Source organism: Armigeres subalbatus, chromosome 2 (assembly GCF_024139115.2).
Source record: "Armigeres subalbatus isolate Guangzhou_Male chromosome 2, GZ_Asu_2, whole genome shotgun sequence".
NCBI lineage: Eukaryota > Metazoa > Arthropoda > Insecta > Diptera > Culicidae > Armigeres > Armigeres subalbatus.
Window position 1 is genome coordinate 272,083,859 of NC_085140.1, and position 138,206 is coordinate 272,222,064.

Sequence of the window (138,206 nt, forward strand, 5' to 3'; positions counted from 1 at the left end):
ACCAATCTTATAAAACATGCTTTGCGCTTCGCAGAAACTTGGCCCCTCACAATTTTTCAATTTATGGAACACTCAAGACGTCGGTTCTTCTCAAACAACGTGTAATTTTCACTTTCCTTTCGCGGGTCTACGTATTTATTTCGGAATTAAAGTAATTCCAAATATCAGATCAGAATCACTTCAATCTGCACGCTTCTTACACCGTAAATTGATAGAAGAACCGCCTACACCTGTTCACATATGCATCTTCCTCCCGTCACTTCCTAGCTGATCTAGTCTAGCCGTAGCACATTCCAACATCGTCCGTCGTCTGACGAGGACGCACGCATTCCCGGCGGTCGCGCTGCTGTTCGGTCCGCCTCTCGGTGCTAGTCCGGGAGACGTATTTGCGGAAAATTTATCGCCTTCTCTTCGCTAGAGATCGAGACACTTTTCGCAGAAGTAATTCTGCGGAGCCGCAAGCGTGAGCCAGCGGAAACCATGTGCCAAGAATCTTTCGCTTTTTACTCTACACGGTGCACACGCTTGGCTCACAAACTTTTAATTTTAATTGGCACTAAAATTACTTCAATTTTTGCTTTCTGCACTTTTCCGCTGCGCACGTAGTGTCTGGTGTTTTCGACGACAACGGCAACCACGATTCCTGCGCTTCCGCTGTTTCTGCTCTCGAACGACGGCGGCCGCAACGACGATGACAGCGGCTCAGTACCCGTTCGTCGTAGAAATAAATAAATGCGAAACGAAAAGGTCTGAAATTCGACGGCGAAGAAAAATACACAAATGGGGCGCGGTGAAGAAGAGCTGCACTTACGCAACGTTTTATTTATATTTTGTCACTCTCTTTCTTCACCCTTCTTCTTGCTGGTCCACCTTAGGTTTCCACGCAACCTTTTGACGTTTGTGGTCCGGAGAATGACCCCGCGAAGTACGCACCAAGTTTCATTCCATTCGGTTCATCGCATTCAAAGCCATTTTCTCGGCTGTCTTTTTTATTTCAACTCCAATTTTTGGAAGGAGTAATACCTTTCACTGATTTAATTGCGCTTCCACTTCTGGACGTCTTGTGACCTTGCGTCAATCAACACTTTGCTTCGTGCATGTTATCCTATGTCCGTGAAATTTCATTCAATGTATTTTCTGCTCGTTCTGTCCTGTTTTGCGAATTCACTGCTTTGCTTCTGTGAATACACATTCGACATTTTTATGATAGGATGGTTAACTTTTTGGATGGTGCGGTCGTATTCGGCGTTAAGTTCACCCTTTCTAAACCATCACATTTGGTCAGAAACCTCGCTGCGGTTTCTGCGACGTCTCGCCTTTTCCACTGTTCATTGCACCATCCAACAACAAAACGAACTACTTCCCTTATTTCCCCTGATCTAGTAACGACAGTTCAGTGGGCAATCATCAACGGATCCCCCTTCGATGTCGCTGCTCTTCTTGTTCTTCTTTCTCGTCTCACACTATAATTCCAACAACCAGCCAGCCAGAGTTATAGGCTGAGAACACTATCTCGCGCGCGCGACACTAAACAGAACCTTCGCGTTTGTCTAGCAAAACATGTCTGCCAGTCGGCAGTGCCACCAAGCGAGGAACCATTCCGAGTGAGAATTTTCGCTATATTATTATGCTCACGGCGACCCACACAAGCGCCATCAACATGCTCTGTGTTCGTGCGCGAATGTCGCGACCACACGACGACGACTCACGAGCTAGACATAACAAGCACATATACACATATAACAGGAGCAGCGATCGCTTCGCGAGACTCATGCTCTCTAACAGAGCTGCCAAAAAATAATTCAAATAATCATGGTTATACAATGATACATACGAGATGCAAAAGTGGAAAAGCACATATGGAATTGTTTTAAATTCCTATACCATACATCATCCTATAATCAGATTTTCACTATATTTTGTCTAGATTTTTGGACAACCACTTAAAAGTAATTTTCTTTAGGATGCACCAAAAAGATCTTTTTACTGTTTTCCCAACTTGAACAATCAACTATATATACGATATATCGATTGTGCTTGACCCACAATATACATATTTATTCAACGGCTTTTTTGCCCTTTACGAATAACAAAATTATGAACTACATAGAGCTTGCTGGCGTTTAATCATCTTTCTCTTGCACGCGCACAGAAGGATAGGGTTCGTTTATGCTATTTAAGTTTAGACAAGGCAAGTGAATTGAACAAGTCGCTCAAATTCAAGTCAAATGAATTCAACTGAGTTGTTCAATTCACTGCCCTGTCAAAACGTAGCATTACATCGGGAAACGCTTCGGAAGCGTGCAAGAGAAAGATGATTAAACGTCAGCAAGCCTTATATTAGTAATTCCTCCAACTTTATATGGTTGTTTTATTATTTTGGCAACTCTGCGAATACTTATAACTAGCTCTTTTATTCGTTTGTGTACGACTGCAATAATGTGCGTGTCTTTTCAAATCGATATTTTTGCGCAATATTGTATCGCACTAGGAGGAAAACATTTTTTCATGTAGTTTCCACATTATTTTCTTCCAGTTCACCAAATACTCCCCTAAAACCATTCCTACATTTTTATCACTGGCGAAAACACTAAACGAAACCACAAACTCAAGCCGATTCACTGATCGTTCACCGACCACTCTTCTTCCACACAACGCAAACCGCGACTTCGCGAGTCGGTTCACCAATCGGACGGCGAATGATTCCGCGGACCGCACGGCCAACGAACGACAAGGCTCCAGCTCGAACTTACACACTCAAACACACTCTCTCGTCGGCGTATTGAATATTGCACTCTACTACAGAACAGACACAATCATAATACTCGCACACACCGTGCCGCGTGATTTTTGCGAAAGCTCGCGGATTCGCGAAAAATGACAGTCGGCACAACGACTGCGGCGACACGCACACATCGAAAAATGGTTTCGATGATGATGATCTGACAGTAATGATGATAAAAAGGGTCTAACCACAGGGTTACCAAATTAATTTTTCGAAAGGCCGGCATTGCAAATTTAATTTAAAGCAAATCAGAATTATCAAATCATTTTCAAAACCATAACAAACTATAAATAAATTCAAGTGTTCTTAGATACAGGGTGTCTATTCAAATCGATGTTCAGATTCCCGTTTTTTCCGGTTGGAGGAACTGATACTAAAATATCATATAAGCGGATCCTCACAAGAAATCATTGATTTTTTATGTTTATTTTATTAGAAGGAGGACTAGAAAACTGTTGAACCCGTTCAGTATGAATCGAAGGAATTATAATCCACAATAATTTCATGTAGATTCTAATTGTAGAACAAATAATCGCCACACATGAATCAGCCTACAGACTTAAAATAAATCGCAGATTTCTGTGAAATTTCAGAACTGTTCGGTGAATAATTTTACAGATTTTCGGTGGTTTTGACAGTTGAACAAAGGAAAAAATCGCAGAAAATTCGGAGAAATAATTACCGAACAGTTCTGCTGTTGAGATTTCGGTGAATTGAAGCAAAATTCACCAAAATCTGTGAAATTATTTAAGTGTGTAGGGCTGCAAGTCCCTGTGATAAAGATAATCAATCAATTAATTTAAGAAATTCCTTTATAACTTTTGAAACAACCGAAAAATTATTTTATTTATTCAGACTAAGGTCGAAGTGGCCTGTGCGGTATATAAGAGTCTTCTCCATTCGGCTCGGTTCATGGCTACACGTCGCCAACCACGAAGTCTACGGAGGGTCCGCAAGTCATCTTCCACCTGATCGAACCACCTTGCCCGCTGCGCACCTCGCCTTCTTGTGCCCGTCGGATCGTTGTCGAGAACCATTTTCACCGGGTTATTGTCCGACATTCTGGCTACGTGCCCGGCCCACCGCAGTCGTCCGATTTTCGCCGTGTGAACGATGGATGGTTCTCGCAGCAGCTCATGCAACTCGTGGTTCATTCGCCTCCTCCATGTACCGTCCGCCATCTGCACCCCATCATAGATGGTACGCAGCACTTTCCTTTCGAAAACTCCAAGTGCGCGAAGACTACCAGTCTAATGAGCGTTTTGTAGATTGTCAGTTTGGTACGGCGGCGAACTCTATTCGATCGGAGCGTCTTGCGGAGTCCAAAGTATGTACGATTTCCAGCCACTATGCGTTTCCGAATTTCTCTGCTGGTATCATTTTTTTTATCTATTGTATTTATTTGACAGGCTCAGGCGTGTATAACACTTAACGGAGCCGAGACTCTTAATGATATTTACAATCGATATCATCTTATTGTCGCGCTCTTCTTAAACGCTCAACTCTTCGCGGTGATAACGCGCAAGCAAAGATTGCGCAGCAGCGCGCCCATAAGCTTTTACACAGGGTGTGAGTCTGTGCTGTTTAATTTAATAAGCCGCCGAATGGGGTTGCCATTTTTTTTTTCTCCTCGTTTGTCGGGTGAAGATCACTGCGTCCAGATTTTAGGACTATTGTGATATACCCTTTATCAGGAATACGCAAGTTATCTCAGTAACATGTTTGTCACTGAGATACCTTGGTATCGACTGAACTCAAGACCATCTATTATTGATGAATAGAGATCCTGAGTTACAGTATGTGACTCCCCCATTCTGGCGAGACTAGCTTTATGAAGCCAACCACGTCCTTGGGGGATAAGATCCATATGTCAGCAGGCCCTAAAAGGGCTTGCTGAGAACTTTGAACCTACGTTGGGTGAGTGCACTGCAATAGCAGAGGATGTGTTCTGATGTTTCTCTCTCCTCGTCACAGAAGCGGCAATTTGAGGTTTGGATTGCTCCGATCTTTTGTAGATGGTATCTGCAGGGGCAGTGTCCAGTTATTAGACCGGTGTAGATGTTGAGATCCCTTTTGTTGATACCTAATAGTTGTTGGGTTTTCTTGGGGTTAATCGTTACGAGCCTTTTGGATTGGCTCGTATGGGGAAGTGCATTCCAGTTTGATGTGATTTGACTGACCATATATTTGTTCAGTTCCATTTTTACAGAGCAGTCTGAGATCCCGCAGAAGGGCTCAGGGCCAATGAACCTTTCATTAGATCCATTCCTGGCTAGCTCATCAGCAATCTCGTTTCCCTCTAGACCCGTATGTCCTGGGATCCAATATAGGTAGACTCGATTGCGTATGGATAAGTTTTTCAAAGCCAGAATGCATTCCCACACTAGCTTTGAGTTACAAGTGTAGTTATTAAGCGACTTAAGTTGCTTGGCTGTCAGAGAAAATACATATTTTGCAAATCTATACTTTCTCCTCAGGCATAATAACACGCATTCTAATATTGCATATATTTCCGCCTGAAATACTGTGGGCCACTGTCCTAAGTGGACAGAAATTTTTGTTGTAGGGCCATAGATTCCGGATCCTGTCAGATTATTCATTTTCGAACCATCTGTAAAGAAATTTATAGAGCCTGTTGGAACGCTGGGTCCACCTCCTTCCCACTCCTGGCGGGAAGGAATGAACACATCGTAAGGTAAGTCATAATTGTCGGTGTTGAACTTAATCTAGAATTAAAAAAACACCTAAATAAAGAATTAAAAAAAAAGTCATAATTGACTACCGTTTCCATCCAGTCACTACAAATTCCTATTGCGGGATTTATGGCAAATTCATTTAATATGCTGAGGCGACCCGTAAGGTCTCCCGACAGCAGTGTTTTTGTTCTCTTTAACCTTAGAGCACTTTTTTCCGCTTCCAGCTTTATGAATTGATTTAACCGGGGCAGGTGAAGCATTGCGTCTAGGGCCAAAGTGGGTGTACTACGAACTGCACCAGTGATGGCTATGCAAGCGGTGCGTTGGATTTGTTGAGCTTAGCCCTTGCAGCAGCCTCATTAGTTTTAGGCCACCAGACAAGGGAAGCGTAAGTTGTCCTGGGACGGACAATGGTTTTATATATCCACATGATCATACTTGGTTTTAGGCCCCATCTTTTACCAAGGGTTTTGAACAAACCCAAAGTGTATTGAGACCTTTCTGCACAACTGATTGGAGATGAGAGTTCCAATTAAGCTTTGCGTCGAGTATGACACCTAGATATTTTACTTCACTTGAATAAACTAATTGTGTTTGATTCAAAAAGAAGGGTTTCAGTTGTACCTTTCTCCGTTTGGTGAAAGGGATAATGGAAGTTTTTGTAGGATTTATGCCTAGTTGATTCTTTTGACACCAGGAAAAAGTGTGATTTAGGGCAGATTGCATTCTTTCCACGATAACACTTTCGAATTTGCCTCGTACAATAATGACAACGTCATCAGCATATCCAACCACTTCGAAGCCTCTTCTCTCTAAGCTGTCTAGAAGCTCATCCACCACCAGTGACCACAACAAAGGAGAAAGCACTCCGCCTTACGGACACCCCTTGTTGCTTTAACAGTGATGTATGAACCGCTAAGCTCAGAGGAGATTTTCCGATTAGCTAGCATAGCATGTACCCAGGTAACAATGCATGGGTCGAATTTTCTCCTCAACATTGCTGACCCTATAGACGAGTAAGAAGCGTTATCGAATGCGCCCTCAATATCAAGAAATGCTACAAGAGCAATTTCTTTTGCATTAAGTGTTTTTTCGATTTTTGAACTACCGTATGTAGTGCCGAGATCGTAGATTTTCCACTTTGATAAGCGAATTGGTTTTTGACAAAGGCATTGCTTTCATAAATTTGTGATTTATGTACTCGCATAGTACCTTTTCCATAATTTTGAGCATTACAGAGGATAAACTTATCGGCCTGAATGCTTTGGGGTTGGTTTTATCTCTCTTGCCTGCCTTCGGAATGAAGACAGCCCGGATTTGACGCCAATCGTTAGGTATGTGCCCCAAAATCAGACTCGCCTTAAAAATCTCAACCAAGGGTGGAACCAGTGTTTTCTCCTCTTTGTGGATCAACGCTGGAAATATTCCATCCATGCCAGGAGACGTAAATGGCTCGAAAGATCACACAGCCCCCTCAACCCTGGCCCGAGGGATTGCTTCCTTTGCAACCTTTATTGCGTCTTTTTTAGACCCAGAAACCCATGATTGGATCTCTTGTGGATCTGAGACAGCAATTCCAGTGCCTTGGTCGCCGATGCTCGACTTAGGGATTGAATCAGGGAAGTGGATCTTTAACAATTCGCTCAGTGTATCGCTAGGCTCTACAGTGAGCGAACCATCCGTCTTTCGGAGGCTACCCACACCATTGGAGTGGTCTTTTGAAAGAGTTTTTTGGAGTCTGGCCACTACGGGTGTATTCTCTATGCTTTCACACATTAGAATCCACGATTTCCGTTTGGCTGACCTTATTTCTTTGATGTAGTTCGTCAGGGCCTTTCTGTATAGGCTCCAATCGCCGGTTCGCTTAGCACGATTGAACTCCCTACGCGCAGTTTTCCTAAGCTTCTCAAGAGTTTTATTCCACCATGGAACGTCTCTACTCGAACTAGTTGATTTAGTTGGACAGCTCTCTTGGTAGGCGTTAATGATTTTGTTTTTAATGGATTTGGACGCATCTTCCAATTGTGTTATGGACTTGATGTGACTTTCTATGATGTACTCTTCGGATCGTAGGATAGCTGAGTAGGATTCCCAATCAGTTTTCTCAGGATCTTTAAACGTTTTTCCATCGTTAGACCCCTTCCCATTCGAAGATGATGTGTTTATGGTCTGACATTGATATTTCTTCAGAAACATGCCAGTTTTTATTTTATCAGAGATAGACCGACTACATAGAGTCAAGTCCAAAACTTCCTGACGAATGGAGTTTTCAAACGTGGGCTTGTCACCAACATTACAAATGTCAATGTTCTTGGAAGAGAGAAACTGTAACAGGTACTCACCTCTGGTGTTTATATTGGTACTTCCCCATACGGTGTGATGTGCATTTGCGTCGCACCCTATGACGAAGGGGATGTTGTGTCGGTGGCTGTAGGCTACGAGCGCAGCTATTTCTGGAGGAGGGATTTCGTCCACGTCCACGTCGGAAGTATGCCGAGACCACCAAGATCTCTCTACTCCCTCTGGCGGAAGGTACCTCCATCCTGACCGCTACGATGTCCCTTTTTATGAATTCTGAAATTGGAAAGTATTTACAGTTGTTATGTAATAAAATAGCCGCTCTAGGAGAAAGCTGGCTGTCATCATATACCAACTTACATGAGTGTTGTGAAATACCTTGTATTCTGGATTTATTGACCCATGGCTCTTGAATGAGGGCCACGGTTAAATTCTCTTTGGTGAACCTCCGACAGAGCACACCCGTGGCGCTCTCAGCATGGTGGAGGTTCACTTGCAGAACTTTAGTCGCCATTTCCGGGGTTCCTGCTTTTTCCGGACGACGACTGTCCGGCTTTGGATGTTGCGGATCATCAGGATGTCGTTTGGTATTACAGTCTGGGTTTTCTCTCTTCCCTGTAGCAACCAGGCCCGCCAGTTTCGCCTCTGTGGTCAAACTGTCGCTTTTTGCACCCCCTTTGCCCTGTTTAGATACCTTTGGTTTGGTACCACTAGAGCAGGGGGTCGCATGTAAGCTTCGAGCTTTTCCTTTAGAGGCGGACAGACTAGCCTTTATGGTGCTTTTGGGGTGAGATTTACTAACCTCGCCCGCACCGGAGGCTTCCTCAGATTTCTTTTGGGTCGGCCTTCCAGTTAGCCGAACCTCGCCCGAACAGGAGGCCTCCTCAGATTGCTCTTGGGTCGGCCTTCCAGTCGGATTGGCGGTAGCGGCAGTCGGTTGATCTGTAATCTTCCTTAGTTGGATTTCACCAAATCGGTAGTTGAGGGTGTATTTGGACTTCTTCAACTTTTCCATCGACGCACCCTCTACTGTGAAGATCCATTCAACATGAATATCTTTCAGAATGGATCGTTTCACAATACGCCAATTAGTTGTTGTGATGTCATTTTGGCTTTCTATGAGAGCCTTTATTCGGTCGTCATCATAGCTGGAGCTTTGTGGGAAGAATGCTCGGATCATCTCTGGACGTGGAATCGCCACTTCGTCCATTGCCATCAGCTCTGCACCTTCCCAGGGTTTCATGGATGGGGATATTCTCTTTAACCACTCAGCAGTCTCTTGATCCTTACAGATTAGAACCATGTAACCGGACTTGTAGATGAGGTTGTTGAATTTGGGTTTTATTGGCTCGTTTCGCTGTTGAACTACTCTGAGCAGGAGTGCTTCTTGTAGAAGGTCTAGCTGGGCTGTAGTGAGTTGGACGGTGGGAAAGTCTTTGGGTATTATCCCGACCTTCACGCTTTTGGCCATATCACTGTAGCTGATACCAGCTGTTTTCCTCATGGGTGGGTTTTGTTGTCCAGACACGTTTTTCTGAGGCGCGCGGTTTGAGGACTGTTGGGCGCGCTCTCTCGGATCCAGATGGTGCTTCACCCTTTTTGTTTGGGGTCCTCTGTGGCGGATTTGTCTAGGTCGTTTCTCGAGCGTTTTGAGGAAGTGGGCTCGCTCTCCTTATTCAGGATTATGGACAAGGCCTCATTCCGGTCTTTTCCCTTCTCCCGGAGAGTTCTAAGCTGCTTCCTCTGCGAGCGTGTGAGTGTGGGGATTTTCTTTCTCGGAGCACCCTTGGCTTCCGTAGAACCCTTGTTATCTTCGGATCCTTTGCTACTTGCTAAAGATTTTTAAGGGGTGGATGATGATCTTTATACCATCATCTTCGTTATCTTCCATGTCCAACAGGTTGGAGTCGGTCGATGAGGGGGGTTGTAGATCTGGATCAGCTTTGTCGAAACATGTGCTGCTCCGGGAGATAGGCGTTGAGGGGCAGGATATTTCCATCTTCTCCTGCGAACTACTGAGTAGCTGGTCTTCGGTAAGGCCAAGCTGACTCAGAGTATTCTCCACTTCGCTCTCACACGACTGAGAGAGGCAGTCGTCACCTTGAGGGTTGTTTGTAGAATTTGTACTCATTTTTGGTCCCACGAGTAGCTAGGGAAATAAATGTCCGCTGCACCAGTGCCCCGCCGTAGTGCAGTAAGGGCTGCTTACTGGGGTGTTCGCCCTGGTGCACCCCAGGCTCCGTTCGCGGTTGAGCATGTTTAGAACCCCTCAACCATTCAGCCCTCGGCACGGGTCGCATGACACCTTGGCATTGGGGTTTATCCATTTTTGCTTTACACGATGGCCATGAATAACAGCCATCGCAACCTTCCTCCTTTACCAGGGCTTAGGACCTGTAGCTCAAGTTCTCAATAGTTTCACAATCTTTCGGACATGCAACTACAGCGAACCATCATTGCTAGCGGGGTTGCCATAGTTGAATAGCCGCCGTGTGTAAAGTAAATGGGCGCGCTCCAGCGCAATTCAACGGAGGCTGATTGGGATGATCACGATCTGAGTGTTTATGTTGGGATGCATAATATTATCAACAGTTAGTAAGGGAAAGGGACAAAGACCAAGATACTCGTGGTGACTCAAGGTTAGATTGCGTAATTTGGTGATAAACGGGGTTGGGATTTAGGATTGAGGTATTTCAGCTGCTCATCCGGGTATTTGACGTCATGTCTGGTTTGGCGTAGCGTCGTGCTCGGGTTTGGTTCTTCAGGAAGCATCTTCCGGATGGCCAGAGCTTCATGGTGCACGGAACAATAAGACAGAAACAAGAAAAAAAAACTGAGAAAGAAAAAATTGAAGTATTAGACTTTGATGTCAGACGAACAAAGAAAGGCATAGATGGCCTGTATATAAACTACATCACGATCTCCCAAAACACCTCTTAGTTGCCGGAAGGGTTGTTTACCTCGGGCCACAAGGGTATCCAATAGTTGCTCTCTTGAGGCGCCATTTTCCGTGCAATACCAAACTACGTAATCGATGTCATGGTAACCGGCTCCACACCTACATAGATTGCTATCGACCAGGTTAATTCTATAGAGATGTGCGTTTAGTGAATAGTGATTGGACATAAGCCTCGACATCGTGCGAATGAAGCCTCGGAACCTCGCTCGCGCAGAAACTTTAGGAACTATGGAAGATGCCAATTTTGAAGAGTACTCTGACGGACTAATGGGAAAAACTCGATGTTCGAGATTTGTCTATCATAAACTTCACCTTCCTGTGCGCCCACCTTTGCTAGCGAGTCCGCCTTCTCATTGGCAATGGGACGGGACCCATACAAAGGTAATCTTGAATGATCTTTCGACCAAATCACGCATCTGCTCTCTTATGTTTGCAAGAAAGTAAGATGCGTGCTTAACAGGTTTCATCGACCGGAGTGCCTCGATAGAACTAAGACTATCCGAGAAGATGAAATAATGATCTACGGGCTGATCGGATATTACCCCCAAAGCGAAGTTAATTGCTGCCAGCTCAGCAACATAAACCGAACACGGTTCCTGAAGTTTTCGGAAGGTGGTTGAATTTTCATTGAAAACACCTGGGCTGCGAAATGGTGAGTTGACATCCGGGAAGGGGCGCCTAACATAGCTCTGGTCCTCACAAGTTCCAATACTCACGCTTCCACGGGTCTTCCGATGACAATTGACCGCCAGCTAAGGGTTGCGTACTTAGCTGGTAGTGCAGCCTGGGCACTGTTGTCCTTCTGACATCAGCTAGAGTGAGAGGGTGCGTCCTGCGGGGTCTGCCTAGGATGTGGTGGGGTTCGACAGTGGGCTCTGTTGAACTCCTATAAAAAGCTGCATGTGTCCCCAAGCAGGCCCTATCAAAGCGACCGTGTGCCGCTCAAAGCGCACTAGCCTAGTCCTGGTGTTGGGTGGGACTTTAAACAAATTTGACCCGACTGACCGAGCGTCTGTTCACCAAGGAGGTGCGGCTCCAACAGCGTCTGTTCTGGCATCCAGCGGCTGAGTATGAAATGCTATTCCCGGAAGCTATACCTAAGATGGCAGCCCCATCCCGGTGGATAGGGAACCTTGGGCCAACAACCTACTGTTCCCGAAACATCAATTTGTTCGAGAATCCGATAATGAAAGAATACGGACTGATTTTACGGCGACGACTCTTAGCGCGAAACAACGGACACGAATAGGAACATGGAACGTTTTAACCCTAGCCCAGCAGGGTAAATTGGCACAACTTGCCAATGAGGCACGCCGCATGAAGCTTGAGATCCTGGGACTGAGTGAAGTCCGTTGGCCAAACTTTGGAGAACACAGAACGCCGTCGGGACAAGTTCTGCTATACTCTGGTTTACGAGGTGAACACGCTCCCCGGCATCGCGGAGTTGGCATCCTACTAAGCGCTCAGGCACACTCTGCGCTTATGAAGTGGGAACCAATAAGTGAAAGGATAATCGTTGCCAGATTTAGAACACGGGTCCGAAACCTTACTATAATCCAATGTTATGCGCCAACCGATGCTGCCGATCTGCAAGACAAAGAGAACTTCTACAGTCAACTCAATGCCGTCGTAGATAGAATTCCGAAGGGTGATATCAAGATCTGTTTGGGCGACTTCAATGCGAAGATCGGATCCGACAACTCGAACCATGAGCGCATTATGGGACGCCATGGTCTCGGAGAAATGAGCGAAAACGGAGAGCTGTTCGCAGAATTTTGTGGTAATAACGACATGGTGATCGGGGATCGCTCTTCCCTCATCGACCGGTTCACAAGGTCACGTGGGTCTCCCGTGACGGCTTTACAGAAAATCAAATCGACCACATCTGCATCAGCCGAAAATGGAAACGGAGCCTTCTTGATGTACGGAATAAACGTAGTGCTGATATCGCGTCTGATCATCACCTCCTCATCGGCGAAATACGCCTGCGCATTGCGCGGATTCGTCGGCAGGAGGAAAGAGTTGGACGACGATTCAACACACGCCGACTGGAAGATGCCACGGTGAAACGGTCCTTCGTTGAAGAACTGGAGACGCGTGCTGCAGATATTCCGGAAGGTGGCAGCATGGAAGACCAATGGACCGCCATCAAGAATGCCTTCATCACCACCAGCGAGAACAATCTGGGCGAACTACGCACCCAGAGAAAACAATGGATCACCGATGAGACCTGGAGAAAGATAGAGGAGCGAAGAGAAGCCAAAGCCGCGATAGAGCGATCGAAAACAAGAGGAGCCAAAATCTTAGCCCGTCAACGATACGCGGCTCTTGAAAAGGAAGTAAAACGCTCATGTCGACGGGACAAGCGAGCGTGGGCAGACTCTCTGGCCGACGAAGGAGAGAGAGCCGCCGCAACCAGGGACATTCGCCTCCTCTACGATATCTCACGACGCTTAAGCGGGGCGAAGATGAATGCAACGATGCCTGTGAAAGACGCGAATGATCAGTTATTGACCGACCCAACTGACCAGCTGAAACGCTGGTTCGAGCACTTCGAACAACTTTTTCAAGTGCCAGCCAGGCCATCACCACCTCGGCATGACCTGCCTAGGATCCGACGTATAACACGCGTCAATACCGAAGCTCCATCACTGCTAGAGATTCAAACAGCCATCCAAAGCATGAAATCGAATAAAGCCTCAGGGGTCGACCGCATATCAGCCGAGATGCTCAAAGCTGACCCCATGACATCCACTCAACTACTGCATCGTTTATTTCGTAATATCTGGGACACCGCAACTTTCCCGGTCGACTGGATGCAAGGTATCTTAGTGAAGGTGCCCAAAAAGGGTGACCTGACTGTATGCGATAACTGGCGAGGCATTATGTTGCTGTGTACCGTTCTCAAAGTTCTGTGCAAAATTATCCTAGCCCGGATGCAGGAGAAGATCGATGCGACTCTCCGGCGGCAGCAAGCCGGATTCTGTGCCGGAAGATCCTGTGTGGACCATATTGTCACGCTCCGCATAATTCTGGAGCAGGTCAACGAATTCCAAGAGTCCCTTTACTTGGTATTCATTGACTACGAAAAAGCTTTCGACCGTCTCAATCACGAGAATATGTGGGGCGCCCTGAGACGCAAGGGAGTTCCTGAGAAAATCATCGGCCTCATCGAGGCACAGTACGAGGCCTTCTCGTGTAGAGTGCTGCACAATGGGGTCTTGTCCGACCCTATCCGGGTCGTAGCTGGTGTGAGGCAAGGATGTATTCTATCACCGTTACTGTTCCTCATCGTAATCGACGATATTCTGGTAGATGCGATTGACCGTGAACCAAACCGCGGGCTGTTATGGCAGCCTATAACCATGGAGCACCTAAATGACTTCGAATTGGCGGATGATGTTGCACTCCTCGCGCAACGGCGCTCTGATATGCAGAGTAAGCTCAACGACCTTGCCGAGCGCTCCTCTTCGGCAGGTTTAGTCATCAACGTCAACAAAACCAAATCGTTGGATGTAAACACGGTGACTCCTTCCAGTTTCACAGTAGCCGGGCAACCAGTGGAGAATGTTGAAAGCTTCCAATATCTTGGTAGCCAAATGGCGTCAGACGGCGGTACCAAGATCGACATAGGCGCACGGATAAAGAAAGCAAGGGCTGCCTTTGCGAGTTTAAGAAATATCTGGAAAACAGGCAGATAAGTGAACGCACCAAAATACGAATTTTCAACTCTAACGTGAAATCTGTGCTGTTATACGCTAGCGAAACATGGTGTGTATCAGTGGAGAACACTCAACGGCTGCAGGTGTTCATTAACAGATGCCTGCGGTATATAATTCGGGCCTGGTGGCCACACAACTGGATCTCAAACAACGAGCTCCATCGTCGTTGTCACCAGAGGCCGATAGCAACAGAAATTCGGAATCGGAAGTGGGGCTGGGTCGGCCACACTCTACGTAGGGGCGGAAACGAAATCTGTAAACAAGCATTAGACTGGAACCCAGCAGGACATCGCAGCAGAGGCAGACCCAGAGGCTCATGGCGGCGAAGCCTCAATAAAGAAATAAAAGAAGTCGACCGAAATCTAACCTGGCAACAGGTTAAAGCGATAGCCGGGCAACGCTCAGGATGGAGATCTTTCAAGTCGGCCCTTTGCACCACCGGAGGTGTACAGGACCCATAAGTAAGTAAGTAAATTGACATGTCCATATTTTTCGGAAAAAATAGGGGGAATGGAAAGATTTCGAAGATGATCTGGTATTCCTTGAATAGCGTGTTTCATGGACAGATCGTATTCAATGGAGGAACTGTCGTTGATGAAGTTAACTCGAGGTGGATTATAACACGGAAGACAAAGATCTGACGATATGTAGTTGAGGTAGACCCTTAGGAATCTTGACTGACGAATCAGTTCAAGCATATTATCGAAATTTTCTAAGACAAGTGTGTTACTTGTTCCACATTTGATCAGTATTCTAAGTAAGAGCTCCCAGTAACGGTGCTTTAAAGGAGTGACTCCAGCAAGCACCTCCAGGCTCATGTTATGCGTTGAATGCATACAGCCAAGAGCAATACGCAAACAACGATATTGAATTCGTTCCAATTTGATTAGGTGGCACTCAGCTGCTGAGAGGAAGCAGAAAGAGCCATACTTTAAAACAGAGAGAATAGTCGTTTTATATAGTTTGATGAGGTCTTCCGGGTGAGCGCCCCACCAAGTTCCGGAGATAGAACGGAGAAAATGGATCCTTTTTCGGCATTTCTCTAACAAATAATCAATATGGGTTTTCCAGGTACATTTGGAATCAAACCAGACCCCAAGGTATTTAGAAGATAAAGATTGGTTGATGTCATCTTTCAACAGCCTTAGTTTCAGTTGAGCAGGGTACCGCTTCTTAGTAAACACATTAAATTGAGTTTTTGCGGTGAAAACTCGATCCCTAAATGCCTGGCCCAAACAGTCAGATTATCTAGGGTACTTTGCAATGGTCCTTGCAAGACAGCTGCACATGGACCTCTTAGGGAGATCACGGCATCATCTGCAAGTTGTCTAAGCGTGCATTGTCCTTCCAAACAATTGTCAATATATTTAACATAGAATTTGTAAAGCAGGGGACTTAAACATGAACCTTGGAGAAGACCCATGTAGCTATTTCTGGAAGTTGTAAGTGTGCCGAGAGTAAAGTTCATATGTTTTACTGACAACAAATTGTACAAGAAATTATTCAAAATAACGGGTAATCCACTACTGTGCAGATTTTCCGACAGTACTTCTATGGAAACAGAATCAGAAGCGCCCTTAATATCCAAGAAAACTGAAGCCAGCTGTTCCTTGTGCGCATATATGCTATAGGCCAGCTGTATATCTGAAGAGAGCAACGCTAGACAATCATTTGTTCCTTTACCTTTTCGAAAAACGAACTGAGTATTTGACAGTAATGCATTTTGCTCGACCCAATGGTCGAATCTTGAAAGGATCATTTTTTCCAATAATTTTCTCATGCATGATAGCATGGCCATCAGTCGGTAGGAATTGTGATCAGACGCTGGTTTCCCTTGCTTTTGAATAGCTATTACTTTGACCTGTCGCCATTCTGGAGGTCAGATGTCGTACTCCATGAAACAGAAGTACAGGTCCAGTAACCGTCTTTCTGCGATATCTGGGAGATTTTTTAGAAGATTGAATTTGATGTTATCGCATCCCGGGGCAGAGTTATTCGATGAAAGAAGAGACATAGATAGTTCCAGCATTGAGAATGGTCCACCCAATGAACCGGGATCAGTGACTGATTCTCGAAATAGCGGTTCCGCTGGTACGGAATCTGGACAGACCTTTTTTGCGAAATTGAATATCCATCGATTGGAGTATTCATTCTTCACTCTCGTTGGTGGAAATGCGGTTCCAATGTTGTCATTGAGGTTTCTCGTGATAGTCCCTCGACAAAACGTCGCCAGTAGCTACGTTTTTTAGCCTTGAGCAGATTTTTGAGCTTTCGTTCAAGACTCAAATACTCTTCGAAAAGCTCAGACCTTCCGTGTTTACGGAAAGCCTTGAAGGCATCAGATTTCTCAGAATACAACTTAGTACATTCATCATCCCATCCAGGAGTGGCTGGCCTTCTTATGACGGATGTACTTGGAACGCGTCGTTTCTGAGCTTCTAGTGCGCTTTTTTGAATCAACTCGGTAAGGAATCGATATTCATCCAGTGGTGGCAGAATATCAGTTGATTCAATACCAATATTTACCGCCGATGCAAATGTTTGCCAGTCAATGTTCCTCGTGAGGTCGAATGGAACCTGAACTGGCTCTGATCGTTGATAGCCATTTTTGATTGTGGTGCTGGTGACTATCGGCATGTGGTCACTACCATAGGGATCTTGGATTACATTCCACGTACAATCTAATGATAGTGAATTTGAGCATAAAGACAGATCTATTCGACTTTCTTGACCTTGAGGTCCTATTCGAGTTACTTCACCTGTGTTCAAGATATACAAGTTGAAATCGTCGCACAAATCATAGAAAATAGGTGCTCTGTTATCGTCTCTAGTTTCGCCCCATGCAATACCATGCGCATTCATATCGCCCAATATTAAAACTGGGGATGATAGAAGAGAGACTGCGCTCCAAAGACGTCGACGACTAAGCGAGGCATTTGGAGGAATATAAACTGAAGCTATGCAAAGGTCTTTATTCTTTACATTTACTTGGCAAGCGACGATTTCCAAGCCATTTACAATTGGGATGGGAACTCTGTAAAAGGGGTGACATTTTTTGATCCCCAGAAGAACGCCACCATAGTTATCATCCCGATCTTGGCGAATAATATTAAAATCGTGGAAGTTGATTTCATCTTCAGAAGAAAGCCATGTTTCACAGAGTGCAAATATGTCGCAATCGGAATTGCGAATCAAAAACTTGAACACGTCTAATTTATTTTTAAGACTATGACAGTTCCACTGCAGCACAGTGATTGTATCTTGTGTAATAGCCGTATAATCCATCGAAAGATACAATTTCTAGAGGTGAGCCAGCTTAGGGCTGAAAGCCTCTAAAATAAAGACAATAATAATAATAAGATACAATTTCTGCAAGAAGGGGCCATGGAACAGTCAATTGCTTCAGATATGTTTCTACTGTTGGTATAAAGAGGTTAATGATTGCCCTCATTGAATTTGGTATATTGAATAATTTCAAAATACGGTCCACAAGGTCCTTAAAGGATATCAATCCTCGCTTGGACGGAATTCTTCTTCTGGAAAAGCGAGTAACATATTTTTTTTCATTGATAACCCTAGGCTGATGTTTTTTAGAAACATCAGTTTTAGGCAATGGCGGGAAAGTCTTACTACAACCTGGGTCAAAAGGGGCAGTACAGACAGATTGCTTCGGGATTTTAAATAGTCCCCCATTACCATCAGATTTTGGCAAGCCTTTATGGATGATTTTTGTTTTCTTACGGCGCAAGTTTCTTCCTCTTTTCGGGCACGTGTACCTCCGCAGAATCATCCATATCGGCTACGTCAGAGTCCGATTCGTCAATGGAAATGACATCATAAAAGTCACTAACTTGAACGGCAGCTGAAATAGCGGCCGTTGCGTTGGCAGTTGCGGATGTATCTTGTGACTTCACCATTTCTGCATACGACTGCTTTGAGCGCTGTACCAACGAGCGCTTCACTTTTGGGTGCGCTTTTTGTACACCAGGCATTCTTGCAAACCATGGGGAGGATCCAAGCCACAATAAGCACACTTTGTTACTTGTTGTTGGCAGGTCTCCTCCGATGTCTTTCAAAACATTTGCCACAACAGGGTTTATTGTCGCAAAACTCGGCAGTATGCCCCAACTGTTTGCAGCTGGTACAATTAAAAACTCTGGGTACAAAAGACGCACCGGAAACAACATATTTTCAATATCTACATATTTTGGGAGTATCGAACCGGCGAACGTCACCCGAAGTGAGCTTGACTTTGAATACACTTTTTTGCCATCTACCGTGGAAGCTGAATGCAACTTCGTGCAATCCAGAGTATCCACGGTAGACTTTATTGCATTCTTCAAGCGGCCTTTTCCCGCAAGTACATCCTTGCAAGTTAGGCTCGCTGCGTTTATCACGCCTTCAATCTCGACCTCCCGCGAGGGCACATAAACCAAATATTCTACATTATACAGTTGGTCTTTCGCAATAGCATTTGCATCCTGATATGTAGGTGCGGTTACACGTAGTTTGTTCCGATTGATCTGATGAAAATCAGTTTTCGGAAAACGACCCAAGTAACCATGAAGCTATATATGCTTGCAAATAATACAGCCATACTTAAAGTGGAAAAAGGCCCTTTTACGACAGAAATAATGCCTTATTTTTTTGACATGTTGAAATAAAACATATGTAATGCATCGCTGCATTCATAACGCTGAACTAGTGTATCGTTGCTTGACAGGCGATGAATAAATGCATCTTTACATCGGTAAAACTGATCTAATGCAATTAGCATTTAATATACTGATCTGTGATTGATTACATGCATGAATTAATGCTTGGTGGTTACTTGGGGAAGGTCGTGTGATATGTGCCATCACAAATATTGCCCTCCGCTCGCTTTCAAATTGACTTCTATAAAAACATTCTTCATGCCTGCCGTATCCTAACGGAACTATCAATCCTATACTTTCGCCTCTAATTCTATCATGAACATGTACGGCCAAGTTTGGAAGATGATATTAGCATTTCCATATCATTGTAAATCGTTTAACTTCACGTAGAAGTAACACACACGAAATCATTAATTTAGAATATCAAGTCTATTTGTCCCATTGCTTAATTTCTACGCATAATTGTCTCGCGATGATTAAATTCATCATTATGGCGGATTCTGTTATTTTATGAAGCAACACACATTTAAACAGCATTTTCTGTTTAGATCTTGCAATCTTAGCCTGTTGCACTGGTTTAATTCCTGGTTCCTTCCTTCTTCTTCCTTGTTTCTTCTTCCTTCTTCCTTCTTCTTTCTTCCTTCTTCTTTCTTCCTTCTCCCTTCTTTCTTCTTCCTTCTTCATTCTTCCTTCTTCAATCTTCCATTTTCCGTCTTCAATCTTCCTTTTTCACTCTTCCATCTTCCATCTTCCTTCTTCCCTCTTCCCTCTTCCCTCTTCCTTCTCCCTTCTTCCTTCTTCCCTCTTCCTTCTTCCTTCTTCCTTCTTCTTTCTTCCTTCTTGCTTCTTCCTTCTTCCTTCTTCCTTCTTCCTTCTTCCTTCTTCCTTCTTCCTTTTTCCTTCTTCCTTTTTCCTTCTTCCTTTTTCCATCTTCCTTCTTCCTTCTTCCTTCTTCCTTCTTCCTTCTTCCTTCTTCGTTCTTCGTTCTTCCTTCTTTCTTCTTTCTTCTTCCTTTTTCCTTCTTCCTTCTTTTTTCTTCCTTCTTCCTTCTTCCTTCTCACTTTTTCCTTCTTCCTTCTTCCTTCTTCCTTCTTTCTTTTTCTTCTTCTTTCTTTTTCTTCTTCTTTCTTCCTTCTTCTTCTTCCTTCTTCTTTCTTCCTTCGTCCTTCTTTCTTCTTCCTTGTCACTTTTTCCTTCTTACTTCTTTTTTCTTCTTTCTTCCTTCTTCTTTCTTCTTTCTTCCTTCTTCTTTCTTCTTTCTTCCTTCTCCCTTCTTCCTTCTTCTTTCTTCTTTCATCCTTCTTTCTTCTCCCTTCTTCCTTCTTACTTCTTCTTTCTTCTTTCTTCCTTCTTCTTTCTTCATTCTCCCTTCTTCCTTCTTCCTACTTCCTTTTTCCTTCTTCTTTCTTCCTTCTTCTTCCTTCCTTCTTCCTTCTTCCTTTTTCTTCTTTCTTCTTCTGTTTTCTTCCATCTTTCTCCCGTCTTCCTTCTGTCTTTTTTCTTCTTCCTTCTTCCTTCTGCCTTCTTCCTTCTACCTTCTTTCTTCCTCCTTCTTCCTTATTCCTTATTCCTTATTCTTTCTTCCTTCTTCCTTCTTTCTTCTTCATTCTTCATTCTTCAATCTTCCTTTTTCCTTCTTCCTTCTTCATTCTTTCTTCTTCCTTCTTCCTTATTCCTTCTTCCTTTTTTCTTCTTCCTTTTTCCATCTTCCTTCTTGCTTCTTCCTTCTTCCTTCTTCCTTCTTCCTTCTTCCATCTTCCTTCTTCCTTTTTCCTTTTTCCTTATTCCTTCTTCCTTCTTCCATCTTCCATCTTCCTTCTTCCTTCTTCCTTCTTCCTTCTTCCTTCTTCCTTCTTCCTTCTTCCTTCTTCCTTCTTCCTTCTTCCTTCTTCCTTTTTCTTCCTTCTTCCTTCTTCCTTCTTCCTTCTTCCTTCTTCCTTCTTCCTTCTTCCTTCTTCCTTCTTCCTTCTTCCTTCTTCCTTCTTCCTTCTTCCTTCTTCCTTCTTCCTGCTTCCTTCTTCCTCCTTCCTGCTTCCTTCTTTCTTCTTCCTTCTTCCTTCTTCCTTCTTCCTTTTTCCTTCTTCCTTCTTCCTTCTTCCTTCTTCCTTCTCCCTTCTTCGTTCTTCCTTCTTTCTTCTTTCTTCTTCCTTCTCCCTTTTTCTTTTTCCATCTTCCTTCTTCCTTCTTCCATCTTCCTTCTTCCATCTTCCATCTTCCATCTTCCATCTTCCATCTTCCTTCTTCCTTCTTCCTTCTTCTTTCTTCCTTCTTCCTTTTTTCTTCTTCCTTCTTCCTTCTTTCTTCTTCATTCTTCTTTCTTCAATCTTCCTTTTTCCTTCTTCCTTCTTCCTTCTCACTTTTTCCTACTTACTTCTTCTTTCTTCTTTCTTCTTTCTTCTTTCTTCTTTCTTCTTTCTTCTTTCTTCTTTCTTCTTTCTTCCTTCTTCTTTCTTCTAAAAAACTATTTACATTTAGGAAAATTCTATATATCGGAACATCTTGAGTAGTCTAAAATAATGAATTCAAATATTTCCCCACCTAGCGGCCAAGCTCTAAACTAATCAATGCCTCATTTCAAAGCATACGCCTTCCTGCATAACCTTTTTGAAAAGGTGCAGTTCAAAATGGGTAGGATTTTCAGATATAAGTAAAATAAGCATAAATATTACTGTTTTTGTACCTTTTTTCACCCAGCAACCAAACCCCCCTCCCCACCCGCAATTTATACGCCCACCTAAAGTCAATCTTTGAATACGACCTGAAAGATTATTAAATTATCTTTCGAAACAACTCCAAAAATCCAAAATTGACCAAACAATAAAAAAGTTATAGCAAGTTCAATTTGGGAACAAGTTGACCCCAGAGCACAGACAACGTAAGTTTTTAGAAAAAAAAAAAAGTACACTGTGGCGCATATTTTCAAGATTTTTCAAGCGAATTTGCACCCATGGGGCGGCGAGTTTTACCAAACTACCAAAAATTAGGAGAATCGGTTGAAAACTAAAAAAATGGCAGCCACTCAAAGTGGCATGGGGTCATATTGACCCCAGAGCACAGACAAAAGGTTAAATTGGCACGAAACTGCTGATTTATGCTATAATGGGGATTGTGAGTAGTGACAAGTGAGATGCTAGATAAAAGTAGTGAGCATAGATAAATGAGAAGTGAAAAGTGAAACGTTAGAAGTGGGAAGTGGAAAGGAAGAAATGAGAAGTAAACAGTGACAATTGAGGAGCAGAGAAGTAAGAAGTGAGATGTAAATAAGAAGTGAAAAGGAAGAAAGAAGAAAGGAGAAAACATTTATAGTAATAAAGAAAAAGAACAGAAGAGGAAACAAGAACAAAGAGAAAAAGAAGAAGGAAAAAAGAAGGAAGAAGGGATAAGGAAGAAAGAAAAAAGGAAAATAGATAAAGGAAGGAAGGAAAAAGAAGGAGAGAATACACAATGAAGCAAAACAAAAGAAAGAAAGAGGAAGCAAGTAACAGTAAAAGGAAAGAAAGATGAAAGAAATGAGGAACAAAGAAGAGAAAAATAAGGAAGAAAGAAGGAAGAAAAAGAAATAAAGAAGAAAGATGAAAGAAATAAGAAACAAAGAGAGAAATAAGAAAGAAAGAAGAAAAAAGAAGTAAGAAAGAAGGTTGAAAGAATGAAAAGAGGAAGAAGGAATAAAGAAGTTAGAAAGGAAAATTAAAGAAGGAAGAAAGAAGAATAGAAAGAAGAAAGAAAAAAATAAAGTAGGAAGAAAAATAGGAAACAAGAAGGAAGAAGAAAGAAAGAAGGAGGAAAGAAGAAAGAAAGGAAGAAGGAAGCGAGAAGAAATAAAGATGAAAGAAGGAAAAAGAAGAAAGAAAGTAGGAAGAAAGAAGGAAAAAAGTAGAAAAAACGAGAAAGAAAGAAGGTGAAAAGAAGGACTAAAGACGGAAGAAAGAAAAAGAAAAACGAAAGAAAGGAAGAAGGAGGAAAGAATAAAGAAAGAAGGAACGAAGGAAGAAAAAAGAAAGAAGGAAAAAAGAAAAGAGGAAAAAAGAAAGAAGAAAAACGGAAGAATAGAAGAAGAAAGGATGAAAGGAAGAAAAACGAAAAAAGGAAGAGAGAAGTAAAAAGAAAAAGTAAAGAAGGAAGAAAAAAGAAAAAAAAAAAAGATGAAAAACAGGAAAAAAAGGGGAAAGAGAGAAAGAAGAAAGAAAGAAGAAAGCAAGTAGGAAGAAAGAAGGAAAAAATAAGGAACAAAAAAATGTGGAAAGAAGGAAGAAAGATGAAGGAAAGAAGGAAGAAAAAAAGAAAAAAGAAAGAAGTTGGAAATAAAGAAGATGAAATATGGTAGGAAGAAGGAAGAAAGAAGTAAGGAGGAAAAATAATTGAAAGACGGAAGCATATGAAGTAAGAAGGAGAAAGGAAGAAGGAAGAGAATATAAGGAAAAAGGAAGAAGATATAAGAAAGAAGGAAGAAAAAAGAAAGACCTTTTGTCCTTTCGACCTTTTGTCCTTCGACCTTTTGACGCAGTTTTTTGTTTTGACCTTTTGTCCCTTCGACCTTTTGACCCTTCGACCTTTTGTCCTTTCGACCTTTTGACCTTCGACCTTTTATCCTTCGATCTTTTGACCTTCGACTTTTTGTCCTACAACCATGGTACAGAACACCAATCCGGTTGGTTTTCCAAGAAGTCAAAACCATTACTTAATATTTTTTGGGACTGTGGGGTAAAAGTACGCAGGAACCGGTGGAGCAAGAGTACGCAAATGAATCCTCAACACGGATAACTTTGTAAACTCATTTATGAGTAAAAATATAACCATTTTTGGATCTTGTTTTGAGCTGTCAGAAAATGGGGAAATTTTGACAACTTCACGTAAAAAAATTTAATGTTGTTTTTTATTAATATTTCTAATACTTTTTTGCCAAAGCAAGCGCTTAATGACATGTATAAGAAAAAACTTATACATCGCATTAGTCACATACATTCGGAAACTTATACTTTTTATTAACTTATGAATGTTATTAGCTTTTTGATATGGGATCATTCATTAGGTGGCATAATGAAGAGTATAAGTATTTTCGAATGGTTTTTTGCCATAACATATAAGGTTATTTTTTTACGTGTTGAAATGGGGGAAAAAATACTCATTTTGAGAAAGTTGACCAACTTCTAAAACGTTTAATTTGAAACTCATAAATGGGTGAAAAAAGTGTTATGAGATTTTGTTTGGAAATTTAGTTGCCAGTTGCGTGCTCCGGCGTTGCCGAAATTCATTGAATTATTGTGATCTGTTTTAAGCGGGAATACTAGAAGCACTTAAACGTAAGTAACTGAAATCAATTCAAATTGAATGAAAATAACTTACAGTTAATTTCATTATTAAATAGGATCGTAATCACCTATGGAAGCGCCTCTTCAACAAGACCACAATGAGGGTTTATTTGGATTGTAAAAATATCATTATTCAAGGACTTGTTAAATGTAATGTTGAATGCGTTAAAATGTATATCTAAAAGTAAATAAACGAGCATGAGAATTTTATTTGTTGTACTCTTCTTTAAACCTGCAATAAATCTCATTTTTATTATAGATAGTAGAATCTATAGATGAGCGAAAGCATGGCTGAGTCGTTTTTTTTGCCCGTGCACACGCGCATATGACGTCACAGCCCTTAACAGCCCAGCCCATTGAAATCGTGACGTCATGCTCGTTTGGAGACACGTTTGACAGTTCGTTTGGAGACAGTGGATTTATCTTCGCTCATCTATATATTCCACTATCTATAATTTTTATTATTTCCCATTCCAGCTCCATTCTCAAAATGAGAGTTTTTTACCCATTTTCACCCAAAATTAATTTTTAAGAATGGGTAAAAATGCCACATTTTTTGACACATATTGCGTTTACTCATTTATGAGTAAAATATAGTTTACTCATTTAATGAGTAGATCCACTTATCCTTCAAAGTGAGTAAAAATTCACCCTTTAATGAGTTTTCGAGGTTCTCCGTGAAGTTATGATGTCAAACCCGCGTATCTCCGGCCGAAATAAGACTTCTTCCAAAGCGTAAAGATCCACAATTAAGAAAAAAGGGAAAAAATTCGAAATTATCACAAGTTTTCAGGATAATTTTTTTTTAAGCCTTAATAAAGACTTAAAAAAATAAAAAAGGATAAATTGAAGTAATTCGGTGTTAGAAAGGGCTTAGCGAACAAAGCACTGAAGCGAAATAATGAAACTGTATTAGGACTTGTTGTACACCTAAACTATAGATAGTAGAATCTATAGATGAGCGAAAGCATGGCTGAGTCGATTTTTTTGCCCGTGCACACGCGCATATGACGTCACAGCCCTTAACGTTTCCATTGAAATCGTGACGTCATGCTCGTTTGGAGACACGTTTGACAGTTCGTTTGGAGACAGAGGATTTATCTTCGCTCATCTATATATTCCACTATCTATAACCTAAACATAGTACGAAAACACAATATTATCTAAATGATAATTTCATTTATATGTGGCACACACTTGTGGTATTCGTACCATGGTACAAGGCGACAAGAAAATAATTTCAAGGCTATCTTTAATGAAGACAATAATTGGTATGGCACTCATTTCAAGATTTTTGTACCATGGTATGAATACCACAAGTGTCCCCCCCATATTAATCAAAAGAGACATTCATAAATTACGCAACGTTTAGCTGGGAGTAACCACCAAGCATTAATTCATGCATGTAATCAATCACAGATCAGTATATTAAATGCTAATTGCATTAGATCAGTTTTACCGATGTAAAGATGCATTTATTCATCGCCTGTCAAGCAACGATACACTAGTTCAGCGTTATGAATGCAGCGATGCATTACATATGTTTTATTTCAACATGTCAAAAAAATAAGGCATTATTTCTGTCGTAAAAGGGCCTTTTTCCACTTTAAGTCAACTTTAATGGCTGTATTATTTGCAAGCATATATAGCTTCATGGTTACTTAAGTAAAAAAGTATGGTTCAAACAAACATATTTGAGGTAAATTCTAACAAAAGTTCAGTTTGTTCTAGCACCAAACATAAATACGTTTGAAACAAACATAATGTTACATTTGAAGCAAACGAAAAATATTTTCAAATCAAATATGCATTTTACGTTGCTTCAACCACCGAAATTATTGAATCAAACATGGATATTATTGTTTTGGTTTGGCCGCAAAAATATTTTCCTATCAATTATTGCAATATTTATATTCTGGTAGCATTTGACTACCAGATTCCACAATTGCTAACGTTCATATTTCATTTACTTACCTTATTGTACCTGAAAAACATCCTCATCAGCAATTTGGAAGCAAGAAAAAACTTGCTTCCATTTCTTTGCTGGAATCCAATCGGACCTGACCCGAACTGAAGTTTTTGTTTACTTTTGCAAGAGCGAGCGAGGGGCTACCCAAGTAACCACCAAGCATTAATTCATGCATGTAATCAATCACATATCAGTATATTAAATGCTAATTGCATTAGATCAGTTTTACCGATGTAAAGATGCATTTATTCATCGCCTGTCAAGCAACGATACACTAGCTCAGCGTTATGAATGCAGCGATGCATTACATATGTTTTATTTCAACATGTCAAAATAATAAGGCATTATTTCTGTCGTAAAAGGGCCTTTTTCCACTTTAAGTATGGCTGTATTATTTGCAAGCATATATAGCTTCATGGTTACTTGGGTATCCACTAGTGCACGCATGAAACAAACAGGAATTAAATTTAATTTTCAAAATAAATATGTTTGATTCAAACATATTATCAGTTTGTGAACAAACATGAATATTTTTGAATCAAATGAATGAAATTTCTATCCGTGTTGGGTTTGGTCCGATTCGTGAATTAAAATCGAATTAAACTTAAAAGTGACAGTTCGGAAATTATGAAATCCCCCGCTCATAAAAATGGCTGGTGCTACCCAGAAAGACCAACAAAACATCTATCAAAAATTATTCAATATCTGTCAAAAGTAATCTTGCTCTGCGAGCAGGGTTATTTGGAATTTTTGAATTGTCTCTTTTAAGTTTAATTCGATCGAGGTTTTTCTCCTCATTTTATGACAACAAAGGGAAATGGGAGGGAGATGCAAGAGAAGGAAACGTTAAAAAATCACAATCTGTCACAAATCACTGAACCCCTCCCCCCTGTACGTACAACAGTTACTGTAAATTATATAGTGGTTCGTCTTCTTCGTACACTAATGTTACCTCGACTTTTACATGAAAGTTAGTGAGAATTAATTCCCTTAATAGCAAATTTAAATATTTTTCAGCTTATCAAATTGTTTCGCTAGTCCCCTATTGCGGTTTTCAACTTAATTTAAAACTTCAAATATTCTGCTTTCTTCTTTCAGGCATACAATTAAAAATACAGAGGAAAGCTTGTTTAAAACCGACGGAACTTTCTATCACGGCAAAGTCGATAATTCGCAACCTCACTAGGAATAGTTCACGAGGTCAGTCATGAGTGCTTCTTCTGCGTCTCGGATGACTCAAGATTTGTCGATTAAGACACGTGTCACGTAAGAAGACCATTTAATTTAAATGGGATCTTTCGACAATTCTTACTTCAGTCGGAACGCCTCACCTCATACAAGACGCAGAATTAGCGCAATGGATTTATGACCCAGCTTCCATACTACGTTATTTTTCATGTGGTAGCCCAGGATCCAGATTTGCTCGAATGTATATTTTCGATTCAGTTTATGCATGATGTTTTTTACAGTTTATCGTTGTTTTTAATATATTCATTTTTCAATGTATAATTACTGTCTATTTATTAATATAAAATGAAAGAAATCCAAAATATAAAAAATATAAAACGCAAGGGGTACCGTTTCACAAATTTTCCCAATATGTTTCAATTATAACTCCAAAATAAGATTTATTGTTCGAATTTCCAAAAGTGGATTATATGTCAACTTTATGTTGTATAATTTATAGAAAATTTTGTTCGTGAAGACCTGGGTGCTGCGGATAGAGCCGTTTTTCTGCACTCAGGCTAGCAGAGGGATATTTTGAAATCACTCCCATAAACAAAATTATTTTGCAGATACTTGACTGCCAAAAATTTTCCGCTCTTCGAATTTCCCTTTCCCCGCTGCATGAGGGCACACAAATGCGCTAGACTCTACTGACTCTACGATTGTTTACATACATTCATGCTCTATCAGCTGCTGAATCTCGTGAAATTTCGTAACGAGTGCTTTTTAGTTGCATTTCCACTAATTTTCCACTCGAAATATAATGTGAGAATATTTGTTACAAGAATACAAAACTCAAACAAATTTTATTTTTATTTTTTCCCATAACAATACTTCTCAATATTAGATCAGAAACGAACATAACCACAATCTTCAATGTTTGGCTCCGGCACAATAGAAAATTTTGGCTTCAGTTTGACAACCAAATCGATTCTATCCGCACCACCCAGGTGAAAATGATCGATTTTTTATGGTAACATAACTTAACCGCCCTTTACCCATATTGTAATTTTGTCAAATACCATCTATCATATTGTCAAAACAATTAGGGGTAATGTTGACGTATGGTTGTGATGGATGGTCTAGGAAGATGTATTTTAATAGTTCAGAACTTTGCCGAAAACCTCATTAATAAAGACAATAAAAAAAAAAAGTTCAGAACTATGCGGGAAGTGAAGACATTCCACTAAAAAGCTCAAAATAATTTTCTTTACTTATTCTTGTTGGACGTAACACAATACGAGACCCCCCTCTCCCCTGTCACAAATTCTAGACCACCCTCCCCCCTCAAACCTTGGACGTAATTTTTTAATGTCCCCGAAAAAAAGTAACCTAAAATTAGGTTTTTTTTATAACCGTGTGTGCATGTCAAGCGCACGAATCAGCTGTAGAGTTGTGCGCCATTTTTACCGAAAGAGTTTCGAACAAGCGGAAGATGTTTTCGCGCTAATTTCAAAAATTGATCGTCTCACCCGTCAGTTCGGTTCTTGTTTTCGTTCGTCCGTCGTGGATCGTGGACACTTTTCCTTAGAATCTCGTGCGCTGATTTTACTATTAATGGCTTTTCGGCTCTAATTAGTTTATTACTAATCGTCTGGTCCGTGTCCCGTGTGTTTCCTCTATTAGTGAACAGTTACCTATAATAAAACCGTGATTGTGAGGAAGAATCATCGTGTGGAAATGGATCCAAACAACGCTAGTCTGACCTGCGTGGCGACCGTCGTGTGGAGTAACGCTCTCGGAACAACAACTAGAAAGATCGTCTACAAACAGGCCACACTCCGGCTGGTTCGGAACACGCTGAAAGAGATGTTCCTGGAAATTTCCGGCGAAAAGGTGAACACAATAAAATTGAAACTAAAAGGTGAGTATATCGGCAGCAATCTATGGTTTTGGTAATTATAAAAAAGGCAATCTTATTGGAATAAAATCCAATAACGGTACATTGAACTTTCCGACTTTACTCGAATTGGATCAGTATACGTAAAAAAATAACCTTATGTTATGGCAAAAAACCATTCGAAAATACTTATACTCTTCATTATGCCACCTAATGAATGATCCCATATCAAAAAGCTAATAACGTTCATAAGTTAATGAAAAGTATAAGTTTCCGAATGTATGTGACTAATGCGATGTATAAGTTTTTTCTTATACATGTCATTAAGCGCCTGCTTTGGCAAAAAAGTATTAGAAATATTAATAATAAACAACATTGAATTTTTTTACGTGTAGTTGGAACCTAATAAATAATCAATCTAATTATTATCAATCACTGTTAATAGCAAAACTGTGAGGACAGTATTGGATTTATCGATTTCTTTTAATTGAATCAATCGAAGGCACTTAATGATATGTAAGAAAAAAAACTTCGCATTAGTCACATACATTCCGAAATTTATACTTTTCATTAGCTTATGAATGTTATTAGCTTTTTGATATGCGATCATTCATTAGGTGGCATAATGAAGAGTATAAGTATTTTCGAATGATTTTTTGCCATAACATATAAGGTTTTTTTTTACGTGTAGTTATCTTGCATCAGTTATCAAAAATAATTCGGATAACAACAGCTTTGTATCAATAGTAAAATAATAAAAATAACTAAAATTACATAATAAATTAATTTTAAATAATAAACAATGTGAGAATACATATTTAAAATTCGCAGTAGGCAAGTGAAGTGAAGCATGCTTAACCTTGCTTAACAAAATTAATGTACACAAATTTGAAATTCAATCGCAGAATCGCAGTAGGTTGCGATTAGAGATGCACCGAATAGTGGTATTCGGTGCTCGGCCGAATAATCTGCCTTTTACTTACTTACTTAGGTTTATTCTACAAGGAAATAAATATGTTTACCTCCTAAGAAATCAAACGGAAGATCAAGTGTCATAGCTAGGCCAAAGCTAAATAGGTTTTGAGACGACTGCAAATCAAATGTCGGCAATTACTTTATTTAGAACGCCAGAATATGTTTGCGACCAAGCCAAAAAGTCGACAATAATTATATTTGTGTTTGCCTTATCGGGAAAGCCGATTTAAATAGTAAGAGCAAAAGGATGTTGGATGATATATAGGTCTTGAAAACCCATAATCTATAAAAACGCCAAAAATATCAGATTCATTAACATTTTTAAGTATTTTTTGTATACCTGAGTAGTGTTATCACCTGCTCTCGACTTCACTATGAATTTTTCATTATTTGCCAGTAGAGACCGGAAGACAAAAAACTTTTTTTTGTAACCATGAAAATTTGATCCCAACATGTTTGAAAGTGCAACACGTTGAATCCACGTTGAAATAATTCAAAGAATTAAAAATTAATTCACAAATTATGTAGTGGAGCTGGGGTCTTATTTTTTAAGCTTCACCCTGTGAGGGATGATATTACGAAATATCACAGTAGAATATTCAAACATTTGTTTCAGTAATCAGTAAACTATTTTTTTAAATAAATTTTGAATTTATTTAGCATATTCGGCATTATTCGGCTTATTTGGCTGAATATCGCGATTTAATATTCGGTGAAACGAATATTCGGCAAAATAAAAATTTTACCATTATTCGGCCCGAATATTCGGTGCATCTTGCGATAGGATGTCAGCATTGTATGTCACGAAGAAAAAACCCTTCACTTGTATGAAATATACGACCGCAAATTGAACGTAGAATTACGTATAGTGCGATAGTGGATGGAAATTTTGACCATCAACATTTTATGCACGTTCATGTCGGATGGCTAATAGCCGAAATATAGGCAATTTACTGTTAACGTACATATTTAACATGGGCTGGCAAAATTGAATTTTTCAATAGTTAAATGCAATCTAAGAGAGTTTACTGATCGACTCATACCAAAATCTCCAGAATTCGTTGGCTCGTACTTCTTGACCTCATTTTAACCGGAAATAGTTCAATTTTTTGGGATAGAACTTTAATTTACTTTTATATTGGTAACCGGGGAATCAATATTCGAGCAACGCCTAACCATAAACCCTTTGTCATGAACAGAGTGTGTTACTTACAAACGCCCCTCTCAACAAACCTTTATCAGAACCCGAACACAATATGACAAAAATCATTTGCCTTGCATGCTCTGATATTTCCGAGAATGCAATGCTATTACATATTGTAATCAGAGTTAGATTCTCGATTATTTCCATTAAAGCAGAAACTACGATAGCATAAAATTGAAATATGATATATAAATAATGCAAAATAACGGAATGAAAAGTTTGCAACAAAATTGTCTTCTTTTTTGTTGCTGACAAAAATTCTCGGATCTTTGTCATCATCATTGTCTCCGACAAAAACAAAGCTTTGTCGTTGGTTCTCTTTTGTCGCTTGTTTTGCATGCGCATCCATCCAAAAATTGATTCCCTGTTGGTAACACAAAAGTGTAATTCAAGACAAAATTTTCAAAACGACTTATCTGCTTTTGTAAACAAAGATTCAAACGACGATTTGACGAATCTAATAGCTCTCCCACGCAAACCAACACCATCAACAGGTAGCGAAAACCTTCACCTACCTATTGGTGGTGTTGGTTTGCCTGGGAGAGCTATCAGATTCGTCTAATCGTCGTTTGAATCTTTGTTTACAAAAGCAGATAAGTCGTTTTGAAATTTTTTTTCTTGAATTATTTTGATTGAAAAAACATGTGTAGATAAGGAGCCTAACATGTAGTTTTTCAAATTCTAACTATGTATTTAAAAGCTTTGAACATGTTATTTATGACTGTTAATAACATTTAAAAAGCATTTTAAAATATACTTCCTATACTTCACCATGTTGAAAAACAGTGATTTCACGCACACGTCCTTCAACACTAGATGGCAACAGCGCGGCTGCGTCAAAGCGAATAGAACAGTGGTGCTCATCACTTTGGGCGTTTTTCTCTAATTTGGTCAAACGCTTTTAAATATATCTATCTGCGGTGGAGGGTCATAAAACGGATATTGGTGTTAAATTCACTCCGTTCGAAACGATCAAAGTAAAACAAAGGTGCGGCCCGCGGGCCGCACTGTAATTTTACCACCAATATTCGTATTAATATCCTAAGCTGACAGATATATTCAAAAGCGTTCATCCTAACTTTGTTAAAATAACGCCCAAAATGCTGAGCACTACTGATATAGAAGAAGAAGATAGATATACAAAAATTTAGATTAATCCACCTAGCGGTGATGATGCTTTTTTCGGTTTTATCGTTTAGTTACACTTATTTAGTGTGGTATAAATAAAAAATAATTGCCTACCTTAAGGCTTTTGCAAACGTTTCATTACGAATCAACCAACCAACCTTAAATGATTCGATACACCATTTTCTTTATAACTTTCGAACGCAATGATTGGTCGTGATTATTCTTGATAGTGATCAACTAGAGTTTGACCCCCGACGAATACAATTTGTTGCAGGAAAATTGGTTAAGGATTACTATATGAAAAGTGTGCTAATGGTTTTCGTTTGCACACACGAACAGACATACATGCTTAACTTTTCAAGGACCTTCGTAACATTTTTGCCTTTCTCGTACAACAAAGTTGAACCGAAAGGCTATCAGTTCACTACGAAAACGAACTTTTTATAGAAGCCTTGAAGACCTATAGTGTTATATACCAATCAACTCAACTCAGCGTATGTATGTGTGTGCACAAAAGCTAATAAAAACATTAGACAACTTTTTATATAGTAATCATCAACCGATTTTCTCGCAACAAGTTTCATTCGACAGGGGGTGTTGAATGCAGAGATATTCGGAACTGTATAATAAGATACACTTATTTTATTGTCACTTGCCGGTAGTCACGCCTGAAACTCATTGACTCTTTTCCCAATGCCTACTATCTTTCTTTCTTCCAATTTATCCCTGTGCTCAACTCACGTGTTCGACCCTACAGGGGGCAAAGCCTAGTTGATCATTATTGGATTTGATAACGATCGGCTGTTGCGTTTAAAAGTTATAAAGAAAATGGTACATAGAATTATATTAGCACCATATAAGGTTGGTGTCTTGGCTAAATTCGAGAAAGGCAGTATCACTACTCGGTGAAATAAGTTGGGTTTTTCATGAATTACTTTGAGTTCTGCAATCAAAAGCCTATATATTTGTATGTTGTTTGTAATATATTCAAATTTATGGAAAAAATGTTACTTCGGTCCTTTGGAAAAGTTAAGAGAGATTTTGTTCCGTTCGACGAGCTGAGTCGATTGGTATATAACATCATCGGTCTCCGAGCCTTTTATAAAAACTTCAATTTTTGAGTGAAATGATAGCTTTTCGGTTCAACTTGAAAATTCAATGAAGAAAAAAGATGGAAAATTGCTCATTGCGAATTTGTAGGCTTGCTTGCATTCCGATTTCAAAAGAGGCCGAGATGACCTTACGCCGCCGCGCCGGCAGAGAAAGCACAACTTCGATGGATGTTTGAGGACGATAACTTGTAGACGATAACTACAACAAACGATTTTATTTGTAACAGAACTTTTTACGCGATAAAATTGCAATTTTTGTCTGATCATGTTTTTAATATTTTTCAGGAATCCAAGTGCGTTCCAAGTTCATGGCGGAAGGAAAGTCTACCATCGAATTCAACGAAGAGAAATGTTCCTGCTTTCTGTCCAACGCTCCGCCGGGATTGCTAGTTCAGTTTCTGAAAATAATTTTCGTAAAGATCACTTCTGACCAAACATCCAACGGAGAATCCAAAGAGGAAATGCTCAAGAAAACCCGTGCTCACCTGCTGTCCGGTAAGGCGAATCAGTTCGATGACATTAGCCCGGTCACTAACGTTGAGTTGGCACGGGCTAAAAAGCTGGCCGTGGGCACGGGATCGGTGACCACGCCTCCAGCTGCGCAAAAGAGAAGACGCCTCTCCGGTGATGAGCAGAGACCAGCGCCGAAGAAGTTGTACGTTCCGTCGCCGTTGGTTGCGGACATGCAAGCGGAAACACTGAACGAACAGCAAAAGCAGATACTGGAGGCATGTAAAGCGGGACGTAGCATTTTCTTTACAGGCTCCGCCGGAACGGGCAAAAGTTTCCTTCTGAGAAAGATTATTTCAACTCTTCCGCCGGACGGAACGGTTGCCACGGCATCGACCGGTGTCGCTGCCTGTCTGATAGGTGGTACGACGCTGCACTCGTTCGCCGGGATCGGTAGTGGAGAAGCTTCGCTGAGCCGATGCTATGAAATGGCAACCAGGGCGAATTCCGGCTCCATTTGGAGGAAGTGTAAGAGGCTGATTATAGACGAGATCTCGATGGTGGACGGTAGTTACTTTGAGGTGAGTTTTTATGATCATAATATGAGATAATGAGATATTATCTTTATGCGATTTTATTCAACAAAGAACAACTTAATTGACCGAGTAGTGATGCTGCCTTTCTTGCATTTAGCCAAGACACTAACCTTATATGGTGCTAATATGGTTCAATGTACCATTTTCTTTATAACTTTTGAACGCAACGGTCGATCGTTATCAAATTCAATAGTGATCGACTAGGCTTTGCCCCCTGTTGAATGAAACTTGTTGCGATTGTGTTGCGAATCGATTGAGGATTACTATATAAAAAGTTGTCTAATGTTTTCCTTAACTTATGTGTACACACATACATACACACGGACAGACAGACATTTGCTCAGCTCGTCGAGCTGAGTTGATTAGTATCTCCGAGGCTTCTATAAAAAGTTTGTTTTCGTATTGAAATGATAGCCTTTCGGAACAACTTTGTTGTACGAGAAAGGCAAAACATTTTTCATTACCCTGTTAGATAAAATCCAAGTTCAAATCAAATAATTTAGGTAGGGGGAATGACGGCTTTGGCAGGTTTTGTTCTATTATTGGCAGGGGTTTTTTTATGTCTGACTATGCTCAAATTTGGCCTAAACATTCTTTGCATATCAAAGAACATTGTGGCCAAATTTCATAAAATTTGGTCGACAAAAACCCCCCTGCCAATAATAGAACAAAACCTGCCAAAGCCGTCTTTCCCCCTATTTTCAGTTTCATCATTTTATCAAATCGATTTTATTTAAATCATTTCAATAGAATTCAGCTCCAAACTCCAAACCAATTTGAATCAACTACATATCAACCCTAAATTAAAAATAAATTAATTGATTAATTAATACAACAATTCACTTAAATTATTATTTTTCAACTAGTTTGTTTATTTGGCAGGCTCAATCGTGTATGACACTATGCGGAGCCGCAATTCTTTAGTAATAGGTATATAACAGTGTAAATAAAATTTTAGTAGGGCGCTCTCCTAAACTAATTCTCTTATCTGACAGAAGAATCATTATTCTGTCGGATAAATCGGATAAACACCGTGGTTTAACAGGAATTCGCCTTCCAATGTTAGTTCACAATATTGAACTTCTGTTTCAGACTTTACAGTGTGAGTGCGACGAAACAAATTTAAAGCATTCTCAACCGAATGCACTCCGGTTTCACACCCAACCCTTTAGACTCCAAGATTACAACAATTCCATAGAATTTTCATTATCAACTGTATGTTTTGTTCCTCAACAGAAAATAGAAGCGGTCGCAAGATACGTGCGGAAGTCCGATAAACCATTCGGAGGAGTACAGTTAATCCTGTGCGGCGATTTTTTCCAGCTGCCGCCCGTTGTGAAGCAGGATCCGTCCGTTCGGAACGCTCTTAGCCAGGATGACAGCAAGGCGGTTCGTTTTGCGTTCGAAACAAAAGCATGGAAGGAGTGTGTGCAGCAATCCTATGAGCTCACCGTTGTCCATCGCCAAAAAGATCCCGCGTTCGTATCCATACTGAACAGTATTCGTATCGGCAGGGTGACGCCGGAAATCCGTGACCGTCTGGCTGCCACCTCTAAGCAGCGGATCGAGGTCGAAGGAATCCTTGCAACACAGCTATGTTCCCATACTAGCGACGCCGATCGAATTAACCAATCGAAGCTCAGCAATCTTCCAGGGGAAGACAAAACGTACATTGCCACTGACAGTGATAGTTATATGACTAAACAGCTGGACCAACAGGTTCAAGCCCCCGGGAAGTTAATTCTTAAACTAGGAGCGCAAGTGATGTTACTGAAAAACCTGAATATTAGTGAAGGTCTAGTAAACGGTGCCAGGGGGGTGGTGTTAAACTTTGTCCAGGGTTATCCGTTGATAAAATTCAAAAAGCGAGAGCTACTTGTTAAACCTGAAAAATGGTCAATTAAAACTGCCGGAGCGGTCATCGTCACACGTTCGCAGCTGCCCCTAAAGCTGGCGTGGGCATTCTCCATCCATAAATCTCAAGGTTTAACACTGGACTGTGTTGAGATGTCTCTCTCCAAGGTGTTCGAAGCGGGTCAAGCCTATGTGGCGTTGAGTCGAGCCCAGAGCTTGGACAGTTTGCGGGTGCTGTCGTTCGACGGCAAAGAAGTGTGGGCGAATCCTAAAGTGCTCGAATATTATCGCGATTTGCGGAGAGAGATTCGTGATCGGGAGTTAGTCACTCCCATGGCTGTGAGCAAGAAAAAAGACGGTGGGCTGAAGAAATCTCTCTCCTCAATGGGTCTGACCAAGTCGATGATGAGTAAACCGTTAGTTACGATCAACTAGACGAATTTCATAACTTGACAGCATTTCTTCTCATCGATATTTATTAGTTACGTTTATGTCCAGGCAATATCATTCCGCTAAGGAATTATTTACAAAAAACTAAACCTAGCTAGACGAATTTGTACTTGTAGTATTACACAATATCACTAGAAAGTCATGTATTATTTAGGAAACCCCTAATTATGTAATAATTAGTATTAGTAAGGCTAAACCTCAAAACATGTGTGTGGTAAAAAAAATAGAAAACATAAATGATTAGACTAATACAAACTGCCCATAAGCAATTATTGTTTCAAGATGACTTCCACAGATCTGTTAGTTCTCTCTTTAAAATTGTCATGGAAAAACGGTAAAACGTAGCTCAAACGTGTGCATTGTGCGGCGGCCTCCTTTTAGATGTGTCAGCCATCGTCTTGGCCTAGGATTTGGTGTATCAAATGCATCGATAGCATCCCGACCAGTAGATGATCTTCTTCTTCAATGGCTTTACATTCCAACTGGAACTTGGCCTGCTTTTCAAGTGTTCTATTAGCATTTCCTCAGTTATTAATTCAAAGCTTTTCCATGCCTGCCATTTCATGAGTAGGTATGTATCTTATATGGCGAGAAAGTTTCCAACCTGGAAACATCCTAGACCGGAGCGAGAATCGAACCAGCCATCTCCGGATTGGCAATCCTACGCCTTTGCTCGCAAGGCTACTGGAAAACCCAGTAGATGGTAACAGATTTATATGACAACTTGTTATTCTGTTACAGTATTTTTTTTAACAGAGGTTGTTAAAACAATGTACTATTAGGTACCAGTTAAAATAATATATTTCAGCTTTGATCGAATTCCCAAATACGCGCTACATCGAGGTGTTTTCGTTCTGATCCGAACACTCCCTGTCACTGTTTTGTTTCCAAACCCTCTGTATCATGATCAATGTCAAAAACATGGAATCAAAATTAGAAACCCTGCACATTAGTATGTACCACAATTTGCGGAATCCTGGGCTAGAGGTAGATTCGATTTGCTCAATAGTAGACTAGAGTAGACGTTTTCTTAGGAATCTCACCACATTTTATTCGAAAGAATACTTATCAATAATTTAATTATTTTAGCCACAAAAGTGGACACAGACAATCGCGCGCGATCTTTCACATGTATCCGACGGTGGATCCAATATAGTTATCATTATTTATTTATTCAGACTAAGGCCGAAGTGGCCTGTGCGGTATATAAGAGTCTTCTCCATTCGGCTCGGTCCATGGCTACACGTCGCCAACCACGCAGTCTACGGAGGGTCCGCAAGTCATCTTCCACCTGATCGATCCACCTTGCCCGCTGCGCACCTCGCCTTCTTGTGCCCGTCGTATCGTTGTCGAGAACCATTTTCACCAGGTTACTGTCCGACATTCTGGCTACGTGCCCGGCCCATCGCGGTCGTCCGATTTTCGCGGTGTGATGGATGGTTCTCCCAGCAGCTCATGCAACTCGTGATTCATTCGCCTCTTCCACGTACCGTCCGCCATCTGCACCCTACCGTAGATGGTACGCAGCACTTTCGTTTTTCGAAAGTGCGCGTTGGTCCTCCATGAGCATCGCCCAGGTCTCGTTTCCGTAGAGGACTACCGGTCTAATGTGCGTTTTGTAGATTGTCAGTTTGGTACGGCGGCGAACTCTATTCGATCGGAGCGTCTTGCGGAGTCCAAAGTACGTACGATTTCCAGCCACTATGCGTCTCCAAATTTCTCTGCTGGTGTCATTTTCGGCAGTCACCAGTGAGCCCAAGTACACAAATTCTTCTATCACCTCGATTTCGTCACCACCGATGCAAACTCGCGGTGGGTGGCTCACATTGTCTTCTCTTGAACCTCTTCCTATCACGTACTTCGTCTTCGACGTGTTGATGACTAGTCCGATCCGCTTAGCTTCCCTCTTCAGTCTGATGTAGGCTTTCTCCATCTTCTCAAAGTTACGTGCCATAATATCTATGTCGTCGGCGAAACCAAATAGCTGGACGGACTTATTGAAAATTGTACCACTCGTGTTAATCCCTGCTCTTCGTATTACCCCTTCCAAAGCGATGTTGAATAGCAAACACGAAAGATCATCACCTTGCCGTAACCCTCTGCGGGTTTCGAAAGGACTCGAGAATGCCCCTGAAACTCGAACTACGCACATCACCCGATCCATCGTCGCTTTGATCAACCGTGTCAGTTTGTCCGGAAAACCGTGTTCGTGCATTAGCTGCCATAGCTGGTCCCGATCGATTGTATCATAATATGCGGCTTTGAAGTCGATAAATAGATGATGTGTGGGCACGTTGTATTCGCGGCATTTCTGCAGTACTTGGCGAATGGCGAACACCTGGTCCGTGGTGGAGCGTTCGCCCATAAAACCCGCCTGGTACTGCCCCACGAACTCCCTTGCAGTTGGTGCTATAAAATTTGGGAGAGTACCTTGTAGGCGGCGTTCAGCAATGTGATTGCGCGGTAGTTGCTACAATCCAGCTTATCGCCCTTTTTGTAGATGGGACACACGACACCTTCCATCCACTCCTGCGGCAAAACTTCCTCCTCCCAAATCTTGGTAATGACCCAGTGCAGCGCTCTAGCCAGTGCCTCACCACCGTGTTTAAATAGCTCTCCTGGTAGTTGGTCAACCCCAGGGGCTTTGTTGTTCTTCAGCCGGCCAATCTCCACCTGGATTTCCTGGAGATCCGGAGCCGGTAGAATTATGTCCTGCGCGCGTTCTCCCAGGTCCATCACCATACCGCCATCTTCGTCTGCCACATCGCCATTCAGGTGTTCTTCGTAGTGCTGCCGCCACCTTTGGATCACCTCACGCTCGTTCGTAAGAAGGTTCCCGTTTATGTCCTTACACATATCAGGCTGTGGCACGTGAACGGTTTAACTTCTCATAGAACTTTCGTGTGTTATTAGCGCGGTACAGTTGCTCCGTTTCTTCACGGTCTCGATCTTCCTGCTGGCGCTTTTTCCTCAGGAAAATCGAGTTTTGTCTGTTCCGCGCCTGTTTATATCGTGCCTCGTTCGCCCTCGTGCGGTGTTGCAGCAATCTCGCCCATGCTGCATTCTTCTCTTCCACTAACTGCTCACATTCGCCGTCATACCAGTCGTTTCTCTGATCCGGGGCACCGTGCCAAATGCAGCGGTTGCGGTGCTACCAATGGCGGATCGAATATCTCTCCAGCCATCTTCAAGAGACGCTGCGCCTAGCTGCTCTTCCGTTGGAAGTGCCACTTCCAGCTGCTGCGCGTATTCTTGGGCTAGTCTACCGTCTTGTAGCCGCCCAATGTTAAGCCGCGGGGGCAGCAGGGACAGCAGGGACAGCATGGACCATGTCCAAGGGCTTGACGACCCCTCCCCAGCTGTCTGTGAGTCAGGGAGAACTGCCTAGGGCGTGGTGGGATTTAGCAGTGGGCTCTGCTACAATCCCTCCCAAAAAACCACAAGTGCCCGTAATCAGACTCTATCAAAGCGACTGTGTGCCGCTTCAAAAGCACAAGCCCAGGGAGGGCCAATTGGCATGGGGAGTGTCCCTATTTCGGTAGGGTAGCGCGTGAGCTGCTTCGGCAGGGAGTGAGTGATCTGGTTGTGCTGAGGCAGGAGTGTTATAGCGTGTCGCCGCTATTGTCACCTCGAAGCGCAGCAGAAGTCTGAGTATGGAAAGCACATGCGGAGGTAGGAGTCGAGGTAGCTATCGACACCTCGAGGCATGGCAGTGGAGTGTTAGAGTGAGCACCCGAAAAAGGATCACATGGAGCGAATGGTCTTTGGAGAAGCTGCTTCGGCGGCAGGGTAGCAGTGGGTTGTACCCACACACCTACAGTTGTGCACATGTGGTGCATGGGGAGTGTCCCTGCTTCGGCAGGGTAGCGTGTGGTCTGCTTCGGCAGTGGTGTGATTGATCTGCTCGTGCTGAGGCAGGAGTGTCGTAGCGTAATATCTGTAGGCCCAGGCAGTTACCGCTATTGACACCTCGAGGCATGGCAGCGGGGCGCCCGGGAGAGCATCCAAGTAAGACGTAAGACTCAAATGGAGTGAATGGTGTGCGAGCACCCAAGTCAGTCTCGCATGGGACGGGTGCCTGTGTGAGCGATAATGAGCGAGTACGTTTAGTACTGCCATCCCCCAGAAGTAGTACTGGGAGGTAGTTCCTGAGGGAAACGATGGTGGAGCCCAAGGGAGTTTAGTCGGTATTACCGGTATGGTCGAGTCCGACACTCCAGTACACTTCCGTGTGGTAGTTTGGCAACTACAATGCACGTGTACTGGGTTAGTATGTAAATGCATTCTCCCTTGTAAAAAAAAAAAAAAGTGTTAAGCCGCGACGTCCGACTTCGACGCGTGTTGTACACCGTCGAGAGTTTTGAGCGCAGGCATACTACAACGAGGTAGTGGTTGGATTCAATATTCGCACTGCGGTAAGTGCGGACGTTCGTGATGTCGGAGAAGAATTTACCGTCGATTAGAACGTGGTCGATTTGGTTTTCCGTTTCTTGGTTAGGTGATCTCCATGTGGCCTTGTGGATATTTTTGCGGGGAAAGAAGGTGCTTCGGACTACCATTCCGCGGGAGGCTGCGAAGTTTATGCATCGTTGGCCGTTGTCATTCGATACGGTGTGCAGACTATCCGGTCCGATGACCGGTCTATACATTTCCTCCCTTCCTACCTGTGCGTTCATGTCACCGATGACGATTTTAACGTCCCGCAGTGGGCATCCATCGTATGTCTGCTCCAGCTGTGCGTAGAACGCTTCTTTCACGTCGTCGGGTCTCCCTTCGTGTGGGCAGTGCACGTTGATGATGCTATAGTTGAAGAAACGGCCTTTAATCCTCAGCTTGCACATCCTTGCGTTGATTGGCTGCCACTCAATCACGCGTTGGCGCATCTTACCCAGCACTATGAAGCCGGTTCCCAGCTCGTTGGTGGTGCCACAGCTTTGGTAGAAGGTAGCCGCTGTCCTGTCCAGCAAATCTCCTGCAGCGCCACGACGTCGAAGTTGCGGGGATGTAATTCATCGTAGATCATCCTGTCGCAACCTGCGAAGCCTAACGACTTGCAGTTCCATGATCCAAGCTTCCAATCGTGATCCTTTATTCGTCGCCTAGGTCTTTGCCGATTATATCGAGTCGCATTATTTCTTATATTGTTCGTAATGATTGGTTTCCAGGCGGTTTATTGGGCCTGCGCAAACCTCCTGTCTCGTCGTCGTCTTGTCAGGGCTGTTTAGCGTCCCACCTAACACCAGGACTTGGGCTTGTGCGCTTTGAGCGCCTTTGGTGGGGCCTACTTGCGGATACATGCAGCTTTCTATAGAGGTTTAACAGAGCCCACTGTCAAACCCCACCACATCCTAGGCAAGCCCCACAACTCGCAGATGGCCTGGGGAGGGATCGTCAAGTCCTTGAACATAGTCCCTGCTGCCCGCAACATAGTTATCAGTCGGGCCCATAAATCTAACTCGTCGCAGCCATCCCAACCTCAACTATGAACGACGTAGACGGTGACCAAGCAAAAAGACGAAAGTACTCGAATGGTAATCTGCCACTTTTCCCTAGCGCAGTTCTAGCCAGCTGGCACAATCGATGGTCGAGATGGCGCAATGTGTATGAATCCCTAGCCTGCATGGACGAGGACAGCGCCGGACCAAACACCCAGCTTACGGTGAATGCAGAAAACAGCTTCGATGATGTTATAAAAACTTTGAAAAAATCCAATACGGATTTTTTTTCGTAAACTCCATCAAGTAAACAACCAGTTACCAGAATTATTCTATCTGGGCTGTCGCTCTATGAGTTATCAGAGCAAAAAGAAGAGCTTTATTTGGTTGACATTCGACCGCTGGAACTGAAGATCTTCTCTCAGAAAAAGCATGGCCCCGAAGAGAGCTTCAACGAGTCAAGGCCCTTTTCAACGTGATAGTTAAATGGAGATATTCGCTGTCAAAAATTTGGGCATGGGCTGAGAAATCACCATTTCCGAACTTTTATGCTTGGCGGAAGAAATGTTCTAGCGTCTGCAAAGTTGCAACAGTTGTGCCTCTCAATGAGCTTTCCTCGGACCACCTGCCAGTTTCATTACCTTCCAGAGAGTGATGAATGTAAAAATCAACCTGACAGATCCGCTGATATGTAATACAAACAAAGACCGAAAATGAAGTAGATGCGACTCTCACTCACCTGACTCACCCCAAAAACGCCATCACTGAAGCCGAAGCAGCTGCCGTTCCAGTAACCGTCTATCAGCCATATGAAGTTGCCCGTATATCAGATGAAACTCAACAACTAGTTCGACTCCGCAATTGTCGTCGACGTCAATGGATGAGAACGAGGGATCCCATATTGAAGGAAATTGTTTCTTCTTTGAACGAGCGATTTCGCTACGAATGTACCCGGGCACGTTTTAGTAAATTCCAAAGTACGTTACTGTCCTTAGAACGAGGAGACAACAAGTTTTGGCGTATAATGAAAGCTTTAAAAACCTCTGTAAGTATAGTCCTCATCTACGCAGTGTCCTTGATCGCTTCCCCAGCTGAACAAGCACATCTAGTAGCTTCCAATTTTGAAAAGTCACATGATGATGATCTCAGTTGTGCTGAAGCCTTTGCTGCGTCCGGATGTGCTCGTACTGAGCACCACAATCGATATTCGATTTCTTCTCATCGTGAACATGGTGACACTTCGTGAAAATACATTCAAAGTGGATTTCCGAGATTTCGAGAAACGTCCGAGTTATGAAGATGTGCATAATTTTATCTTCCGTACTCTTGGCTTACGGCCAAAACAGATTCAACGCTTGCAAATGAATCATATTCAGTGCTGTGTGCATGTAAAATGCGACAAACTTGAAACAGCTCAAATGACCGTCACGAGCTCGAAGTGAATGGGAAGCGGTACAAAGTGCGCCATACGATGGATGACAGCAGAGTGGAAATTAAAATACACGATCTGTCTGAAAACGTGACGAATACCGACATTACATCATACTTACAGCAGTATGACGAAGTCTTCAGTGTTAAGGAAGCTGTATGGGGTAAAACTTTCGCTGGAAGAGGAATTCCTTCAGGTGTACGGGTTGTTCAAATGACATTGAAAGAACACCTGAAATCATATGTCACAATAAAAAAAGTGAACAAACTTACCTATCTTATAACTCGCAGCCAGCCACATGTCGGCATTATACGAATTTAGTTCATATCGGCAAAACTTGCGCCATGAACAAAAAGCTCTTGGCGCAAACTAGTTCCAATTAAGCAGCTATTTTGGATAACACCCCCCCCCCAGTGGCCCTATAGACGAATCCAAGTAAAAATAAGAAGAAGACACACGACGGTGTTAACTTTGACAGATCCTACAGCGCAGCATAGGAAGATCATTTTAAAATGCTTATAATAAATTCTAGACAAAATGTAATTAAAATCTGATTGATGTACGATACGGAAAAAGTTCTCAGGTACTTATTTGGAAGCTTATCTCATTTTTTTGTATATTTTCCAAAAATGTATCTATCATAAACTTCGAAACTTTTTCCGTATCATACACTAATCAGATTTTAATTACAATTTGTCTAGAATTTATTATAAGCATTTTAAAATGATCTTCCTATGCTGCGCTGTAGGATCTGTCAAAGTTAACACCGTCATGTGTCTTCTTCTTGTTTTTACTTGGATTCGTCTATTGTTCAAAAGAACATAGGGAATAAAATCAAAATCGACCATCAACTGCAGCAGCAATCAACGCTTCGGCAACAGCAAACGAAACGAACAGCGGTGCAAAGCGACACGACAACTGCGAGATTGCCGCCTAGGAAGAAAGTGAATAAAAAGTCCGAACGACCCGTAGTAATGCAAAATGACCTTTCAACCGATGAAGCTAGAATGGAGACGTCAGAAGAAGAACCGGAGTACGATGAGAATCCTGAAAAATGGATTGATTGGCTTCAGAAAAAAACAAGTTTGTGATAAAAGAAAACGATCAATAATGTTGAAAAATATTGAATAAATTGTATTTTATTGATAGGCCTGGGGCTAAAAATCTCTTTAATAAAGAAAAAAAAAGTTACATGATAACCAGCTTGCAGATGATCCTTTCTCTGCAGTTGTCGTGCAAGGCTCAATCGTACAGATTGACCAATTAGCTGTACCAACCGATAACTATTGGCTGGTATAACCAAAAGAAGTCGATAAAATAATTCGAAAACTGAAGACGAGAAAAGCTCCCGGAATCGATAAAATTAGGAATGCTCAAGAAACCTCCGCAGAAAGCAAGAGTATTTATTTCCAAACTATTTTCTGCTTGCATCAAACTCTGTTACTATGCACAAGAATGGGAACATGCAGTAGTAGTTGCGATTCCGAAGCCAAACAAAGATGCTACCTTACCGTCCAATTACAGACCAATCAGTTTACTATCATCGTTAAGTAAACTGTTTGAACGTATTATTTTAACTCGCATTGAAAGTCACCTGGATACCAATCACATCATACCGTATGAGCTATTTGGGTTTCAAAAAGATCGCTCTATTAATCACTAAACTGCAAGACTGGTAAAAGAGGTGAGGCAAAGATTTGAGGAAGGGTACTATACTGGGCTAATTTTGTTAGACGTGGGGAAAGCTTATCTTTATCTTTATTATTTGATTCATCAACAGACAACTTAGGTCCCAATGATGATTATCCTAATTAATACTAATAAAAGTAATTATAATAAAATCATCGTTAATTATGAAACATGGCAGAATAAGCCCTTGTAAAATTACGACGAATCGTCTGTCGGGATCAGGTATCTGGCACCCCCAATCCTACCCACTACGTTTGACAACACCCAACATCTTTGAGTTTCCCATTGTTCTATTGAAATTGGGTTTCCCACTGAAAATTCGATTTTGTAAACAAACCACTAATCCAAAGTGATTTTTTCCAAACAGACGTAATTATTTTTCATCATTTTTTAAGAAATTGTGCGAAAGTATGAATGAGAGGTGTATTTCAACAAGAATATTGATGTCTTTAATAAGTTTTCATATTTCAATCGGCACTAAGCGCTCTACTTCGCCAAAATATCACGATCACGGATACAAATTTCATCCATTTGCTTCAAAAATATACATGTTTATTTCCAAAATGGTAATATGTTTGAATCAAACATATTTATTTTTAAAACTAAATTAAATCCCTGTTTGTTTTATACATTCACTAGTGGGCAGCCCCTCGCTCGCTCTTGCAAAAGTAAACAAACACTCGAGTTCGGATCGGATCCGATCGGAAGCAGCAGAGGAGTAGAAGCAAGAGTAGAAGCAGATGTTTTCTTGCTTCCCAATTAATGATAGGGATGTTTTTTTAGGTACAGACAGGTAAGTATATGAAATATGAACGTTTGGAATTGTGAAATCTGGTAGTCAAATGCTACCAGAATATGAAAATTGGTAGAATTGATATCAAAATATTATGAGTGGTCGAACCAAAACAATAATATCCATGTTTGCTTCAAACATTCAGCTGGTTGAAACAACTTGAAACGCACATTTGATTCAAAAAAAGTTTTCGTTAGCTTCAAATGCAACAATATGTTAGATCCAAACATATTTATTTTTGATGCCAGAACAAACTGAATTTATGTTTGGATTTACCTAAAATATGTTTGTTCTTAACGTAGTTTTTTCTGCGTGATATTTAAAATATATTTTTAACGGCAGGCATTATTTTTAATTTTCAACGATTATGATTACGTCTTCGTATTAAATTAATCGATGATTTTGATGCTGGCATCAGAAACATGGCCGCTTCGCAGACCCCTGGTCGGGATAGATTCAAATAAAAACATGGGGCAACCTCGTTGAATGCCCGCTGTAGACCCACCATCGCTCCACGTTGTCCGTAATTCGTTCTTCGAAAAGGTGTCCTCAGCATTCCGTTATTTCGCAGTGCCCTAGGTCGAACGTTCAAGTTTACTGATTCCAGAATTTCAGGGCAGTCGATTCTGCCTTGGAGCGTATCAGTAACGACCATGGCCCGTGCAATGTGCCTCCGCAATTGTAGGCTTTCAAGATTAATTAATTGACAACGGCTGCTATAACTTGGTAACCGGAATGGGTTTCGCCATGGAAGCAACCGAAGAGCAAAACGAATGAAGCGGCGTTGAACAGATTCAATTCTTACTGATCCGTTCTGGTAATTAAGATGCCATACAGCGGAGCAATATTCCAGCGTAGATCGGACCAGCAAACAGCACAATGATTTCAAGCAATAAACATCGGTGAAACCCTTGGCGTCGCGAAAGATGAACCCTAATGTTCTAGAAGCCTTCTCAATCACGTAAGAGACATGATGCTTGAATGTTAGCTACGTATCTAGAATAACACCAAGATCCTTTATACAGTTCACACGTTGCATCACACCAAGCCGCAAATGAATTAATATCTTGTTGTAGGTCCATTGGGTCAGAGATAGACCGAATTAGTGCATAGAGCTTCATATCATCCGCATACGACAGTCGCGGTCCTCGAAGCACATTGTTTACATCATTAAAATACAAGAGGAATATCAAGGGGCCAAGATGGCTTCCCTGAGGAATGCCTGAGGTTGCCAAAAATTCAGTGGACTGAGAATTGCCTACCGTAACAGACAGTCTCCGTCCGGTGAGATATGAATGGAACCAGCGCAAAAGATAACCAGCAATGCCAAGTCTTTCCAATTTCGCAACCGTGATAGCGTGGTTAATTTTATCGAAAGCTGCAGATAGGTCCGTATATACAACGTCCGTTTGTGCTTTCTGCACAAAGCTGTCGGTAATGCTCGAAGTTAGGCACAAAAGATTAGTGGTCGTAGATCTGCCTGAGATGAACACATGTTGATCGGCAATCAGATGTTGCTTACAGTGAGATATGAGTGGTTCTGTTATAACTAGCTCGAATAATATGGATGCAGCGCACAAGGATGAGATGCCGCGATAATTGTTGACATCTTTTCGATCGTCCTTCTTGTACAAGGGAAACATTGTAGCGGTTTTCCACACGGACGGAAAAAGTTCACTGGATAGCGATTTGTTGAAAATCAGTTGAAAGGGAGCGAGCAGAAGTTCGATGTGCCTTTTCAAGAACGCAGACGGAATGCCATCCAGACCTGGATGATTTTAACTGCGAGGTAGCTCTACGGAACATTTCTGCATCTACGAAAAACGTGGCCCAAGTGATTTCGACTGCAGGAACGTTGTTAGCAGCCTCAGCGATTGTGACATCAGAGATGACTTCGTTACAATAGGTGCTCACAAACTTGTCGGCAAATAGCTGACAGATGGATTGGGGTGTAGAGGCCACTTCCTCGTCCAGAGTAATTGTTGTAGGGAGCCCAGCTTGATTCCTTTGTTCATTTATGTACTTCCAGAACGTTTTAGGCCTGGTCCTCAAGTTTTGCTGTATATTTTGCTGATATTGATAAAAACAGAGGCAGCTAACAATCTTGTACGCAGAGTTTAATTTTTTGTAGTGCTCACGCAACGATAAGGAACCGTGTTTGGAATAGCGCTTGAGAGCAGCTCTTTTAGCAGTTTTCATTATACGAAGTTGACGGGTCTACTAAGGACAACTATTAGGAGCGACGATTTTCGTAGGAACATGTCTTTCAATCACGTGTCCTCCAATAATATGCGAAAAAGTCAATGCCGCATTCTCTGCATCACAACCGCCAAGAATGTCAACCCAGTTCAATGTAGCAAAGAACTCAGCAATGCTATGATGATCGGCGTTATGGAAACTGTAGATTATGGGCTCGATCGATGCAACAACATTGGTTCGCGTGTTGTTCAGCTTGAGTATCAACGAAGGATGATGGTTAACTACACACTTAATTTTATTTAACGGGCTCGGTTAATGAATTACCGATTCTCAACAGCTGAGCTCTCGGTGGTCAGCTCAGTAAAAAGTTCAACAGTTTACCGAGTCCTCGGTTCTGCCCTTCCGATAACGAAATGTCAAATATTACTGAGCTAATTTGTAATAATTACTGAACACTCGGTAAAAAAATACAGGGCGATTTGTAAAAAAAATACGGACCTCCGTAGTACCAATTACCGAATTAAATGTAGTTTCACGTTTTTTTTTTGGTAAGAGGGATTGTAACTCACTTATTTATTGATTTCGATTTGAGAATAACGAGGAGTTATATTGGCAGGGCGTTTTCCTTACAAAAACATCTTGTGCTACTTAACTGTAGAATTTTTCAACCTGAGGCAAAAAATGGACCGAACTCAGCAGATGCTGTCGATTTCCTGAAAATTCAAATCGTTTTTATTTTTTGTTGGTAGCGAGCAAGGTTGCGAGTGTTTAGCTTCAACTTACCGAAATATTAAATTAAATTTGAAGAGGACGAACTATCAGCGCACAATAAACGAATTCCTTGAACATGAGAGAAAATTAGAGGAATTAAAATACAAATACATCATGCCAAAGAAGGCTATCTAGAACAAAATGTTGATTCTGAATTCAATTTCATATTCTATTTATGAAAACTGACGAAAAATACTCATATTATTATCGAAACTTACCGGCAGCGTTGATCTAATGCAATTGTTTCCATTACAACTGGATCAAATTTGCAAATTTTGATGAACGAAAAGCGCGGAAACCACTGCCTCGAAGAAAACTTTTGAGGACAAATATGGCGGCACATCAAGCGTCACAAAAGGCTTTCGGAAACAGAGAGGTCGGTAAATAAGCTACCGTATGATCAGTAAAATTTATTTTTTTTACCGAGTGCTCCGTAGAATTATTTGACAGAATTGGAAGTTTCAATAAAAACCGAGTAATTCGGTAATCTACATTACCGAGTCTAGTATTTAACTTTAGAGTGCTGAGGCATCAGTATATATTACTACGGAACTCGGTAAATTGTGAATTTCTTTACTGAGCTTTCGGTTTAAATTAAGAATTACTGGACAAACTCGGTAAAAATCATTACCGAGGTGAAATTTGGGATTTAAGTGTGTACTTTAACTAACGGTGATGGAGCATGCAAAATCAGCGGAGCAGCGCACAATGGTCGGATTCGTCAAATTTCACGACATAAATCGATAACTCGAAAACTATCAGTGCTAGAGTTATGACGTCTTCAGAAGAAATGATCTACAAGAAAAGATTTATTTTTGGTGTTAGTTGCCATTAGAGTAGCCCCTTTGTAATTTTTTTTTGTAAATCTATTTTTTTTTAACCTTTTGAGTTAGGAGATCATATTATTCTACAAAGTTATAGAGAATTTAATTCTAAGCATTTTTGCTTAATAAACATTTATTTTATCTCATATAGGTAATGTTTTATGACAAAATTACTAAATTTAGATAGGGTGGCTCCGAAAAAAATAGTTTTTAGCTTCCACTTTCACCAATTCAAAATATTTTCAAAAACTGTCTAGGCATCGCTTCACGGTCTTTGGAAAGCGCATCTTTTGGTTACATAAGATGGTTGATAGCTTCATTTTCAAGCATATTATAAGCGTTTTTTCATGAAAAAGTGATATTTTTCTAAGCATTCTACTGCAGTTAGTAGCAAATATTAGCAAACATTTCAATCGTATTCTGAAAGTATACATGCAGGCCCATCAAATCCAGGGTATTTCATTTGTCCATCTTTGTCCACTTTTGTTTGAAAATTATATTGATTTTTGTATGAAAAATAAGGAACACTGAATAAGTGAACACTCATACCATCTTCAGGGTTTTCCCAATATTCGGTAGAATAAAAGACAGAAACACAGTCTTCGACCAGAGGTCGTATAGACTGAACACCTAGACAGCGGACAGGACACATAATACTCAGTGGACCGGTGAAGAATTTTTCGATCACGAATAGTTCCCTTCTTATCGGGGCGGGAATCGAACCCATACTCCATATCACATGCGTCTAGACGATTGACGTCGCTAACCGCACGGCCACAAAGCCCACGAAGAATCGTTCTTTATCTAAAATATTTAAATCAACTCGTGTGGAAAAGTAGTCGAAAAAATCATTTTGATATTTTAACAACTGGACCGATTTTCAAGATATATAAGGTACATAAAATAAATGCTTAAGAGCGCTACTTTTGTGGCAAAAACCAAAACCATAAAATTCAAGTTGATTCGCAGAACCATTCCATTTTCGCAGTTTCTAAGTGAGGGTCTCCAATGACTACAGGTGATTCCATGAACATTGATAATCGGTCTAGTAGTTCAAAAATTATGTTTTAAAAAAATGTTCATTTTTTCGACCACCCTGGATCGAGATTAGTGTATCGGACAAAACAAAAAAAGTGAGTTTATTCATTTTCGAAAAAGATTGTTTCTACTAAATACTGCGTAAAACAGAGATATGGTATATGTGTTTTCCATGGAATAGCTGATTTTTCATACAAAAATCAATATAATTTTCAAACAAAAGTGGACAAAGATGGACAAATGAAATACCCTGGATTTGATGGGCCTGCATGTATACTTTCAGAATACGATTGAAATGTTTGCTAATATTTGCTACTAACTGCAGTAGAATGCTTAGAAAAATATCACTTTTTCATGAAAAAACGCTTATAATATGCTTGAAAATGAAGCTATCAACCATCTTATGTAACCAAAAGATGCGCTTTCCAAAGACCGTGAAGCGATGCCTAGACAGTTTTTGAAAATATTTTGAATTGGTGAAAGTGGAAGCTAAAAACTATTTTTTTCGAAGCCACCCTATCTAAATTTAGTAATTTTGTCATAAAACATTACCTATATGAGATAAAATAAATGTTTATTAAGCAAAAATGCTTAGAATTAAATTCTCTATAACTTTGTAGAATAATATGATCTCCTAACTCAAAAGGTTAAAAAAATAGATTTACAAAAAAAAAATTACAAAAGGGCCACCCTAATGGCAACTAACACCAAAAATAAATCTTTTCTTGTAGATCATTTCTTCTGAAGACGTCAAAACTCTAGCACCGATAGTTTCCGAGTTATCGATTTATGTCGTGAAATTTGACGAATCCGCTGCAGCGTCCTGAGCGCTAACAAAACACAGATCCAGGCTGCGATTATTTTCATTGGTAACGTGATTGATTTGACGTAACGTGGCTGTGCTGTAGTAATCGAGGAGTTTGGAGGCGTGACTGTGTAATGAAGATCGTTCCATATCTATGTGAAGGAACCCGTTGCAGGAGGAACTCCACGAAATTCCTGGCAAATTGAAATCGCCGATAATGATGATTTCGTCCGAAGCATTCGTCATTTCGATCACTGACAAGACTGATTGTGTGTGGGCTTCGATCAGTGTATCATCGCGAACACGATCAGGAGGTATGTATAGTGCACACAGGAACACCGAACGATGGGAAAGCTGGAGGCGCACCCATACTTGCTCGACACATCCCCATTAGTCGTTGTAAATAACTCTTGCTTTTCGTTTTTTATTCACTGCGATTAGGACGCCTTCTCCAGTTGATTTGCGACTGATTTATGATTCGGTGTGGCATGACGCGGTTCTGTATAAAATTCTCCAAGCCAACTTCCCAGTTCGAATCATAAAATTTATACGGAGCTTCCTGGAGGACAGAACTTTTGAAGTGTCTGTAAGAGGGTGTTCATCCGAACACAAACGTGTACCGTTCAGAGTACCCCAAGGTTCTGTACTGAACCCCATATTGTATAGGTAACATCTTTTCGGCGGAAGTTGCCAAGGTTGACGACGTTCAGTACTATTTCTTCGCCGATGATACTGGATTCCTCGCATCCCATCTGGAACCACAAGAGATCATCGAGAAACTGGAAAATTAAGACCAATCCAGCTAAATGTCAGGCAATTTTCTGAATGAACATCGACATTCCATGGTCAGAGAGCTCAGTATATCTAGGACTAAAACTGGACAAAAGGTTAACTTTTCGATTGCATATCAACAACTGCATCAAGAAATGTAACAAGCTTACTAAAGCACTCTATACACTCGTGAAAAGTAGATCACGCTTAGACAAAAATATTAACCTTCTGTTGTACAAAACCGTATTCCGACTAACGATTACCTACGGACTTCCAGCCTGGCATACCTGCGCCCAAAGCCACAGGAATAAAGTACAGGTAAAGCAAAACCGACTGCTTAAGATGATACTGGATCTTGAACCTTTCCATCCAACGCACGGTTGACATCCACAGTATTGCTGGAGTCGAGCAACTGAACGATTGGCTTACATTCAATCTAAGCTGCTCATCGTCAACAAATCCGCTACTGCAAGAACTGGTAGTTAAGATCGCTGTGATATTAGTTAAAGTAGATTACTCCATTTCCCTTTATGTTTTCCTTAAACTAAATTAAATTCGAAAGTTTTTTTCTCACAAGATTATTTTCCTTCCATAGCTAAATTATTAAGTTCAATGTAATTTAACAAATTGCACGAGGGAACAATGTGGTCCGACATATTACGCACTCATTCTTTCGTTTCTATTTCTATACTGAAACCATCATTCTACGGTTGCCCTTATATTTACACAATTTCAAACGAAATGATTAATTTTTCAACTACATTTTCGTAACCCAGTCGGAGCTTCTGAAACGATGCGAATATCCTTAGTGCTCATCGGTGGCATCGCCGGTTTGTTTCATTCCGGAACCGACTGGACCGTGCCGTCTCTCCCACACCATGCGGTGTTTCTGCTTCATATAGGCGCTTTTGGCGTTAGCGTATCCCCCAAGATCACCATCTATATCAATAAAATGTTAAAAATGATATCATTTTTCCCCTTGGCATATTCAAAAGTTTACTTACACTTGATGAACCAGTTCTCGGCTCCCTTCTCGTACTGGTCCAGCAGTCCTTTGCACTTGCGGTCGGAATCGGGCTGCTCGTACAAGACGCAGTCTTCAAATCGCTGGCGAAGAATGTTCAGGATTTCGTTGTCAACCATTCTGAAAAAAATGTAATTGATTAGATATGATGAATTACAAGCACATGGCAAGGAAAGCATGACAAAATAACAATTCATAATATTAAGTGTAATTAAAAATGACCTAGCAGAACAATTTAGCTGCAGTCATTCTGCCATCAAGTTTCCAAATTTCTGCCAGTATCCGTGAACAGAATTCATTAGTTGGGTTCAGGTTGTGGACCAACAAATCAAAACTGTATGTTTCTGAAGATTTCTAAATTGTATGATCTGACATCAAACTGAGTACTTATTTTGTTATCGGAACCAATATCAAAATTAGTTTTCGATGATTTGCTCTCATCGACAGCAAGAATAGTTTTAGATTTGATGTCACATTTGATGTTAACCACCCATAACCACAAAGCCACAAATCGGCCATCTTGAAAACCACGTGCTCTTTGTAGTGATTTTTCAAGAGCATGAATTGAGAGAACCACAACGCCCATGGGGATGAAACATCCGTAGATCGTTTGCTTACTTATGCTAAACAATCGACTTCAATTTTAGCATTGTACGAAAATTATTACGCTAGATTCGAACTTTTGATAATAGGAGTAGAAAACCGTGTGGTGAATTTAACCCTTAAATGCGCAATGTTGTTTTAAAACAACAAACCGAAAATATGTTTAATGTTAATGTTTTAATGGTTGTTTACGTTAAAAATATTTTCGACGATTTCTAAAAAAATCGCCTTGCGCCTTTAAGGGTTAAAATTCACCACATGGCTTGATTGTATATTCGCCGTAAGATTTTTCTGCTATACGTTTTGTTATTTTAACCGTTAAAACGACCAAAAAGATATCAAATTAAGTTCATAAAACGCCGATTATATATATCACAACATCAAAACAAGTTATCGATTTGCTCTCAAGCTTTGCTCGGGGTCCGGTAGACAATCCTTGTTGAACTAAAACCACTACTGGAGATAGTGTCCAGAATAGTGTCCATTGGCCGCCTGCATTGTACGAGTCCGACGATGTAATGCCGCTAGTGACAAACGATGATCTAATCTCTGCCGCAAAATACTGGGCAAGGCACCGGGTCCAGACCTGATGGGATCTCTATGTTTAGGAATTGTCCACAACGCTGGTTGGGTGAAGGTAACTTAACCCAGACTGTTGAAAGAGGCAGAAACTAGTACCGTTACCGAAGCAAGGGAAACCCCGGCGACCCTTCAGCTTACAGATCAGTATCTGCTTACTCGATAGAACTGGTAAGTCCTGGATAGGTTAATCATGAACAGGCTAGAAGAGTACATCGACGGTGCTGGTGGCTTATCATGTAACCAGGTCGGTTTCCGTAAGAGCCCATCTACCTTCCATGCAATTCTGAGTTTCACGGACATAGCCAAGGTTGCCCAGGGATTAAATAGGCGTGGCATCCGGAGCTGTGCATTGATTACACAGAGGTAAAAAATGCTTTCAACAGTGCCAGTTGGTATGCTTTAGATGACTTCCTTCACCGTTTAAAAGCTCCGAACTATCTATGCAGGATTCTGAGGAGTTATTTTCAGGATAGAATACTGTTGTACAACACCAATGTTGGTCAGCAATCGATTGAAATGTCTGCTGCACGGTGCTTCATTTACCGTTATTATGAAAATAAATATACCATTCAATCTGCAGCCGACATTCGATTCCTACTATAATTCTACGGTTCTGGACAAATTTTCAAGAAAATCGTTGGCGAGATTTTTGAGTCATGCCGTTTTTAAGTTTTTTGATGATAAACGCCTTGTAAATCGATTTAAAATCCATAGTACAACGCACTATGGTCCAGGATACAGATTTACACGGAAAGATGCATTTTACGCCAAAACTATATTTTTTAGAAAAAAATGTTGTTCTACACAATTGTTCGAAATAGTAAGGCCATTATTATGGTGCAATCGAAAAATAGGGTGGCCCATCATATAAAAAAAATTAGAAAATATTTTTTTATTTCTCGGAATATTGACATGTTATGTTCTACAAAGTTGTAGCGCAGCTTATTTCAATCAATTTTGCAAAAAAAAACTTTTTCTGTAGCTCTTGTTGCCTGATTTAGAGCAATTTTACCTTATTGGATTAGGGTGCACCTAAAAAACAGTATTTTTGATCTACTTTTTTCATACAAAATGGTCAACTTTGACAAGCTGTAACTTTGTACCCCGATGACCGATTGAGCTGAAATTTTGTCAATGAACTACAAATATGATGAAATTTACACATACTATGTATCAATTTTTTCGAATGACGCGGTCAAAAATTACGCACTAGGTAAAATTGTTAAAAAAAATAGCAGTTTTTGTTTTGGAAATATCAGGAAAACAATTAATTGGAATGTTATTAATTTGAATTCAGGTGCTGCGAGACACTAAGTTTATAATTTAAAAAATATAAATTGTTGAATTTGACATTTGAATTGCCCAATATATCAAAAATAAAAACTGCTATTTTTTTGAACAATTTGACCTAGTGCGTAATTTTTGAACGCGTCACTCGAAAAAATGTGTAATTTCATCATATTTGTAGTTCACTGCCAAAATTTCAGCTCGATCGGTCTTCGGGGTACAAAGTTACAGCTTGTCAAAGTTGACCATTTTGTATGAAAAACGGCTTCTGCTGCTATTATTCTGAACACAGATGTAAAATGATGGTGAACGCATGGTTGTTTGTTTTTTCTTAATGGATTGAACTACAATCTTACGGATGTGGGGGAAGAATAGCAAATCGTTAAATTTGAGTGAATATGAAGGGATTTTGCTAATGTTTTCTAATGGAGCTCAATGTTGGATAACTAATTATCAATTGTAATGGTAATATTCGTTCATAAATGTAGGGGAGGGACGTTCAATATGCGCCCCTTAAGCAAATCTTCGAATTTAACGATGATAATGGTCGAACTTATGTACTTCCAATTATTTTTTTTTGCTAAATTTACGTGTGTTTAGTTGATGTGTGAATACAAGATATGTTTATTCTTTAACTTATTTAGTGGGCGCATGTAACCTTGTGCATTACGGAACCAAATCACGATTTTCTGTTCACGGTACAAAAAGTTTCTTAAAATCGACCGGTCAACAGATTTCGCGGTTATCAAATCAAAATTGCAGAAAATTGAGGAGTGGATTCACATTTTAATTTGCTTAATTGATTGCCTTATTACAAAGACTTGCACGCTGGCAAGCATTTCCATCGAACAAGTTACCATTGCTTTTCAATGATCGACCTTTTTTTTATTTTTGGTTGGGACCTGAAATGTTGAGACAAAGTAATCATTGGTGACTTGGTAGATTGTCATTCAATTTTAACATCATGCTGCAAAGGCAAGCGTATCTGGTACAGTTGGTAGGATGTTCGGCTGATAATCACAGTGTCATGAATCGAATCGCACAGCAATTGAACAAAAAAAATTTGTTGGTCAATTTTTCAAAAGAATCTGGCAATTGTTTGTAACATCAACCTTATAACGTGAGATGAGTTTGTTACTTCTTGATATGGAATTGCAAAATGCTAACATCTTCTTTAAAACTTCAACGTACATGTTCATGATATAATAATTAAAGGCGAAAGTACAGAAAATTGATAGTATGGCAGGCATGAAGATTTCTATGTAGAAGTAGATTTGTACTTCCGCCTCTAATTATATTATGAACATGTACGTTTCAGTTTAGAAGATGATATTAGCTGCATTTCCATATCAAGAAAATTATTTAAAAAGTTGACAAACAAAATTTTGGTTCAACTTCTGTGCGATTCGATTCATGACACTTTGATTATCAGCCGAACGCCCTACCATCTGCACCAGATACGCTTGCCGTTGCAGCATGATGTTAAAATTGAATGACAATCTACCAGGTCACCAATGACTACATTGTCTCAACATCTCAGGTCCCAACCAAAAATATTTGATGACGATCATTGAAAAGCAATGGTAACTTGTTCGATGGAAATGCTTGCCAGCGTGAAAGTCTCTGTAATAAGGCAATCAATTAAGCAAATTAAAATGTGAATCCACTCCTTAATTTTCTACAATTTTGATTTAATACCCGCTTAAGATTTAATACCGTGCTATACTAAAATGAATGTGTAGCTGCAACTTCCCGACGAATTCAATCCAAAAAAAATATCTGGATGTCGATTTCATAGGCCTTTCATCAATGAAAAATGTTGATTTAGGAGTATCTCGAAGGACGAAATCTGTTGAAACGCGTAGAAGATCTGTTCCGATTATAATACAATGTTCTACAAAGTTTTCGAGGATAGATATGGCTTTCATTTAGTTGTTGTTGCAGTGAATTTCGTTCATCCCAATCAGAGTTACGATTTTTTTAAGGGCAAAATTATGCCAAAAACACTAAATCGATTTGAAGCACACCTAAATTTCAACCAATTGAGCTGAAATTTTCATCAGAAGTCTATCTTAGCATAAGAATTGTGAATACCAGTTGACCGGTCGATTTTAAGAAACTTTTTGAAATTTGAACAGATCTAATGTATCACGCTTCCAAAAAATTCCTGGAGTGAGATCTTAAGGTCTACATGAGTAGCCAACGATCTATCGGACTGCTTCAAATGTTATATAAGCCCTTTTTGATACGTAGAATAGAATGTTTTCACATCATAGTTTCTTGATAGTCCAAGAAATCTCTGGATCAAGGCCATAAGGTCTATAGGAGCATCAAAAAATCTATCGGACTGTTTTAAACATGGTACATGCCCTGGATGACACATAGAATAGAATGCGTACCCAGCATAGATTCTAGGTCGTCCAAGAAATCCATGGAATAGGCTTTTGGGTCTACATGCGGAACCAAAGATTTCTTAGATTTTTCCAAATATGGAACATGCCCTTTGTGATGCAAAGAATATAATGTGCTCACCAAGGATGTTATCGATCATTTAGTAATCTGCCTTCGATCATTTAGTAGTTTTTCAATAACTCATTCCAGAGGCTAAATTTCAGAATGTGTTGTATGGGGGACTTCTAGTTCAAAGGTTTATCTACAACTCTGCCTAACAGTTCGTTGTTTGAATTTCAATAATAACGGTGCTATAGCGCTAGTAGCAGTAACTTAGACTAAATGATTGCATATTTTGTTATCATTTAGTATAAGTATAGCAACTAGCACCGTTACTCCTTTAGCAGTGGAGTTCGAACATCGACCTGTTCAGGAGAGTTGTAGAAAAACCTTCGCACTAAAAGTCCACCATACAACACATTTTGAAATTTAGCCTCTGGAATGAGTTATTGACAAACTATTAAATGATCGAACACAGATTACTAAATGATCGATAACATCCTTGGTGCTCACAGTATGGGTTCTTGGGCATCCAAGAAATCCCTGGAATCAGGCCTTTCAATCTACATGTGTAACCAAAGATCAATTGGATTCAAATATGCTACATGCCCTTTGTGATGTATATAATATCCCGCGTTCCAAGCATAGGTTCTTGGTCGTCCAAGAAATTCCTGGAATAAGCACTTGAATCTACATGCGTCACTATAGATCAAATAGATTGTTCCAAAACTGGTACATGCCCTTTATGATACATAGAAAAAAAAAACGCGTTGCCAGCATAGGTTTTTGGTCGACCAAGAAATCCCTGGAATAAGGCCTTGAATCGACATGCGTAACCAAAGGTTACTTGGATTGTTTTAAGTATGGAGCATGCCCTTTGTGATGCATAGAATAGAATGTGTCCAAAGCCATAATTTAAACAGTCCGACTGAACTTTAGTAACGCGTGTAGATCTGAGGATCTAATTCCAGGGATTTCTTGGATGACCGAGAACCTCTGCCGTTGACTTTTTCTATTCTGCACATCCAAAAGATCACGTACCACATTTAAAACAGTCCTATTAGTTACGCGTGTAGATCTGAGGACTCCAGGGATTTCTTGGATGACCGAAAACCTCTGCCATTGACTTATTCTATTCTTCACATCCAAAAGGGCAGGTACCACATTTGAAACAGTCCGATACATCTTTAGTGACGCGTGTAGATCTTAAGGCCAAACTCCAGGGATTTCTTGAATGACCCAGAATCTCTATTCTATTCTACACATCCAAAAAGACATGTGCCATAACTGAAATAGTCCGATTGATCTTTAGTTACGCGTGTAGATCTGAGGACGTAACTCCAGGGATTCCTTGGATGACCAAACCCTCTGCCGTTGACTTATTCTATTCTACACATCCAAAAAGGCATGTACCACATTTAAAAAAGTTCGATACATCTTTAATGACGCAAGTAGATCTTAAGGACTAACTCCAGAAATTTCTTGAATGACCCAGAATCTCTTACGATGGCTTATTCTATTCTACACATCCAGAAGGACATGTGCCGTAATTGAAACAGTCCGATTGATCTTTGGTTACGCGTGTAGATCTGAGAACCTAATCCCAGAAATTTCTTGGATGACCGAAAACCACTGCCGTTGACTTATTCTATTCTACACATCCAAAAGGGTATGTACCGCATTTCAAACAGTGTAGATCTGAGGACCTAACTCCAGGGATTTCTTGAATGACCGAGAACCTCTATCGCTGACTTATTCTATTCTTCACATCCAAAAGGTCATGTACCACATTTAAAACAGTCCGATACATCTTTAGTGTCGCGTGTAGATCTCAAGGCCTAACTCCAGGAATTTCTTGTATGACCCAGAATCTCTTGCGATGGCTCATTCTATTCTACACATTCAAAAGGATATGTGCCATAACTGAAACAGTCCGATCGATCTTTGATTACGCGTGTAGATCTGAGGAGCTAACTCCAGGGATTTCTTGGATGACCGAGAACCTCTATCGCTAACTTATTCTATTCTACACATCCAAAAGGGCATGTACCACATTTAAAACAGTCCGATTGATCTTTAGTTTCGCGTGTAGATCGGAGAACCTAACTCCAGGGATTTCTTGGATGACCGAAAACCTCTGCCGTTGACTTATTCTATTCTACACATCCAAAAGGGCATGTACCACATTTAAAACAGTCCGATACATCTTTAGTGTCGCGTGTAGATCTTAAGGCCTAACTCCAGGAATTTCTTGAATGACCCAGAATCTCTTACGTTGGCTCATTCTATTCTACACATCCAGAAGGACATGTGCCATAATTGAAACAGTCCGATTGATCTTCAGCTACGCTTGTAGATCTTTAGCCCTTATTCCAGGGATTTCTTGGATGCCCAAAAATCTATGCTGAAAAAAACTCTATTCTGAGTAGTCTCCATACTATTTACTACTCTCCCTTCGTCTCTCTTCTCGCTTTTTTTTCTTTATTCTGCAATTTCACACCTTGTACCTTGCACCTCTCACGTCTCGTTTCTCACTACTCACATCCCATTTATCAATTGTCATATTCCTCTTTATGTTTTTTACTGCTCATTGCTCACACAAAGTATCTTGCTTATTACTTCTCACCTCACTACTTGCTTCTCGCTTTTCACTGATCACATCTTATTTCGCACTTCTTACTGCTTGCCTATCGCTTCTCACTTCTCAATACTTATTCTTTTTTTTCGCTTCTCCCATCTCACTCCTCAGTTCTCATTTCCCAAATCTCAGCTTACAATTCACGATTGATTATAAAACTCAATAGGCTTTTTAGTGGAGTTCTCAATTCCTACTTCTCACTTTTCATCACTCATAACTTCTCACACATCACTTTTAATTTTTATTTTCTCACTTTACAATTCTTACTTTTTGCCTTTCTCGTACAACTAAGTTGTACCGAAAGGCTATCATTTCACTCCAAAATCGAACTTTTGATAGAAATCCCGGAGACCCATAGTGTTATATACCATTCGACTCAGCTCGATGAGCTGAACAAATGTCTGTCTGTCCGTGTGTGCGTGTGTGTGTGTATGTGTGTGCGTGTGTGTGTGCACAAAATGCCATAAAAAACATTAGCCAAATTTTCACATAGAAACTCTTAGCCGATTTTCTTGCAACAAGTTGCATCCGACAGAAACTAAAACGCTGTTGATCACTATTGAATTTCATAATAATTGCAAATTGCAAAAAATAGATAATATTAAAATAGTGATGAACTATGTCACATAGAACAATAATGTGTTATGAAAAATGCCTTGCATCTATGAATATTTTATCCGTGGCTTCCCATTAAGAGTTTCATCGTACTATAAAGATGCTCGTGTTGCACGCATTTAGGCGTAACTATGCTCTTCGTTCAGTTTCATAGTACTATGAAATTGTCCGAAAGTCTAAATTCGAACATAGGAAATTCGAGAAACTTTTGGCAGCGCCATCTGTCGTCTACTAGTGTAAATTTTCTATCATAACATTAGACGGTGTAACTGTTTTGCCTTTCTTGAACATCATCGAGGTGTAAGCGTAAAGGCTACATTTATTACCTTTTTGCGCGAGAAAGGCGCCATCACCGCTAGGTGGATTAATCTGGGTTTTTACTTTTTAATTGATAATTATTTAAAAATAAATTATTATTGGCACACGCCCTTCTCAAACTATGACATCCATAGTCAAGCACATCAGATGGGCGCGTTTTTTCCTTTTAGAAACTTGGCACAATATTTACTAATTTGTTTTTCCAGACATGTGCAAAGATTATTGAAAACATGTTTTTATCTAGCGGAAAATCCTTAAGGGAACGGAAGCTTAAATTTGATCAAAAGGCGGAAAAAAACAAATTTATTTTTTTTTAATTTATTATAGGTAGATGTCTTGACTATTATTTTTAATTTGTTGATCTAAAAACATGTTTAGGCGTCAGCTGCCATCGGTTTTGTAACTTAATTTAGCCTATTAACCCAGAAAATGCAATGGCTCGTATTAGCTGACTGGCGCATTTTAAACTTAGTTCCCCTACTACAACAGATTATATGAGTGATTTTATGAGTGAGGTCATTTTTCCCCAGGGGTGCATTTTGGACAAAGAATGATTTGGCAAAATTTGAGCATATTTGATTATAGAAAACCCCTCTGACAATAATAGAACAAAACCTGCCAAAACCGTCATTTTCCCCTACCAAATTTGGCATCCGTACGGAAGTTCGAAGTTGGGTGGATTGAACTCACTTTTGTTTATTTTAGTTTATTTTCTCCTTGTATAGTTATAAAGAGGTTATTGCAGCTCATACGTGGCAGTTGTTGCCTGGGTGCTCTTTTGCTGAGTGAGCTAGCCAGAGGGGCGTTAGGTCGTCGCGACTTGCAAATGACCGGTGAGGCTATTCCCAAAATGTCACGTGTTTTTAAACTGACTGGTGCGATAGCATAAGAGGCACACATTCTCGATCCTTCCTAAAGTGTTGCTTTATTGCGAGCCAGGGGGATCAGGGCTAGTGTAAAGGGGTTCGGTTTCAGTACGTCGGTTAGGATCAGTTATGACTTCTCTTCCCCATGCTACCTTCTCAGTTTTCTTCTAAGGTGTCTGCAAATTTCCGTTCTCATTTGCCCCTTCCCTTGTAAAAGAGGTCGTTTTCAAAATGAATTCTCTCATTGTGTTTTAGATCTTAACGATATGTTAAGAGCTATCATCCTCGGAGAGTGATCAAAGTCAATTTTCGACGTGGTCAAATCTATCTATGGGCGGCCCACTCATTTGCCAATAAATATTTGTAAAAACGCATATTTTCCCATCTCTCGTTTATATTTTTCCGATCGACTCGCACCTCCAGTCTTCTACTGCGATCGTCTCTCTGTACCATGGCATAAACATTTCCTTTTTATCTACAATAAGCAATTTCGGTAGACACCGAGCCGCGCAATGTTTTACAGAATTGAAACGAGCCGGGAAAGTTTATTAGCTGCTGACAGTCTTAACGGCTGTTGTAAACCTCGATCACAAACCCAAAAGCGATTTAATTTTAAAAGAGTTTGTTCGATGAAAATTGGACGAACAGAATGATTTATTTGTTATTGGGAATATTCTTGCCTTTTTCGTTCATACATATCTGAACATAAGTTTGGAAATTCTCTAAAATCCTAGACATCAAAATAATTATTACAGTATATTTAGTTCATCGTGCTTCAATTGAGACACCCCTTGTAGCCTATTCAGATTACGACGTTTATGATAATAAATATCATGACTTGATGCCAATCTACATACATTCCATTTTCTTTCTCCAATTTAACACGATAATTATTATAACAAACGGCGTAATCTGAACAGGCTATTAAACTTTGCAATTATTCTCATTTTTATTATATTGTGTCTCAAATTAAGTCGCTTACTCACTTCCAGTGGAAAATTGTCTATATTTTATCGAGCACAGTCATTACTGCCGGCAGGCCATCTGGTTCATTTTGTCTAGCTCAGCGAGAGCGAAGCAATGTTTGAACAATAAACGTTCGAGGATTGGCTCACTGCAGTAAAATCAACAAGTGTTGTATCTTTATTGCATATATGCCTAGCTTGAAATCAATCGAATTGATGCAGTTTTCACATTGAACACAGTAAGATGAACAGCTACATATCTACGTTAATACACGATATACGATTCAGTAGAACAGGTGTGAGGGACTTCTTTTTATCTCACATAAGACAATAATTAGGAGCTCATATAAATTAAGCTGGCCCAGTCTTGTATGAGATGAAAAAAAAGTTGTCGAATTCTACGGGGCACCCCTAGTTTTGTACCTTTGGGTGAGAAAATCAATCTCTAAAATTTTCAACTCAATCGCTTGTTGCATAAGCTGGCGCATTTTTGTTCTAGAAATCAGTTCGATATGCTCGATTGAGCTAAGCATTGCAACAAAGGTAGTTGATATGTTGAAGATCAATTCCACAGAACTTTATACGATGATTAAATGAACTTTTGTATAGTTTCCGGCTGTCAAAATGTTGTGACCGGTATTGAATATTCAGTCTGGACACAAAATATCCGAAAAATATCATGAAATTTCTAAACATTTTAAATACGATGATTCATTTTATTTATTTTAATGTTGATTTTGTATTTCACATCCTATTTATAACTCGAACAAAGCCTATTAGTATATTAATTAATAAAATACTTTAGATGACTTGTTTGCTATAGGTAATACCTGGAAACAAATTTGACGTCAGGGGATTCGAAAAGGTATTTTTTTTTATTTCAACAAACTTGTCACTTGTTGGCACATAGCACGTTTCCGTGCCAAACGCTTTAACATTGTATTCATATTTCATCATCCACAGCCAAATATAAAAAAACATCAACATCGGCCTCTGTTCGACTCAGTGGGTAATGGAATTCAATTAGAACAAACCGCTGGCTTAAATTTACTAGATCCAGTTATTCATAAGAAGCAATACTTGGGAAAGGTAGTCTTGCGAACAAAATCGTAATATTGATTTCAGATGGGAATCAATCTTGACTCTTTGGGTATTATTGCAGCCAATGAGGCATAGATTTAGTTCTGTGAAAATGCTAATAATAATTATCAGGTCGAAAGGCAGTCCAAAATCCAGTATGAATGTAAAACTACGAAAGCAAATGAATAATAAGAAGAAAAAAACTGCCAACACCATAAGTTCCTCCACTTTTCATCTGTTCCCGAGTCCAAAATCAAACGAGGTGCTAATTTCAAAGAAATTGTCATTGACATGGAATGAATCCAAATTGGTTACCTATATCATTTACCATCGAGCCAGTCAACGTGTGCTGTTGATCTTTCAGGAATATATCCATCGTGAACGATTTTGCTGGTTTGTTTTCTATTTTGCCATGTTTGTATTTTCGTGAAAGTAACAAATCTACACACTCATTTACGCGCCTCGTGGCTCATCCCATTCATATAATCTCATTCTTCACCATCTGGTTTGGGCTGATTGGGGAACGGTCACACAGTCAAGTGTGGTTCGAATTATCATGCATCGTATTTCATCTTTCAATGACCGAGTCATTGGCAGATGATTGCTATAATTGATATCCGTTTTGGATATGGGGATCAACATGGGGCATCGTTTTAAATTGAACTCAAAAATATATTCATTGTGGAGGCCTAATTGAAAAGAGCGTGCACGATAGCGTTCATGAACGCGATTGATTTGGAGAAAATATAGCCCTATCCCTATGCAATTTATATTAAGGTGACTGCCAGGCGAGATCCTAGGGTTTGGTGGGAGACATTGGGCAAATATCAAGATTTGGGTAAATGAAGTCCACGTGTCTTGGAGGGACTCGAACCCTCAACCTCATACTCTCTAGATAGTCGTGATAAACCCTGCACAACAACACCACTTAAAGATCACGTTTGTGGAAAAGTCATCAGAATCATCAATTTGTCAAAAAAAAGCTAACCGCTTTGGATGTGGATGTTGGTACTCGGATTCTGATGGCTTTTCCGCAAACGTTTTTTTTTATTGCTCCACAATGCTCATCTGATTCTATCTCACGTTTTGAGTGTCCTCCGAAAATTTGAGCTTATTCGGTTAAAAACTGATTTAGCACAAACCGTTACAAGTTTGCATAGCAATTAGTATGGGGATATCAAATTTTTCATTATATTGATTATAGCGCTTCCCCATTAAGCGCAGGTTGAAAGAAAATCTTCATAGCTGAAAGGAATACTCTCGGTGCTCTAGTGGCTATCGCTTCTGCCTTATAAGCAGGAGCTCGTGGTTTCAATTCCAGGCTCGTCCCTTTCCTACTTTGTATTTCTATCTTAGTTCTTTCTGTGTTTCACGTTCTACTAGAGTTTCTATCCCGGGACAAAAAATCCCGGGATTTAGGAAAATTCGGGATTTCCCGATTCCCGGGATATTATTTTTTAAATCCCGAAAATCCCGGGATACCCGGGACAAAAAATATTGTTTCATTTCCGGTTCGCAAACAGTGTAATTTTTCTTCTTACAAAAGTTATTTGTTTTGAACGCGAAACCCAACTTTGGTGATAAACTCATATCATATGTTTATACCTCCCATCAGACATGTTTTTTTTTCAAGTTTGTTTATGTGGTAGGCTCAGGCATGTATACGGAGCCAAGGTTCTTTGTGATGCACAATCGATATCTTCTTATTATTAAATTAGTAAGAGAGGAACAGACATGAAAATATCAGAGATAGTTAATAGAACACCTTCACAAAAAATATTAGATTCCCCTATACCACTCAATGGAGGGATACTGACTGATACTTTTTCCAGCAGCTACAGCTCTCTGTTAATTAAACGACAAGTATCTACAGTACAAGATCAGCTACATCTATTTGGCGCCTGCTTCCTACCCATCTCCCGTCTACAGTGAGGTTGTGTACACTAGCTGATATTCGCCTTGCTAATCTCCTCGCGCCGCCCAACATTGAGTCAGTCTTCCTGAGCTTCTTGCATCCAAAACTATTCTTGACCCAATTCATGTCCTTCCAATCGACTTTCCTACAAAAAACTTTCTAGCACATGCGCAAGTACAAGGGTCCGATCACGATGCTCTGCCTAATTTTTTGGTGTATCGCTTCGATCAAAATCAACTTTTGGCAACAGGCTGCAATCAATTTGTCCAATTCTCGGCTTCTGTCAAAATTTTATACCAACTTTAATCGCGTAATCTATTACCCCCATTATCGTTAAATTATTGAGTTAACTTACGTTAAATTATCGAACTCCGATAATAGTTGAGTTGATTCATCTTTATCGCAGCAAGCCATTACGTTGAACACAATTAACTTTATAGGCAATAACGATAATCTGTTCAATATTAGGAAGAGCTGCAGCTCTTGGCAAAAGTATCAATTAGTAGCCTGCCATGGGTTGGAGGATACTCTAGTATTGTGTTTTCTTTGTGAGAGGATTCCCATATATCCAATAGGTTATGGGCCCAGTACGATTCCACTGCGCATCTTCCATCTTTCGTCACTAGGGTATTGAATGCAATCCCAGCAACTGTCTAAACCCAATGCATATTCAAAACAATGCAAACAGTCAAGCCAACTTCAACCGCCAGCAAACCCTTCTTCTCGGACTCGGCAATCATATATTCCAAAAGGGTACTCTACCTTCCGAGAAAAACGTGATTATTATTTGCTTCTTGGAGACTTTTTTTTTCGAAAGAATCGATTCAAATTAGAATTGAATTGAGTTCCAATTTGAAATCTGTATTATCTGGCCTTTCTGAAATATGAACTTTACCCCTGACATTGAATGAAATCGTTTTCAAGAAAAAAATAAGTTTTCTAAGGAAGCATCGAAAAATCCCGGGATCCCGGGATTTCCCGGGATATACGAACAAGTTTATCCCGAATCCCGGGACAACGAAAATGGCCGGGAAATGGAAACTCTACGTTCTACCAAAACGATTCCTACTGTTATAACCACACAATCCTAAAAACTCCCGTGGTATCTATGGGAGGTCGTAGAGTTCTCTGCATCTTTCTTAAGTAGGTGTCCAACTAACCATTCTTCCCCTTCCTCTCAGCATTTGCAAGGACGTGGCCAGGACAGATCTCGACTATTGGAGAGTGCATTGCTTCCATCTAAGATATAGTGGTTAGTCCCAAATCAATATCTATGGTAACGGATGAAAGTGATGCTTCTTCTTCTTCTTATTGGCATTACATCCCCACACTGGGACAGAGCCGCCTCGCAGCTTAGTGTTCATTAAGCACTTCCACAGTTATTAACTGCGAGGTTTCTAAGCCAGGTTACCATTTTTGCATTCGTACATCATTCCATTGCGCGGTCATCCCGATCCGCTTCCGTCACTTCATTGCGCGATCATCCTGATCCGCTTCCAACAAATCCATTAAGCCTTCACATCGATTCTTTACTAGTCACAAAGTTGCAAGCAGTAACTTTAACCATTCACAACCCTAACAATCCCAATCAGCCAAGAGCATTCAGCAGCTAAACTGTGCTTTTCCATATAAAATAAACCTCACAGCAAAAACACTACACTTTTTATCCAGTTTGTCTATTTGGCAGGTCCAGTGGCAAACTCAACTCCTCAATCCAGCTGGAATCCCCATTATAAAAACAAACAAAAAATAACATCTGTTTGGAAGTGTTTGGAAAGGCCGTTCCTATAGTAACGTACACCATTACACCAACACTCTGTGAATGTCTATGTTGGGCCCAAATCCATGGGGCCAGGCGTTTTATTTCCTCAATCCAGCCCGACCCCCTCAAAACTATGCTCTACCACTTCACCCCGATCAGTCTCAGCATCAAACCAATCGACCAACAATGATGCACTTGATCAATATAACAAATTGCACCATACTCAATTTGTTAGATTTTCACTTCCGTGCACTGCTGTTATGAAAACAAAAAATAAAACAAAACAGAAACACAACATTTCTTTTGCGCAATAAGTAGTAGGGAAATCCCTTTTACGCCATCACCGCGAGCTTGTGCTGGGTGATTCTCCATTTTTGCTACAGTAAATAGGATTCAACTCCTAGCAGGATCGCTAAATATGTAGCTTAGACTATAATAGAGAATTACCCAACACGGCTCGACGTCCTTGCACTTTGGAATCCGCCTTGCAACTGCCAGCAGTAATAACTGTACCCTTCATGCACAGGGTGTGCAAGAGCTTATCCATGTTATTGACTGATTCATACCATACAATTACTATGGAGCTTCTTGTGTGGCAGTGAAATAGCACTTGCCGTTTACTATTCAAGTAAATATTCAATGGCTTTGAAACCATCAAAGTAGGCCTGATACCAATAATCGAATAAACAATAATCGAAGCAGTCGTTGCACGTGGATGTCAGTCACACGTGCTGCACCATTGAAGGTAAAAGGTTTTCTTGGAGACTCCCGCTTGTATATTAACGGAACAAACTCCACACTTCTGAACAACTTCGATTTGACTGTTAATATTATCCTATCTAAGACACGCCAGGTCATCTATGGCTGGTGAATTACGTTAGCTGGGAGAGCAGTGGAGAAGATATAAATCTCTAATATCCTTACTGCCAGTTAGCGTTGCACTGTGAAACTAAGATCGCTATAGGCGCCCGGATCAAGAAGTCTTGGGCTGTTTTGGCGAGGTTACGAAATATTTGGAAATCCAATCAGATTGGTAAACGTACCAATATTTAACTCAAACGTAAAATCTGAGATCACGCAGAAATTATAAATATTCATCAACCTATGTCTACGTTGAATAATTCGGGCAGGGATCGTAATTCTCACTCATTCTCACGAGCAGAGAATGCTCCCTCACGCTGATTTTCGCCGAGAAATCGGTTTGCGGGAAAAGAAAAAAGGTGTGATGAGAGATAACCATTTCTCCCTCACTACCAGTGCCGCGATTGCTCGTTTTCTCACTCCTTGCTTCCTTTTCGTGCCATCACCAATTGCAAACAGAGTGGGCTTTATGGAACAAACAACCTAATCCCTACATGCAGTCGCTGTGGTGGTATGGCTACAGTGACCGCATCCCATCGCTACACTACAAATCTCCCCCGACCCGAAAATCGTTTGATTTCGTCTCATCGAAACGAAAAGTACGAACCCTGAATTCGGGCCTGATGACCTCATAACTGGATCTCGAATGTTGCTGCAGCTCCATCGACAATGCCACTGAGAACCGATAACAGTACGAATTAAAACTTAAATGGAGGTGGGGCGGAAAAATCTGAAACTAAATCTTTTGACAAACCCTGGATTGGAATCCGGCCGGACATCGCAACAGAAGCTAGAGACGATAAAACCTCAACAAAGAAATAAAAAATATCCATAGGAATCTGATCTGGACCCAGGTCAAGACTAAATCAAATTAGCTGCTCAGGATGGAAATCCTTTACGTTGCCCCTTGGTCATAAGAACTCGATTTGTCAATAGCTACAGTGCTGCAACTTACATTGTAGAGCTTGTTAATCATCATAGTTTACACTTCGGATTGATGAGTACCCGAAACAACGTCTATCACTGCGGCTCCGGCTCATTTGTTTAAATATTAACTTTTTTCGATTTCAACCAATTGGGTTGTTTAGCTCAGAAAATATCGAATTTTTGGCAGTTTAACATAAAGAGCATGCTTTTCTGATCTCCAACATATTTTTATTTTGTTTGTAAACCTTTTATTTACATTTCTATACAGCAAACAATAAGCCATTTTAATCGATAGAATGACACTAACATTCATAGAATGACAGTTAGCCCATGCAGCATAAGAACAAATTTTTAGTCCCATATAAATTTAAAATGCAAATTAAAAATAGTTCTGGGGCTCCAAAAATTCTTAAAGATTGGGGTTAGGCTCAGTTTTTTATGCAGATTCAGAATATGTAAAAACATGTATACCCCTAAACAACCCAATTGTGATAGCGACTTCCAAGATGTTCTAGTTCTTACTATTCTTGTTCATATTTATGAGTGATGGTCGGACGAGTATGGAACGACTATAATTTGCTTTTAGATGACCTACCTTTTGCACAGGGCTGACAATAGTCATTCTCGTCGTATGAAGAAAGCGAAAAAAAATTAGTCTTCGTCATAGCATTGCACGACGCAACACCTATTCGTTTCCTTCGCGCCGCATGCGTACCACGACGATAGTCGCGCAGCCAAAAGTTATGACGGTTTTCGTCGTCACTTCTTCACACAATTGATTGCACGTCATTAGAGACGGACTGGTTAAAAACATAATAGCGTCTCAAATAAACAAATAGTAGGAAATTTGGTAACATAAATGTATCGATAGCATTCATAAGGCTTTCATACGTTGCTTCAAATTCATTATTACAGATAATTAGTAAAAATCTTCGCCTGGCAGCTGCCGCTTGAAGAATAACGGTATGAAGTCTTCGTTCTTCGATGTCATCAGGACGATTTGGTTACACGACGAAAGCTAACGTCGTGCGCGTCATTGACGATGTGTAGAGTAGCAATGAAGACAATGCAACTCGTCGCTACTGTGGCATTTCGTACTATGACGATGACGATTGTCAGCCCTGTTTTGCACCTTTTGGATGTAGTGAATGGAGTAAATTATAAAACGTAACTCAATCTTAGGCTGGTTTCGAAGCCGATGACATGAATCTCCAAGCTCCAGAGCGCTCATTAATAAAGAAAGAAGCGGATACGAATGTGGTGGATCTGCTGAACTTTCTGACTAATGTGTGACTCTGTGTAAAGGTGAGAATCCGAAATGACAAACGCAATGAAATCAGATCTCTGTACAAAAACGAACTTTTAACTTGAACAATTTTCAACCGACTTTGGTAATTTTGACAGTTTTGGAAACAGAAACTCATGTACTTTTTTGCTCATTGTCAAGGTTTAGAGCTTTTGTTAATGGTTATACAAGAAATCTTTGAAGTAAGGTTCAAGAGTCTATACGAGTAACCAAAGGACTATCAATCAGTTTCAAATTTTTTACATGCTCATTGCGCTTCTTAGAATAGTCGGTGTTCACAGTTTATATTCAGGGTCTCCAAAAACCCCTGGAGTAAGGCCTCAGTCATTCAAGAAATCCCAGGAATAAGATCTTAAGGTCTGCTAGCGTAACCAAAGGTCTATCGTGCAATTTCAAAAACGGTACATGCTCTTTATGGTGCTTAGCATATAATGCTTTCACAGTATATGTTCCAGGTCATCCAATAAATCTCATCCAAGTAGTTCTTGTTGTTGTCATTGATTCCAGGTAGTCTACGAACTCCATATAGTCAAGGTCTGTGGATCAACCTCAGTAATGGAGGCAGTTATTGAAGAATAAACTAGTTGCGTGACCCCTTCTTGGTATATGTTTGTATTCCAAGAAGTTCTTGTTGTTGTCATGGTCCCCAGGTAGTCTTCAAACTCCATAGGTTCAATGTATGTGGATCAACCTCCGTAATGGAGGCAGTTATTGAAGAATAGACAAGTTGTGTGACGCCTTCTTGGTAAATGTTTGCATTTCAAGTAGTTCTCGTTGTTGTCGTGAGCTCCAAGTAGTCTACGAACTCCATAGAGTCAAGGTCTGTGGTTCGACCTCCGTAATGGAGGCTGTTGTTGGAGAATAAACAAGTTTTGTGACCCCTTCTTGGTATATGTGCAGATCATATATGCAGATCAATATCCGTAGCTGAGGCACTTGTTGTGGAATAGGCAAGTTGTGTGACCGCTTCTTGCTATATGATTGCATGAGTAGTTCTTATTGTTGCCATTGGTTTCATGTAGCCAACGAACTTCATAGAGTCAAGACCTGCTGATCAACCTATAATTGAAATCTCCCAATAATTGAAAAAATAGCAAGTTGTGCCACCTCATCTGAGTGAATGTATGCATTCTAAGTAGTTTTTTTTTTGCCATGGTACTAGGTAGTCTATGAATTCCATACAGGAATGATCTGCAGATCAACCCACGAACGGAAAGCTATTGGTATATGCTTGCATTTCAAGTAGGTCAAGTTATTGTCTTCAGCTCTAGGTAGCTATTGAAAAATAAACCAGATGTTAAACCGCATCTTGATATATTTGCATTTCAAGTAGTTATTGTTGTCTTGTTGTTATTGGTTCCAGGTAGTATACAAACTTCATTCATATTACTAAAACGAAGCTGTCTATTCTTTAGAAATGCAAAATGTAAATAAATTGGAACGATACAACTTCACGCCGAGAACGTAAGGAAAAAAAGGGCTAATAGCGCAAAGATCATGTACCACATTGAAAGTAGATCAAAGACCCTCAAGCTATTCGTGTAAGCCTAGAAGTCTTACTCCATAAATTTCTAGGATAGCCATTAGCATATGCCATGAATGCATTTTATTCATGGACCACAAAGGACAAGTACCAAATTTAAAACAGGCTGATATATCTCTGGTGTCGATCCTAATGCCTTACTTCAGGGTTTTCTTGGATGACCATGACCATTTGAAATGGGTGCATTCTATTCTACGTATTACAAAGGGCATGTACCTATTTTTAAACAATCTAAAAGAACTCTGGTTACGCGTGTAGACCTTAAGGCATTTTCCAGGGTTTTCTTGGATGACCATGAACATATGCAATGAAGGTGCTCTATTCTATGTACCACAAAGGGCATGTACCACTTTTGAAATAATCATTAGTTACGCGTGTAGATGTTGAGGCCTTTCCAGGATTTTCTTGGATGACCATGAACATATACAATGAAGGTGTTGTATTATATGTCCCACAAAGGGCATGTACCAATTTTTAAACAATCTAAAATAACTCTGGTTACGCGTGTAGACCTGAAGGCCTTTTCCAGGGTTTTCTTGGATGACCATGAACATATGCAATGAAGGCGTTCTATTTTATGCATCACAAAACACATAGGTTCAAGCTCCAGGAGGATCTCGAAAAACTTTAAATACTTGAAAATTATGATGAACGTCTTACTATGCGTCATCAAGGATCTGCACCCCTTATGACTTCTTGATTTCTCGGCGTATCAAAAACATCTTACGGCCTCAGCACTCAAAAAATTGGAAGACCATTACAACGAAAACAATTCTGACGACCCTAATACCGAAATTGGTAAAAGACACATCTTAAGACTAAACGTAAGTTTAATATCAAACTTTGCTTACCTAAAAGATGGCAAACTTTTTTATGCTCCAAATTCCAAATAGCGCTCCCTCTTTTTAGGCTCTGGTTCCATTTACGCTGCCCCGCTTTGGGCGCAAAAGGAGTTTTTGCAGTACATATGTTTTGATCGTATTATTTTCCAATGACATGTACCAGCATATACCATTTTTAAAACCAATTGACAGACCTTCGGTTACGCGTGTAGACCCTATAGCCTTTCTCCAGGGATTTCTCGTATGATTGAGGACTTGTTCGAAAGATTTCTCCGATAGCGCAGAACACATGTAGTGATCACATTTGATTTCAAGGAGCACAAAGAGCATGTACCACAAGTCCATAGACCCATAGTTACGAGTGTAGACCTTAAGGCCTTTCTCAAGAGATTTTTTGGATCACTCGGAGCATATACTGTGAACGCATTCTATGTTAAGTACCACAAATAGCTTGTACCGTATTTGAATTTGGATAATAGTCTTTGGTTACGCGAGTAGATCCTTAGGCTTTACTCCAGAGATTTCTCGGATGACTATGACCTTACTTCAGGGATTTTTGCATTACCCGAAGTATAAACTGTGAACACCTTCAATTCTAAGAAGTGCAAAGAGCTTGTAGCATATTTGAAACTGGTTGAAAGGCCTTTGGTTACGCGTGTAGACTCTTAAGCCTTACTTAAAAGATTTCTTGTATAACTATAGACATAAGCTGTAAAGCTTGGCAATTGGCAAAAAGTATATGAGTATATCAAAATTATCCAAATCGGTTGAAAATTGTTGATGTTATAAGAATATCAATTTATGGGAACACGGGTACCCTGTCGGCCATCCACGTGTGTTTTTTTGTTGGCCGCATAAGGGTTAAGGAGCGGGCATTTGGAAGTTGGTATAAGCCATTTCTCGAAGGGTATGAATAGCGGCACCTCAATCTAAGAGGCCTCACATTAAGTTTGAGAAATTTATGAATAAAACCCTGATTAATCCACCTAGCGGTGTTGGTGCCTGTTGGTTGGTGAGTGACTGGTTTTAGCGTGTTTTGCGCATAGTAAATAGTATTTTGGACTTTTGATCCCATAGTTCAATTTGGTTAATTTTCAATAGCAAACAATGGGACAGAATTCTCAGTCGAATGGAACTTGTTGCAAGTAATTCGGTCAATGCTAAGTTCCAAAAAGTGTGTCTACAAATTTTTGTACACATACACACATACACACACACACATACATACATACACACAAACAGACATCACCTCAATTCGTCGAGCTGAGTCGATTGGTATATAACACTATGGGTCTCCGAGCCTTCTATCTATATATAAAGTTTGGTTTTGGAGTGATCATATAGCCTTTACGTATACTTAGTATACGAGAAAGGCAAAAAACTTATCAATAGAAATGGAGCAGAAAGACAGGCACTAAACAAATGACACGGGTATACTACACAAGTTCAATGAAATGGACGCAGTGGTTCATGCCGAACAAAAACAAAGATGTTCTACTCTTGCGTCGTTGACTTCAGTAGAGCCGATTATAGTCTTACTTACCTGGTTCAAGATTTTTGAGGACTTGAGAATTGCACCGAAAAAACCTCCAAAAATGTTTTGTTGGTTCTTGATGAATTGCTTAGGTATTCCATTTGAAAATTTATCCAAAAAATCTTTAGAAAATTAAATCATATATTGCTTCAAGAATCGCTCCAGTAGCTCTTCCAGGAATCCTTTTGGGTTTTCCTACAGACGATCCTCCATGAGTCAATCGCGCAGGTCCTCCATACATTCCACCAGCGCATCCTAAAGAAATATCTCTCAGAGTTCCTCCAAGAGTCTCTCTAAAAGTTTTTCCAGAGATTTCTTTAGAAGCTCCCCTGGAAATTCCTTTATAAGTTTTTTAAGAAGAAGTTTCTCCTTCTTTTTAGAGAATTAATTCAGATATTCTTCCACAATTTTCTCCGAGAATTTTCTCGAGTAATTGCTAAGCCTATAGGAAACTACTTGGGGAACTCCTGCAGGAGTGTCTAGTGAAATTCCGGGAAGAAATATTGGAGAAATTTTTGGAAACTTTTTATAGAAGGCCTAGTTTCAGGTACTTATCCTTATCCGATTTACTGGCAACAAGTAGCATTCGACGCAGGATACTCAACCATTGTTTCCTATTGAAAATTGGTCATATCGGACCATGGGCTCGGAAGTTATGGCCAAAATACCACTTTTTTATAGAAAAAATAAGTAAAAAAATGTCACTCATTTTTCAGGCACTTATCCTTAACCGATTTTCTCGCAACAAGTTGCATTCTACGCAGGATACTCTACCATTGTTTCCTATTGAAAATTGGTCATATCGGACTATGGGCTCGGGAGCTATGGCCAAAATACCACTTTTTTATAGAAAAATTGAGTAAAAAAAATGTCACTCTTTTTTCAGGCACTTATCCGTAACCGATTTACTCGCAACAAGTTGCATTCGACGAAGAATACTCTCCCATTGTTTCCTATTGAAAATTGGCCAGATCGGACTATGGGATCAAGAGTAATGGCCAAAATACTAGTTTCATAAGAAAGGCATCATCACTGCTAGGTGGATTAATCTGGGTTTTTTTTACATTTCCACACATTGCTGAATGTAAGCATAGCTTTTCAACTCCTTGTTTTCACTCGAATTCCAACTAAATGCCATAGAACCCATATTCCAAAATGCAACTATCTGATCCCGCTCCGCGTGATCGTTAATTTTATTCAAAGTATCACCGAATTATAGCCAAATACTACGCCAAACACCGCGCACGGTGCCAAAACCGATACACCGATTTGTGTACATATTGAAGTTACAGAAAGTACAAATCGGCCTATCCATTCGTTAAGGTGATAGGTGGGCAGCTATGTACATATGTTGGAGAAAAACCGCCAGCGAAATGGACAGTTCGATTTTCGTGGCCAGTCGGTTTCGGACGTTCCTTCACCTCAGATCAATTTATTGATGGAAATACACCCGAACTGGTGAATACCATCCAAACACGCCCACGTTCGACGGCTTCCATTGGCAAATTACAATCGAACAGATAGAGGTGAAGTAAAACACATCCTGGTTTGGCGCGCTTTGAATCGCGTGGCGAGCGATAGAAACGGTAAATGTGTGTCATCTGTAGACATTTCCGGGTTGAGAAATAAAGATTTTTTTTCTTGATTTAGCTAATTCGCAGAATCTGGCAAGGACCATCTGAATCAAATGGGCAATCAGAACAATCCGAAGCAGTACACCAAATACAGCAAGAACACCTCGGAGTGCAAAGTGCGAAACAAGTGTGTACCAGTCCAGCGAAATATGTTCCGTCTGGGATCCGGAAACCTGTTCTATCTAATATTGATAAAGATATTCACCATTCTGAACAACATAGCCAGCAAGTGCTTCTGAATTCCATATGGTCTAGTGCAGACGGGAATAAAAATAAACGGCCGGTTATGCCGCTGCCGTCGACATTCGATTTCAGTTATTTCCACTAATTAATTTGAATTAGTTTTGATTCGATTGAGCCAGTTTAGTCCAAGTTTATGGATGCTGTATGATAATCAGTGAGTGGCCGCTGTGAGTGGGGGAAAGGGAAGAACGATTAGTAGCATGTGCAATAGGGTGCCTCGAAGACACCAATGTTGGGAAAAATGTGATTGCATTGAGGATATACGATTTCCCTAATTTAGTGTTGTCTATAAAGCTGAAGTATTCCAAAATCATCCATAAATCCAAAATTTTAAAACTGGAGTGACGAGCTTATAGAAGTTAACCCTTAAATGCGCAATGTTGTTTTAAAACAACAAACCGAAAATACGTTTAATGTTAATGATTTCATTTGTTGTTTACGTTAAAAATATTTTCGACGATTTCTAAAAAAATCGCCTTGCGCCTTTAAGGGTTAAGATCTGTATAAATTATCCATAAACAAAACATCAATACTTCTTCTTCGTTGGCATTACATTCCCCACTGGAACATTTCCGCCTCGCAGCTTAGTGTTCATTAAGCACTTCCACAGCTATTAACTGCGAGGTTTCTATACCAAGTTACCATTTTTGCATTCGTTTATCATGCAGCTAACACGATGATAATTTTATGCCCAGGGAGTTCGAGGAAGACCTAACCGGGAATCGAACCCAGCCACCCTCAGCATGGCCTTGCTTTGTAGCCGCGCATCTTACAGCACGGCTAAGGGGGCCCTATGAGTAGTACTTATACTCGTGGTAATTATAGGTAAAGTAATTTTTGTTTTAGAATCCAGCATCACATCTTTTCCATCGTTGATGTTCTCATAGAACACCCTACTGTACAAGTGAGAGCTTATTCTGCATCAAGTGTGGCACTTCCCAAGCTGTGTCGCTTAAGTGCATCGGATTAGTGACGCACAATTCCGAAGGGGAACGCTGGCGACCGACCAATATTTCTGGTCCCGAAGCACCGTCGAACCAAATACCATATCGATGGTGATGATCGTTCGGTTGCAACTCGGCAGTTGCAACTGTGTCGAATGGGATTTGATCGATGGACACCGTGGATGGTGGCGGATCCTTCATCAGTTATGCGGAGAAAGTCGTTAAATGTTCATATAACTAGCAAGCGAAAGTGGACGTAATATGTTGGATGGTGATTGTTAAAAATAGTATTTACTGCAGGATAAGTGGCTTCTGTTTGGATTGCCGACCCAAAGAAGTGAGAATTGTGTTTGCGTCCGAATAATTTTGTTCTGTGTTCGATGGAAATTGGTGTAAATATGCGCGTTACATGATCGTGTATTAAAGCATGCAGGAGAACATTTAAATGTGTTATGATTCACTATCGAATTCCTTTGATTCTACCGGATTTTTTGGGTGCTCGTTAGAAGGTGCTCTATGTGTATCCAATTTTATATTCCATCTAATTGATACTGTCATTACCAAAGGTTTCATCCACACGGATATTGAGCGCTGTAGCACGGCTTAGATAATCTGTGTTCTCGGACTCGTGCTTCATTAACGTTAAGATAATTAAATGTGTTGTCGTCGTTGACTGGCACCCTTCGTTTATACTCAAGTCCAATGACCCAGCGCACTGGCTTAGTGTAATTGAAACATAAACATATTCGAAGTTTTTGTGACTATTGCGAGATGCGAATTATTCGATTTTGATTTTTTTATCGTTGTTTTTGATCTAAGATAACAAACTTTTTCCTAACGAAACGAAACGAAACGAAATTTAAAATGTCAATGTTGATTCGGATCGAAACGAAACGAAATATAGATTTACTTTCGAGACTTCGAAACGATACGAAATCAAGGATCATTTAATTCGAAATTGTTCGAAACGAAACGAAATTTTAATTTTTCTTCCGCGGAATTTTTATCAAATTGGTTTTACATTATGTCCGCATTTCTGATTTCACTTTTTCAAGGTCAAATAACTGTTTTGCGACCAATAGAGTTATAATAACAGAATAGACAGTCTGCGATAAATGACCGCATTTTCGCCGCATACATATACCATTGACGATAATGCAATACCCCAGAATTTGTGCCGCTTCAGAAGAATTCATCGCGGAGCGTGTGCTCCCAAATATGATCAATTTTACATCAGTTTTATACAAGTAAGTATAAAAAAAAACAAAGAAATTGTGGGATTTCTCACTCACTCACGCAACAACAGATCGCTTCACCATCTATTTTATCCGGATGAATTACAGTGCGATAAACTCCGGCACAAGTGATGGTGCGAAAAATATCTTTCCTCTTCCCATGTTTCGCGAAAAATAAATGCTGCTTACTTTACCTCTCCAAACTGATTGAATCTGACGATGCGCCACGATAAGCCAGTAAGGGGCAAGCCAGAGTAAACGCGACGAGCGATGCGACGCGACGCGACTCACGTAAAAGAATAACAATCATTATCAACAGGCTGTCAAATCGCACTGTCGCGTCGCGTCGCATCGCACGTCGCGTTTACTCTGGCTTGCCCCTAAGGCATTTTATGAGACAGATCGTGTTTATCTACTTTGACAATTAGTGGGAGCCCGTTTGTTTGTTAATTTCGCGCTGAACATGTCGATGGGTCCCATCATCAATTTTACCTGTTTTACTTTTCGTCTACCAGGGCTTTAGAACAAAGTTTTTCGTATGATTCTTGAAGCGTGTCGTTAGATTATTCATACCATTGAGTTCTAAGCATGAAATGCTGAAGAAAACACGAATGGAAAGTAAAACGTTTTAAACATTATTTTGTGATCGGACCTAAGGAAATGTTCACGCAGAATCATACCAAAACAAAACAAAGTAAATAATCGGGCCACCGCGAAACGTCTCATAAAATGCCTTATACAGCATTTTTTCTTCCTTCTTTCAGTTCATGTGGTGGCGTGATTATAGTGGGCACTCTGAACATTTCAATATTGTTTTGGGTTCGAATCCCGTCACGGTCCTTAATTTTTGTGAATATGCTTGTGAAATTTAGCTGGACAAGCGACGAGAAGGAAAAAATTAGTTGATCCCAATTAAATTATCCGGCGCTCACGAACCTATCACCCGTCATTCTATCCGGATAAAAATGTTGTGTGAGAATACTTCCTCACAGGATAACATGAAAAATCACACTCCGCCAAAGGGATTAATCCTAGGTTTTTATTCATGTGAGTGAGAATTCCGAAGCCTGCTTATTGTATACTTGCTTCGGAGTTTCCAATTCATGGCCAATAACGATGCTGGTCACGTCCTTACAGTCAATTTAGGATTAGGAGAGGAAAATTAGTTTCACACTCATTGTTATAAAAGACCGAATAATGCTCTGCATCTCCGTGAGCACTACGGGAAAGGAATCGTTGGTTAGTAGAGAAGGTAATTCATGTGAAGCCCCTTGGTAAGCGACTAAATATCTATTTTAAACGAAGATATTTTGAAAACAAGAAGACCAAAACTGTGTTTTAAATCAATCCACCGCAAGATCAATGTGCTTCGTTTAATAAGCTTCTACAATATGATCGATTCCGCACTAAATAATGTTGTGCTCTTTGATGCAGACATTAGTTTTATCACTTCGCGTTCTTCTACACTAGCTGGCGTGATCAACGATTGTATACTGTGTTACCAACAACTTTGAAACAATGGTTCGATCCAATATCGAATACTGGCTAGATTTGTTAGATTCAATTTCATACTATTTATTTGAAGAAATTGTGGTAAATATTACTTAATTAGTATACTGCCGTTATACGCATAACTGTCCCATGTACATAGGAAATCCCAGCAAACATGGGACAAATATGCGTATGACGGCAGTATAGGTTAGCAAGACACTAAATATAATGTTATTAAATTGAATTAATAAAACAAACTTGACAAAAAAATTGAACGGTAAATTCAAAATTCTGTTAACATCCCTTTAATCACCTAATTGACAATCGGATGTCGTAAAGGTTGGCAGCATCGATTCCTGGAAAAAGAGGTAGACAGGAGAGCAAAAAGGAAGAGGAGAGCAAATGTGAAGGCCTGGAGAAAAAGAGGAAAAAAAGAGGAGAGGAAAGGAGGAGGATTTGGAGAAAAAGAAAGGACGGAGGCACGCAAGTTTTCGTGGTGCAAAGAAATAAGAGTTCTTAGGAAGAATTCCCGCCGAGAATAGAGAGTTCGATTGGAGTTGGCCGTATAAATCGTAGGAGTAATCGTGTCCAGTGATTTTATTAAGCCCCCGTATGGAATGTGCACCATCGTTCAGTACAGTATAAGGAGTAGTATTGAATCCCGAACGGACGAACTACCACCCCCCCCATCTCTCGATAGATCGGCGAGTCCCGTGCTGGTGGTTACTGAGCCGCCGTAATTACCACACCACACGCCCCGGAAAGCAGTAGCCAAAGCTATGGAGGTGAGGGTTCAGCAAAGCCCGGTGGGTCGTTTGAATTTTTGTTCGCAAAATCACATACGTCCTTTTGAATAAGTAACCGAGATATCTCGATGTTCTGTATATCTGTATCTCTCCCTATGTCGATGGTTTCCTCGGTCCCTTCAGTCTACATATATTTAAGCATTCTACATATCGATAACCTCCCTATCTCGTTATCTCTCTATCTCGATGTGATCTGATCATATTATTTTGTTCTGGATTCACTCTCCTTGTGTCGATATGTTCAAATTTTTAGGCTACTAGACCATCTGTGGACAATAACAAACATCAGAGAAAATGACATTTGTTTTGTTGTCATTTTTCATAGCAACGAGCTTTTTTAGATCTAGTACCCATTTCAATTTTCCTTCCATTCCTGGATCTCTCCCTATCTCGATGGTCCCTACAATATCGAGATGTGGAGAGGCGACTGTATAGTGTATAACCTTAAGTTTTGAAAACAACGATTTTGTTCTGCGGCGCAGCCAAAATTTTTGATAATATAAAGTATGGTTTAAGGTTAATTTGTTTCGAAATTCCGCGGAATTCCGTTAAATTTCGTTAGAAGCTAGTTTTTTCTAGCGAAATTTTTGTAATTTTACGAAACGAAACGAAATTAATAAATCAGATTTCGCCATGCTCAAATTCCGCGAAATTCCGCGGAATTTCGTTTCGAACCACCTGAAACGAAATTTTTCGAAATACCGCATATGCTTATTTTGATCACGAAAGGCATGTGTTTTAAAAATATTGCAAAAATATTTTCAATCGCGAAAAGAGCACTACATAGCTAAAAGAAATTCTCATGAGCTTTAACGGCGTTTGTCATAATTTGTCAAGAAATCAACGGAAGAATCTTTCGAATTTTGCCATAGAAATCTAATGAAGTACACAGGAAGGATTCTACTTGGTTAAAACGTTTATTAGGTCGAAAAAGGATTAACCGAAAATGTCAGTTGGCCGAAAGCGCCATACGGCGTGAGCGATTTGGGAGCTGTCCACAAACCACGTAGACCGAAATTTCATATTTTCAAACCCCCCACCCCCTAGAAGTCTACGTAGACTTTTCCAGATTTTACAAAATATCTTAGATGATTGGAAAAATATGGAAATTTTAAGCAAATCTCGAGCAACATATGATTAGGGCCGTAAAACCAACATTGCTGAACCGAGAAAAATGAGGTTCAAGTTTTCTATGAGTAATTTAATTCATTTATTGAAGTAGAAGCTCATTTCATTGCAAAAACCATGTCAATGCCATACGTAAATGGTTATATTATAACAGCAGATAAAGATTAATTGAAAAACTATTCGAAATCTTCAAAATTTCAGCTAAAACACAAATCGCGCCTTTTACTCGCATTACCGGCAACACGTCTGGTTTTTAAGCCGTTTGCTCAAAGCTTATAACACCATCGGATTTGTTTAGATTTGTTAGCCAGAGTAGTTCTGCTATGCGATATATCAAAAGCCTAGTAAGAATATACATTTTGAAATAACTTGAAGCTAGTTTTTCTAAATAAACAATATAAAGTGAACGGCCTAAAAACCAAAGCAAACATTCCGCATGGTAGTTAAGGGCGCCAACAAAGGACTTAAAAACCACTATGGTGCAAATGGTTCATGAGACGTTCACTCAAAATAGCAATAAATGTGTTTCTTAAGAGATATTGAGTACGGAGTTTTACCTACGATAAAGAATCATTTACAAAGCAATCGTTTACGCTAGAAAATGAAAAATCGTGGTTTTGGTTCATAAGCCGTAATCATATGTTACGCGAGAATTCAGCTATTGAAATCCATTTCAGTATGTAAACATTGCAATAAAATTCAAATTTCGAACATAACAAAAACAAACTGAAAAAAAATCCAACAAAACTAAAATCAATGCTGAAATGAAATCGAATTTAATCCTCTGTGCACAGCTCCTGAAACCAAATCTCAAAGCCAATTAATTTAATTCCTGTAGAATTCGATTCCTCCTAGACAAGTGCTAGGACAGTTTTGTAGAAAACCGAAGTATTTTCAGAATTTTCAGAAAATTCCGAATTGAAATTCCGAGAATGTCAAGTCTTCATTCCAATAAGTTTTTCATGGAAATTTCTTAAAATTTCGCGATTGATAACCTTTGAAGCTTCCCGATAATACTCCAAAGAACTCTCCGTTAAAATTCCAATGCTTTTCTAGAAAATTCCTTACAATATCCCTTTGAATAATCATCCGAAAATTTCCATCTAATTTCCAAAAGTATCCCCGGTAATATTCCGAATAATTTTTCGTGAAATTTTTGAATTATTTGCTGAGGTAATTTTAAGTTTTAACGGACATTCCGAAATATTTCCCGTGGAATTTTAGATACGTTCTTGAAAATTTGGAGCAATTTCCTGAAGAAAATTTAAAGAATTCCTATGCACATTCCAAAGAATTTTGCAAATAATTTTCGGTGGAAATTTTGGAGAATTTTCAGTTGAAATTTTGGTGAATTCTTCGTAAAAATTTCGAATAAATTTTCATGAAAATTACAAAAGCTTTCTTACAAAAATATCTAATCTTCTTTTGTGGAAACTCAGAGTGGGAAATGCAAATAATTTCTCGTAGAAATTTTCAACAATTACTTTAGAAATTCCGTAGATTTTCAATCAATAATTCCAAGAAATTTGCATTAGAACTCCCAAATAAATTGCCGTGAAATTTACGAAGAATTTCAAATGGACATTTCGAAGAATTTCGCTTATATGTCTAAAGAATTCGTCGCGAAAATTCCGAAGAATTTCCGAAATTAAGGAAAAATTCCTGGAGATTTCCCAAAAAATTTCCAGTGGGAATTCTGAAGGGTTTTTCGCGGAAATGTTTCAAAGAATGTCTTTTGGGAATCCCAAAGACTTTTTCTTGGATATACCAAAATGCTTCCTATGTAAATTGAAAAAAAAAATCCATTGAAATACGACATAATTTCCCGTGAATATTCCAAAAATCGGGCTGCGAAATGGTGAGTTGACATCCGGGAAGGGGCGCCTAACATAGCTCTGGTCCTCACAAGTTCCAATACTCACGCTTCCACGGGTCTTCCGATGACAATTGACCGCCAGCTAAGGGTTGCGTACTTAGCTGGTAGTGCAGCCTGGGCACTGTTGTCCTTCTGACATCAGCTAGAGTGAAAGGGTGCGTCCTGTGGCGTCTGCCTAGGATGTGGTGGGGTTCGACAGTGGGCTCTGTTGAACTTCTATAAAAAGCTGCATGTGTCCCCAAGCAGGCCCTATCAAAGCGACCGTGTGCCGCTCAAAGCGCACTAGCCTAGTCCTGGTGTTGGGTGGGACTTTAAACAAATTTGATGGCTGTTTGAATCTCTAGCAGTGATGGAGCGTGGATCGAGCGTCTGTCCACCAAGGAGGTGCGGTGTCATCAGCGTCTGTTCTGGCATCCAGTGGCTGAGTATGAAATGCTATTCCCCGGAAGCTATACCTAAGATGGCAGCCCCATCCCGGTGGATAGGGAACCTTGGGCCAACAACCTACTGTTCCCGAAACATCAATTTGTTCGAGAATCCGATAATAAAAGAATACAGACTGATTTTACGGCGACGACTCTTAGCGCGAAACAACGGACACGAATATGAACATGGAACGTTTTAACCCTAGCCCAGCAGAGTAAATCGGCACAACTTGCCAATGAGGCACGCCGCATGAAGCTTGAGATCCTGGGACTGAGTGAAGTCCGTTGGCCAAACTTTGGAGAACACAGAACGCCGTCTGGTTTACGAGGTGAACACGCTCCCCGGCATCGCGGAGTTGGCTTCCTACTAAGCGCTCAGGCACACTCTGCGCTTATGAAGTAGGAACCTATAAGTGAAAGGATAATCGTTGCCAGATTTAGAACACGGGTACGAAACCTTACTATAATCCAATGTTATGCACCAACCGATGCTGCCGATCTGCACGACAAAGATAACTTCTACAGTCAACTCAATGCCGTCGTAGATAGAATTCCGAAGGGTGATATCAAGATCTGTTTGGGCGCCTTCAATGCGAAGATCGGATCCGACAACTCGAACCATGAGCGCATTATGGGACGCCATGGTCTCGGAGAAATGAGCGAAAACAAAGAGCTGTTCGCAGAATTTTGTGGTAATAACTAGGGATCCTATATTATGAGATGTGCGAATACTTTTCCAGACGATTTAGCAACGCTGTTACTTTCGTAAACAAACGCTGCCAGCACTTGCCGCAGTGAAAAATGTTTAGGCTTGCACATGACTTTACATTCGAAGACACTTTTTGATTATTTTATCTATCCTCTAGCAGTGCATTTTCGCTAAAATTAAAGAGCAATACGAATGAACAAGACATAAGGCATTAACTAGACTACTGTTACTTACGAAAGCAAAACAAATTGTTTATTCGATAAAACTTTACATAAAATCTATTTCACCAAAATCGCAATACCTTTCGATCTCCAACAATAACGATGTTTATTTGGCTCAGATTTTGACAGTTCTTAATGCTCGATTGGCTCAAGATGGCCGCTTTCGCATATCTCTGAATGTAGGATTCCCTAGTAATAACGACATGGTGATCGGGGGATCGCTCTTCTCTCATCGACCAATTCACAAGGTCACGTGGGTCTCCCGTTCCGTTCAGCCGAAAATGGAAACGGAGCCTTCTTGATGTACGGAATAAACGTAGTGCCGATATTGCGTCTGATCATCACCTCCTCATCGGCGAAATACGCCTGCGCATTGCGCGGATTCGTCGGCAGGAGGACGACGATTCAACACACGCCGACTGGAAGATGCCACGGTGAAACGGTCCTTCGTTGAAGAACTTGAGACGCGTGCTGCAGATATTCAGGAAGGTGGCAGCGTGGAAGGCCAATGGACCGCCATCAAGAATGCCTTCATCGCCACCAGCCAGAACAACCTGAGCGAACTACGCACCCAGAGAAAACAATGGATCACCGATGAGACCTGGAGGAAGATACAGGAGCGAAGAGAAGCCAAAGCCGCGATAGAGCGATCGACAACCAGAGGAGCCAAAGTCTTATCCCGTCAACGATACGCGGCTCTTGAGAAGGAAGTAAAACGCTCATGTCGACGGGACAAGCGAGCGTGGGCAGACTCTCTGGCCGAAGAAGGAGAGAGATATCCACGACGCTTAAGCGGGGCGAAGATGAATGCAACGATGCCTGTGAAAGACGCGAATGATCAGTTATTGACCGACCCAACTGACCAGCTGAGACGCTGGTTCAATCACTTCGAACAACTTTTTCAAGTGCCAGCCAGGCCATCACCACCTCGGCATGATCTGCCTAGGATCCGACGTATAACACGCGTCAATATCGAAGCTCCATCATTGCTAGAGATTCAAACAGCCATCCAAAGCATGAAATCGAATAAAGCCCCAGGGGTCGACCGCATATCAGCCGAGATGCTCAAAGCTGACCCCATGACATCCGCTCAACTACTGCATCGTTTATTTTGTAATATCTGGGACACCACAACTCTCCCGGTCGACTGGATGCAAGGTATCTTAGTGAAGGTGCCCAAAATGGGTGACCTGACTGTATGCGATAACTGGCGAGGCATTATGTTGCTGTGTAACGTTCTCAAAGTTCTGTGCAAAATTATCCTAGCCCGGATTCAGGAGAAGATCGATGCGACTCTCCGGCGGCAGCAAGCCGGATTCCGCGCCGGAAGATCCTGTGTAGACCATATTGTCACGCTCCGCATCATTCTGGAGCAGGTCAACGAATTCCAAGAGTCCCTTTACTTGGTATTAACTGACTACGAAACAGTTTTCGACCGTCTTAATCACGAGAATATGTGGGGCGCCCTGAGACGCAAGAGGGTTCCTGAGAAAATCATCGGCCTCAACGAAGCACAGTACGAGGCCTTTTCGTGTAGAGTGCTGCACAATGGGGTCCTGTCCGACCCTATCCGGGTCGTAGTTGGTGTGAGGCAAGGATGTATTCTATCACCGTTACTATTCCTCATCGTAATCGATGAGATTCTGGTAGATGCGATTGACCGTGAACCAAACCACGGGCTGTTATGGCAGCCTATAACCATGGAGCACCTAAATGACTTCAAATTGGCGGATGATGTTGCATTCCTCGCGCAACGGCGCTCTGATATGCAGAGTAAGCTCAACGACCTTGCCGAGCGCTCCTCTTCGGCAGGTTTAGTCATCAACGTCAACAAAACCAAATCGTTGGATGTAAACACGGTGACTCCTTCCAGTTTCACAGTAGCCGGGCAACCAGTGGATAATGTTGAAAGCTTCCAATATCTTGGTAGCCAAATGGCGTCAGACGGCGGTACCAAGATCGACATAGGCGCACGGATCAAGAAAGCAAGGGCTGCCTTTGCGAATTTAAGAAATATCTGGAAAAACAGGCAGATAAGTGAACGCACCAAAATACGAATTTTCAACGCTAACGTGGAATCTGTGCTGTTATACGGTAGCGAAACATGGTGTGTATTAGTGGAGAACACTCAACGGCTGCAGGTGTTCATTAACAGATGCCTGCGGTATATGATTCGGGCCTGGTGGCCTCACAACTAGATCTCAAACAACGAGCTCCATCGTCGTTGTCACCAGAGGCCGATAGCAACAGAAATTCGGGATCGGAAGTGGGGCTGGGTCGGCCACACTCTACGTAGGGGCGGAAACGAAATCTGTAAACAAGCATTAGACTGGAACACATCGGGACATCGCAGCAGAAGCAGACCCAGAGGCTCATGGCGGCGAAGCCTCAATAAAGATATAAAAGAAGTCGACCGAAATCTAACCTGGCAACAGGTTAAAGTGATAGCTGGACAACGGTCAGGATGGAGATCTTTCAAGTCGGCCCTTTGTACAGGATCCATAAGTAAGTAAGTAAAGAAAAAAGATAGTTTATAGAAAAAAGCCCTAAAGAAGGCTTTCCGGCCTCTTGAAAGAATGTTTCCGAACCTCTTAAAATGAGGCTTGCGAATCTGTAGACTCTAGATTTTAGTCAAGAAACATATTCTTAACAGTGCTGTGCACCATCACCATCAACACCCTGATATAGACACGTTTATTCTTTTGCATTCCACACTCTTCTCAACAATCACAGTGGCACAAAGCTATCTATTGTGACATACCAATTGAAATTGTAATTCATACGTCATTACGCACTATTTTATCCGGGTAGGTCGATGGTTTCAAGGAACTACAGGACTTTCAATAAAATTCAACTCCGTGGTGAAATCGTAGATGGTCGGAATAACGGTTGGACCTTCGTATCAAGAAAAACCAGAGTCTGGAGTGGGTTGATTAATGGCCAGAATAGCCATCGCATCTGGCGGTAGTTTGGTGGCACTGGTGGATTTGCTTGGACGAATTAAGTTCAACTTTGAAATAGGTCAGTTACGTTTTTTACAGTCTACTCTATGTTTCGCCTTTAGCGTGTTGAAAAGTCCCCATTTAGGGTTCTCTCCCTAGAAGCCTGTTCCATGCTCCTTGCCATTTGCATTTCCTGTTCTTATCATTTAGTTCTTACTTTCTTATCTATCAAATAAATGATGAAAAAGATAGTGAAGGTGGTGGCACAAATCTCCTAAATTAGGGGAAACGTGTCCTCTGAGCTGACGTCAGTTATTACCCGAAAGGGTTCTCTGGATGCTAGTCAAACGGTTGATTACTGAATCGTTGATTACCGAGGAAATCATCTAATCGCGATATCCTTGATTTCGGCGCCCCCTTAAAGTCTGGTGTTCTTGGCGGGGGCCAACCTGGCCAACCACTAGCTACGGCGCTGCTTCTACACCATATCATGAACGTTGTCAGCAGTGGTGCAATTTATCAACAATGGCTATTAATTGCATATTATTCGGCAACTCGGCCGTACGAAAATCTTTTTTTTGTGTTAAATATCTTGGCTGTGCATATGCACAGCATATGTTTCGAAATGGACAAATTGATATGAAATTTGCGAAAAAGAATCCACGTGTCTTGGAGGGACTCGAACCCTCAACCTCCTACTCTCTAGATAGGCGTGATAACCCCTACACAACAAGACCACTTAAAGGTCTCGTTTGCGGAAAAGCAGGGCTGGTAGCGACCGAAGCCATTCAAAATAGTGACTTTAGTGACCAAAGCTGACGAAAAAAGGGACCAAATAGTGACTTTCAGTTGCAGAAAAAGTGACCAAATAGTGACTTCCAATTCCAGTTGCAAGTTCAATAAGACGTTTTTGGGTCGAAAGAGAATAATTAGTGGCGAAAAACATCTTTCACTCACCACTCTTTTCTCTTAGAACAAACTCAGAAGAGAAACAAAAATCGTACACGCTAACTTTTATCTACTCAGTGATTAAGTAAAATTGTATTGCCCTCTCTTTTAACGCCACGAACATTTTACTCAATATCAGTCAAAAGCAGGACTACTCAAAACTATGAGTACTCTTGCAAGCAAAGTTTTACGCCACTGGAAGTGAGCGAAATATGGTTATCACTAGAGGCCTGAATTTTGGAATTCTGAATTAGTGATTAGCTGAACACCTACTTTAGAAAGATGCAGAGAATTAGGTATACGATTTGTCACTGGTGCCACGGAAGTTTTTGTAATTTTTAGTGCGACAGGAACAACAGTTTAGTCGTTTTGGTAGACAACGAAACAAAAAATATTCATGTACAACGAGCTTGGGATTGAACGCTCGATCTTCTGCTTGTAATGAGGACCATGCTCTCTAAACTTTTAAATTTTTTCCTCCTTCCGCAGATTTTCCGACTTGCTGTGCGTATTCATGAACGATTTTTGCTATGAAATTCGACAGCGCATGCAATCTTCAAAATTGGGGAGACTTGATCTCCTTTCTATGATATCTACTCAATAAAAACTTTTTAACCCTTCATTACATCTGTCCAATTACAAAAAAAATGAGAACAAATTATATTTTCTTGAATTTTTTAGACAAATTTTTATATTATATTATATATGGATAACTAATGAGGGATCAAGTCTCCTCAAATTGATGCAACAACTCAAAATCCAAAAATCCTGAAATTGCGGTGGAGTGTTGGCATTTTTATCTCTTCATTAAGTATATTTATGGATTTTTGCTGTGAAAAAATGATAGCATTTGGTCATTATCGGGAGAAGTTTTTCTAATTTTGCGTGGCCACTAAAAACAACTTTAGGTGAAACAAAACACAGTAAATAATAGAGTTAATAAGGTTGTCTATCAAAAAAATAACTCGCCGCATAACGATCATTTGTCTTCCCACCTTCCCCTACTGTATAAAGATTGAGTTTTGAAAAAACTTGAAATCGACAGGTCTTCTGCTTGCATGACTGTATACCAATTTATAAATTGTGACATAAAACACCTTCAATGAAATGGTGAAATGCCAATAAGAGCAGTGAGTTAAATGGCTCGCGAAGTTTCCGAGCGATAATTTTTCCAAGATCCGTAATTTCATTTCTGCCATGAACAAAGCATCATCCGATGGATACATAAAGTTTTATAAAAAAATCTTGGTCAATAGTTTCAAAATAGTTGAAAATAGTGACTTTTTGCGAGAAAAGTGACTTTAGTGACTTGAGGTCGAAAAAAGAGATTTTTTAGTGACTAGCCCGAAAAAAAGTGACCGGCTACCAGGCCTGGAAAAAGCGATCAGAATTCGAGTACCAATCTCCACCGCGGTTAGCTCTTTTTTTTTGCAAATTGAATATCTTTCGGGTGCTAGATTTGTCCAATCTCTACATGTGCTTTACTGTTGTATATCCACAGTCAAGCGAGTGCACATTGTTTATTAAACGAGAGGATCGCACGCCATGCCCCACAGCAACGGGCTGGGCGGGATGGTATAGAATGCGAATCAATCGCACTCTGCTGTACCAAATCCTTGCTTGGATAAAGCATTTGATGAGTTTGATTGCCTTGCGTAAGCGGTCTAGGAATGGGCGATACCGATACGATATATCGGGAATCGATATTTTGTATCGTTTTTTTTTTATGTTCGATATTTGACCGTATCGATTTTTTCTAGCGGATATCGGATTTCGATTTTTTAAATTCCGAGGCATTTTCAGTAAGGTACCCCGGGGCAAATGAAAATACGGGGTAAGTGGGTGCGATGACTGCAGATGAATCGATGAACGTTTTTAATGGCAACAATGTTCTAGGGGCAATCTTCTATTGCATCGATTAGCTCCTTGTACCCTTAGTATAAATTAGGTTAAGTTTAGTTTAAGTTGAAAACATTGTAAGAGTAACTTGCAACACCCATCATTTTGATATCATTTTCATATTTTTATTATTGTTGTATATCTGACTATAGTCTAATCCCTAATATGAGGACACATTGAAAGTATCATATACTAGTAGAATGGATAAATTCTTTTATTTTAGAGTTATGGAGAGAATAATGCTGTTGCAAATCACCCTGTTTGACGGTACGCATTTCAACATTTAACTTGAGTTTTTCAGCAGTCAGTTCAGTCTAGAACAAGGACTCCGAGTTTTTTTAAACTTATTGCCAGAAAAGTTGTTTCCGCTGCATACAGTTTGTAGTAAGTAAATTTGAGTAAATTTCAACCATCTGGTCAAGTTATTTTTGTTATACCTCAGAAACTGCTATTGGTACCTATAAATAATGTGACCAGACGCTGCATTTTTCAACTTCGTTTTACAAATTTATTACAATTCATACAGCCTTACAAATATTTTTCCATTTTTTTTTTTGGGCAAAAATCTATGCGAAATGCACTTTTGGAAAATCCATTTTCAAGCCAGTGACGCAATCCAGATAGGCGTCCCGCGTTTCGCAGGACGCTTGCTGATCACATTACCGATTACCTATAAAGGAGTTAAGACGATGAATAAGCACAATTTATTGCCCTAGGTCGAGATATGTAATAGGCTAGGGCTCGATTTGGTAGATCTTACACCGTAAAACACTACGCAAAAGTGATCTACCCAGCTTTACGGGAATTTTAAACCTAATATGGAAATAATGTCTTCAAATCCTTCCATTTACTGCAATATCACCAAAGACCACATAGTGACTGTAATCATCGCCAATGCATAATCAATGTGCGCACCTAAACTTTGGAATGGCATCATATAAACATCCCAGACTATAAAATGCTTGTCGAAATAAACAAACGTTTTTCGCACATATGCATGCTGCAGCGAACATTCAGAGCTCAAACTGGTAATTATTATTGTCGGTTTATTGTTAGTCAAATGATTGTTTAACAAATCCTGTTCACGTAAATAACAACGGAATATATCTTCCAATATGTTTTTTTTCCCAGCCGCCACATTCGGAGCAACGCGATAGAACGAAACCCCGACATGATTCGAAATGGATATACGCGTTGGCGACAGGAAGCGTGCATCCGAGACGTCGTGTTTGCGTGCATTGCGCTCATGTTTCTACTGTGCTGTTGGTTCTGACGGTCAGGAAGACAAAAAAAATGGTAGATCGCCGCTACGCTTTTAGTACTTACTTGTCGCGCCTGAATTGCTGGTTGGCTTCGAAGTAGCACACGGCATCATCGGTGTAGCACTGGTCGATAGAAGGAACACGGCGGAACTTTTGGTGGTACCACGGGTAGGTCTTGCGATTTGGTTCGACAACGGATTCTGGAAATAAAATTTGAATTTATTAGATAAATCTCGTAGTGTGTTTTTTTAATTAATGGAGTAAACAAGCAAATCTGTTAAAGGTATTTTTTTTTAATATGTACAGGGTAGTGTTAGGCAAATCATTCTAATTTTTTTTTACCATGGATCTATAAAATGGCAAGGTCCGAGCAGAGAATGAAAACAAACTGAAAACTTATTTTGACTTATTTTGAAAACTCGACCCTGTGGTCGAGTTAATAGTAATCACATCAAAAGTTGAGAACTAAATGTTGTATCCAAATAAACAAAATGATAACAATTTTTGATATCACGGAAAACAAAAAATAACTTATTTTGATATTGGGCATATTTTCTACGGTTTACATAATGAGTTTTCATTATGATAATGACTATCGAGCAAAAACAAAAAAATATCTCAATTTGATATTATTTTGATGCATGGATCATATAGTGATATCAAAATTCTGATATCTTATTTAGTTACTCGTTTGATCGAACACATATTATGCGATATCAAGATTTATAAACTAGATTAGTTATCATTTAGTTATTTTCTATAAGCAGTGGCGTTTCCCTAACCTCAATCTACCTGTGCACTGGATTTAAATTTAAGGCATTTTAGTGTGGAAATGCTTGTAATAACTAGATTTGGATTAGCACAAACAACTCTGATAATTTTATTTTCGATTTGGGATGTAAAAATATCAAAATTTTCATTTTTTGTGTCAGTGCACAGGTAAAAAGTGAGGTTACGCGACGCCACTGTCTATAAGATTTGATATCAGAAAAATATCTAATTCAGTTCTTGTTTCGTTTTTTATTTGAGATGATATCAAAATAAAAATATCAAAATTAGTTTGATTTTTGGTGTCGAATCATTTTATTTCATTATTATTTAGTCTTATTCGATAACTGATAATAGGAAATAATTTTATCTCGATTTATTGCTTATGACGTAATGAATAAGTTTCTTGTAGTTCAAAGCCACTTTGATGGCTGCAGAATGATCGTCGCTGCAGAATGATCGTCGCTGCAGAATGATCGTCTACTCGATACCTTTGTTCGAGTAGTCAATCTGCAAAATATAAAAAAGTAGCATGCGCACGAAACTTTGAAGCACAGACAAACAGACGTAACACTTCTCATTTCAACATCGTTCACGTATTCAACGGTTGATTTGAAATACACCTGTGCTACGCGATTGTGCCACGAGAGGCGCTAGTGTTCAATCGCTTTGACATGTGAATAGTGTATATGCTGCTGAATGTTTTCTATGTTGATGACGATGATGATGATGATTGATATAGAAGTATGCGTTAGGAGCAAACGTCAAATGGGAAATAGTCATGGTCGATTACGTTTCTCGCGATTCTGATAACAGATGGCAGTAGTGTTTTCTGAAAGGGGAATGACGATAATTTTTCGAACAGATTATATGAAGAGTTACGTCTGTTTGTCTGTGTTTGAAGCATTTCGGAATTCTTCTCTATTTCTGCAAATGGTATGATTCTAAAATATAGAACTGGGAACAATTACCTAGTTGTAAAAAAATCCAAAAAATATATATTATGAACGAACAGGTTTTGTCATTTTGGGCAATAATACCAGAATCATCAATAGTTCTAAATTGGCATTCGCGGATTTGGTACTTAATCATGACAGATTTCAATTTAATCATGTACAATATCGAACAAATGAATCTTGTAAACTCTTAGGGTATGACGACTCATACATCAGAATAGATGATCAATTTTTACGCATAGAGACAATATTAACTGACATGGACAACACTGTTTACGTTGTTGGACGAGAATTGGAAATTAATCAAATTTATGAAAATATGTTTATGTAGGTATAAACTAGGACATTTGTTAAGTTGAAAAAAGATTGATGATAACATTCGACATTTCGTTAGTATTACTATGGAATTAGAGCACAAAGTGAGCAATTTAATATCAGTTTGTAAGTTCAACACTCATTTAGATTAAAATAAATAAATTTTAATCAACCAAAATTAAAAGTCAATGCAATGTCAATGTCAATCAATGCATTGACTGTATAATTTATCTTTTCAATCCGTAAGAAAAATCTTCATATACCGTTGAACGGAAAATAATTTCTATTCATATAGAAAGGGATCGTACTTTTATTATGTACGATTTTTTTTTCAACCACCCTTTCCCAATGTTAGATTTCCTTCAATAACTTTTTTGCAAATAACTTTTCATTCATAGGAACGTAAAAATAACAGACCCCTCCTCCCTCTTTAAGCTGTCGAGTAATAAGTGTATGGCCTCAAATATGTTTTCATGCGGTTTATAGAATACGGACTCTATTTATTATTTTCAGTTATCAAAATAATATCAAAATATGATATTTGGTAGAGTACTCTGCAATTCTATATCAAACTATGTTATAGTTTTGATATCAAAAACTCAATTTGTTATCATTTTGATAATATTTTGATAGCGGACTCTGCTCGGGCGGCGTCAAATAGAATGGAATACACTCTAAATAATCATCACAAAATAAACTTTTACCATGACCCATGTTTAGGAGAGTCTTTAAAAAAATATTTACATATTTAATAGTTGATATTTATTATCATAAAAGCATCTCTTTGATATTTTAAAAGATAATGTGAACTAATCTTTCACGGAGCCGTACAATCCATACAGGAATTTTATTGAAGTGGTCCATAAGAGATTGTACAATCAGTTGTAGATGGGGTCTCAATGTCCCGCTTTACCCCATTTTCTTTCATTTGTTTTGATTATGAAGCCGACGAAACTGGACATTCGAAAAGGTTAGGGAAAATTATGTAACTAAACAAATTTATAAATTGGACCTAAGCTGCAGTTTTTCTATAAAAAATTGACTATTCAGGTAAGTAAATGTTAACCACTCCATACTCTAAGCTCACACTAAAAATGTTGAATAAACCTACAAATTTATTAATAAAATTAGAGCACATACCTCGGAACCATGTAACAGGACCATCGATCGCCCCATAAACAGCGTTAATGAAAGCTTCCAATGGATTACGTGCGGGCGCTTCCGGCATTATCTACAAAAGAGAAAAATTAACGATACACCATAATTAAAGCAATTTATCCCAAAGGTACCTTTTTCGTAACTTTTTCCTCGAAAAACTAAACACAACTCGTACGAAACAGTGAAAGGACCGAAACAATTTGACGAGAGACGGGCAGAAAAAAAAATACCAAACGTCAAGTTTGATCAGTTGTGTGTACACTGATTCTAGTACTGCAATGCGGTGCAATATTTCAACGAATTGGTTTTACCGTCGACCTCTGGTGCTGTGCACATGGACATCGTTTTTTTTTTTTTTTTAAAACATGTTGATTTTTTGTTTCATTCGATAGATCACCTCTTCCAAACAGGGATGCCAGACATACAGACATGTCTGTATTTATACAGAGTTTTGGTCTTGCATACAGACATCATACAGATTACAGACATTATACAGACAGATACAGACTTTTGATTGAAGTTACAGACTTTTACAGACATACAGTTTTTAAAAACTTTGGGCTGCCAAACAGAATCCTTTTGGCTTTCCAATTAAACCACTTTAGGTTTTCAAACAAAATCGCTATGGGGATTTCTTATTGAGTTCTATAAAGTTTCCAAGCGGTATCATTTTGGAATTCCGAGCGGAGCCTTTTAGGCTTCTGAACGGGATCACTTTTGGATTCCAAAAAAAAAAATCCTTTGAGAACTTCAAACGGAAAGATTCTTTGATTCCTTTCGGAAACCTAAAAAGATTCAATTCAGAAGTCCAAAATTGATTCATTCAAAGCCTAAAATGATCCCATTCAAAAGCCCAGAAGAATTCCATTAGGATGTCCAAAAGATATCCGTTTGTACGGATTTCTGTAGAGAATTATTTGAACTTCTGGGTTTACTAACGGAATCCCTTTGGAATTCCCTGAACGAAATTCTTTTGGGCTTTCGAAAGGAATCACTCTGGGCTTCCCAAAGAAATCTTTTTGATTATCGCTGCGGTTCCCTTTGTTCTGCTGTCCGAAACATGTTGGGTACCTACCTGTCAAATCGTATGATTTTTCCATTTTGACATTTAGATCCCCTATCCTCGCCAGCAAAAGATGTTCCGGACAGCTGGTAACTATCTGGTAACTAAAATATCTTTTTTTTTCAGGTCAGGTTAATTGACCTTTCCCGTCAAAAAATTTTATTCTCTCATTCGATTTTTTGCATTCAGGAAAATCGACACATACTTTATGGCAAAAATCCATGTATTTTGAAATATGCATATCATGCGTCGGCACTTAATAGCATACACTGAGCGTTGGCGCATCTTTCCCAGTTTTTCGTTGGCGTTGGCGCATCTTTCCCAGCACTATGAAGCCGGTTTCCAACTCGTTGGTGGTGCCACAGCTTTGGTAGAAGGTAGCCGCTCGATGCCCGCTTTTCCACACTTTCTGTCCTGTCCAGCAGATTTCCTGCAGCGCTACGACATCGAAGTTTCGGGGATGTAATTCATCCTAGATTATCCTGTCGCAACCTCCGAAGCCTAGCGACTTGCAGTTCCATGCTCCAAGCTTCCAATCGTGATCCTTTGTTCGTCGCCTAGGTCGTTGCCGATTGTATCGAGTCGTATTATCTTCTATGTCGTTCGTAATGGTTGTTTTTAAAGGCGGCTTATTGGGCCTGCGCAAACCTCCTGTCTCGTCGGAGGGCCGTCGTGTCTTGGGCTTGTGCGCTTTGAGCGGCACACGGTCGCTTTGGCGGAGCCTACTTGCGGATACATGCAGCTTTTTATAGAGGTTTAACAGGGCCCACTGTCAAACCCCACCACATCCTAGGCAGGCGCCACAACTCGCAGATGGCCTGGGGAGGGATCGTCAAGCCCTTGGACATAGTCCCTGCTGCCCACATATTAAGAAACATGGATATTCAATTTTTCTGTGTTTTATTTGCCAATGACAGAAAAAAGAAACACTTTATTCATGTGAAACAGTTATTGAAGAAGAAATAACATTTTGTTGTAAATGTTTATCTCAGGTTTAATGGAAGTACAAAGTATCCAGTTTTCCGCGAGCGGTAATGGCCGCCAGCTTGCCTGCGGGTTAGTCTCTGATTTGACATTTCTGGAGGTCAACTGCACCCACCGCTCCGAGCATTCTGACCAATGTGGCATATAAGAAGGTGCTGATTAAGTGAATTCAAGCCTTCTTATATATCACATTGATCAAAATGCTCGAACGGTGGGAGCAGTTGACCTCCAGAAATGTCAAATCAGAGACCAACCCGCAGGAAAGCTAGCGGCCATTACCGCTCGCGGAAAACTGGATAACCATAACTGGAAGATGCTATTCATTTAAGTAAGTGGGAAGAAAACACACAAAACGTCACACTCTATATGAAACACACGTAGAGGAATGGCAATACCCTGGGCGATACATCTTGATTATATGAGGCATGACTGATGATCTTTTAATATCCAGACAATCAGTTGTACGATGCCATCTTGGCTGAAATATAAAAATCAATATTTATAAAGTAAATCTTTATAATAGTTAGCATGGTAATCATGATCCATTTGACAATATAAGCTAATAGGTTCTAATATCCTTTATTTGAGCGTTCGGTTCCACGTATCCAATTTTCTTCCATGTTGTTACTAGCACCAAATGTATGTACTCAATCGCTCTTAATTGCATTCATATAGAATAAGAAAAAACTTCAACCCAGTCTGCAAAGTATTTTGGTTTTCCGGATCCATCAAACACGTCTCTCACAGCATAATAAACACATTTTTTCAAATTTTCTAAAAGCTAATTGAAGTTTCGGACGAACTTAAACCACTGGGCGCTTATTTCAGCTTATTTTCATCAATGCAGTGACAGAGGAAGAAGAAGAAATGACAGAAGAAGAAGAAGAAATTTCAGTTATTAGACCAGTGCATGATGACGTAGGTTGACATTTCACAGAGCTTTTTCACCAGGACTTCACCAGCTTCCTTCACCAGCTTCCGATAAAGTTGTTTCGTCATTTCATTCGCATGTAGATGTTCTTTGCAAAGAATATCATTGAAATATTCGGATCACAGCAGTTTTAAACTAAAAATATGAATTTTAATTTTCTCCTCATCGATTTTTCTTCGAACACCTTGTAAACTAGCTCTGTGAACTGTCAAAATAAGTGAGGTTAAGTTAGAGTTTGCATTGGTCTATACCGAATCATCTGCTGATTTTCAGCAAAGCCCAAAATTGCTGATTACTTTTCAGCAAAATAATTTGCTGAAATATTTTCTTCGAATTTGGTATATCAACTATCCCAAAGAACCCATATTTTTTGAAGCCTCTAACTATTTTTAAAAACGATATCAAAAACCAAAAATTCACACGATGTTCGTTCAAAATCGGACCAATCTTAAAAAAACAGCACTTTTTCGATTTTTGTTTTCGATTTTAAGTTAGAGGCTTCAAAAAATATGGGTTCTTTGGGGAAGACGACCTTAAATAAGCCAAAAAATCAAATATGGACCAACAGGTCTGTGCCATCAAAAGGAGAAAAAAAAGCCAAAAAATCGACTGAGACAATAAAACGAGATACATTTTTTGACGGAAAAGGTCAATTGACCTTTCTCGTTTTATAGGGCACTCCACGGAAAAATCTCTTTCGTTCTTTATAAATTTTGACGTTTACTGGCCTTGTTGTTTTCTAATTTCTTTGCAGCGAGAAAGAAACAAAGCAGTCCGTGATGTGCCCTATAAGGCAATCCATAAGACAGCTGCGAACAGCTGACGATTTTTGTTTACCTGAATTTTTTGACATCTATAGACCGGACTGACACATCGATCCAAAGGAAAATGTTAAGCCCGGTTAACATCAGTAGTAAGTTACCTTCAACTGCATACACACCATCGCTGAATGTCCTCATGGATAGCCTAATTGTCTCAGTCGATTCTTTGGCATGTTTGAGGTCAACTTTCCCAAAAAACCCATATTTTTGAAGCCTCTAACTATTTTTAAAATCTTAAAAAAAAAACGAAAAAGAGCTGCACGTGTGAACCGGCCTGAAAAATTCACCCGATGTTCGTTCAAAATCGGGCCAATCTTAAAAAACAGCACTTTTTCGATTTTTGTTTTTAATTTTAAAAACAGAGGCTTCAAGATAAAACAAATAAAACAAGGCTTCAATAAAAACAAGATTCAAAATTTGGCTTATTTAAGGTCAACTTTTCCAAAAAACCCATATAGACGAATCTAAGTAAAAATAAGAAGAAGACACACGACGGTGTTAACTTTAACAGATCCTACAGCACAGCATAGGAAGATCATTTTAAAATGCTTATATTAAATTCTAGACAAAATGTAATTAAAATCTGATTGAAGTATGATACGGAAAAAGTTCCGAACTGTATGATACATTTTTGGAAAATATACAAAAAATTGAGATAAGCTTCCGAATATGTAATTCAGTACAGATTTTAATTACAATTTGTCTAGAATTTATTATAAGCATTTTAAAATGATCTTCCTATGCTGTGCTGTACGATCTGTCAAAGTTAACACCGTCGTGTGTCTTCTTCTTAATTTTACTTGGATTCGTCTATATGGGTTTTTTGGGAAAGTTGACCTTAAATAAGCCAAATTTTGAATCTTGTTTTTATTGTCTCAGTCGATTCTTTGGCTTATTTAAGGTCATCTTTCCCAAAGAACACATTCTGTTTATGTGCGTTTGGTGATACAATTATATTTTTGAATAGCACAATTTACTTTTCAACCCCGAGCAAAGCCGTGTACATAAAGCTAGTTTATATAAATAAAAAGACGGGAAGGTCATGACGAATTATGGACATCGGATATGAAAACGGAAACGATTTTTTAAAATTATTTTTTGTTGATCTTTAATCGAATAGAATATCATTGCAACGTGCTTTTACAAAACTGATTGAATTAGATTCGAACTGCAGGCAAGTTATTCGCTTTATGCCTGTCATCGTATAGTAGAGTAGAAGTAGTTATAAAAATATGTAGGTTTATCTACGCCTAGAATGAAATATATAGGAAAAAATAGAGCACAACAAACAACTGTTATGCTACAAACTTGTCACCTATTGCTATCGTGTTGACGTGCTATTGTTTGACTTTGAAATGGTTAGACGTTTTTGATTAACATGATTCCTACATGATTTTGAAACCTACTTCCAAGTATGGAGAACAGCAAAAATAATACGAAACGTTTAATAAATGACTTTTGGGAACAGCTTGTTTCGTTCCCTTGGTTTGGAAGATGGCATTGATTCAATTTGTATTTACTGTTACTAAAATCTAGCAATATGTTTTTTTTATTTTCAAAGTTTTTTTATTTGTTTTTCCTCTAAACCAAACATTATTCCCTAGATGTTGGATGGTTGGTTCAATCAGCCATCCAGTATCACAAACTTTCCCCGCATTTAGCCAGTGGCAGCACTGTGCATTCATGACTGACAGAGTGTGTTTAATGACTGTCGTTGGCGGAGGCACGATAATGCTAAGTTTAGACAAGGCAAGTGAATTGAACAAGTCGCTTGAAATGATCGCGAGTTGAATGTCTAAGCACCTTCATTTCAACTCTCATGCCCTGTCAAAACGTAGCATAAAGAAAGAATAGGGCAAAAAAGTAAACCTAATTCGACAAAACAGAAGGGTGATCTTCTTCTTAGGGCGTGCACTGTATGATTCGCATAGCGTCATAAGTACTCACTGTCTTGGATGTTGGGATTGCCTCATATTCACAAACAAACTAACATAACGTTTAGATGCATTTTTCAAATGATTTTTTTTTCGTCTCGATATAATTGTCAACTAATCGATGTTAGGTTTGTTTGTTCGTTATAATTTTGTAGTTGGTGCTTACTATTAGGATGGAGAATGGCAATCTTCGCACGCTTGATTTACGTTTGTTGTGATTTTCGTTTTCTCGAATCAGTGTGTTTGTGGTTTGCAAAGTAGCATTATGTCCGTTAACATTAAGCTTACAAACGATAAAGTAGAATAAACTTATAAAGTTTATATTGTAAATAATCTTAACATAGAACTTGTATTATCCATTAGTAACAAAAAAAAAACTGCGAAATAGCGCCCGGGTAGCCTACAGGTCCATGTCAAACTGTTCCTGGTGTTCGTCGAACTTGGGTGGTGAGTTCTGCGATTGCTGATGTGGCTTTGGCTTACTGGTTACACCGCTCGTACCATTCCGCAGTATGTTGTGAGGTAGGTTATTCAGGTTAGACGGTGGGGTGCGGGCCAGCGGAGAGTTTTTCAGGTTCATCATGAAGGCACGTTCGTAGACTATGCGAGTGCCTGGAAAAGAAGATAGAAAGCAGAAATGATTAGATTGTGGCGGTCTTATCTAGCGAGGGATTCTATTTGTGCTCCATCATAAATGATACGCCTATCATGAAGCAATCGAGGTCATCGCACAGACATAAAATTAGTGCAGTCATGAAATTTTGAAAGATTGGTCTTGGGTTGGACCAGTTGAATTCTGCGTAACAAGAGACATTTTTAAGTCGAAATCATCGGACATTATAGATTTATCGACAAGGACGTTCGAAATAGTCGTTTAATGAATAAATGATGATAAAGATCACTGCCTTTGTGCCTTTAACCCTATATTTAAAGTAAAATCTATCAATAATATTAACTCTGTCACAAGATGACTACTATTATTATCATTTATTCTATGTTTGTCCTGAGATTTTTTTTGGTAATTAAGAAACAAAAACAAGGCAATCTTCCATACATTTATTGATTTCGCAAACTTGGGCCAAAAATATTGTTTGTATCCATTTGTCAAGTAAATTCACAATAAACTGTGAAAAGACACTAATCGGATATGCAGCATCACACTATCTTGTTTTGACCAATGTTTGCATTTCAATTTATGATATTTAAATTTACCACGTGTTTGATGAGTATTCTCAAAATAGAATGGATGCATTTACTAATTACATACTTGAAGCTATTGGCCAGTCACGATAAGGATACTTTGTCGACTTCTCTCGTTAGCAAACCGTAGATTTTTTATCTTTTTCATTGAATTCGTGAATGTAACAAATGTTAATTAAATAGTCGCCAAATATGTGACATCATCGAACCGTTGTCATAAAGCAGTGGGTGACGCTAGCTACGTGCCCATGTACAAGAGTGTTTACTTTCTTTTAAACATGGAAGATCTCTAACGTTCGCCAACCCGAGTGCAATGAAACTGTGGTGTGCGGTAATTTTAGCCGCAGGAACGGTGCCAACGGTAATGTGTGAATCTCTGAAACAGTTTTTGCGCTACCATTTCCTTGTTGTTCCCTACTACAGAGGAAGTTAAAAATTCGCTTTCTGTTTCACCAAAGTTCAAAAGCCATAGAAATTCCTTCCCAACGACCAACAGCTGCGAAGTGTGGAACAAAAACGATTAGCCTAGTTGTCGAATGTCGTGCCGTGCTGTTTCTAATTTCCACCAGTGATGATTGAAGTAGTGGTTTAGATGGTTGGGTATTATATTGAACGAGCGAGAATTCTCGCACATGCTTCAACGTGCATATTTATATTTCTACTAAGATTTGTCGTTGCGCATTCAGCCATTTCAATTAAACATGTGATCGTTTTGATTGAAGAGTTCTGTTTAAATGTGGGAGACAGCATTTCCTCATTTTGCTACCTTTGCTACGAACGGTCCGATAAGATAAATGATTTGTCCTTGATGCGCCATGCGTAGAGAAATTCGCAACGCGCGTTTCTGGTCTTGGGTCGATGACTTTGATTAACAACGAGGAGCATGTGCTCGGGGCAGCGTTGAGGTTAAGTTAATTTGAATATTTTGTTACTGTATTGAAACTATTTTAGATATATGTATGTATTTGGTTGTGTTAGGAGATACACAAGTGAGTTAAGGAATTACTTATTTGAAGTCATGTTTCTGAAAGGACCCGATATGTTTACTATTCGAAGAAAATATAAAATACTACTTGTTTTATTTTCTGTTTTAATTTTTTTTAAACAGACTATACAAAAATATGGATTCTGTTGAAATTAAATCTCAGATAAAAGTGAGACTGAAAACGGAAAGATTTTTGAAGGATTTTTTGAGAATCGTAATTTCAACTTCCAAGGAAAATTATGTATCCAGTTTTCCGCGAGCGGTAATGGCCACCAGCTTGCCTGCGGGTGAGTATCTAATTTGAAGGTGCTGATTAAGTGAATTCAAGCCTTCTTATAAAGCACATTGATCAAAATGCTCGAACGGTGGGTGCAGTTGACCTCCACAAACGTCAAATCAGAGACTAACCCGCAGGTAAAGCTGGCGGCCATTACCGCTCGCGGAAAACTGGAAACAAAACAAGAGTAATTTCCAGAAGAATTATTGGAGGAACTCTTGATATAAGGAACAATTGACCTCTCCCGTCAAAAAATCTTGTTCGCTCTATTGATTCTTTGGCTTATTTATGGTCAACTTTCCCAAAAAACCCATATTTTTCAAATTTAAAACAAAAATCGAAAAAGTGCTGTTTTTTAAAGATTAGTCCGATTTTGAACGAACATCGGGTAAATTTCTCAGGCCGGTTCACATGTGCAGCACTTTTTTGGTTTTAAAAAACTATGGGTTTCTTGGGAAAGTTGACTTCAAACAAGCCAAAGAACCGATCGAGACAATAAAACGAGTTACTATTGTTGACGGGACGGTCAATTGACCTTTACCGTCAAACATTTTCATTCGCTCAATCGATTCTTTATTTTATTTAAGGTCAACTTTCCCAAAGAACCCAGATTTTTACGCCTCTAAGTATTTAAAAAAATTAAAACAAAAAAAAATCCAAAAAGTGCTGTTTTTCAAGATTGGTCTAACATTTGCCGGACATTGAACGAACATCGGGTGAATTTTTCAGACCGGTTAACACGTGTAGCACTTTTTCGGGTTTTGTTTTCGATTTTTAAAATATTTTTTTAGAGGCTCCAAAAAATATCGATTCTATAGAGAAGTTTACCTTAAATAGGCCGAAGAATCGACTGAGATGATAAAACGAGATACAATTTTTGACGGGAATGGTCAAATTGAGGAATTTACTGAGTGGATGTGTCAAGAGATGTCGTAAAATCTCGATTAATCGATTAGTAACTAATCGATTACTCTCGATTCTTGACGATTATTGAATCGATTCATCGTTGAGTAGTAATCGAATCAAAATTAATCGATTATCATAACGATGAATCGATTAATCGAAGTAATCGACATCTTAAAGTTGTCGTAAAATCCCGATTAATCGATTAGTAACTAATCGATTACTCTCGATTCTTGTCGATTATTGAATCGATTAATCGTTGAGAAGTAATCGATTCAAAATTAATCGATTATCACAACAAATAATCGATTAATCGAAGTAATCGATTAATTTGCGACATCTCTAGATGTGTCAAAAGTCATGTTCTCATCTCGCATTTCCGTTTAAATATTGTCGATTCAGATCGCTATTTAGGGATTCCCGTGGCCATGCTCTAAAAGCGTCATATCATAATTACATCAGGTGTTCCCGCGGTATGAAGATATCAAATCAAGGACAAATTGTCAAAATGACTTATCTGCTCATGCAAACAAAGACTCGTACGTCAATTTGTCGAACATAATAATACACCTACGCAAAGCAACTTCACCGACAGTTAGATACAGGCTTTTCGTACTTGTTTATGGTGTTGATTTATGTAATAAGCTTTTTTCACAATCTTCAACATTCGCTCTGAGGAAAGTTGTTGAAGAAATACCGTGAGGTTATTCCCCAAATAAAAATACTAAAACCAGTGATCTAAACTTAGGTCAGGATTAAAAAAACCTTGAAAACTGCAACCGATATTTATTTGCTCTCTTCTGAAGTCACTTTTTGGTCGTCAATTGACCTTTCCCGATTATTTATTTTATTAAATGTCAACTTTCCCAAAGAACCCATATTTTTTAATGCTTTAAACTGTTTTTAAAATTTGAAATAAAAAATTGAAAAAGTGCTGTTTTTCAAGATTGGCCTAACATTTGCCCGATTTTGAATTGATTTTTTCAGACCAGTTCACACATGCAGCACATTTTCGGTTCTTGTTTATGATTTCTAAAATAGTTAGAGGTTCAAAACAATATGGGCTCTTCGGGAAAATTGACCTGAACACAGACACAATTTGTTGACGGGAAAGGTCAATTCAGAGGCGTCAAAAGTTAATATTTTAGTTATATTGCTGCTCTGGTCAGGGCTTTCAGCTCAGAGAAGTCTTATCTCACCAGTGGCCAGTGACTTGAGAATAGACCTTTCCCATCAACAATTGACCTTTTCCGTAAACAAATTTTATTCGCTCGATCGATTCTTTGGCTTATTAGGGGCCAACTTTCCCAAAGAACCCATATTTTTTACGCCTCAATGTTTTTTTTTCAAATTTAAAACAAAAATCGAAAAAGTGCTGTTTTTCAAGATTGACCCGATTTTGAACGAACATCGGGTGAATTTTTCAGGCCGGTTCACACGTGCAGCACTTTTTCGGTTTTTGTTTTCGATTTTAAAAATAGTTAGAGGCTTCAAAAAATATGGATTCGTTGGGAAAGTTGAACTTAAATAAGCAAAAGAATCGACTGAGACAATAAAACGAGATACAATTTTTGACGGGAAAGGTCAACTGATAAGAATTGACAAAAGATATTTTAGTTACCAGATAAAGATTGTCGCTGTCGTCGCCAGGAGGGTGAAACGCCTGTCATCCGCGGTACAATGGCACTCTACCCAACATCGCTTTTGGTACTTCTGTTTTTGGTACCCAGTTTCTGGCTAGTATACCCGAATGCAGCGCTCATTTTGGGTGATTGGTTCGTACGCAGTTAGTGCTCATTATCGGCATTTAACTTCTCCTGACGAAAATTTGCAATTGATTGAGATACATCGAGCTTTTTGTGTTTGTATAGCTTCTTTATGTCGAAAAATACCTCTTCGATACTTCCGAAGTTTTGTTATCATGAATCAAACGAAATTAAAACAAAAACATTGTACGCCATATTGAATGAATGGTGGGTAGGCGTATTAGCCTTCTCTTCAGTCCCCTGGTCGTCGCTGTCCGGAATATCTTTTGCTGGCGAGGATAGGGGAGCTAAATGTCAAAGAAGGAAAATCCATACGATTTGACAGCTTGGTACCCAACATGTTCCGGACAGCAGTACAAAGGGAACCGAAGCGACAATCTTTACCTAGTAACTAAAATATCTTTTGAATTGACCTTTCCCGTCAATTTTTTTTTATTAAAAGTTGCCTCGCTCGAGCTGCTTGAACTTGCCCGGGCTACAACTTCCAATCTGTTTAAAGCGTCTCGAAAAAAAGTTGGATTCCTCGTTGGATTCAATTGTTTGAAGTAAAGATTGCACTCGAATAAAATGCAACACTTCCTTTTGTAAAAAAAGGAGTAATGTTACGTTTGGCAGGGCAAGAGAGTTGAACAACTTAGTTGAATTCAATTGACTTGCCAAAAGTTGAACTTGTTCAACTATATTTCCGTTCAAGTGAGTTAAATGACGGTATTTAGACGTTCATTTCGCATTCAATTCGAGCGAATTGACCTTTCCCGTCAAAAATTTTGATTCGCTCAATCGATTCTTTGGTTTATTTGACGTCAACTTTCCCAAAGAACCCTTAGGCCGATACAAATATTTAAAACCATTATGTCTCCCCCCCTTCGGATTTTTTTGCCCAAAAATTATATGTTTAGGGGGCAACAAAAAAATTTTCGGATGATTTTGAGGATTTTCAAAACATTATTTAACAAATCCGAGGAGTTTTATTTATTTTTTCCATTTTAATATTTATTTTTTATTATCCTTCCCCCCTTGACCTTTCGGAGTCCAGTCGGACACAATTTAAATTAACCCTTAAAGGCGCAAGGCGATTTTTTTTAGAAATCGTCGAAAGTATTTTTAGCGTAAACTACCATTAAAATTATCAGACGTATTTTCGGTTTGTTGTTTTAAAACAACATTGCGCATTTAAGGGTTAAATATTTGTAACGGCCTTATTTAAATTTTAAACAAAACTCGAATAAAAGAGCCAAAAAAGCGAGTGCCAAAAAGTTTGCGTAAAGCAGAAGAATGATCGATCATTTTCTTCCTGGAGATGGCAAAACACTTCCCTAACATAGGAAAGGGAAATTAGCCGATCGCAATCAATACCTTGGCCTACTATCAGCTGAATTTAGGTCGTTAGCATTTGAATAGATGTACATACTTACTCATACACGTGCAGCTCTATGTCAAAACAAAAGAGTTAATCTTCACGTCACGTAAAACTGTTGCGTACATTCATCTTCATGTAAGCTCAGGCGTTCATTTGTTTACATCTTCTTCTTCTTATATGGCTCTACATTCCAACTGAAACTTGGCATGCTTTTCAACTTAGTGTTCTATAAGCATATCCACAGCTATTAATTGAAAGCAGTCTATGCCCGCCCCGCCAATGCATGAGTATGTATCTTGTGTGGCGAGTACAATGGATACACTATGTCCAGGCAGGGAGTCAAGAATATTTCCCACACGAAAACATCCTGGACCGGACCGAGAATCGAACTCGCCATCTTCCGCCGTCGCCCCGTTTGTTTACATATAGTAAATAAATAAATAATCTCAAAGTTGCATTTTTCATTCGCTTATTGAATGATGCTTCCCATCGATACGTACTCGAGGAAATGCAATGTGAAGACCAGCCGGCCATTGCAGTGCCCATCTATGGTAATGTTCCAACCATGCCCGTAAATTGCACTGACAATTGTCTCCGACTGAGCATCTCTGAGAGTCATTTATGATCGACAACAGTAAACTTAATATCATAGTCGATCACGGAAGTACAAATGATCGCACACCGTTGACAAAGATTCAACTGAACCTCATAAAAAACTCGATTGAAATGATCGCGACCAACTGTGGTAGACTTTACTCAGTCTGCCGTTCAAGTAAACCGACAGCATTTCGTCTGAACGATTTCAACTAGCATGTGGGTTATAACTGGGGAGCAATATGCCGGCTCTGTTGAGGTTGATGGTGTGACATAGAAAACGTCCGGAGCGGGCGGCCCTATACTTCGATCCCGCTTTCGAGGTGACAGAACGAACAGGTAAAACGAGTTGGGCAAGAGCGCGCGCGATCACGTAGGCAAGTCACTAAGAATTGTCGCGAGGATGATCGGTGATGAATATTCAGCAGTTAATACTCTCTCGCTGATGGTGTGCTTATGAGCCAAACAAAGAAGTCGTTCGATGAAATCGTCCCCTCGCATTGGCGTCAATTCATGTGTATATGACAATCTCTGTGCAAAAGGTCTTTGTCCAGAAAGGAAAGCTATGTGCAAAGTTTCTGATGGAATATTATATAGATTCATCAGTACTTAAGTATTTAAATATTAGTATATGCCATTGCACACTCTTGCTGGTATAATACAGTGAATTCCTTCTCAATAGATATTGAAGAGACGATGAAGAAAGGGAGTCTATAATAATAAAGATTTGATTACAGTAGCCAGTGTTTAAATTTAATTAAAGAAGATCGAGTTATAGAGAGTTCACTTTGTAAATGCGTCAACTAAATATAGAATTTGTTAAAAATTGATTGTGCAGGTTAGTAGCACAGATGCTATCCCAAACTCTTCTACCAAAATGAACACGTGCTTCTGGAAACTACCAAACTGAATTCAGTGCGCAATGCGGAAGGCAAAACATATATTCGCACGACAATTTACATTAATTTGAATATTTCGTGTGGTTAAGCCTGCTGGCCGACCGATGGAGCACATTTTCGCAAAACTACGTCTTAACATTCGAGATACGCTCGAAGGACAAATGGGTGTATCTTCTTGATTCGCGAATATTCCCGCTGCCGCATTATGAGCTCCACCGCAACAGCCCAGCTTGTCAGTACGCACCAGACCTTGGATGCGATAAGCCACACACAACGAGCGGCTTTTGTCGTGAATGCCGTGAATGTTTTTTTACTGTTCCACAAAAGTGATACTCACCTCCGGGAGTCGTGGAGTAGAGAGTTCCACCGGGCGTCGACGAATACAGATCCGGCAGTTCAGAGGCGTCATGGATGAGAACTCTCTTCGATGGAATGGCCTGCATCTGGCTGCAGGCTTGGCGTGCAATTGGCGATGCTGACATCTTATGATGGTTGATTTGAGACGATTTTATAGGCTTATCAGGTACTTAGCACAACTTTGTACTGAATTCGAAAATTCTGTTCCACACTTCACTGAACACTTTTCAATCAGAACCTACTCGCACTCAACGCTCCTATAATCGCTGCCGAACGACTATTAATTGGCACTTGGCAGTATTCACTTTATCGCATGTGAACGAGAGGGGCAGTTTCGAACCTATATCAGCTTCCTGTTCAAGAGAGGTAGAAAGGATTGGCGGAGAACGAGAATGTGTAGCACAGCTCCTACTGGGCTTCCTTTCTTATTTCTTTCCTTTCACAAAGGACGTAAGCTGTCGTAACGGTTTGAAATGCTGGCACTGACTAAAGATTCGGCTTGGTTCGCGTCGCAATTTAAAGCAGCACGAAAACAACAACATCCACATCGCGAGAACTGCGCCTTCGTCGTGGTTCGCGGGGCGCATGGCAGGGTAGTATCCAGGGGGTGGAGCATAGGCGGTGGCAAACCGAAAGGCTGATTGCGATTGCGTCTTTAAATCTTACCAACGTGTATGCACCCAAACTCTGGTGTTGGTAATTGAGCTCTTATCTTCACTCCGTACCTACTTAAGCCACCCTAACCGAAACATCGCGCTATTCTGATACTTATACTAAGATAAACAAACGGTCCTTGAAACATACTCTTTCTGAACTGATTAACAGATTCTACACCCTTCGAGATTTCCATCTATAACCCGTAACCAGTTTTCCGGCAACCGGAGTCACGCCTTTTAGGCGCCTACTAATAAATCGTTGTCCACTGTCTTGATCTGTAACGAAAGTTCCGCAGCTTGCTTTAGTAGCAATACAGCTCGACGGGGGCCTGGTCATTTATCGATTAAGTCTTATTTCAACACGCAGTGAAAACAAGTTCCACCGAGGCCCCATCCCTTGCTCCAATTCTGGTACGCGCTCATCGCCGTGCCCGGTTGGGAGTTGGGTCCGGCACGTTATGGTCAGAGGAAGCGAAGGGAATCGTATGATATGGAACCGCGTCAAGCACATCACAAGCGATACCCACAGCCGGAGAGCGAGATATTCAGCATTGTTTACCAACGATTTCCTACGGCGTAGTTTCTTTCTGACGCTTCGCTCCGGGAACGAATACAGTCAAATCGGTGCGCGGCACACACTTTTGTGGGTGAACATATGGTGTGTGGATGCAGAGAAAATGCCGGCTCTCCGCGCGATGAAGAAGTAAGAACCCGCTCGATGTAGGGAAGGCGATGAGGCGCACTTTGCCGGCCGGTGAACATAGGCATGGGGCGTGGGGTAGGTTGACTGGGTGGGTAGCGTTGCGGTGGGTGGCACATAGTTGGGTTAGGTTACTTATACGGGAAACACACACTGGAATAGATGGAAAAGAAGAGAACAGAAAAGTAGGAAAAGTAAGTGGAAAATGTGCGAGTAAAAGTAGACACGTTTCGGCGTAGCGAGATACCATCCCAGGAAATGATTATGGCTTGAACATGAGAAAGGTTATGGATTCAATTTGGAATTAGACGATTAAGGATTTGAAGTTACTATACCTATTAGGTATTACGTACATTTGTTTTTGAGTTTAAGCTTTGTTTACTACCACCTATTGAATTGATGATGACGATGATTATAATGTTGACGTTTTTTTAAGATAATAAATTAAGATCAATTTAATCAGATTTGCAGAACAAACAAAAAACGATCTGATTACAGTACAGACATAAATTAAACAAATGGAAGTCTAAAATTATTTGCTGATGATACTGCCATATTCTTCCCCTATACTAACCAAGAATCCATCATTTCAAGCATGGCCGAAGATTTAGACATTGTGCAGCATTATTTTTGTAACAATTTGCTCTCATTAAACTTGGAAAACACCAGATGTATGATTTTCCGATCGCCAAGACCCTAATAGACCCTAACTTAACGATGGGTAGTAACACAATAGAAAAAGTTGATTGTTTCAAGTACCTTGGCATTCACTTAGATTGTACCTTATCTTGGGATCAACACATCAAGAAAATTGCTGGGAAAGTTTCATAAATGTGCGAAGTTGCTTTATGTCTCGAAAAGCTCTACACTATGTTATATTTTGCTCATATTCATTCACATTTGAATTATTTGATTTTAGTGTGGGGAATAAAATTTAAATCAAAATTGAAGAAACTTCAAACCTTACCGTTGCATACAAATTATTTTTAACTTGCCTTTACTATATCCAACATCACAGATTTTCAGATTTTCCACATGAAATATTGCCATTACAAGGAATGTGTCCCAGGTCTGTTCCATTCTTCTACTTTAAAAAATCTTTCTCTATATTTTTCATGTTCTAGCAATCGCTAGAACTGGAAAAGGATTTCCTTACCGTTTCCTTTTCTATGCTATACCTTCAACTTGACTATTCTAGTCGTAACTGCTAGAATTGGAAATGAACGAAAAAGCTAGTTTCCTACATTCAATAAGAAATTCTTTCAGTTGCTTTCTCCTATCTGTCACAATGGCAGCTCGTTAACCAAGACGAACCTCTGCCTCTCGAACCTAACCCAAACTTCCAACAAATTCCGCATAAACTCGTGGCAAGTGCAGAGGTATAATCGGCTTGCAGTGGGCGAGTGATTGCATCATCATTTCCTCCCCTTCCCTACATTGACTTGCAATCTGACGTGGCAGGCGCCAGTGTGACCTAACAAATGAGATCACCAGTACTTGTACATTGAAGATGAGTGCTAGTCCCAAGCAAACATCTGTTGGTTCTCTGTGCAAGAACAGCTGATCTGGTCATAATGGAGTAGCAACTACGGGCAGTCAATCAAGCTCAGCTCAGCTCAAGTTTAACGCCACGTTTGTATAATACAAGACAAAATAATCATCTGTCTAGATCTCGCGTGTTTTCTAGCTTTGGACAGAAATGGTTCACTTTTGTCGGCCCAGCAAAATATAATAATTTACCTAGAAGTCTACAAATCATTTTACTATACAATACTTTTATGTTATCTGTTTCATGTCTATGTAACAGCCAAGAAATTAAATTAAATTAAATATTTTACTCACTTTTTCCTAATAATTATATACGTTTGCTTATTATGCCTACACTTCGTGCTTCTTTAAAAGGATGCTCAAACCGATAGAAGTACTCAGGATTCTGTTTTTACACGATTTAAATTTTCTCAATTTTGTACTCATCCTAAATGTTTAACGTATATTAAATACCATGTGATTTTTCTTTGAATTATTTATGATTTTTTGAAACATGTTGCAAAGACTTTGGTAACGAATTGAAGTCATACGATCAAAATCACGAGCGAAAAAAATGTAAAATCAGAATCCTGTGTACTTAATTTGTATTTATAGTATTTGATCTCACATTTTCGTATTAAATCTTCAAATTATTCTCAACAAATTTTCAATGTTTCCTTTTTTATTTCGTGTTGCTGAGGTTGAGAATTGAGAGTCCACTACCAGAATGGTCATTTTTTGAGCATTTTGGTGTGGGGGAGAGAGGGGGGTCACTCAAATAAAGAAAAAACTACGACAAAATTTCAGGAATTTCCTTGGGAATTTACAAACGAATTGCTAACGGAACTCCTGAAGCCATTTCCGGCATGAAATTTGCCCAAGAATATCTTTGGACATTCTTCCAGGTATTTTTTCGGAATATAGTCTAGGGATTTTAGGGAAATTACTACGGAAATATATCCAGTAGAGAGATTCCCCAAGATATTCATTTGAAAATTTAAAGAAGCAATTCTAAATATCAAAATATCAAAAAATTCTTCGGAAATTTGTATGCAATTTTTTTAAGAAATTTCTTAAGAGATTCTTTTAGAAATTTCTCTGAAAATTCCTTTAGGAAATTTGAAAATTTCTTCGGAAATACCTTAGAAACTTCCTCCAGGAAATCTTTCGGAAATTCTTTTAGTAAAACCGTATGAAATTCCTTCCGAAATTTCGTATTTCCGGAAATTTTGTAGGAAGAAGAAAAGTATAAAATAGGAAATACAAAAGGAATTTTAGGAAGAGTTTCTAAAGTAAATTTCAAATAAATGTTCAGATGAGATTTTCGAAAGAACTCTTCAAGTAACTTCCGAATGATCCTTAAAAAATTTTGAATGAATTTCAGAAGTGACTTCCGAAAAAAATCTTAAAGGAATACCCGAAGGTCTCTATGAATTTCTGTTTGAATTTCCAGAGGAATGTCCGAAGGAATTTTATAAAAAATCGAAGAAAAAAATCCTGAATGAAGTTCTGAATAAATTTCGTAAGAACTCAAATAATAATAATAATAGGAATACTGGAAGAATTTATTCAAGAAATTCCTGAAATAATTCTAAAAAAAGTTTGAAGGAATTCCTAAATATATTTCCGAAGATATTCCTAAAACCATTTCAAAAAGAAAACATAAAGAAATTTCCTAAGGAATTCCTCTAAGGGAATTTCGGAAGATTTTTCTAAAGCAATTGCCGTAGGTATTTCCTATTATTTTTTTTGTAATTCCGACCAAATTTTCAAAGCAAGAAGAATTCCCAAACCGCAAGTATTCCTTAAGGATTTTTTAAGGTTTTTCTATAGCACTGGGGGGTTCCGTAGCGTAGTTGGCCTTACAAGCGAATGGTCATGGGTTCGATTCCCAGCCCCTCCACTAAACCCTCGTCAGTCGCTAGATGCGCAGCCTGTACGGTGGCGTATTGGGGAGCGCCCTTACCGTTATGACGGCCTGATGACGAATGACAAATTGTTCTTCTCGGAGACATTCCTCCAACGTACCCGGATAAATGGCAACCGAACAATGCAACGATCATTGGATTTACGACACGGACAAATGGACACAATGGACTCACGGTGAGATGGACCAGCAACAACAACAACAATGAATAATAGAAAAATCTAAAAATAGATTCTGTGTGGATTCTGGCAACAGAATACCACAGTAGATCTCGGCACAGTAGCGGATAAGTAACACAGAGTGCCTACCAAATAAAGAAAGAAATGAAAAAAAGGTTTTTCTAAAGGAATATTTTGATGTATTTCTAAAATATTTTTGAATCCATTTCATGAAAACTTGTCAAAAGAATCCCGAGAAGAAAATTCGAAAAAAATCTTGGAGATTTCACAGAGCAATTCAAGAATTTCGGAAATTTCTTCAGGAGTTCCTTCGAAAATTCCTGTAGGGATTCGTTCTGAAATTCCTAAAGAAATTCTAGCGGAAATACGTGAGCCGATGGAATGGAATTTCCGATGGAATACATGGAAGATTTTTTTAAAGTATTACTTAAGGAATTCCTGAAGTAGTAAGTAAGTAATTATCGAAAGAATTCCTCAAGGAATTTTCGAAGGTATTTCGAAGATATTTATGAAAAACTTTTGAAGAACAATGGAAATTCTGAAGGAATTTTCGAAGGTATACCAGAAAGAATTACTGGGTGACTAACCGAATTAATTTCTGGGGAGGATTTTCCGAACGAACTTTTGAATAAAATCATGAAATGTCGCCCGAATGATTACTGAAGCAACACCAGAAGTAAATTCCTAAGGAATTCTCGAAAATATCCGAAGAAGTATAATAATGATGGATCGACTGAAATCCCATTATTTTTGTTTTTTTTTTGGCAAGTCTTAATTCCAGATTCTAAACAGGGTTTTGTTTTACTGCTGTCCGAATTTTCGAAGGACTTTCCGGAGAAATTCCTGGCAGAATTCCCGAAAGAATTCCTTCAGATGTTCCAGAAGGATTTTTTGTATGTGAAATTTAAAAATTTATATGAAAATTTCATTAGGAATTTGTTTAGAAATTCCATTGGAAATTCTTCCGAAGATTCCTTTGATAATTCCTTCAGAAATTCGATTAGAAATTACTGTCCCAAATCTATTCAGGTTGTTCTTTGGAAATTCTTCGTGAAATACATTTGGAAATGCCTCCAGGAATTTCTTCTAAAATTTCTCCACTAAATCCTCTAAAAATTCTTTCGGGAACTCCTCCAGGAATAATTTATAAAATTCAACCTGGAGGTCATTTGTATATTCCTCCGGGCGTTCTTTCGTAGAACCTCCAGAAAGGCCTTTGTAAATATCTTCAAAATTCCAAAACTCATGCAGGAATTATTCCGGAAATTTTGGTGAAAGAATTCACCCTGAAAATTATAGAAGAATGAAGTAGGAAATCCTAAAGGAATTTTTGGAGGAGAAAGAAACTTCGAGGAAACTTCGTGAGGAATTTCTAAAGAATTTTCGAAGAAATTCCTAAAATAATTTTCAAATTAAACTTACGAAGAAAATTCCTAAGAAAATTTAAAAAAATTCTGAAGAGATTACCGAGAGAATGCGCAAAGGAAATTACGAAGGAATTTCAAATGGAAACTCCAAAGGTCTAAAGGAATTTCTGTAAGAATTGCTAAATAAATCCGAAGGAATACCTAAAAGAACTCTCGAAAGAAATCCTAGAGGAAGTTCTGAAGAAATTACTGAGGGAATTTCTTCCTAGAGTTTCTAAAGGGATTTCATGAGAAAGTACTGGCAGAGTTCTTAAAATTTATTCCGAAGAAATTTCTAGAGGAATTTCCAAAGATAATCCCAAAACATTTTCCGAAGGTGTTGTAGGTACTGAAAAAATCCTAAAAGAAGCATTTTTCAAAATTACTTCTTTGAATTTTCGAAGGAATATTGTGAGAAATATCGAAAGAAATTTCTGGGTTTATCTTCGATGCAATTTCCGGAGGATTTCCAGAAGAAACCCCAAGACATTCCGAAAGAATTGTTGGAGGAATGAGCAAAGAAATCCTTGCAAAAATTTAAGAATGTGGGGAATTTCTACAAAACTTTATTCGAAAGTTCCGTTTAGAATTTCCTCTACGAATTTGTTTTGAAAATTTCTTTAGAAATTCCTTTGAGAATTCATTTGGAAAATTCTTCAAAAATCTTCTTCTTCTTCTTCTTCAATGGCTCTACATTCCAACTTGGCCTGCTTTTCAAATTAGTATTCTATTAGCATTTCCTCAGTTATTAATTTAAAGCTTTTCTATGCCCGCCATTGTATGAGTATGTATCTTGTGTGGCAAGTACAAGGATACACTTTGCCCGGGGTGTCGAGAAAGTTTCCAACGCGAAAACATCGTAGACCGGACCGAGAATCGAACTCGCTATCTCCGAATTGGCAATCTTACGCCTTTGCTTGCAAAGCTACTGGAGACCCTTCGAAAATACCTATGGAAAATACTTCGGGAATTCTTTCAGAAATACATACGAAAATTGTCTTAGGAATATCTACGGAAATTGTTTTAGAAATACCTTCGGAAATTGTATTAGGAGAAATTCTTCAGAAATTTCTTTAGGAAATCCTTGAAATGTTCAAATTATTTTCGAAGATACCTTGCAAAATTTCTTTGAAAATTCATTTACAAATTCTCTCGGAAATGCTTCTAGAGATTCCTTCGAGAATTCCTTTGCAAATTCTTTTATGATTTTTTTTTCCGAAATTCTTTTAGAAATTTGTTTGGAATTCCTACGGAAACCTCTTCAGAAATTCCTTTAAGCATCATACGGAAATTGTTTCAGGAAAGCCTTACGAAATTTCTATAGAAGAATTCTTTTTTCAATTTTTTTTTCATGAATTCCTTTGGAAATTGCTTTAGGATTTCCTGCCGAAATTGAATTGAGAACTCCTGTAATTTTTTTTATTGATTTCCATAAGCAATTATTCCAGGATTTTTTCAAAACAAATTCTTCCAGTAATTCCTTAGGAAATCCCTTCCGAAACTCTTGGAAGAAATTCTTGAAAAAGAGAGGAAAGAATTCCTAAAGGATTTTCAAAATAAATTATCGAAGAAATTCCTGGAGAAATTCGAGAATGACTTCACAAACATATTTCTAAAGCAAAACCTTTAAGTTTTTGGAATGATTTTGCAAAGAAATTTCTAAAGGAGTTACTAAAATTATTTCCGAAGGAATTCTTACAGGAATTTAAAAATTCCTTAGCTTAGCTTGATTGACTGCACCCATCTTAGTTGCTACTAGTGATTGCCCGAGAAACAACAAATAATGCACAGCTCACCAATTGAATAGTTTTCTCGGGACTAGAAAGCTGTTCTTACTGTACATGCTTCGGAGTTTCTTTAATTCAAGACCAATAACGATGCCGGCCACGTTCTCACAGTCAATTAGGATAAGGGGAGGAAAAGTAGTTCGACACCGAGACAGAGGAATCCTCTGCATCACCATGCGCGCACTGGAAAGGAATAGTATGTTAGTTGGGAAGGAAATATATTGGAAATCGCCTTGGTCGGCGACTAATTATTTCAACGACGTCATATTCATGATGATAAACAACGCGTGTCTTACGTATTTTCCCGAAGACTGATTCGATATCTTAACTACTTTGCGACGACTAAAACACGCCCTGCACTCGCTTGCTCGATGGATACTCGATAGTTATTAAATTATTTTTTTGCAATTCCTGATCATAATATCTGGTTTACAGTTCGTCTTTGAGTGATAAAACGAACTCAAATGGGTTGCATAATATTCATTATAACACTCATTTGTGTGCTATAATGAAAAACCAACATCAGAACACTAGTTACATGACTATATTTTACTGAATTAGCTTGAGTAAGTGCTCAAATAGTGTATTCTATGCGCCCCGTAATAAAATGAATAGTTTGGTGGACATGATATCAAAAATTTCCTAAGGCAAGCACATATATCGCATCACGGCTTATCGAACTATGCAATGTGGCACGGTAACATGGAATCTGATTGTTCTCAGCAGCAACATAATTTTTTGGCAATAATGATCATGTGGAGTAAATTAGACTGTACAATTTTGGTACAGATTTATCAAATTAAAGTCCATTTTCCGTCATTGCAAAAAATAGCGTGTGCAACTCGTTGCAAAACTCGTTTTTTCAGCACTCGTAGTATTTATCCAACTCGCCAAGCCTCGTTGGATAAACGTACAACTCGTGCTGAAAAAATCATCTTTTTGCAACTTGTTGCACAAACTACTATTCCGACGACAAAAACACGCAATACACTTACTTGCTCGATGGCTACTGCAACTGGACCGGACCGGAGCAAAGCGCAATGCATACGCATGAGCCACCGAACACAAAATAGATAGGTATTTTAATATTTTTGCGACGCCTAAAACACACTTGCTCGATGGCTACTCTAAAAAAAATGCTCGAATTACTTCAACAAATTTAAAAATCCATCATCAGCATCAATAAAATTTAAAATACAATCACACAAAAGAATTCGCTCTTCAAACTTCGTCAAGATACAAAAATTAAGAACTTATTAAAAAGTCGAATTGGAAACATTAATTTCTTTAAAAAAGCAAAGAATGTGATTTGTTCATGCCATTTTGCAGTGGTTACCGTTCTGTCAATTAGTTTGCAGTTCGCGTTTTAGCGACCTACTTTTCCATACCAATAAATTGGTGCTTTAATGACCATTATGCAACTCAAATGGGTTGCATAAAATTCATTATAACGCTCATCTGGTTTACAGTTCACGTTTGAGTGATAAAACGACCTACTTTTCCATACCTATGATAATTATCTGTGTGGTGTATTTATTTATTTACTAGCAGACCCGACGATCTTCATTTCACCTAAAAATGATTTATTCTCTTATTAGTTCTCGAGTTCAAGCTTGAGCTATACACAAATTTCTGTTTCATTTGTATGGGAGCCCCCCTTTCCAAAGAGGGGAGGGGTCTGAAACCATCTTAAGAACCTTCCCCGGTCCCAAAAACCTCCGCATACAAATTTTCACGCCGATCGGTTCAGTAGTTTCGGAGTCTATAAGGTACAGACAGACAGAAATTCATGTTTATGTAGGGTATCTATATCTATTCCATTATTAATGACATGCTCCTATATCAATAACATTCGCAAAACAGGCAATTTAGGCTCAATTTGCGTCGTGTTTTGTTGTTATCCGGCGCGCTCACTGCTGAAAAAAATCATAAAAATGAGAAATAAAACAATTAGCAAATAACAATAACAATTCTTTGTTTTCGAATGGTATTAATTTGGGTACATGGTATGAATTCAAGGAGCAGTTCCCCTATATAGTTTTATTATTTTAACAAAAAAATTGGAAGAGAGAGAAACCCCTTTGAAATCTGTGTGGTGTAATAAATGAAATAGATTTATGGACACGACATCAAAAGTTTCCAAATTCAGGTGTATCTATCGCTTCATGGTTTATCGATCATAGAATCTTTTTTTTTGATTATGTGAAGTAAATCACACTGAACCATTTCAGCCCAGATTTATCATAATAAATCCCCTTTTTCGTCATTGCAAAAAATAGCACGCGAAACTCGTTACAGAATTCGATTTATACAGCACTCGTTGTATTATTCGAACGTACAACACGTGCCGATCTACCACAGTCACATTGGCAGCTACAGGCAAATCCTGACCCAACGAAAACCTTTCCCAATTCCCAATTCTGTAGTGCTTATGAAATTGTCGGTAAGTCATTAAGTAAATACTACACTAATCCTTCCTTCCAACTTCCTAGATGCTTCCCGACCGCAAATAGTAATACTCATGTCCTTGTAATGTTTTTCTTAGATTGAAATCAAGGATTAAATCCTCCTTGATAGCAGTCTGGAAAAGCATTTCAAAAATAGCATGAGTATAATTAAAGTGTCCAATCTTCCAATGTTGTGCTAGTGCTTCTTTTATTTTTAGAATTGTCATCACATCTGTCACCGAGGAAAGAAGCTGACGTTACCGTCTACTAATGATGATTTTCATCTTTTCTTATTTATAGTGAACGTAGTTATTCTGAACAACCATTCGGCGTCAACCATCACTTGCCGAATGGAGCATTTCATAACTTTTAAATAGCTTCGCTCCCAACGAAAAATGCATTAATATAATATTTGATTACTATTTATACTAACTGGAAACGTTTGGTACGGGAGGTCCACGTTTTCTTCCTATCCCCTTGATTTCATGGTATGGATCGATTTTAAGGGTTTACAAATTCTGAGGTCGCTCAGTATCTAGAAATCATCTTTGCGGTACATACTGCGTAGTTGGCCTGGCCGTATGAAAAGAAAAATGACGGAGTTTAGAAACCGTCATTTTCCAGGATGCTTCCAAGTATTGGCTACGCAAGTATGAGATTAGATTAGATAGTAGTTTATTTGTTCCACATGGAAATGCTCGTTTTGTTTTTTTTTTAAATATGATACTTGGGAAAAACATGTTTCTGCAATCTCTCTGCAATACAATGATCATAACTCCTTATATTATAAATTTTATTTGGTTGTTTTTTTTTAATCTCGAAATTAAGTTCAACACCATTACACCATAGCTTACGAAAAGGCAAAAATTCTGCATAAAATCAAACTGCCTTTTGTTTATGCATTCTATCGCCTGCTATGTGGAACAGGCTCGGAGACCCATAGTGTTATATACCAATCGACTCAGCTCGACGAATTTAGGTGATGTTTGTATGTGTGTGTGAACAAAAAATGTGAGACACACTTTTTTGTACTTAGCCTTATCCTACAGGTTGCATTCGACGCGGAATCCTTCCTAATTTTTTGCTATTGAAAATTGGCCCTATCGGTCCCCCCTTGAAAAAAAAAACAAAATAAAAAAAAAGAAGTTTTTCAAGAACTGCTGCAATGCATTCAAATGAAAGCAGATAAATGTGAATTGATGGAAATAACTGAATCTATCTCCCACAAGTGCAATATTGACCACTCTTATGAGCTTTTCCTGTTACATTTGATAATACACGAGAAAGGCACCATCACCGCTAGGAAGATTATTCTGTTTTTTTGCCTTTCTCGAATACTAAGTATACGGTAAAGGCTATATCATCACTCACTTCTACGCAGAATTGTGTCCCATTGTTTCCTATTGAAAATTGGCCAGATCGGACTATGAGATCGGAAGTTATGGCCAAAATACTTGTTTTACGGAATAATCGCGTAAAAAAGTGTCACTCATTTTTCGAGTACTTATCCTCATCCGATTTCCTCGCTACAAGTTGCATTCGACCCAAAATTGTGTTCCATTGTTTCCTATTGAAAATTGGCCATATCTGACTATGGGATCGGAAGTTATGGCCAAAATACTTTTTCTACGGAATAATCGCGTAAAAAAGTGTCACTCATTTTTCGATTTACTCGCAACAAGTTGCATTCGACGCAGAAAAGTGTCTCATTGTTTCCTATTGAAAATTGACCGGATCGGACTATGGGCTCAAGAATAATGGCCAAAATACTATTTTGATAATGAACGAGAAAGGCACCATCACCGCTAGGTGGATTAATCAGGGTTTTTTTACTTTATTCTGTGTTTTGTATCCATGGACTTTTCAGTGGAGCCTTGCCTTTAATTTCAAGCTGTAGATGTAAACATTTCTCGAAGCATGAAAGAATACGTGCTATCGTGTTCGCTGTGGAAAATTATTCATTTATTTACTTTTGTTTTTATTTTGTTGCTTCGTTTTCTTACGCACTTCATAATACCACCATAACATGAAATATGTGTATTCCTGCCTTAAACCGGTTTGCGCTATACAGTCAACTCTTCCAAACCAAATGATCTGTTACCCAATCTTAATGCTGACTAAAAATAAATTTAAGAATACCCATAGAAAGTTGTGCCCTTAACTAAATGCATTCTTTCGGAACGATTTTTTCAATGTCGAGTTAATTAAAGTATACTGTACGTTGTTTTATGTTTTATAGCCCTTCACCATATACTTACTATCAACAGTACCTCCTACATTCGTAATTCCTGCTTTTTGATATTCTATGCATATGGTTGTTTCTATATTGAGTTCTGGCTTCATGGCATTATATGATAATGGTTTTACTTCTTATAAATTAACACCGCCTGATGTGGTTGCTTTATTAGAAATATGTTATAAACGTCCAATCATAAAAATATATTATAAATGTATAAAAATATGATTCCTTGCGTAAACTTATTTTTCTTGAGAATGAACATAAGCAGAGATTGAATCCAAAAGAGATTGAAATCACTTATCAACTATGTATTATACCGTGAGATATCTTTCCTTCAAGCTCTCATTCGGTGGGCTATACCCCATGATATTTTTTTTTAAAAAGCTCCAGGGGCACAGGTTCTGATGGTCCACAACACAAAATGAGCGTTTTATCATCACTTCCCGGTGGGGGCTGCCTATCCGATTCTGTTTTTTCGCCTTTGTATGCAAGTTTGATAAATTTGTTTTCATGGCTTGTAATAATTCAAAACAGTTTTTGCCTAGTTTTTATCGTTGTTCGTTATCTAATGAGAGCGATTTCTGCAAATCCTGAGCAAAAGCATGATTTACCTCCCTCGGTTGCTACTACGTTATTGCCAGGTCAGCTGTAGTTACACAGAGAATCAGAAGATGATGTACACAGTTAAAAAGTCTGAAAATTACACGTTATGGAAATATTTGAGCTCATTTTTTTGTGTTCAATAGCCTTTAATTTTACATCCAACTTTTTTTTCTTTTCGCTTCAAATATATTTCAACTTATCAAATTTTAAGGCTTATTGAAAGTACAATGACAAATCTCAAAACATTTACCTAATGTCAAAAACTTGTTGTTGGTTACAATACGTTGCCAGTTAAATAACCAATTTTTCTAACGGATAATTTAGCATACTATGATCTAATTATAAAAAATATAGTGTACAAACGAAATGTCCGCAGTGGTGATTCAAAATTTATAGCATGACCTGCTTAAAAAGCTGGATACAGCCACACCTCGGAATATGTTCAGAAAAGACGTTTTAAATTTTTCACTCAAAAAAGACACTTTCATATTTTTGTGATCATGTCGAATTCCATGGATATTGTTGCATGTGTGAACATGAAAAAATCAAATTATTATGCCATTTAATTCCACCACTTGATTGTAACTTTACAGTTCCTTTTTCGTCCTCAACAGTAGGGTAAGGCCGTCTTCAGTGTTTCTTACTTGAACCAGAACCACAATACCAAATTGCACAGCCCTTCATTGATTGCAACCTGCTGCGCCATAATCGGTGGGAGCAACATATTCGAACCACCGTTAGCGACCACTGAGATCGAATCAGAACCAGAAACGGATAAAAACCTTGAAACGACACCTTCGTAGATGTCGTTTTTGCAATGGACGTGTGCTCAAGTGGCGATATAGAATCACAAGTACAGCTCGCCATATCGTTAATCTTAATGGAACCCTAAAATATCACAGCAGTTTGGCAGTTTGTCGATCAATTTTTTTTTAATCGTAACAAAATTATGTCTAGACAAATTGAATGCCATATCAACGACAAACGGAATTGAAAGCCTACGTTGCATTGGTTGAAGGAAAAAATAATTGAATGAATAATATTTATTTACCTAGAGGGAAAGACGGCTTTGGCAGGTTTTGTTCTATTATTGGCAGGGGGGTTTTTGTCGACCAAATTTTATGAAATTTGGCCACAATATTCTTTGATTCATTTCATTTATTTAGTTAACATCTAAACAGATAACACTGAATCAACAATTTGACGCCACAATGCACGGTTCGAGGCCGCATCTCTCCATCCTCGGATACGCCCCACGCTCGCCAAGTCGTTCTGCACCTGGTCTGCCCATCTCGCTCGCTGCGCTCCACGCCGTCTCGTACCTGCCGGATCGGAAGCGAACACCATCTTTGCAGGGTTGCTGTCCGGCATTCTTGCAACATGTCCTGCCCATCGTACCCTTCCGGCTTTAGCTACCTTCTGGATACTGGGTTCGCCGTAGAGTTGGGCGAGCTCATGGTTCATTCTTCGCCGCCACACACCGTCTTCTTGCACAAATATTCTTTGATATGCAAAGAATGTTCAGGCCAAATTTGGGCCTAGTCAGTCATAAAACCCCCTACCAATAATAGAACAAAACCTGCCAAAGCCGTCATTCCCCCTATTTATTTATTTATTTATTTCGTCAACCGACGTAGACTAGTACATACACAATATACATGTTTTTCTTTATTTTCTTAATGCTATAAATACGGTATTATAGTGTATGAAAATAAAGATAGTTTGGTTAAGTAGTGTTTAATTTTGCGATTTAATGTAAATTTAGATGTGTAGGTTTCGAATTGTGACAAAATATTTTTTTAGGTTCTGCCGAGACATTGTAAAGTCAAAAGTTTCGCAGTGTTGATTATAGATGTCCATCATCTGCTTGAGAGGTCCGAATTTTGCATAATTTGTACGGCAGTGATTAATTAAAAATGTATGTCGATGACGCAGTTGTCGAGATGGTATGTAGAAATTTAATTTCGATCAAATGTGTGTTGAATCAATACGCTGCGAATCTATATCGTTAATAAATGAAACCATTGCAGTTTCACGACGCTCTTTCAAGAGTGGATACGTTTGCGTATGTTTTAACAATTTTCTCATGCGAAAACGTGTTTACTGTTTATTCTGCGTTGCTCCTTACTAAAGAATTATGCACATGATAATCTTTACGATATTCATACTCCTAAGTTATATGAAAATAAAATTATCCTAACGGATTTTACATATAGTTATAACAATTAGCGTTAACTGCTGATTCTCGATTATTCTTACGTTGAGGGCATGCTTGTAATCAAAGATAACAAAATTTCGTTCGTTTTAATATTCATACTTAAATAAGGTTAGAAGAGGAAAAAAACAGTCAAACGACAAGGCAAGATACAGCTTTTACCACTGTACCACTGCGACATATCATACGTTAGAAGTCAGGAGACGCTATATAGTTAGTAGCGAGACGTGCCCCCACGGAGTGATTCGCTGAGACGACAATCCATTCAGGTTTTATAGCCGTTCGTATTTTCTCGACACTTTGCTATCCAACCAAACGCCTGAGTGAATGTTATAGTTTCAAGTTTTAAAAACAACACATCTAGCAGTCGATGCGCGGATTATAATTGGCTGTCGTAAACAATCCACCCTGTCGCGTCAGTTGGGTCACGTCATCACTGACCACTTTTATGTGTTCTAGCGCCGCGCTGAGTGGCTATCGTTCGATAAAGAAGTTCAGTGAATATCACTTGGTTGAGTCACTTGAAATTGTTTACCTAGCTACCTAGCATATGATTAACTCTAAAGTTTGTTTTTCAATTAATTTCGAAGGGCATTCGAGGTTTTTAGGTGAATGTGGTAGATAAAATAATTGTTATGTCATTGTGATCGGGTGTTAGTGGTCTCGAAATCAAACTGTGTTTGATAAATTCTCGCTTAACTTTTCAAAAGGACCTAAGTAACATTTTTTTCATGAATTAATTTGAGTACTGCAATCAAAAGCTTTAATGTTTTTCTGTTGATTGCGCTATTCAAATTAATTCATGAAAAAAATGTTACTTAGGTCCTTTTGAAAAGTTAAGCGAGAATTCCTAGTATAAGGAGACTAATTCATTGTCATCGTCGAGAAATTGTAATACAGCTAATTATAGGAATAATTAATTTCAATTTTCTTGTATTATTCTTGTATTATTGTAGTATAATACTGTGTCTCCAATTTTAGGGGCAAAAGATACCACCTTCCACCTGTTGTGTCCACCTTCCAAAGATGGGACCATATACTTCATGAAGTGAAGTCTCCACTGATTTGACCCATAAATTTATTTTTTGCAATTCCTGATCATAATACAGTCGACTCTCTACATCTCGATATTGAAGGAACCATCGAGATAGGGAGAGATCGAGGAATGGAAGGAAAATTGAAATGGGTACTAGATCCAAAAAAGCTCGTTACTATGAAAAACGACAACAAAACAAATGTCGTTTCCTGTTGTTGATGAGTTTGTTATTGTCCAAAGATGGTCTAGTAGCCTAAAATTTGAACATATCGACATAAGGAGAGTGAATCCTGAACAAAATATGATCAGAACACATCGAGATAAAGAGATATCGAGATAGGGAGGTCATCGAGATATAGAAAGCTCAAATGTATGTAGATTGAAGGGACTGAGGAAACCATCGACATAGGGAGAGATATCGAGATGTAGAACATCAAGATGTAGAGAGTCGACTGTAGCGGCTTTACAGTTGGCGTTTGAGTGACAAATTGGGTGCTTTAATGAACATTATGCAACTCAAATGGGTTGCATAAAATCCATTATAGCACCCATTTGGGTGCTATAATGGAAAACCAGCATTAGAACAATAGTTACATGACCACATTTAGCTCAATTGGCAAGCCTCGTTGGATAAACGTACAACTCGTGCTGAAAAAATCATCTTTTTGCAACTAGTTGCACAAACTACTATTTTATCTGTTCAACGGCACAAAAATTGACTTATTTACATACATATTTACTTGAAGTTAAGTATTAAATGCAAATCTTGGCTATTAGGCCAAGTAAACTTTTAAAGTAATGAAAATCTTGGCTATCCGGCCTTACAGCTAATCAAGTTAAATGAATTTAAATATAATTTTTCTACAATTCCTCAGATCTTGCAAATACTTGGTGATGGCTGGCCCATGATTACTTCCGTTTTTTTACTATACTTAGTATAGTAATAGTCAAGCATTCGTTGTATATATGACTAATATGGGATGCATTGTTATTTATTATTTACTTAGTTTACATCTTAACAGATAACACTGAATCAACAATTTGACGCCACAATACCCAATACTCCATCCTCGAATGCGCCCCACGCTCGCCAAGTCGTTTTGCACCTGGTCTGCCCACCTCGCTCGCTGTGCTCACCGTACGACACCGTGTCGTACCTGCCGGATCGGAGGCGAACACCATCTTTGCAGGGTTGCTGTCCGGCATTTTTGCAACATGCCCTGCCCATCTTACCCTTCCAATTTTAGCTACCATCTGGATACTGGGTTCGCCGTAGAGCTGGGCGAGCTCGTGGTTTATTCTTCGCCGCCACACACCGTCTTCTTGCACACCGCCAAAGATGGTCCTAAGCACCAGTTTGAATCTTTTTTGACCGCAGTTTCTTCTGGAACGCGACTTCCACAGATGATGCGCCTTCGTATTTCACCACTAACATTGTTATCAGCCGTTAGCAAGGATCCAAGGTAGACGAATTCCTCGACTACCTCGAAGGTATCCCCGTCTATCGTAACACTGCTTTCCAGGTGGGCCCTGTTGCGCTCGGTTCCACCCACAAGCATGTACTTTGTCTTTCACGCATTCACCACCAGTCCAACTTTTGTTGCATCACGTTTCAGGCGGTCTTTAGCTGTTGCATGGCATCCTTAACTTTCCTCAAGGTGGGGGCTGGTTGGCTTCCATCGTCCGGTGAAAGCGCAGTCATCTCCTCCGCTGCCTTGACTTTCAATTGTTCCTCGTAGTGCTGCTTCAATTTTTCGATCACCACACGTTCGTCCGTCAAGATCCTCCCATCCTTATCCCTACACATTTCGGCTTACGGCACGAAGCCTTTATGGGATGCATTGAGCTTCTGATAGAGCTTGCGTGTTTCTTGAGAACGGCTTCTTCCAGGCGGCGTTTCTTCTCCTGAAAAAGGCGGGTCTGCTGTCTCCGTTTCCGTCTATAATGGCTCCACGTTCTGCCGGGTACCTTGCTGCAGCGCGACCCGAGCAGCATAAATCAGCAGTCCTCAAGAGAGGCCCCATCGAGTTGCTCGAGATGCTGCGCGTATGCAGTTGCGACATCAGGTTGCTTCAGTCGCTCTAGGTCGTACCGCGGCGGTCGTCGGTACCGAACATTGTGGATGACGGATAGTTTTGGGCGCAGTTTAGCCATCACCGGATAGTGGTCAGAGTCGATGTTAGCGCCACGATATGGCCTGACGTCGATAATGTCAGGGAAGTGCCATCAATCAAAACGTGGTCGATTTGTGATTGCAGTGGTGATCTCCAGGTGTACCGATACGGAAGGCTGTGTTGGAAGTAGGTGCTGCGAATGGACATATTCTTGGAGGCGACGAAATAAATTAGTCGTAGGCCCTTTTCGTTCGTCAGCCGGTGAGCGCTGGACTTCCCAATAGTCGGTCTAAACTCCTCCTCTTGGCCAACCTGAGCGTTAGAATCTCCTAATGTAGTATGTATTAATGTAATAAATCTGTTATAAAATGTAATATGTATTACTATAATTATTATAGTGATACATATTACATTCTTTTCACGTTCTTCTATAGTATTAGTCAGTCATCCGATCAATCCACAGCCTTATTCCGCATCTGTTATTTGAACAATTGTTCGGAAAGTCTCAGTTATCAATGCCACAGCCGAACAAAAAATAATGGAAATACAATCACTACTTTGTATTCCGCATTTCTTTATTTAGCTTGAAAAATTCTTTTCTGATTACTAACAGATTCTTCTCGCCGCTTGAACGAAGCTTGGATGATGATGTAAACATTTGTATAAATTGCAAAGTGCACCTTTTATTTTTTTTAATGATAACCGTGCAAACTCAGGAAAAACAAAGTTCTTCCTCGCTCTTCCTCACTTCATGATTAATAATTGATTTGTGGTCGGTGAACTGAAATTAAGAAAGCTTCCGCAATGAACCACAACTTGTACGAATTAATGCCACTCCGGACCGTACAAATATGCCAATCTGGCTACTCACAATCAAGTCGGATAAAGTTGCATTCTGCTGAGTGATGGTGCAATTTCTGATTTGGTGCACGGATTGAGCATGCAAATGCTCAAGGACAAAAACGGAATGCTACACGAATGGAGTTTTCTTATCAAGTGAAATAGGCAATGTGTCGACTTTTATTTAGTCTCTGAATACGAGCGCAACATGTTTGCCACTCGATGTCGTTACAATGTATGCAGTATTTAGTTTGTAGCACGATAGGAAATAGTGTTTTAAAATAAGTTATTTTTTTGGTTTACTTTTATGCGGAAGAACTTTCTGACACTTTTATGGGGTCATTGATTTCGTTAGAGGCCTTCTTGATTCTTAGAGCGGCCACGTGGTCCCATTTGTTCAATGATTAATTCAATGATATGTGACTCATACAATTCAGGACGAAGACGAACGAAGAATCTCTCACTCACTCATGGGTGTTGTAATTGATCTCCATTCTGGGCGACTGCTCGCTTTATTTCTTTGCTTTCATCACGAGTCCCAGGATCTGCCTTGGCAGCGATGTCCTGCCGGATTCCAATCCAGCGCTTGCTGACAGAATTCGTCTGAACTTATAATCTTAACTAAGTGTACAACTAATAGAAGGATCAAGGAATGTAATTGTCGCTGAAAAATGCAAAAAACAAACGACTTGGATTGGATTTGGATTGGATTTGGATTGGATTTGGATTAGATTTGGATTTAACTAAAATTGGATTGGATTTGGATTGAATTTCCATTAGATTTATATTAAATGGAATTGGATTGGAATAGGATTTGGATTGGATTTGGATTGGATTTGGTTTGGAATTCGATTGGATTTGAATTATATTTGGTTTGGAACTGGATTAGATTTAGACTGGATTTGGATTGGATTTGGATTGGATTTGGATTGGATTTGGATTGGATTTGGATTGGATTTGGATTGGATTTGGATTGGATTTGGATTGGATTTGGATTGGATTTGGATTGGATTTGGATTGGATTTGGATTGGATTGGATCTGATTTGGATTGGTTTGGATTGATTTGGATTGGATTTGGATTGGTTTGGATTGGTTTGGATTGGATTTGGATTGGATTTGGATTGGATTTGGAATGGTTTGAATTGGTTGGATTGGTTTGGAATGGTTTGGATTGGTTTGAATTGGTTTGGATTGGTTTGGAATGGTTTGGAATGGTTTGGATTGGTTTGGATTGGTTTGGATTATGTTTGGATTGGTTTGGATTGGATATGGATTGGATATGGATTGGTTTGGATTGGTTTGGATTGGTTTGGTTGGTTGGATTGGTTTGGATTGGTTTGGATTGGTTTGGATTGGTTTGGATTGGTTTGGATTGGTTTGGATTGGTTTGGTTGGTTTGGATTGGTTTGGATTGGTTGGATTGGTTTGGTTGGTTTGGATTGGTTTGGTTGGTTTGGATTGGTTTGGATTGGTTTGGATTGGTTTGGATTGGTTTGGTTGGTTTGGATTGGTTTGGATTGGTTTGGATTGGTTTGGATTGGTTTGGTTGGTTTGGATTGGTTTGGATTGGTTTGGTTGGTTTGGATTGGTTTGGATTGGATTTGGATTGGTTTGGTTGGATTGGTTGGTTTGGATTGGTTTGGATTGGTTTGGTTGGTTTGGATTGGTTTGGTTTGATTTGATTGGTTTGGTTTGGATTGGATTTGGTTTGGATTGGATTTGGTTTGGATTGGTTTGGATTGGTTTGGATTGGTTTGGATTGGTTTGGTTGGTTTGGATTACGTTTTGTTGGTTTGGATTGGTTTGGATTGGATGGGTTTGGATTGGTTTGGATTGGACTTGGATTGGTTTGGATTGGATTTGGTTGGTTGGATTGGATTGGTTTGGTTTGATTTGGATTGGTTTGGATTGGTTTGATTGGTTTGGATTGGTTTGGATTGGTTGGATTGGTTTGGTTGGTTTGGATTGGTTTGGATTGGTTTTGGATTGGATTTGGATTGGTTTGGTTGGATTGGTTGGTTTGGATTGGATTTGGTTGGATTTGGATTGGTTTGGATTGGTTTGGATTGGTTTGGATTGGTTTGTGGATTGGTTGATTGGTTGGATTGGTTTGGTTGGTTTGGATTGGTTTGGATTGGTTTGGATTGGTTTGGATTGGTTTGGTTTGGTTTGGTTTGGTTTGGATTGGTTGGATTGGTTTGGATTGGTTTGGATTGGTTTGGTTGGTTTGGATTGGTTTGGTTGGTTTGGTTGGTTTGGATTGGTTTGGATTGGTTTGGATTGGTTTGGTTGGTTTGGATTGGTTTGGATTGGTTTGGATTGGTTTGGATTGGTTTGGATTGGTTTGGATTGGTTTGGATTGGTTTGGATTGGTTTGGTTGGTTTGGATTGGTTTGGATTGGTTTGGATTGGTTTGGTTGGTTTGATTGGTTTGGATTGGTTTGGATTGGTTTGGATTGGTTTGGATTGGTTTGGATTGGTTTGGGTTGGTTTGGTTGGTTTGGATTGGTTTGGATTGGATTGGATTGGTTTGGATTGGTTTGGTTGGATTTGGATTGGTTTGGATTGGTTTGGATTGGATTTGGATTGGTTTGGATTGGTTTGGATTGGTTTGGATTGGTTTGGATTGGTTTGGTTGGTTTGGATTGGTTTGGATTGGTTTGGGATTGGATTGGTTTGGATTGGTTTGGATTGGATTGGATTGGATTGGTTGGATTGATTGGTTTGGATTGGTTTGGATTGGTTTGGATTGGTTTGGATTGGTTTGGATTGGTTTGGATTGGTTTGGATTGGTTTGGTTGGTTTGGATTGGTTTGGATTGGTTTGGATTGGTTTGGATTGGTTTGGATTGGTTTGGATTGGTTTGGATTGGTTTGGATTTGGTTTGGATTGGTTTGGGATTGGTTTGGATTGGTTTGGTTGGTTTGGTTGGTTTTTGTTGGTTTGGATGGGTTTGGATGTGGATTGGTTGTATTGGTTTGGATTGGATTGGTTTTGGATTGGTTTGGATTGGTTTGGATTGGCTTTGGTTTGGTTTGGATTGGTTTGGTTGGTTTGGATTGGTTTGGAATGGATTTGGATGGTTTGGATTGGTTTGGATTGGATTTGGATTGGTTTGGATTGGTTTGGATTGGTTTGGATTGGTTTGGATTGGTTTGATTGGTTTGGATTGGTTTGGATTGGTTTGGATGGATTTGGATTGGTTTGATTGGTTTGGATTGGTTTGGATTGGATTTTGGATTGGTTTGGATTGGTTTGGATTGGTTTGGATTGGTTTGGATTGGTTTTGGTTGGTTTGGATTGGATTGGATTTGGTTGGTTTGGATTGGTTTGGATTGGTTTGATTGGATTTTGATTGGTTTTGATTGGTTTGGATTGGTTTGGATTGGTTTGGATTGGTTTGGATTGGTTTGGATTGGTTTGGATTGGTTTGGATTGGTTTGGATTGGTTTGGATTGGTTTGGTTGGTTGGATTGGTTTGGATTGGTTTGATTTGGATTTGGATTTGGTTGGTTTGGATTGGTTTGGATTGGTTTGGATTGGTTTGGATTGGTTTGATTGGTTTGGATTGGTTTGGATTGGTTTGGATTGGATTTGATTGGTTTGGATTGGTTTGGATTGGTTTGGATTGGTTTGATTGGTTTGGTTGGTTTGGATTGGTTTGGATTGGTTTGGATTGGTTTGGTTTGGATTGGTTTGATTGGATTGGATTGGTTTGGATTGGTTTGGATTGGTTTGGATTGGTTTGGATTGGTTTGGATTGGTTTGGACTGAATTTGGATTGGATGTGGATTGGTTTGGATTGGTTTGGATTGGTTTGGATTGGTTTGGATTGGTTTGGATTGGTTTGGATTGGTTTGATTGGTTTGGATTGGTTTGGATTGGTTTGGATTGGTTTGGTTTGGTTGGATTGGATTCGGATTGGTTTGGATTGGTTTGGATGGGATTTGGTTTGATTTGAATTGGTTTGGATTGGTTTGAATTGGTTTGGATTGGTTTGGATTGGTTTGGATTGGTTTGGATTGGTTTGGATTGGTTTGGATTGAATTTGGATTGGGTTTGGAATGGATTTGAATTGGTTTGGATTGGTTTGGATTGGTTTGGATTGGTTCAGTTGGTTTGGATTGGTTTGGATTGGTTTGGATTGGTTTGGATTGGGTTTGGAATGGTTTGGAATGGTTTGGTTTGGTTTGGATTGGTTTGGATTGGTTTGGATTGGTTTGGATTGGTTTGGATTGGTTTGGATTGGTTTGGATTGGTTTGGTTGGTTTGATTGGTTTGGATTGGTTTGGATTGGTTGGTTTGGTTTGATTGGTTGGATTGGTTGGGTTTGGATTGGATTTAAATTGGATTTGGATTGGATTTGGATTGGATTTGGATTGGATTTGGATTGGATTTGGATTGATTGAATTTGGATTGATTGGATTTGGATTGATTGGATTTGGATTGATTGGATTTGGATTGATTGGATTTGGATTGATTAGATTTGGATTGATTGGATTTGGATTGATTGGATTTAGATTGATTGGATTTGGATTGGATTTGGATTGGATTTGGATTGGATTTGGATTGGATTTGGATTGGATTTGGATTGGATTTGGATTGGATTTGGATTGGTTTGGATTGGTTTGGATTAGATTTGGATTGGTTTGGATTGGTTTGGATTAGATTTGGATTGAATTTGGATTGGTTTGAATTGGTTTAGATTTGGATTTGGTTGGATTTGATTTGATTAGATTTGATTTCGATTGGTTTGGTTTGGATTGAATTTGATTGGTTTGATTGGTTTGGATTGGTTGGATTGGTTTGGATTGGTTTGGATTGGTTTGATTGGTTTGGATTGGTTTGGATTGGTTTGGATTGGTTTGGATTGGTTTGATTGGATTTGATTGGTTTGGATTGGTTTGGATTGGTTTGGATTGGATTTAGATTGGATTTGGATTGGATTTGAATTGGGTTTGGATTGGATTTGGATTGGATTTGGAATTGATTTGGATTAGACTTGGATTGGATTTGGAATTTATTTGGATTGGATTTGGATTTGATTTGGATTGGAATTTGACTAGTTGATTGTTATATTCTGATTAGATTTGTATAGGATTAGGCTCCGATTTGAATTTAATTTGGATTGAATAAAATTGGATTTGAATTAGATTGGATTTGGGTTGGTTTAGATTGGATTTGGATTGGATTACGGTTGTTTTTAATTGAACTTGGATTGATTTCAATTGGATTTGAATTAGATTAAACTTGGATTTAATTCGGATTGGATTTGGACTGGATTTTAATTTGATATTAATCTGGTTTGGATTTGGATTGGGCTTGATTGAATTCGAATTATATTGAGTAGGATTTAATTTGGATATGATTGGATTCGGATTGAATTTAGATTCCAATCCAAATCAAATCCAATTTGGATTTGATTTTGGATTGTATTTTATGTAGATTTGATTTGCTCAGATGATTGAAATACCCTTTGTATACTATCCTTTGTATACTATCCTTTGTATTTGTATCCTTTGTAGACTATAGTCATTAAACATAAAATTGAGGAAGTCTTGGATTTCGTCACTCCTGGATGCTAAGGAGCTTCACAATACGGTTAACTCATGATATTGAGGCGTGGAATTCTCTCTTCCTACTGCCGATGAATAGTACTATCTTTTCTTGTATCCGATTTAGAAACCGAACTTTGCATTGAACTTTACAAGCAATGCACAGTAACATGACGCCAGTTGACGCCTTGTATCCTTTTGGTCGAAATAATCGCGATTATCATCTATTTCGTGTCTTGTTCAGAAATGTAGAGTTCGGAGTTTTTATTTGCCTTTAGGTACCCTTAGTCGTATGTTCTTATTCTAGCTGACAGTGGCGCCGGGAGTGGGTGGGACAGGTAGGACATGTCCTACGCATGAAAACACCTGGGTAGGACAGTCGAAGCATTGTCCTACCCATGATTATAGTAAGAACATACCCTTATGGGTAACTAAAAGATAAATAAATTAATAAAAGATCAAATACTATTTCAATTTCTAGATCTAAAAAATATCATTAAAACGTTCCGAAGTTAACCAGAGGTTTGAAAGCTTATCAGAGGTTAAACTGACAATCGTGGAGGTTTCTGGAATTGTTAATTAGAAATCTACTCCAAAAGGCTTCTCAGAATCTATGAGGAATTCTTTCCATTCCAAAAAGTGCTCAATGACAAACTGACAGGTGAATTAATCGAAAGTTGAATATCTAAACAAGGATGTAACTCAGCTTAATTTAGTAAGTGTACTTATCAATGATTGCTTCAACGTGACTGGTCAGAACTGGTGTAAATTGCATTACGATCCAAGTGAATAAAGGTTGGTATTTACTACCTACGGCTCCAGTCAGTAGAGAAAGCAGAGGAATGTTAGTGTGCAGTTATTGTTGCTACTAGATACCGGAAAAACCTCTACATCCCCACAATACCACGGAAAGGAAATTTCGTTAACTCGGTAAGGTAGATGAACAGAAGTATAGATCGAGGATTCACTAAGAAAAGTGATGTAGTCTATGTAGTCATTATGTGTTGTAGTCTTTGCCAGACCTCCTGTCTATAAGGCAGAAGCGATACCTAGACACTAGATTGCCGAGCTCGTCTCCAAAAGTTGAAAAACTAAACAAGAATATGGGAGAACAATCGCAGAAATATGCGAATATGAAGCAGTTTATGATGATTGTCGCATTTTCGGATGTCTGGTAGCAAGCCTATAAGAAGAATTCTGAAAGCCTCTAAAAGTTCATGGGAATCTTTAGGAATCACGAATTTACCTACGATTGCATGAAATCTTAGAAGTTAGAAAGGTCCGAAATTCGGAGTAACATTACTCTTGAGATTTCTGAAATCCCGTAAATAGTACTGAACACCCTTAAAGATTCTTGGACGATCATAAGCTTTACTGGTAGATCGAAGCGATGTTTCTGAAGATTTCTAAAGGTTCGAATTCCTAAAAGTTAGTGACAATTGCTTAAAACTATAGATAGTGGAATATATAGATGAGCGAAGATTCTCTGTATCCAAACGAACTGTCAAACGTGTCTCCAAACGAGCATGACGTCACGATTTCAATGAAAATGTTAAGGGTTAAGGGTATGCGTCTGGTTAATGGTAAAAAAACGAACTCAACCATGCTTTCGCTCATCTATAGATTCTAATATCTATACTTAAAACCATGCAATAATTGTCTTTATAGTCATAGGGAGTTTTATAACTCATCTGAGAATGTCCAAAAAAATCTTTTGAAATTCGAGAGGATCTCCGGAAAGTCGCTTAAATTCCATAAAAGTATTCTATAGATTTGATAATCCAGTTTTGTCCTACCCACGTCTCGGAACGTGGCCGCGCCTCTGCTAGCTGATGTCA

At 39.4% G+C, this 138,206-nt stretch overlaps 4 protein-coding genes and 1 long non-coding RNA gene across 8 annotated transcripts in view; 2 read left to right on the forward strand and 3 right to left on the reverse strand.

Moving 5' to 3' along the window:
• LOC134212245 (ski oncogene) overlaps positions 1–2,713 on the reverse strand; it is a 477,716-nt gene extending 475,003 nt beyond the window's left edge. The window contains exons 1-2 of one of the 3 annotated variants that reach the window (XM_062689912.1): positions 2,569–2,713; positions 1–1,178 (exon numbers count right to left, since the gene is read on the reverse strand). The exon at positions 1–1,178 is cut by the window's left edge and continues 1,187 nt beyond it. The gene's annotated coding sequence lies outside the window, so the exon portion shown is untranslated. Of the gene's footprint in view, positions 1,179–2,568 lie in introns of those variants that run through there. The other 2 variants (XM_062689913.1, XM_062689914.1) reach the window with 2 other exon arrangements.
• A 26,369-nt stretch (positions 2,714–29,082) lies between these two features.
• LOC134212246 (ATP-dependent DNA helicase PIF1) lies at positions 29,083–37,484 on the forward strand. Its single transcript, XM_062689915.1, has 3 exons — positions 29,083–29,484; positions 34,165–34,910; positions 36,162–37,484. The coding sequence occupies exons 1-3, from the start codon at positions 29,301–29,303 to the stop codon at positions 37,212–37,214; spliced, it is 1,983 nt and encodes a 660-aa protein (XP_062545899.1). The 5' UTR covers positions 29,083–29,300; the 3' UTR covers positions 37,215–37,484.
• Positions 37,485–53,685: 16,201 nt separating this feature from the next.
• On the reverse strand, positions 53,686–97,349 carry LOC134212247 (NADH dehydrogenase [ubiquinone] 1 beta subcomplex subunit 10). The gene is made up of 5 exons (XM_062689916.1): positions 97,194–97,349; positions 97,045–97,135; positions 93,930–94,065; positions 53,988–54,127; positions 53,686–53,922 (listed from the first exon to the last, which is right to left on the reverse strand). Exons 2-5 carry the CDS (start codon positions 97,130–97,132, stop codon positions 53,789–53,791), a joined length of 498 nt encoding a protein of 165 aa, XP_062545900.1. The 5' UTR covers positions 97,133–97,135; positions 97,194–97,349; the 3' UTR covers positions 53,686–53,788.
• LOC134212248 (uncharacterized) lies at positions 77,514–93,923 on the forward strand. Of its 2 annotated transcripts, none has more exons than XR_009979228.1 (3): positions 77,514–77,694; positions 77,753–79,260; positions 93,735–93,923. It is a non-coding gene; the product is annotated as an uncharacterized LOC134212248 (long non-coding RNA). The 2 variants fall into 2 exon arrangements; XR_009979227.1 differs by having other exon boundaries at positions 77,514–77,688.
• Positions 97,350–101,952: 4,603 nt separating the features above from the next.
• Positions 101,953–111,632, reverse strand: LOC134212249 (eukaryotic translation initiation factor 4E-binding protein). Its single transcript, XM_062689917.1, has 2 exons — positions 111,117–111,632; positions 101,953–103,407 (listed from the first exon to the last, which is right to left on the reverse strand). The coding sequence occupies exons 1-2, from the start codon at positions 111,259–111,261 to the stop codon at positions 103,196–103,198; spliced, it is 357 nt and encodes a 118-aa protein (XP_062545901.1). The 5' UTR covers positions 111,262–111,632; the 3' UTR covers positions 101,953–103,195.
• Between the last annotated feature and the right edge of the window lie 26,574 nt (positions 111,633–138,206).

Bases quoted from the DNA above. Each gene is read 5' to 3' on its own strand.
- LOC134212246 (XM_062689915.1), top strand. From the start codon at position 29,301: ATGGATCCAAACAACGCTAGTCTGACCTGCGTGGCGACCGTCGTGTGG. The intron at 29,485-34,164 runs GTGAGTATATCG...AATATTTTTCAG, and splicing joins AATAAAATTGAAACTAAAAG to GAATCCAAGTGCGTTCCAAG. The intron at 34,911-36,161 runs GTGAGTTTTTAT...GTTCCTCAACAG, and splicing joins TGGACGGTAGTTACTTTGAG to AAAATAGAAGCGGTCGCAAG.
- LOC134212247 (XM_062689916.1), bottom strand. From the start codon at position 97,132: ATGCCGGAAGCGCCCGCACGTAATCCATTGGAAGCTTTCATTAACGCT. The intron at 54,128-93,929 runs GTAAGTACTAAA...CATTTTTTTCAG, and splicing joins CAGCAATTCAGGCGCGACAA to AATGGTTGACAACGAAATCC. The intron at 53,923-53,987 runs GTAAGTAAACTT...TTATTGATATAG, and splicing joins CGAGAACTGGTTCATCAAGT to ATGGTGATCTTGGGGGATAC.
- LOC134212249 (XM_062689917.1), bottom strand. From the start codon at position 111,261: ATGTCAGCATCGCCAATTGCACGCCAAGCCTGCAGCCAGATGCAGGCC. The intron at 103,408-111,116 runs GTGAGTATCACT...CTTCTTTTCCAG, and splicing joins CTACTCCACGACTCCCGGAG to GCACTCGCATAGTCTACGAA.